Source organism: Sorex fumeus, unplaced genomic scaffold (genome assembly GCF_029834395.1).
Source record: "Sorex fumeus unplaced genomic scaffold, SorFum_2.1 ptg000047l, whole genome shotgun sequence".
Lineage (NCBI taxonomy): Eukaryota > Metazoa > Chordata > Mammalia > Eulipotyphla > Soricidae > Sorex > Sorex fumeus.
The window spans coordinates 17,289,869-17,411,764 of NW_026606104.1; the positions used below are offsets into that span (position 1 = coordinate 17,289,869).

General features: G+C 39.9%; 2 protein-coding genes across 3 annotated transcripts; one reads left to right on the plus strand and one right to left on the minus strand.

Annotated features, from left to right (window-relative positions):
- Positions 1-49,719: 49,719 nt before the first annotated feature.
- On the minus strand, positions 49,720-69,731 carry DNASE2B (deoxyribonuclease 2 beta). Its single transcript, XM_056123481.1, has 7 exons — positions 69,688-69,731; positions 68,959-69,321; positions 62,769-62,946; positions 58,095-58,176; positions 54,788-54,949; positions 53,071-53,268; positions 49,720-50,729 (listed from the first exon to the last, which is right to left on the minus strand). The coding sequence occupies exons 2-7, from the start codon at positions 69,069-69,071 to the stop codon at positions 50,389-50,391; spliced, it is 1,074 nt and encodes a 357-aa protein (XP_055979456.1). The 5' UTR covers positions 69,072-69,321; positions 69,688-69,731; the 3' UTR covers positions 49,720-50,388.
- A 1,354-nt stretch (positions 69,732-71,085) lies between these two features.
- On the plus strand, positions 71,086-110,328 carry LOC130031920 (uricase). 2 transcript variants are annotated; one of them, XR_008793714.1, is made up of 9 exons: positions 71,086-71,189; positions 82,130-82,348; positions 85,456-85,572; positions 85,673-85,751; positions 99,787-99,970; positions 101,973-102,096; positions 104,584-104,667; positions 106,663-109,359; positions 110,220-110,328. XR_008793714.1 is itself a non-coding variant. In XM_056123482.1 (8 exons), exons 1-8 carry the CDS (start codon positions 71,160-71,162, stop codon positions 106,735-106,737), a joined length of 912 nt encoding a protein of 303 aa, XP_055979457.1. In that variant the 5' UTR covers positions 71,086-71,159; the 3' UTR covers positions 106,738-110,328. The 2 variants fall into 2 exon arrangements, 1 of the variants encoding a protein (XP_055979457.1); XM_056123482.1 differs by having other exon boundaries at positions 106,663-110,328.
- The last annotated feature ends 11,568 nt before the right edge of the window (positions 110,329-121,896 follow it).

The window sequence follows — 121,896 nt, forward strand, 5'->3', positions numbered from 1 at the left end:
GATAAGATCCAGCACCCCTTTATGATGAAAACCCTAGCCAAAATGGGTATAGAGGGGACCTTCCTCAACATAATTAAAGCCATCTACCACAAGCCTACAGCAAGCATCATCCTCAATGGGGAAAAACTGAGAGCCTTCCCTCTAAGATCAGGGACGAGACAGGGATGCCCACTCTCTCCACTGCTGTTCAATATAGTACTGGAAGTACTTGCAATAGCGATTAGGCAGGAAAAAGATATTAAGGGCATTCAGGTAGGAAAGGAAGAAATCAAGCTCTCACTATTCGCAGATGATATGATACTCTACTTAGAGAACCCAATAACTTCCACCAAAAAACTCTTAGAAACAATAGACTCGTATAGTAAAGTTGCAGGTTATAAAATCAATACCCAAAAGTCCATGGCTTTCCTATACGCAAACAGTGAGAGAGAAGAAAGCAACATGAAAAAAACAATCCCATTCACAATTGTGCCCCAGAAAATCAAGTACCTAGGAATCAGCTTAACTAAGGAAGTAAAGGACCTGTACAAAGAAAACTACAAAACGTTACTTCAGGAAATAAAAGAGGACATGAGGAAATGGAAAGATATCCCCTGCTCATGGGTCGGGAGACTTAACATTGTCAAAATGGCAATACTACCGAAAGCATTGTATAAATTCAATGCAATCCCTATAAGGATACCCATGACATTCTTCAAAGAAATGGAGCAAACACTCTTGAAATTTATATGGAACAATAAGCCCCCACGAATAGCTAAAGCAATTCTTGGGAAAAAGAAAATGGGAGGAATCAACCTCCCGAACTTCAAACTGTACTACAAAGCAGTAATAATTAAAACAGCATGGTACTGGAACAAAGGCAGAACTGCAGACCAATGGAACAGGGTTGAATACACTGACATCTCTCCTCAATCATATGCTCATCTAATCTTTGATAAAGGTGCAAGTAATGTGAAGTGGAGTAAGGAAAGCCTCTTTAATAAATTGTGTTGGCATCACTGGACGGCTACATGCAAAAAAATAGGCTCAGAACTCTGCCTAACACCATGTACAAAAGTAAGATCAAAATGGATTAAAGACCTCAACATCAGACCAGAAACCATAAGGTACATTGAAGATAAAGTTGGCAAAACCCTCCATGACATTGAAGCTAATGGTATCTTCAAAGATGCCACGCCACTGGCCGAGCAAGTGAAAACAGAGATAGATAAATGGGACTATCTTAAACTAAGAAGCTTCTGCACCTCCAAAGAAACAGTGACCAAAATACAAAGACAGTCTACAGAATGGGAAAGGATATTCACCGAATACACATCTGACAAGGGGTTGATATCCATGATATACAAAATACTGGTTAAACTCCACAAGAAGAAAACATCCAACCCCATCCAAAAATGGGGCAATGAAATGAACAGAAACTTTCTCAAAGAAGAAATCCGAATGGCAAAAAAGCACATGAGAAAATGCTCTACATCATTAATCATCAGGGAGATGCAGATCAAAACCACAATGAGATACCATCTCACACCTCAGAGACTGGCCCACATTCAAAAGAACAAAAGCAACCGATGCTGGCGTGGATGTGGCGAGAAAGGGACACTCCTTCACTGTTGGTGGGAATGTCCACTGGTTCAGCCCTTCTGGAAAACAGTATGGACGATTCTCAAAAAATTAGAAATTGAGCTCCCGTTTGACCCAGCAATACCACTCCTGGGAATATATCCCAGAGAGGCAAAAATGTATAGTCGAAGTGACATCTGCACTTGTTTGTTCATTGCAGCCCTCTTTACAATAGCCAGAAACTGGAAGAAACCTGAATGCCCAAGAACAGATGACTGGTTAAAGAAACTTTGGTACATCTACACAATGGAGTACTATGTAGCTCTTAGAAAAGATGAAGTCATGAAATTTACATACAAGTGGTACAATATGGAAAGTATCATGCTAAGCGAAATGAGTCAGAAAGAGAGGGATAGACATAGAAAGATTGCATTCATCTGGGGGATATAAAGTAACAAAGTATGAGATTAATACCCAAGAATAGCTGAGATCAGCACCAGGAGGATTACTTCATAACTTAGAGGCCAGCCGGGTATCCTAGAGGAAAGGGCTATTCAGATAGAGAAGGGAGCACCAAATAAAGGATGTTTGGAGGATCCTCCCAGGAGGGGAGATGCATGTCGAAAGTAGACTATGGACTGAACATGTTTGCCACTCAATGCCTCTTTTGCAGACCACAACACCCAAAAGGAGAGAGAGGACACAGGGGATTGCCCTGCCACAGAGACGGGGGGATGGGGGGATGGGGGTGGGAGGGATATTATCCATGGTGGTGGAAAATGGGCACTGGTGGAGGGATGGGTATCTGATCATTGTATAATTGAAACCAAAGCACAAAAAATTGTAAATCTACAACTTTAAAAAAAATAAAATAAAATAAAGGGGGGAAAAAAAAAAAAAAAAAAAAAAAAAAAAAAAAGAATTGAGGAAGAGCTCTAGATTGTTCTTTTCAAGGACTTACCTGTCAGAATTCGAGATTTGGAGTTAAACAAATCCTGGGTTGTTCCAAATTTAGTCTTTAGGAATATGCTTAAGAGTAGTACATTTTCAAGGTAGGCGTAAACCTGTTAGCAACCAGTTTGGGATGTTATAGGAAGCAACTCTATGGTACTAATTAGATAAAAACTTAAGTAGCTTGTTTGGCTTTGGGATGCATTTATTTATATCCTATAGCAGGTTTCTCTTCCTAATTATGATTTGTCTTAGGTGAGTGACACTTAAAATGACTTTACTTTCTAAAGCACCTATAAGCAGCAAGCAGAAGATTGGACAGAATATTAATAGTAGGAGAAAGCCAACCCACTATTTCCATTACATGTGGGAAAATATCCTATATAGTAATTCACACAGGGAATAATACCGAGTTCATTTTAGAAAAACTCATCTGTACTAAGGGTTTATTCCTGGCTCTGTGCTTAGAGGTCACTTATGGAGGTAAAAAGAGGACCTTATGTGGTGCTAGAGATTGAACTCAGGTAAACTACAGGCAGGGCAAATTGTTGATTTGTGACTTTGTACAGTTTCCCTGGCATACTTCATCAGTACATTTATTTCTATTTGTTAATTAAAAAGATACTGAGTAGACAGGGGAAGTCCTCAATTAATTATCACCGGAACTACAAAGTTCTGGAAAACCTGCAGACTTTAAATGGAGGAAGACTTCACTTCCAGTTGAAGCAAGTTTAACATTTCAAAAGCCAGACAACATAAATAACTTTTCCCCCTTAAAGTTAAAAGAATTTAGAAACTGTTTTTCATAAAATCCTATGGATGACAAAATTCTGTTGGGAAACAAGGTAGAGTGGGTGATTCTGCAAATGGACCACCTTCCCGTGAGTTTTACAAACACCTCATGTTGGGTTTCTTGCACATCAACTTCAGTTCAGAGGTAATGTGTTTTGGAGGAGATAAACCCAGTAATCACATGCAACATTATGCTGGTTCTTTCCGTCATACTTTTGGGTGTATGACAATGATTCACATCCATTACTTAGTTAAGGAAATAGAGCCTTTCTGTGAACAACACTGCCTCCTTGTGTAGTCAGAATTACCTTCTAGTCTATTAGTCTGCACACATTTTTAAAAGATTTTTAATTAATTAATTTTTTTTTGTTCCACAGCCACCTGTGCTCAGGGCTTACTTGTGGCTCTGTGCTCATGGATCACTGGGGAAGTGTTCAAGGGACTTTATATGCTGGAGATTGAATTGAGCTGGCTACATGCAGGGCAAGCACCTAAGCTCCTATTTTATGCTTTAGACTATACTCCTATACTCAAGCCCTACAAAGATATTTTTGTTTCAACTTATTAACTTAGCAATCTACACTAGATACAGTACTTTACTGAGTAAAATGTATTGTGCCCATGTTTAATAATTTTCACTGTTGAGACCAACTGTCTTTTCTTTAAGAATGTTTCATTCAATTTGACATTATCTTAGTCCTAAACTCTCTCACTCTAGGCTTTTTAAGTGGTGCAAAGAAATGAAGTTGTTAAAATGCTAAAGCAATATTTTCTCAGTAAATAATCTTTGAAGTTTTTGTAGGAAAAAAATAAACCATTGGGGGGGCTGGAGAGATAGCACAGTGGGTAGGGTGTTTGCCTTGCACACGCCCGACCTGGGTTTGATTCCCAGCATCCCATATGATCCCCTGAGCACCGCCAGGAGTAACTCCTGAGTGCAGAGCCAGGAGTAACCCCTGTGCATCGCCAGGTGTGACCCGAAAAGCAAAAAAAAAAAAAAAAAACAAAAAACAAAAAAACCAAAAAAAAAACATTGCTAGTGTTCATTGTGCTATACGTACAGTAGCTAAAATATAGAAACAACAATATGCCAGTTGATAGATGATTGGATAAAGATATGGTATCTTTGTACAATAAAATACTCCTCAACTTTAAGAAAAGTCACAATTTTCCCACTCACACAAAATGTAAAGAACTTGAGAGAATGACATAAAACAAGTCGGTAGGAAAAAGATAAATATTAGATGATATCTGAGCAGACAGAACAAAATCTAAAACAAAATAAATTGGGGACATTGTTAATAGATCTATGGAGATAATTGAACTAAGGAGGAAGGAGTGGAGGAAGAAAGTAAGTGGTAATGATGGCATAAAATATTGGACTGGAAAAATATACAGTGGGTAGAGCTAGATTCCTGTCACATAGTATGGTCCCTTGAGCCCTGCCAGGAGTGCAGAGCCAGAAGCAAGCCCTGAGAAACACCAGATGTGACCCCTAAACCAAGAAATAAAATACATTGCAATAAAATAAAAGGGGCTGGAGATATAATAAAGGAGTGATCCTTAAACACAGAGAGATAGGAGCAATACTTGAGAACACCTGGGTATAGCCCCCAAACCAAGTACAATAAAGCTCTATATAACTTACCTTTAAAGAAGATAGGTAATTTTCAATAAGTGAAAACGATTAACTCAGAAGAGTCATTATTCAGGTATTCTAACTTTACCAAAAGCATTTGAAGCAAAGCAGTAAAGCTAATAAATTTAAGTTATATCTTTTCTCATCCGTTTCTGAATTTTTAAAAAAATTTTTTTATTAGTGAAACACCATGAGGTACAGTTAGAGACTTACAAATTTTTGTACTTGGGTTTCAGTTATACAATGATCAAGTACCCATCCCTCCACCAGCGCCCATCCTCCACCACCACGGGTCCCAGCATTCCTCCCACCCCCCATCTCCCCATCCCACCCTGCCTCTGTGGCAAGGCATTCCCCCTTGTTCTCTCTCTCTTCTTTTGGGTCCTGTGTTTTGCAAGAGAGGCATTGAGTGGCAATCATGTTCGGTCTAGAGTCTACTTTCAGCATGCTTCTCCCATCCTGGGAGGATTTTCCCAACACCTTTTATTTGCTGCTCTCTTCTCTATCTGAGCTTCCTTTTCCCCTAGCACGTGTGGCTGGCCTCCAAGTCATGGAGCAAAATTCCTAGTACTATTCTCAGCCACTCCTGGGTGTTAGTCTCCCATTTTGTTACCTTATGTTCCCCAGATGAATGCAATCTTTCTGTGTCTATCCCGCTCTTTCTGACTGATTTCGCTTAACATGATACTTTCCATGTAGAACCACTTGTATGTAAATTTCATGACTTCATCTTTTCTAACAGCTACATAGTACTCCATTGTGTAAATGTACCAAAGTTTCTTTAACTAGTCATCTGTTCTTGGGCACTCAGGTTTTTTCCAGATTCTGGCTATTGTAAAGAGTGCTGCAATGAACAAACAATTCCAGATGTCACTTTGACTATACTTTTTTGCCTTTCTGGGATATATTCCCAGGAGTGGTATTGCTGGGTCAAATGGGAGCTCAAATTCTAATTTTTTGAGACTCGTCCACACTGTTTTCCAAAAGGGTTGGACCAGTCGGCATTCCCACCAGCAGTGAAGGAGGGTCCCTTTCTCACCACATCTCACCAGCACCGGTTGCTTTTGTTCTTGTGGATGTGGGCCAGTCTCTGTGGTGTGAAATGATATCTCATTGTTGTTTTGATCTGCATCTCTCTGATGATTAGATGTAGAGCATTTTCTCATGTGCCTTTTAGCCAATCAGATTTCTTCTTTGCGAAAGTTTCTGTACATTTCCCCGCGCCATTTTTTGATGCAGTTGGGTGCTTTCTTCTTGTGGAGTCAACCAGTACCTTGTATACCCCTGATATCTGATTTATTCTTTATCCAGGAGATTGATACTATTTAGCTTCAACAAAAATTTCTTTTCTGGAATATGTTATGTTCCAACCACTCTTCTTTCCCCTCCCCGTGTCTAAAGATTTATTGGTTGAAAAAACACAGATGAAAATTTCCATGTTAATCAATCATGTAAGAAAAGTTAAAAGACTGTTTTTGCTGTCTACTCCCTGTGTATTTTCCTTCTAAGAAATTGCTTGTTCTTTCTCTACATTTTCCTCTCAGCTGTTTCTGGGTGTTTTTTTTTTCCTTGAAAATACTGTAGAAACAAAATAGGCTGTTGGTAGAGCTATATATTCTAGATAAGGGACTGATAAAAAAGATGTGAAAGTAACATATGTTTTATGTTAGAAGGCATAAAGTACTGAGGAGAAGAAATGAAATAGAGGAAGGGAAGAGGGCGGATCTAAAGAATATTAGAACATTACGGTGGCAGAGAAGTCCCTAGTGTGAAGGTGACACTTGACAGATGTTTTAGAAAAACATCGAGGAAAAACACAAGAACCTCTGGTAGATTTGTATCTGGATTGTTGAATGTTAGCAAGAGAGCTAGTTGCTGGATGCCAGATAAGTTTTTATGGATTTTGTAAGGATTTGGGATTTTTTAGCCATTGTAGGATTTTAAACTAAGGAATGAAAAGGGATTTTTTTTGTTTGTTTCTTATTTTATTTAGTTAATTTTTAATTTATTTTGATGGGCCTCCCAATTGGTTTGTAGAAGGCTGCTGCTCAATGTATAGGCCCCAGCATGTGGTGCTGCTCTGGCCTTGTGGTGCTGGGGTTTTCCCAGGCTGCCTGGGTGCTACTCAGGGCCTGCAGGGTTGCCTCCTGGTGACGCCTCATGCAGTGCTATAGATTGGAATGTGATTAGCTGCATGCCTTGCATGCTCCTTAACTACTTTACTGTCTGGCCTTTGCTTTTTAATTTTAGCTAGAAAAACCCAAAATCTTAATAATGTATATAACTCCTGTCTACATGGGAAAGATCCAGTAAATCTGATCAACTCCCTGATTTCCTTTTTAGTAGAAAAGAATGAAATTGCATAAGGGTGAATGAAAATAGACCGATTGGCTGTAAGACTGGATTCTGGTTTTATAATAATCCCTTCATATATTCTGAATATTCATATCTCATGACCAAAAATTTGTTGATAATATACAGATATTATGTTTAAGGCTTGCTATCAATAACAAGGCACCATATATTATAAAATAAGCTGAAAATCAAGCAGGAAATGGAACAGCTATTAATTGGTGTATTAAGGACACCTTCACCTAAATAAATAATTAGATTTGGAACCAGAAATGCAAACGTGATTCTAATTTATATTCTGTGTTCAGAGATTTACTCAATTTTACAAAACTATGACTAAGGCAGAAAGAAATTCAGAACATTTAGAGAAATTTTTCCCCCCCAGAGAACAGCTCCTTTCTGACTCTATTAATTAATTTAGTCTGAAAATTTCAGCTAGAATGGCTGTAGCAGTGGAAATCGACTACTGCTAGTTAATGGAGAGACAAAATGATGGGGTGGGGAGAAAATTTTAGCACTCAGCTGGAAGGTTGGAAGATGGTGAACTTGCATCCTAGAGTCAGCTCGCGTCCACAGTCACTTTTATGAGGAAAGTCAGGGAAATATGTTTGAGAAAGGCTCTTTTGTAGGCTGGTGAGTACCAGAGTGATCAGTGGATTCCCTTGTGGGAGCTCTTCATTGTACTGGTATAGCTGAACAAAGGTTTCTACTAAGGGTCTAGCCTGCATATTATTTTCCTGATAACAAGTTTATGAAGAAAGGACAAGAGAAGAGAAACATCCATATGTTCTCTATAGGGCCTGCCCAGAATTTACTTGGTTTAAATTTTGAATTCCACTCTTACTTTCTTTGAGTGTCAGTTTCAAGATCTTTTGACAAAAGCAAATATAAAAAAGGCAGAAAAGAACTTGCTTTCTTTTTTTCCCTATACATAGAAACCCAGTCTTTCACCAGGCCTGCCTTCCAGCCATTTTTATTTACATTGCAGCTGTTTATTTTTGTCCTAGAATTACATTCAATGCACTGTATTGCCACTATATTCAACTGATTTTATCTTTTATTTATTTTTGTTATTTATTGACTCATTATAATTAAAGCTTGGAAAACTTTATTACCTCAAAAACTATTCCCTGAAAGTAAACCATGGTTTCTATATCTACTGTTAGTAAGAGACAGCATACTTTGAAATATTATATTGATTCTTTATATCACCCTTTCACATAAGAACTATTACTGTGAGCATGCAAATCTATAATAACATTGGTGATGCTCAATTAATAATGTTGTGGAGACCTTCAAGACATCTCATTCTGTTGGAACCCTCTATCAGCTACTTGTGCTAACAAAAACTTTCAGTAACGCCAAGGCTCAATGCTCATTAAAAAACCTTTCATTATTGGGGTCAGAGAGACAGTAGAGTAAATAAGGCACTTGTCTTACACATAGTTGATCCCAGTTTTATTACCAGAACCACATATGGCCCCCTTAGGAGTTATCTCTAAGCAGAGAACCAGGGTAAACCTGAGCAATGTAGGGTGTGGCAGAACCCCCCCACCCCAATTTTCCTTATTTATTTGATCAACATAGTTTGTTGAAACTCTGTTATACACTAGCAGCTAGCACATAGATGCTGAAGACTCAAAAGACATAGCCTAGTAAAGATATTCATTTTCATCATTTATACTGTTTTCTGATGAAAACATTATCTGAGCCTTTGGGGATTATATTGATAAACTCTAAGTAAGTCCTCTCTACTTGACTTATTACAGATATAGAACATTTCTTTTAGGGCTGGAGAGAGAACTCTATGGGCTAAAGCACATGCTTCACATTCAGAGGACCTGGTTGATCCTTTGGACTACATGTGCGTCCCTGAGTACTTTCAGGAATGACACAACAACCCCTGCTCCCCGCCACAGCCTTCACTGCTGCCAAGGAACAAGTCAGGACTAGCCTCTGAACACTGCCGAGTGAGGCCCCAGATTAATATCAAATAATCAAAAAAGGAAGCTATTTTTCTCTATTTATCCCTTGAAAATTGGATTTGAGAATCATGATCTGCTCTCCTCCTCAGGCATAGAATAGACTAAGATTTATAGGCCCTTGTTCTTTCATTATCTGGTTTCATCAGAGGTTCTGATTCCTTCTGATTAGTTGATTTTTTGGGGTATGTATCCATTATTCAAGATTCTGAGAAATATCTCTGTTAATTTAGGAGGAATTACCATGTGTTCCCTCAACTATATTTCCTTGGATACCAGGTGTGTGTGTGATAAGAGGTGTGGGAGGTTGGCTGGGTGGTGGAAAGAGGAGGCAGGGAATCAAGTTCTCAGCCTAATCTGGGCTTGAGGCCAGTCTTAGTGAAAGAGTGAAATTTTCTTCACTTCTAGTCCTATTCAAGGCGCTCATCCTTGCAGGCCCCAAGTGCCATTCCTGCCTTGCATGCCTGCATTAGCTTTTGGGTTCATGAGTTCCCACCTGGGCATACTTGATAGCTTCTTTCCTCCCCAGTGCCCTCGGAATCTCTCCAAAAACCTCTTCCTTAAATCTCCAGTTAGAATTTTTACAGAAGAGAAAATTCCTATGCTTTCATTTCAAACCATAGCAAATCACATTCTATCTTTGTGGTGACAGTTTTATACATTTATAATCAGATCATTAATTTTTCTTTTTTTAGAAGAAGGAGAAATTAGGGGCTGGAGTGATAGCACAGGGGGTAGGACACTTGCCTTGCACGTGATCAACCCGGGTTCTATTCTCAGCATTCCATATGGTCCCCCAAGCACCTCCAGGAGTAATTCCTGAGTGCAGAGCCAGGAGTAACCCCTGAGCATCGCTGGGTGTGACCTAAAAAGAAAAAAAAAAGAAGTAGGAGAAACTTAGAAGTGTTTTGTATTTGTTTTTTCATCAGCACAAGTTTTGCTTTAAAGAAACCTTATCTGGATGTGCAATATTTAAAACAGGTCTGGGTAGAGATCTGCTACAAAGGAGGGCCAACTTCACCTCTCTAAAATTTCTTATCTTGGAGACACAGAGAAACTCTCCTGCAGAAACCTTGGGCAACAGCTTTTTATGCTGAAGAGGGCTGCCTGGAAGCTTTGGTTCATGCATCCTTCCTTTTTTCCAGGGATGGGGTGGTAGGTACAGGGTGTGGTAGGTATCTGGCTCTTGAACTTGAGATTCCTATTTACCTGACCTCAACCTTCCAGGAGGGGCGGGTGCTGGCCTGGGGGCAGCCTCAGGCTTCATAACACTTTTCTTTAGTTGAGTGTCATGAGGCCAAGTTTAATAATGCCTAATGCCTGAGGGCCCTTGAAAATATTTTAAGAGCCTATACACAGGTGCTAAATTTTCTCTTATGACAACATTGCACTCTTAAAAATATTTATAGAGACTTGTGAAAATGTTCTCCTTTCCAGTGACTGTGGTAAGAACACTTCCCTATGAGTTTGCAAAGACACAAAACATTTCTCATTCTCACTTCAGCTTTTGACCAGCAAAATCCAGCTGAATTCCTATTTGAATCAATCACCTCTGCCCTCAGGGGAGTATACCCCCAGTTTTGTTGCTTTGGTGGGAGAAGAGGTAGGAGGAAACTTTTTATTTAGTTAAGATTCCTAAAGAGCCCTGAATATAATCTCAGGGCTAGGATGAAAGAGACGTTACTGGGGCCTGCTCGAGGCAATCGACGATTAACAGGATGATGAAATGAAATGAAATGAAGATTCTGATTTAAAAATAAACCCAATGTTTATTCTCCTGCCCCCGCGCCTGGCTGTTCCTCGCCGGGGCCCCTTGGAGGGGAGTGGGTTGAGCTTTCCTCCCTGCCCCGACTAGGGCTCCGGCAGCCGAAGACCTCCAGGACCAGCTACCACCATGCTGAGACGACTCTTTGCACACGTGAAGGTACTGGCAGAGGGACAAATCCACGCGGGTTCTGGGGCCGAGATCTCCAAGCCTACTCGGATTGGAGTCGAGCATCCTCCACCCAGATCCTCCAAATTCCAGTAGGCAGGGGTCACACCCACCACCTGGCCCCCTGGCGCTGTGTAATCCCATCAACAGCCAAGACTCAGAGACTATAAAATCCAGCTCCCGGAACCGCGCGGCCGCAAATGCGGCCGCGAGACATCTTATCAGGACATCTTTTTTATGACATCTTATTATCTCATTCCTACTTTGGACAAACTTGCAGGCTATCGAATGTAGCCTGCCCACAGGGCAGAGTCTGGCAAACTCCCCGTGGCGTACCAAATATGCCAAATACCAGTAACAATGATGGGTCTCATTCTCCTAAAGAGCCTTGAATATAATCTCAGGGCTAGGATGAAAGAGACGTTACTGGGGCCTGCTCGAGGCAATCGACGAATAACAGGATGATGAAATGATGAAATGTTTAATGGTGAGGAAAGAGGAGGGGAACAACTGGAAGAATGTTTTGTTTTTCATTGCTGGTGATTAGAGTTTACCATCCTTCTTGGGAGACTAAGAGAGATGTGTGTGAGATTAGTTTATGCTTTTGCTTTCTTCCTTCTTTTCTTGACTTTTCTTAGGCTCCTGAAAAGTGCTTGGTATCATTGACAGCTGGGAATACAGCACTAACCTACACAGTACAGTGTTCATTGCTTGGGGAGGATGGGAGGATTCATATTCTACTTTAGACTCTTACTACCTGAGTGACCTCAGGAAAATCCCTCCTTTTCTTGCAGTGCTTGGGAAGCCCGGGGCCCACTCCTGGCAGTACTCTGCCGTACTGCCAACCACGCCCAAGTATGACGGCTCAATGCTTTGGCCTACTGATGCACTGCCACTCAGGCCCAGAGGTTGCTTAGGGCGTGTCAGGGTTATACACAGTGGTGCTGGAAGCTGGGGAGTCAGAATCTACAATGTCAGTGAGGAGGCCAGGCTTCAAGTTCAGAGAATTTTGCAGAACAAAACATGTGCCCCTGACCCGTGATTGTGTTGCTGGTCCTTGTACAGATCTCTTTGTCTCTCTGAGTTTCTATTTCATCTGTTGTAAAACTCACAGAGTTTGGGGCTGGAGTGATAGCAGATTGGATAGGGAGGGGCCGGAGCAATAGTATAGCGGGTAGGGCATTCGCCTTGCACTGGCTGACCCCGGTACAATTCCTAGCATCCCATATGGTCTCCTGAGCACCGCCAGGAGTAATTCCTGAGTGCAGAACCAGGAGTAAGCCCTGAGCATTGCTGGGTGTGACCAAAAAAGCTAAAACAAACAAACAAACAAACCAGCAAATAGATTGGACTAGGGCACTTGTCTTGCATGCAGCATACCGGGGTTTGATTCCTTACACCATATATAGTCCCTTGATACCACCATGAGTGACCCCTGAATGCAGAGCCAATAATAAGCCCTGCACACTGCCTGGGTGGTCCCAAAACAAAACAAACAAAATCCACAGGATAATTACACAATTAAATACAAAATAAAGAACACAACCTGCAAATTACCTCCACAGAGTGCCTTGCCAATAGTAGCGACTAAAAATATAGGTGTCTATTATGATTCCTTAAAGCCTGTTAGTTAGATTCACTTCTCCAGTTTCTGTGAGAGATTCTGTAAAGGTTTTGGTACCCAGCTCTTAACTTTCATTCTACCTCAGAATCTTGCAAATTTATAATCCAGTCCCAGAGATTGGATTGGATTGCTCAATCCCAGAGATCCAGCAATGTCAAAAGTCTTTCTAGACCCATCTCTGCCTTTCATCCTCTCTCTCCACATTTACTCTCCACTAAATTGTCATCTCAGTTTCTTCAGTGTCCTGACTCTCATATTAGTTTTCCAATTCCCATCTCTGCTCTCTATGAACATTTCCTCCCCTTTTATCTTACTCCTGTACACTAGAGTCAAATGTGCATTGTCATGATCTCACTAGAATAGTACTCTTTTGTCCATTTAAGTGATCATAGCCTTCGGTAACTCCAGTTCAGTTCCTCAGGTTTTCTTCTCAGAAGGACAGGCTTTGGTCTGCCTACCAAAGAAGGTCTGCTTTGGTCTGCTGCTAGAGAAGGTGACTCAGCGAAGAGGGTGTTCAACTTCTTCAGCTTATGTATATCTGGTCTTTCTGACCCTCCTTACTACCCAGGGACATTTCTGTGTTTCTATTTTAAACAAATCTCTCATTGCTTTAGTTTTTCCTTTGTTCTTATTGCAATTGTGCCAGCCTAAAATCTTTAAGCCCTTCTCTTGATCTGGTCCTCCTAAATTCATCACTATTCTTTTTTTTTCCCCCTTTATTTTATTTTATTTTATTTTTTTTTACAGTTGTAGATTTACAATTTTTTGTGCTTTGGTTTCAATTATACAATGATCAGATACCCATCCCTCCACCAGTGCCCATCTTCCACCACCATGGATAATATCCCTCCCACCCCCATCCCCCCATCCCCCCTGTCTCTGTGGCAGGGCAATCCCTGTGTTCTCTCTCTCCTTTTGGGTGTTGTGGTCTGCAAAAGATGCATTGAGTGGCAAACTTGTTCAGTCCATAGTCTACTTTCGACATGCATCTCCCCTCCTGGGAGGATCCTCCAAACATCCTTTATTTGGTGCTCCCTTCTCTATCTGAACTGCCCTTTCCTCTAGGATACCCGGCTGGCCTCTAAGTTATGGAGTAATCCTCCTGGTGCTGATCTCAGCTATTCTTGGGTATTAATCTCTTACTTTGTTACTTTATATCCCCCAGATGAATGCAATCTTTCTATGTCTATCCCTCTCTTTCTGACTCATTTCTCTTAGCATGATACTTTCCATGTTGTACCACTTGTATGTAAATTTCATGACTTCATCTTTTCTAACAGCTACATAGTACTCCATTGTGTAGATGTACCAAAGTTTCTTTAACCAGTCATCTGTTCTTGGGCATTCAGGTTTCTTCCAGTTTCTGGCTATTATAAAGAGTGCTGCAATGAACAAACAAGTCATCACTATTCTAAAGTCATCTGTGCATCCTTTTCTACTGTCCAGATGCTCCAGGAAAACAAATTTTTCTTTTCTCTAAGATTCAAGAGGAACTCTTAGAGTCTTTACCTTTCCATTTTCTCATGAACCTGGACAAATAAAGGATTTTTTTGGAAAAAAAAATGTGGTTTAGGAAAGATGGTTATAATCATATTAATCTTTTTGTTGTTGTTGTTGTTTGTTTGTTTTTGGGGACATACTCAGTGGTGATCAGGGCTGATCCTTCATTCTGCACTCAGGGATCACTTTTGGCAGAGTTGGGGGGATTATATGGGATGCTGGGATTGAACTTGGATTACCCACTGTATCATTGTTCTGGCCCCATGTTAACACAGTTTTGATGTACAAAGTTGTTCCTTTACCACCACCAAAGTATTCAAGGCTACCCATTACTGTCTTTCCTTCACTTGTAGTTTATTTCTTCTAATCTGCTCTTCCTGGGGAATCTCGGTTTTGTAATCAAAGACCAAGGCTTTGTTATTGTTCCATAACGTCTATTCCCTTGTCTTGTGTCTTTATATATCACACCTGATATTTGTCCTTCTCTCTGAGTCTTGTTTTGCCTAACATGAATTTGATGTCCTTCAATTTCATACAAGTTGCAGCAAACTGAAAGATTTCATCCTTTCTTAAAGCTGAGCAGTGTTTCATTGCATATATAACAGAACTTATTGTTGTTGCTGTTGTTGTTGTTTTAGGTTATTTCTTTGTGTGCTCAGAGGACCTTATGTGGTGCTGGGGTTAGAAAGTGTGTAGTACAGCCTTACTTGCTGTACCATCTCCCTGACCCTACCACAACTTTTTTTTCCTTAATTTTATTGAATCACCATGAGAAAGGTACAAGCTTTCATGTTTGGGTTACAATCATCAATGATCAAACACCCATTCCTCCACCAGTGCACATTCTCCACTACCAATATCCCCGGTATACCTCCCCTTCCCAACCCTCCCCCGGCCTCCATGGCAGACAATATTCCCCATATTCTCTCTCTACTTTTGGGCATTATGGTTTGCAATACAGACACTGAGAGGTCATCATGTTTGGTCCATTATTTACTTTCGGCACACATCTCCATCCTGACTGATTCCTCTAGCCATCATTTTCTTAGTGATCCCTTCTCTATTTCATCTGCCTTTTCCCCTCCGCTCATGAGGCAGGCTTCCAGCTATGGGACAATCCTCCTGGCCCTTGTATCTACTGTCCTTGGGTGTCAGCCTCATGTTATCCTATTCTATACTCCACAAATGAGTGCAGTCTTTCTCTGTCTGTCCCTCTGTTTCTGACTCATATCACTTAGCATGATACTTTCCATGTCTATCCACTTATAAGCAAATTTCATGACTTCATCTCTCCTAACAGCTGCATAATATTCCATTGTGTCGATGTACCAAAGTTTCTTTAACAGTCATCTGTTGTAGGGCACTTGGGTTGTTTCCAGATCTTTGGCTATTGTGAACAGTGCTGCAAAGAACATGTAGGTACAGATGTCATTTCTACTGTGCTTTTTTGCACCCTTGGAATATATTCCCAGAAGTGGTATTGCAGGGTCACATGGAAGCTCAATTTCTAGTTTTTGAAGGACTGTCCATACTGTTTTCCAGAAAGGCTGGACCAGTCGGCATTCCCACCAACTGTGAAAAAGCGGTCCACAACTTTTTTTTTTCTTTTTTATTAGTGAAACGACATGAGGTACAGTTGTAAATTTACAAATTTTTGTGCTTGGATCTCGGTCATACCCCGATCAAATACCCATCCCTCCACCAGTGCCCATTTTCCACCACCAGGATAATATCCCTCCCCCCCCATCCTCCCATCCCCCCATCCCCCCCTGCCACTGTGGCAGGGCATTCCCCCCTGCACAACTTTTTTTTTTAATACAGTCATTTGTCATTGGACAATTGGGTTTTTCAAAAGAATTCCTACAACATTTTTGTTTGTTTGTTTGTTTGTCTGTTGTGCTCTCTTCCTCTTTACTGGTCCTTCCTCAATAATCTTTAAACATGCTCAGGTCCGTTGGACCTGGCCTAAATTCTTTCTTCTTCTGAGCAACGTCTTATTTTCCCCTTACTTCATTGCTAGTTTTCTTGATTCTGTTGTATATCCTCATCATTTTACTTTCTCGTTTCTCATTTAAACCATTACTAAAAGTGCACTTTTGCTGCCACAGCTACACTGAAATTCTATTGAGGTCACCAGGAATTTTCAAAATAACAAAGTCAATAGGTTATTCTCTCATCTGTCTTGCCCCTCTCCCATCTTCTTAAAATGTTCTCATCCTTTCACTTCTACAGGAAATTATTTTAGTCATCCAACAATATTTAAGGAGTCTTAGTTTCCCCCCCAAAAGGTTTCCCTTCCTATTTTTTCTTTAAAATTAAAATTATTTAGTTTTTGTGTCACACCTGGCAGTGCTCAAGTGGTTATTTCTGGCACTGTGCACAAGGGTTGCTCCCAGCAGTGCTGGAAGGATCGAAGATTGAATCAGGGTATACTGCATGCAAGACAATTGTCTGAACCCCTTTACTGACTCTTTGACCCTCTTCCTAGTCTTTAAATTCTGGCGATAGGGACAAGGAAAGATCCCAAAGGACTGGATGCATGGTCTGCATTGTGTGAGGCCTTGGGTTTGATCCTTGTCATTACATATATCTCCACTCTGCATGCCCCCCCTCTACCCACACTTGTCAAGTCCAGCATTGCCTGGTTTGTGGTCCAGTAGCTCTTAGCACTGTCAGTTCAAGCACAAGAACTCTCAGACTCACACCAGCAGGCAGAGAATCAGCAGGATTAACCCACATTTCCCCTGGCATCTCTGTACCACTGCACTGTAGTTGTTCACTGATTTGCTTGAGCGGGCACCAGTAATGTCTCCATTGTGAGACTTGTTGTTACTGTTTTTGGCATAACGAATAAGCCACGGGGAGCTTGCCAGGCTTTGCGTGAGGGTGGGATACTCTCTGCAGCTTGCCATGCTCTCAGAGAGGGGCAGAGGAATCAAATCCAGGTGAGCCTCGTGCAAGAAAAAAAGCCCTACCGGCTGTGCTATTGCTCCAGCCACATTGCCTTGTTAAGTTTCTATATATCCCACATATAAGAGAAATCATTGTCCATCTGTCCGTCTCCTTGTGACTTATTTCACTCAGCATAATACCCTCTAGGTTCATCCTTATAGTGGCAAATTGCATGAGTTAATCTTTTCTTGTATCTGATTAATATTCCATTGTCTATATATGTCAGTTTCTATATCTAGGCATTAGTTCTTAGACAATTGGGTTGTTTTCAGATCTTTCATATTATGAATAGTGCTACTATAGACTTAGGCGTGCAAAGGTCATTTTGAAACATTGATTTCAGAGGTATTTTCAATGACTCAATTGGTACTGACCAATCAAACAGCAGCAAAAACAAACAAATATGATTACATCAAGTTAAAAAGCTTCTGCCGTGCAAAAGAAATGATGACCAGAATAAAAAAGAAATCTGACCAACTGGAGAAAATATTTGCACATTACTCATCTGCCAAAGGATTAATACCCAAGATGTATAAAACACTTAAAAATGTAACAACCACAACAAAGAAGCAAACAACCCCATCATAAAATTTGGAGAAGAGGTGAACAAAAACTTCCTCAAAGAAGACACACAGGACCAGTAGGTATATGAGAAAATGTTTATCATCAGGGTAGTAAAAGCCATAACAACAGAGAGATACCCTCTCACACTGATGAACTGGCACATATGGAATAGAATAGAAACAACCAGGGCTTGAGTGATAGATAGCACAGTGGGTAGGGCATTTGCCTTGCACGCAGCCAACCTGGGTTTGATTCCCAGCATCCCATATGGTCTCCCGAGCACTGCCAGGAGTAATTCCTAAGTGCAAAGCAGAGCCAGGAATAATCCCTGTGCATCCCTGGGTGTGACCCAAAGAGGAAAAAAAAAAGAAACAACTAGTAATGCTGGGAAGGTGGGGAAAAGCACCTCACCCATTGTGGGGGAAGAATGTCAACTGGTTCAACCTCTTTGACAAATAATATGGTACTTTCTCAGAAAATTAGGAATGGTGCTCCCATATACCCTAATAATTCCGTTTACTTTCATCTCCCAGTAATGCACAACCACTATTTCAAAAAGAATGCTCTTGATTCCTAGGTTACCCCCGAGTAAAAGAAAAATACAGAAGCAAAGAAAGAATCCTAAGTGGTGAGAAATCTGTTCAAAATTTGCCTCCTTACTCATTGCATGTAGCAGCAAAGAATTTTTCATATTGTTGTCAAAATAATTTTAGAACATACTTGGAATAGTTTTTTCAGGTGGTATTCAAAGTTATTTACTAAAGATAGAGGACTGCATTGTATTGTTTCGTTTTGCTCCAAATTGGAGAAAAGAAAAAAAAAAGCGACAAAACAAAACAAGCCGGGCTTGTGGCCGGCAGGGGGAGCACTACTACTTTACTCTGGGAAGCTTTCACCAAGGCAACGACTATGTTTAATATAGACCACATCCTAGCAACCGGGAAGGGGAAAACACAATGCTACCATCGATAAATTGGCTCCCTCGTGGTCGCAATTTTTAAAAAAGCCTTTATCGCCGGTGTAATTCGAGAGTGCTTGCTGAGGAAGCGCTCATCTGCTGTCGTCCTCTTCTCTTTCTCAGTCACACTCTAATTAGCAGTGTTTATTTAATCCCAGAGACTGTTTAAATTGGGTCGCAGAGGCTAATGTTACAGCACCTGGTGGTCAGGGTTTAGGATCTGCTGATGCGATATAGAAGCAAAGGCACCGATTTCTCATTTGATTTAGACTGGTCAGTACAGTGAAAGGGAATCAGTCAAACTGGATTTCTGTCTAACATGATCCTTTGTTTTGTTTTGTGAATTGTTTCAAGGAGATCGAAATGGAGACGTGGGGTCCTTAGCAGGACTTGAAGTATTTCATACAAAATTAGTGGTTTTGTGAAAAGGAAGACTCAAATGACCAGGCTGTGATCTGATTCTAGTCAATAATTCTAACTGAAAAAATTATGTAACTCTGCTTGATTTCACTTAACACTTTGCATGATTCCTTCTTTCATCATCATAAACTTTCATAAAAAGGAAATAACACAATGGATTAGAAAGCATGTTGAAAGATTAGGAAATATGTGCATAGTAATTATGCAAAAACACTTAGTTTGACTCTTATATATGTCACATATATATTTCAAAGAATTAAAAAAAATAGATCCACCATATGATCCAGCAACTCCACTGCTTGGCATCTACCTCAAGAATATGAAAACATTAATTAAAAAAGGAATAGGCTATTAAGGCTTATATATCTTATGCATGCATATGTACATATGTATATAGCTAGGTAGATAAACATCTATATTAAATATTTCTTTATTTGTTTGCTGATATAAAAAATTTACATATAAGCTGGAGGTAAACAGAGGAAGACCATTCTTTCTAAAAGAGTTATGCTATTTATAATAATTATCCTACTCACTAGCTGAGAATTATAATGATTTCCAGGCAAGAATAGTATAGACAGGCTGGAGCGATAGCACAGTGGTAGGGTGTTTGCCTTGCACATGGCTGACCCGACCGACCTGGGTTCAATTCCTCCGCCCCTCTCGGAGAGCCCGGCAAGCTATTGAGAGTATCTCGCCCACATGGCAAAGCCTGGCAAGCTACCCGTGAGGCATTCGATATGCCAAACACAGTAACAACAAAGTCTGCAATGGAGACGTTACTGGGCCCGCTCGAGCAAATCGATGAACAACGGGAGGACAGTGACAGTGACAGTGACAGGCAAGAATAAAGAATCCAAGAGTCTGTTGAAAATCTTTTACTTTTCAAAATTCTTACTTGGTGAGGGCACATTTAATTTTCTTTCTCTCTTCTTTTATTCCTTCCCCCTCTCCCTGACAGGTATCGCTGTTGTTTTTGTGATTGCACATGCCTGGCTGTGGCGCTCACACGTTTTTAGCTATAGTGCTCTCTGGGGGTCACACATAAGGTTGTGGTGCTTGCACACCTGGGGCGGTTCTATCTGAGGTTTGCCCTCGTTTAGCTGTGGGGCTTGCACGTGGACTCAGTGGGAATCATACTCTTTATTAGAGACACATAATCCCCACTAGTGTTCTGTCATGATGCCTGCCGAGGGTCCCTATGGGACTCACACACATGCTTACTAGGGGCCGTGGCGCTCCAACATTTTTTTTTTTAGCTGTGTTCACCAGTGGTCACATGCCTTTGTGTTGTTTATGCATACCTGACTGTGGTATCACCGAAAATTGCCTTGAGGCACTGGCATGATGGTATGGCTTTGAGGCTCAAAGAGCAGAACCTGGCAGGATTGAACTCATCACATGCAGTGACACTGGTATTTTAACCCATGACCAGGCACTTTCAAAGCAGGCATTCTAAGCCACCGCATTATTCTTTTTGGAGCCTACATTTGTATCTCTTATTTTCCATAGATACTCTTATAAGGTAACGATTAAAGATGATGCTTTAACTAAAGCTTCTCACACCTCTCACTTTTCCTTAGTAATATATCTGATTAAACACTTTCCTATGCATTTTGTCTTGTATCATTTGTATCTTGAGTGGAAGCAGATTATCAAATATTTTTGTAAATATTTTAAGGTCAGGACATGATAGACATTTGGTTCTGAATAAAAATAAATTGGATTCAATATGATAAAAGTTTGCATTTTATTTGTTTTGTTTCTGAAATGACTAAAAAAGTAGATTTCTTTTTTTAAATGATAAATAATCTAACTTGTGACACTAGAATTATATTTTTAATGTAAAAAAATAGAAGAAACTAATGGAATAGTTTTCATTTTTCTGGTATATATTCTAGTATAGAGCGCAATTTCATTTATTCTATCTGTGACTGGTTAATTCAGAGGTTAAGAGTGAGGTGCTAATTAAGTCAAAGTAATAAATATAATTCCTCTGAGGTAGAGGTTTGCTTATTATTGTGCCCACAGACACATGCCTAGTTCTAATTAATCAGTCATTCTACAAGATATTAATGCTGTTCAGACCTGAGAGCAGATAATTAGATGCTATCTAAGGAAGGGTAAGCTATCTCCACTTATTAAGAGGTGACCAACTCAAGTCCTTTACTTTACTTCCAGGTCCTTTCAGTATCATCAGGGGACAACTCATTGATGACTGTATTTTCTGTATGTAGTGCTGAGAAATGGTTAGAGGTTTAAAGAATTTTAGGCATTTTAGATAAACTCTCCAGGAAGCTGATGATCATATCAGACAAAACACTGAAGCACTTTTTCTAGTAAAAAATGTGGCTTGAGAACTTGACATTCTGTTTTTAAATAGAAAATTTTCCATCTGCAATCTTTTAGACTGTAAAGAAATTATTTAAATTATTTAATAGCTTCCAGTCTGAATTTCTTTTATGAAAGAAGGGAAAGAAATATCTATTTCTCTTCTTTTGGTTGGGATTAGATGAAAGAATGTAAAATACTAAGTCTAGGGGTTACTAGAATAACTCAATGAATAGTAACTATATCTCTTCATTACTGTAAATCCCATTGAAGATATATAAGAATCAATGAGTGTAAAATATAGATCATATTCTTCTTTGAATTGAAACTTTTGTATACTGTTAATTTTTCAATCCATGTAAAATACTATGATCTGAGTAGAAGGAAATGATACTAGGAAAACCTATGGGACTAGAGAGATAGTGCAGGGAGTAAAGCATTTCTCTCTCTCTTTCTTTCTTTCTTTCTTTCTTTCTTTCTTTCTTTCTTTCTTTCTTTCTTTCTTGTTACACCCAACGATGCTCAGGGGTTACTCTTAGCTCTGCACTCAGGAATTACCCTCGCAATGCTTGGGGGACCATATGGGATGCTGGGAATTGAACCCGGGTCGGCTGCATGCAAGGAAACACCCTACCTGCTGTGCTATCACTCCAGCCCTGGTAAGACATTTCTTGCATGTGACTGTGCTTTGATGCCAGCACCACATATGGTTCCCTGAACACAGAGCCAAGTGGAAGCCCAGGAAAGTCTGGTGTGGCTCAGTAACCCCCCCTCCCCAATAAATTTTTTAAAAGAAAACCTATCTTTAACCACTAATTTAAAAATCACTTGGAAATTCGTGGCATTTTAAGTATTTGAATTAGGTAGCAAAAAATCTTTCACGAGACTTTCTTTACTGGATCAGGTAGAGTAGACCATGGCAAGCTGCCACTTGTCTCACTTCTCCCATTGCAACAAGTAAGATGGTGTGGTTGAATTTAAAACCAAGTTTTAAAGGCATAAGGTGCTATGGGAGCAATGGGGATTGCAAACTGAAGCGAAGTCCTTTCCAAGTGAGTTGATACCATCTGATATTTCCCCACCTTGGGCATTCCCAAATGGATGAGGAGTTCGTTTAGGTAGAGAAACTCCAGGGAAACCAGAATAGTCCTTAGTGTTTCTAAAAATGGCTAGAAATGGGAGGATGAGACAAACAGGATAGGGGAGACTCAACCACAGGGGTGTGAGAACCTCACAACATATTTAACAGAACTCCTGTAAATGCTTTAAAGAGATTAGATGAATTCTACCTCCCATAGTTGTGCCATGCTTAGAGAACTCCCCATGCCTTCTGGGGAGGACCTTGCTTCAAAAGGCCCCCAACGTTTTTTAAGACATTTGCAAGATTTTGAGGCTATGAGTGCAGGAATCTAAGCAGCTGGAATGAAAGTAAGATTGGGCTAAATCTCTTGCAGTATATCAGGATTGAGAGATTGAAGACTTAGGGGTGATCAGGAGGGCCTCATCCTCAGAATGAGATCAGAAGAGAGCAAGTCACAGTAAAACTGCAATTCAGGCCTAACACAACTCAATTTCTCATTTACTTGTAGTGACCAGTGCTGTGCCTGCTCTACCTAACAGAGGAAAGAGAAAAACTTTTCTGGGAAAACATATCATTTGGGGCTGGAGAAAATAGATCAAAGAGTTGGAGCCATGTTTTGCATACTGAAGTCGAAGTTTCAATTCATTGCCACTGCAAAATCCTCTGAGCATTGCTGGGAGCAATCCCTGAGCATGAAACCAAGAGTAGCCCCTAAGCACTGTTGGGTATGATCCCCAAGCAAAACAAATTAAAAACTGTAACATTTGAGATACTTTTAACACCTAACATCTGGCATACAACACAAAATTAGTAAACATGAGGCAATGCAATAAAAAGCAATTAATAATCAGGGGAAAAGATAGATATCAGGAGCTGGCCCAGTGATGCTATAAATATTAAAATTAGTACTTAAGAGCTGTAAAATAATTCAGGGCATAAAGTGAAAGTATGCAAAGGCACCAACAATTCTAATACTGAATAAGAATTACTTTTGATTGAATCACGGTTTATGGAGGAGTTTCCTCATTCAAGAGAACTCATCTGTTTTTCTTCCCTTATTGGGGTGGTCAGTGGTAAGAGTAGTAAGAACAATGAATGGTCTTTGCACTGCAAACTGGGACCAAATCCTCATGTCCTAAATTTTCAGTGAAAATAAATGTAGATTTCCAGAACAATGATGATGAGTCCATTAGGGGAGCTGGTTTATCAAATTCAAAATTTCAAGGACAGGAGTCTGAGACATAATACATCTGGTAAGGCATTTGCCTTGCACATGACCAACCCCAGGTTTCAATCCCCGTCACCCTGTATGGTAATCCCTGAGTACAGAGCTAGGATTAAACCCTGGACATCACCAGTGTGGCCCCCAAACAAACAACTCCAAACAAACAAAATATTCTTTTTTTTTCCTTTGGCTTTTTGGGTCACACCCAGCGCTACTCAGTGGTTACTCCTGGCTTTGCACTTTGCACTCCTGGTCGTGCTTAGGGGATTATATGGGATGCTGGGAATTGAACCCGGGTCAGCCACATGCAAGGCAAATGTCCTACCTGCTGTGCTATTGCTCCAGCCCCACAAACAAAATATTCTAAGGACAAATAATAGAAGGAAAGAATTAAGCAGCCAAGGAAAATGGAAATGGGGATTTAGCAGGAAAGTTTTCATGATGGTAGGGTCTGGGTCTGTGATGCAAAGAGAAATAAATGACAGTGTTGGGTAACAAAAAGCCATTCTGTTTCTCCAGAAGGGGCCACAAACACTTCACTTAGGTGGTAGAAACGCTGAAGATCTGCAAAGATGCTTCTGCAGTGCCTTACATAACTTCCTGTCTTGGGGAGGGGGCAGTTAGTGACTAGGGTCTCAGTTTGGTGCATTGACTGTCAGGTAAGTTAGGGGGAAGTAATCATTATAGTCTAAACTGTAGCACTCTGTAGCACTCTCCTCCCGTTGTTCATAGATTTTGCTTGAGAGGGCACCAGTAACATCTCACAAAAAATTGTGAGACTTGTTGTTACTGTTTTGGGGCATATTGAATATGTCATGGGAAGCTTGCCAGGCTTTGCTGTATGGGCGAGATACTCTCAGTAGCTTGCTAGACTCTCTGAGAGGGTTGGCCATGACAGACATGTGCAAGGCAAATGCCCTACTGGTTGTTTTCTTTTAAATGAATCACCATGAGATAGTTAAAAAAAAAATTCCTGTTTGAGTTTCAGTCATACAATGACTGAACACCCATCACTCCACCAGTGCACATTCTCCACCACGACTGTCCCCAGTATTACCTCCCGCCCACCTTTCCAACCCTCCCTCTGTCTCTATGGTAGACAATTTCCCCCATACTCTCTCTACTTTTGAGCATTATGGTTTGCAATATAGATACTGAGAGGCTATCACATTTGGTCCTTTGTCTCCCATCCTGAACGATTGACTCCCATCCTCCAACCATCATTGACTTAGAATCTAAATGTCTTTTTTTTTTATATAATTTATTTATTTATTGAATCACTGTGGGAAAAGTTACAGAGCTTTCGGGTTTAGGTCTCAGTCATGTAGATACCGAACACATTTCCCTTTACCAATACTCATTTTTAACCCCGAACCCCAATAGACCCCTACCTCCCACCCCTCCCAATTCTTGTGAGGCAGATGAGTTCTAGTTAATACTCTATCTACTTTGACTAGATAGATTATTTCGATAGAAGATGCACAATTATTGTTTAGAGTTTACGACCCACCCCCCACAATCAGACATGCTGAAACAGCGTTGTGAAATGATTTGCTTTCTACAACTTGGTTTAAGAATAAAATGATGTCGCGCGGCCTCGATAGCGGCCGCGCGGTTTTGAATTTCTGCTATTTTACTTATTGACCCTGGAAGAATTTCTATTAAAAGTTAGATAGTTAAGAGATTGGTTTCTGTGCCCTGGAGTCGTGGCCGTGCCGGAGAGCCGCTCGTGGGGGGCAGCTGGCGACCTCGGTGGGGCGAGGGGAACGGCCCACAAAGCCCCCCTTCCCATGAGGTCCCTGCCGCTCCCGCCAACCCCGGCTCAAACCCGCTGTCCACAAGGCTCCCGTGCGGCCGCCATCTTTCTTTCCAGAGAGGAGCGGGCGGGCCGGTCAACGCCCTTCCCCCTCCGGGCAGGCTTGGTGGCACGGTTCAACACAAGTCCATTTGCTTTTCTGCTCCAAGCGGCTGGTTCTCTGTGCTAAGTCCTTGTGCCTCCGGGGCCGTGGCCGTGCCGGAGAGCCGCTCGTGGGGGGCAGCTGGCGACCTCGGTGGGGCGTGGGGGACGGCCCACAAAGCCCCCCTTCCCATGAGGTCCCCGCCGCTCCCCCGAGCCCGGCTCAAACCTGCTTTCCACAAGGCTCCCGTGCGGCCGCCATCTTTCTTTCCAGAGAGAATCTAAATGTCTTAGTTCCACTTCTCTACCCTGTGGGAGAAGAGAAGAGAGTCCAAATTTGGAAAAGCCTTTTGTTCCGCTTCCCACCCTGCTGTTCTGCCTCACTCAGCACCCCCACACCCCCCCCTCCCCTTCCCCAAGGAGCTCAGGCGCTTGAAGCTGTGTCCCACACTGAAAATAGGGTCTTTGGCAATAAATCTCCATAAACGACGGAGGGATAGTATGGAGGGCAGGGTGCTTGCCTTCCATGAGGCCAACACCAATTTGATCTCCAGCTCCCCATATAGTCTCCAAGAGCCCTTCCAGAAGTGATCCCTGGGCACAGAGCCAGGAATAAGCCCTGAGCACCTCTGGATATGGACCTCAAACAAAAAAGCACACACACACACACACACACACACACACACACCAAAAAAAAAAAAACCCCAAACTAAAACAAAAAAGAAAAAAGGATAAGAAAATATGTTGATGAGACTACCATAATGAAATGATCGCAGTACGAATAGAGAGGCTAAGCACTTAAAGAACTGAATTCCCCAGGCAGGGAAAAAACCCTGAAGCTGTTATGTGAAGACAGATCTGAGAGATAAAAGGGAGCATGAGCCGAGCAGGGGAAGGGGGAGTGGATTGTTTGCATGAGTAGATGAAGGGCAGGAAAATGTCTATGATGTCTCCAAGGCTGAGCTGTTTGATGAGTGAAAACCAAGGTCTGATAAGCACACAAGAGGCTGGGAGCTGGGGCCTTCCAAGCTCCATCCAGAAGAGAGGCTCACTGCCTTTTTTCACTCACACTTGCCTATATCCGTGTTGGCATAAGCAGGAGAGAACACGGAATGGCCAAATGCAGGAGAACTGAAGCATGAAGGAAGGGGCAGGAAATCTCCCATACTACGGAAGAGGGTCTCTTATGTAGATTCTGGAGAAAGGCAGAAACTCTTCTTTGATGCCTTTCTGTTTTATATCTTCCTAACTGGTGTGTTTGTGGTGGGGTAGCGGGGCAATTTAAATGGGATTGAACGTGTGCAGGGCAGTAAGATGAAGGTAGAAAAGAGCTAAATATGAAGATAATTATCTTCTGGTTGAGATGATAAGGGTATACCCTCATGCGAACCGAGAGAGAGAGAGAGAGAGAGAGAGAGAGAGAGAAGAGAAAGAGAAGAGAAAGAGACTGAGACAGAGACAAAGACAGAGACAGGGAGACAGTCACAGACAAAGACAGACAGAGAGAAGAGAGAGACAGAGACAGAGATAGAGAGACAGTGAACAGTCAGAGACAGAAAGACAGACGGACAGACAGAGAATTAGACTAGAGTTTGTCAGAACTGTGGTTTAAGAAAGGAGAAGACCATAGTTGGAAGCCTGCCTCATGAGCTGGGGGAGAAGGCAGCTGGAATAGAGAAGGGATCACTAAGTTAATGACGGTTGGAGGGATCGTTTGGGATGGGAGATGTGTACTGAAAGTAGATAGAGGACCAAACATGATAACCTCTCAGTATCTGCACTGCAAATCATAATTCCCCAAAGTAGAGAGTATGAGGAAAATTGAGGCAGGAGGCCATGAAGGCAGGGGGGGATTGAAAAAGGGGGGTATACTGGGGACATTGGTGATGGAGAATGTGCACTGGTGGAGGGATGGGTGTTTGATCATTGCATGATTGAAACTCAAACATGAAAGCTTTGTAACTGAATCTCACAGTGGTTCAATAATAAAAAATTTAAAAAAGAAGGGACAGAGTCAGATGTTCTAATGAAAATGTACATGAGACTAAAACTTTTTTTTAAAGGTTTAAAATTAACTAGAGACTCTTCTAGGAGAAGCGCTGAAAGATTCAGAGCTTTTCTGTATGATTTAATTATGAAGGAGGCAACCCAATGCCAAGAGCAGGTGGTGGGCTTTGGGACTTGCACAGATTTTGTTGGTTCTGTTCTTTTGGTGGGAGAGACCCAAAGAGAAATATTAAGTAGTGAGCAAGAGGCTGATGACATGTGTGGAAATAAAGTATTATTAGGTCTCTGAAAATGGGAAATAAAGTATTATTAGGTCTCAGAAAAAGTGGGGAGATGGGATCTTATTTTAAAATGCACTGTAGCACTGTCCTCCCGTTGTTCATTGATTTGCTCAAGAGGGTCCAGTAACGTCTCCATTTTGAGACTTGCTGTTACTGTGTTTGGCATATCGAATACGTCATGGGTAGCTTGCCAGGCTTTGCCATGTGGGCGAGATACTCTCAGTAGCTTGCCAGGCTCTCTGAGAGGGGCGGAGGAATCGAACCCGGCTCGGACGGGCTGGCTGCTGCGCAAGGCAAATGCCCTACCGCTGTGCTATATTACTACATTTACTGATCATAAAAAAAATACATGTGGTAATTTTAATACAGTGATTTGTTATCTTTAATAATTAAAGCACAAGTACTATTGATTAGTGAAAATAATAATCTCAAACTTAAGTGAGAATGAAAACATTTTATTTTAGAAAGTCATTTTTTCTAAATGTTTTGCTCTGCCTTCTCTAACAAAATGTTCTGTACATAATTTGACTGTTTCATGATGACTCACTCTGAGCATCAATCATTGTCCAAGGCTATAATACCACCATGCCCTCGAGAGCAGCTGAGGTCCTCAGAGCTCTTAGCCCAGTGCTAAATGGCTCTAGAAAATTGTGTACTTAGAGTTCTCTCTTCCCACCCTATCATTTGTTAACTTTTCTCTGTCAGTGTGTCCCACTTCCTGCTTCTTTGTATTGCTTCACTTTGTACAGGTGCGGGGTGAGGACCCATGAGAGGCTTGAGTCCTCCAAAAAGGCAGACACAGACATAGGGATAGCTTGTTGGCCTCTCAGGTGCTTTATGGAGGGCCTGGCCCAAAGCAACTCTGACCTGGTTCCAAGTTCCTGGTGGCTGAGCTCCAGGAGGAAGCAGAGGAAGCTGCAAGTCTTGGATAGAGATCTAAGCAGCTAGCCCCTGCAGTTTAGCCCAGTTGGTCCCTCAGTGCCAGGAAGTCTTTTATCTCCTGGAGGTGTGGAGGCCTGAGTCATCAGGAGGCTCTGAGTAAGCCCTTGTCTGTCTGTGGTCCTGAGCTGCCCTCTCTGCAGCATGAGTCACGGTATCTGACCACTGTCGTGTTTTTTCTGTTTGGGTTTCTGTGAACTGGATCAAATTATTTTATGCCTTGTCCATGAGGCTGCATTTTCATTGCCTCTTTTTCTACTCTCTAGGAACCAGCTACCCCAGAGACTGATCACCCCATAGCAAGAATCGGTCTAACTACCAGTATGTCAGTCTTCCCCTTTACATGAGTTGTCCAGCTATAGATACATGCACAAGATTACCCACAAGAGCAGAGACCTCAGTCAGTCAGAACCCCTGCCCTTCAGCCCTTACATCAACATCCCCATTAATTAAAGGGATGGTTTTTAGCATCTAGTCCTAAGGGCTTCATAGATAAGGAGTTAACTCACTGGCAGAGTTTCAGAAACCACAATCTATCACTCCCAAGTATGACATTTTGCTTGAAGACTTATTTTGAGGTCTTGAAAAACTGCAGATGCAAGAAGCATGCTCTGATCTCCTTTTCGCACTGAAAGCAAGAGGTGAAATTTCCAGGTAAAAGATGCCTTTGATAACCAGGACGAAAGACAGTCTTGCCATCAGAGGTATGGAGTTGAGGCTCAGAGGATTCTGCATACAGAAACCGTATCAAAACAATTCTTACTTTTTTTAGCCTACCATATATTTCAGTTACTTTTCTACAATTGCTTCTTTTTGCTTAGCCTACTAAGAAAAAGCATTTGGGTTTTACCACATTGAGTCTGTATTCCTAATAATTCCCCATCATTTCAACTTAGAGTAAATAAGATTTAGTGTATGATCTCCTCTTGTTAATATCTTTTATTCCCATTTCATGTATTTTTTTCTTTTTCACTTATTTGGTCACTCCCTGGATTTTTCTGGCCTTACTCCTGCTCTGTGTTCAGGGATCACTCCTGGCAGTGCTCAGGGGACCATATGTGGTGTCAGTGATCAAGTCATGGAGTGTTGAGTGCAAGGCAAGCACCTTCCCCTTTATTATTTCTCCAGCCCTGTCCACTTTTAATTGTTAGACCAGATAGTCTCCTTAACAGCCCCAGGAGTAAGCCCTAAGCACAGAGCAAGGAGTAAGCTCTGAAAAACTGCTGGTGTGTACAAACAAACAAACAAACAAATCTTAGTTCCAGTACTGGGAAGATGGCTCAAGGCTGGCTCTCCTGGGGTTAAGCCCTGGCTCCTGAGGGCTTTCCAAGTTCTTCTAGGTCTACACCTTTAAAGGCTCCCTGCATCCTTGGGAAGAGTAATCCTCCATTCCCTCTGCAAAAGATGCCATTTCTTAGACCCCGCTGTATTAAATATTTGCCTCTTTTACAATTGTCTCTAGAAAACAATAGTTTTCCCCTGGAAGAAGTGTTCAGAATTTTCTACTCTTCTTCCCTTTAAAATGTTTAGGAAACAAGTTTTAAAGAGGTATACAATTGTATGCCAGAAACAGAGATGTAGGTTGAATCACATGTTCAGGGCCAGAACGACAGGCAGAAGAGTTGTCAGGAATCACCTGTGACTTTCTAAGCACTTAGTTACCCTGAAATACTCAGTAGCTATGAAATAACCGGCACGTTCTTCTTGCCTGAAAGAACTGGCAGAGGAACACAGGCATGCGGATCCCGGGGCTGAGATCTCCAAGCCTGCTCCGATCGGGTGTGAGCATCCTCCACCCAGATCCTCCATCTTCCAGTAGGCAGGGGTCACACCCACCAACTACCTCCGGCGCCAGGCAATCCCATCAACGACCAAGACCCAGAGACTATAAAACCCAGTTCCTGGAAATGTGTGGCCGCATTCGCAGCCATGCAACAGACATCTTATTATCTCATTCTTACTTTGGACAACCGGGCAGGCTACTGAATGTAACCTGCCCACACGGCAGAGTCTGGCAAACTCCCCATGGCATACCCAATATGCCAAATACCAGTAACAATGATGGGTCTCATTCTCCTAACTCTGAAAGAGCCTTGAATATGATCCTTTTTTAAGTCTCAGGGCTAGGATGAAGGAGACGTTACTGGTGCCTGCTCAAGGCAGTCGACGAACAACAGGATGATCATGATCGTGACTCAGTAGCAAATATCGCTATCCACACTTTATATAGTAAGACTCTGCCAATGTAGTGTGCAATGATTGTTAAATTGTTAATAATGAGATACTGGCGGTTGTAAAAGTCAAAATAGCTTCCTGTTTTTCTCCAATTTTCCCCTTGGGTGTTATGTAATAAGTTTTGTGGGAGCAGTTGATTATGGTGATAAAAAAATACTCTCAGGCAAGAGAGGACAAAAATCAAAATCAATAAAACCAGTTATACTTGATTTAAAAAAATACCATTTTGTAGGCCAACAAATCTATCGAGAGATATATAGAAAATTGTTTGAAAAAAATGTTCCTGAGGGTATTAACAGTCGTTTAGTAAAAATGATGACATAAGTTTCTATTGGTCAGTTTGTAAAAGTTTATTTTATAAACAACAAAAGATACCCATTTAAAGCATACACTATGAAACAATGCAAACATGATTGTAATCACCACCAAAATCAAAAGAAGATATTTGCATCTTTTCTTTATATGCCTTTCAGTCAGTTCTTTCTCCTCCCACTCTCAGCCCCAGGCTGGTTTGTCTCTCTCTCTCTTTTTTTTTTTCTTTCAGAAGTATTTGGAATTGCCTTTATTTTACTCTTTTTTTTTTTAATTGTAGCATTCCCCTTTGGGACACATATTTCATTTGTAATAAGGAAAAATACTTTTTTTTTTTTTGCTTTTTGGGTCACACCTGGCAATGCTCAGGGGTTTCTCCTGGCTCTGCACTCAGGAATCACTCCTGGTGGTGCTCGGGGGACCATATGGGATGCTGGGAATCAAACCTGTGTCGGCCGTATGCAAGGCAAACACCCTACCCGCTGTGCTATAGCTCCAGTCCCAGAAAAATACTATTTTAAAATTCCAAAATCACTTTCTTTTCCTTCCATGGGACTTCTATATCTTGCTCAAAGAAGCTGTAGGGGCCTGGTCCACTAGGATGGAGTCAGGTTACTGAGCCTTGTTCTTCGGATCTTTGGACTAGTTCCTCACCTCAGAGTAAATTTAAAGTCCATAGGGGAAAAAAAAGTAATCTACCAGAGAAAGTTATTTTAAAATTGAGTTCTATTTTTCTCCTCCATGACATATGTACTGTTGGACTGGATTTCCATTTTCCTGCTTCTCTTCTTCATTCGAAAGGACTTTTTCTCACTTACCAACTGCCGCTCCAGATTTTGGTCTTTTGGCTTTCAAAGTCCAGTCAGATTGACCCTGTTTAGCCTAAGGTCAGCAGCAACCCAACACTCACAGAGATTAGTGGCCTCTGAGGAACAATAATCTTCCTACCCAAAATGGAAAGGAGGAGACAGCTCCCTTTCTGCTGGGTTGTGGCTAATCAACACGGATGTCAATTCACTGTTTAGGATGTTCATTTAAATGACTCCTTTTCACTCAGTTTTGTGCCTGTACCTCTGAGCCACAGCGTAGTAATTAAACATAGTGGAAGTTAATCACATAATCACAGTCCAAACATATCCAAAAGATTGCCTTTGGTGGATAGCTCTCCTGCCCAGCCGCTGAAAATGCTCTGAGACTACAGGAAATGACAGAAAATAGCAGTGAATGAAAGCGACAGGATCTTGGAATTAGGTTAGGCTGTTGCTCCCAGGAAGCTGCTGACTTTTCTTTCTACCAAGGTTATGAAGGAGATTTTTGATTCTCTAACAGGTACACAAAATACTTCCGTTACAGCCAAAAGTAATGATCAAATATTTATTGAATGTCTCCCTGCTTAATATCCAGATACAAAGTCCTCTTATATACCAAAGCACCACATACATATCAGGTAATACAACCTAGAAGCCCTGAGATCAGAGCACACACTTTTATTTAGTTATCATTTCACGAAGGGTTTAGGGAAGAACTTCACATTGTATTATTTTAGTTGATATTTCTACCCCGGCATTTCATAGATGAGGAAATCAAGGCTTTGGAGGTTTAAAGAAATTGCCTGAGGTCTCATGGAATGTAGCAGAACTGGAATTAAGGCTTCCAAAGCTTGCTCCCCAGAAAGGCCTCCTGCGTGTTTGCTCTGTAAATAAGGGCAGAGGCGCCCTTTAGTCCACTTGTTAATGAGTATCAGAGAAACGTGTGCTGAAAGCATTTGCTAAGATCCCTCATGCTAGGCTTATTATGCCTGCACCTTCCTCGTTTCAGAGAATATTTCTTCCATTTCTTTCCTTTTGATTCCTCAAGTGTGAGATGAAGTAAAGAAAATGAAAAGCTTTTATTTATTTGTTATTGCAAAAAACCATCACCATGGAGAAAGGGAACAAAGGAAAGAAACAGCATTCTAGCTTCCTTTACTCTGCTTACACCAGTTTGTTAGACTGATTTCTTCACAGAATTGAGTACTTGTTAGAATATGCAACATTTGTTTTTCTCTTAACCTCTGCATTAATATGATTAATTAGTACTGTTAATATGTGTTGTTCTGATAGTTTAAAATGAAGTTAAGTGTTTTTAATGTGATAGGCACCCTGTTTTCCATAGATTAATTTCTATTAACATTATTTTAATTTTAGAACGTGGTGTAGAGAGTAATTTGTTTAAGGTCATGCAGCTGTAATTGCTCAAGGTCAAGAGAATCAAGTCTTAAAATCAGACTTTTTCACAACCTACATTTTGTGTGTTTGGTTTTTTACACATATAATCTTTACTAACAATGCAGAATCTGAGGTTACTTTTTGTACATGTAGTTGGTTCTTCTACTTATGTGTGCTGCATTTTCACCAATGTCATGAGTCCCAGTGGGGTCGGTGTATTTCTGTGGGGTACCAGAGCCTTGTGGAAATGTCATACACCTCTGGGCCTTTGGCTCCATCTGAGAACAAACTGAGTCACAGCTCTCAGGGAAGTTCAGGCCAGAGGAAGGAAAGGATCTCGCTCCTGGTCTCGTGGCCATAGATTTGGACACACACATCTTTATTTTGGGAAGCTCTGAGACATGCTTCATGGGTTATAGTGCCTGCAAACACAGCTGTTTTGCCCTCTCCTCCAGGAGGTTTAGTCATCTGGGTAGTGTAGGAAAAGAACATAAGTTGGTGTTTCAATTCATTTAAAAACCTCTTCAGGCCAACGTGGTGGATGGAAGGTGGCACTAGGGTTAGTTCACTAGAAATGTTCTGAGGCAACAAGAAATGAAGCGCAATGGTGAGTGAAGTAGACAAGAGATTGGGACTGTTTCTCTAGCTGGGCACTTGGACTACTTGGCCAACGATCTTAGCTAGATTCCTGGCTCCTGGGCTGGAACTCTCCACTCACCAACAGCCACTCCTGTTCTGGCCTTAACTGTAGAAGGAAAATGCCTTCATTCAGAGGATGTTGCTCTCCTTTTTCTTTTTCTTTTTTTTTTTTTTTTTGCTTTCTGGGTCACACCCAGCAATGCAAAGGGATTACTCCTGGATCTGCACTCAGGAATTACTCATGGCGGTGCTCAGGGGAACATATGGGATGCTGGGATTCGAACCCAGTTGGCCGCATGCAAAGCAAACGCCCTACCTGCTGTGCTATCGCTCCAGCTCCGGATGTTGATCTCCTTTAACAAAGTGGGATATGTTCATTTTGATAAGACTAATAAAATTAACATTTCCTCCCAAGAGCTGTGGAAAAGAAATGAAACAAAATCAAGCAGCAGTAAAAATAAGTATGTCTCCCCCTAAGGTCAGGGACAAGACAAGGATGCCCACTCTCTCCACTACTGTTCAATATAGTACTGGAAGTACTTGCAATAGCGATTAGGCAAGAAAAAGATTTAAGGGCATCCAGATAGGGAAAGAAGAAATTAAGCTCTCACTATTCGCAGATGACATGATACTATACTTAGAGAACCCTAAAACCTCTACCAAGAAACTCCTAGAAACAATAGGCTTGTATATTAAAGTGGCAGGCTATAAAATCAATACCCAAAAATCCATGGCATTCCTATAGGCAAATAGTGAAAGAGAAGAAAGTGACATCAAGAAAACAATCCCATTCACAATTGTGCCCCAGAAAATCAAGTATCTAGGAATCAGCTTAACTAAGGAAGTAAAGGACCTGTACAAAGAAAACTACAAAACGTTACTTCAGGAAATAAAAGAGGACACGAGGAAATGGAAAAATATCCCCTGTTCATGGATGGGGAGAATCAACATCATCAAAATGGCAATACTTCCCAAAGCACTGTACAAATTCAATGCAATCCCTATAAGGATACCCATGACATTCTTCAAAGAAATGGAGCAAACACTCCTGAAATTTATATGGAACAATAAGCCCCCACGAATAGCTAAAGCAATTCTTGGGAAAAAGAAAATGGGAGGAATCAACCTCCCTAACTTCAAACTCTACTACAAGGCAGTAATAATTAAAACAGTATGGTACTGGAACAAAAGCAGAGCTGCAGACCAATGGAACAGAGTTGAATATACTGACATTTCCTCCCAAACATATAATCATCTAATTTTTGATAAGGGGGCAAGAAAAGTGAAATGGAGCAGGGAAAGCCTCTTCAATAAACTGTGCTGGCAAAATTGGACGGCTACATGCAAAAAAGTGGGCTCAGATCTCTGCCTAACACCATGCACAAAAGTAAGATCAAAATGGATTTATGACCTCAACATCAGACCAGAATCCATAATGTTTATTGAAGACAAAGTCGGCAAAACTCTCCATGATATTGAAGCTAATGGTATCTTCAAAGATGTCACGCCACTGGCCGAGCAAGTGAAAACAGAGATAGACAAATGGGATTATCTTAAACTAAGAAGCTTCTGCACCTCAAAAGAAACAGTGACCAAAATACAAAGACAGTCTACAGAATGGGAAAGGATATTCACCAAGTACACATCCGACAAGGGGTTGATATCAAGGATATACAAGGTACTGGTTAAACTACACAAGAAGAAATCAACCAACCCCATCAAAAAAATGGGGTGAGGAAATGAACAGAAACTTTCGCAAAGAAGAAATTCGAATGGCAAAAAGGCACATGAGAAAATGCTCTACATCACTAATCATCAGAGAGATGCAGATCAAAACCACAATGAGATATCATTTCACACCACAGAGACTGGCCCACATCCACAAGAACAAAAGCAACCGGTGCTGGCACGGATGTGGCGAGAAAGGGACCCTCCCTCACTGCTGGTGGGAATGCCGGCTGGTCCAACCCTTTTGGAAAACAGTATGGACGACTCTCAAAAAATTAGAATTTGATCTGCCATTTGACCCAGCTATAGCACTCCTGGGAATATATCCCAGAGAGGCAAAAAGGTATAGTCGAAGTGACATCTGCAATTGTTTGTTCATTGCAGCACTCTTTACAATAGCCAGAATCTGGAAAAAACCTGAGTGCCCAAGAACAGATGACTGGTTAAAGAAACTTTGGTACATTTACACAATGGAGTACTATGTAGCTGTTAGAAAAGATGAAGTTATGAAATTTACATACAAGTGGTACTACATGGAAAGTATCATGTTAAGCGAAATGAGTCAGAAAGAGCGGGATAGACACAGAAAAATTGCATTCATCTGGGGAACATAAAGCAACAAAAAGGGAGATTAACACCCAGGAATGGCTGAGATTAATACCAGGAATTTTGCTCCATGAATGGAAGGCCAGCCACACGCTCTAGGTGAAAAGGAAGCTCAGATAGAGAAGAGAGTACCAAATGAAGGGTGTTGTGAGGACCCTCCCAGGGTGGGAGAAGCATGCTAAAAGTAGTCGATAGACCAAACATGATTGCCATTCAAAGCCTGTCATGCAAAACACAGTACCCAAAAGAAGAGAGAGAGAACAAGGGGGAATACCCTGCCACAGAGGCAGGATGGGACGGGGTGGGGGGCGGGGATGAGGGGTGGGAGGGGATGCTGGGACCCGTGGTGATGGATGACGGGCACTGGCGGAGGGATGGGCACTTGATCATTGTATAACTGAAACCCAAGCACAAAATTTGTAAGCCTATAACTGTACTTCATGGTGTTTCAGTAATAAAAAAAGAAAAAAAAATAAAATACAAAAAAAAAATAAGTATGTCTCCTTGAAAGAAATAAGAGAGTCCTGATAAGAAGGGTTGAACTGAAATTAGGGACAGCAAGGAGCTTGATCTATAATTGCCTAAGGGGGTTGTGATACTTTATTTTTAATAATTTATTTTTAAATTATTTGTTTTTGGGGGACACACCTGGTGATATGCAGAGCTGATTCCTGACTCTGCACTCAGGGGTCACTCCTGGCATGCCTCAGGGGATAATATAAGGTGACTATATGTGGGATGGAACCGAGGGTGACTTGATGCAAGGCAAGCACCCAGCCCACTGTGCTATCTCTCCAGTTCAGCTTTAGAGGGAGTATGGCAGAGCATTATGTGGTAGGGGCCATTGCCCATAGAGGGAAAACAATAGTGTAAGAAAGAGTGGAAATAATAACTAAGGAATGTGCTTTTAAAGTGATTAATTGGGAAAAAAACTATGTCCATTTGAATCTATAAATCCTAGCAAGTTTGTAAGAAATCATCTCATAATATTGCTTTATGCAGGCCGAGTCTACTCACATAGATAATAATAGTTGGCATAGATAAAACATGATTCTAATAAGGCAGCATATAGATTAGAAAGTCTTTATTTATAATAATAAACATCTTTTAAAACTGACTATGATTAACCAGTTGACTGAAGAATATTTGTCACAAAGGAATCTTAAGTGAAAAAATACGTGCCAATCTATTGCCCTTCTTGAACAAAGGTCCATGGAGAGAATGCCAGTGTTTATTAACAGGTATTTTTATGGCAAATTAGAGATTATTTAAAGAGCAATTACTGTATGTTGGGTTCCCATGAAGGAAATGAACTATAATAATCACTTAATCACTTAATCACTTAACTTCCCGTTAGTCGTCGAGTTGCTTGAGCAGGTGCCAGTAACGTCTCCATTTATCCGTGTCGCGTGCTAGTGTAGCCCAGTGGCATCTGTTCGCTCTGGGAACATGAAGAGCCTCAAACCCATCGTTCATGATCTTGACGAAGAAGTCTGACCATCTGGTAGGTGGGCAGCCACGCGGTCTTTTGACATCCCGTGGAATCCAGTCGGTAACAGCTCTAGTCCAGCGGTCGTCTTTAAATCTCATTACGTGACCAGCCCATCTGATTTTTGACACCTTAGCAAATGAGACAGCGTCCCTGATTCTTGATCGTCGACGGATGTCGGAACTCCGGATTCTTTCTCTCATTTGAGTGAAACGTGATATTCCAAGCATAGCTCTTTCTATTCGTCTTTGGGAGACCTGAATAGCGTTCTCATCTTGTTTGCCTAGGGCCCAGGTCTCTGAGGCATATGTTAATGCAGGAAGAACAGTGGAATCAAAGAGATGTGCCCGGAGCCGGAGGTTCTTCGTCCTCTTAGCTATTTCTTTGACGTTCTTGAAGGCGTTCCAAGCCGCTCACTTCCTCCTGCGCAGCTTGGGTGCCAGGTCATTTGTCATGTTGACTTCTCGACCTAGGTACACATAGCTGTTGCATTTGGAGATGGTCGTTCCGTTGAGAGCGAACGGGGCATCAGGAATGAGGCTGTTTCTCATAAACATTGTCTTCGTAAGATTCAGCTGTAGTCCTACCTTTCCACACTCACGGTCAAAGTCGGCCAGCATTTGTGCCGCTTGGCTGATGTTTGGTGTTATTAAAACAATATCATCAGCAAAGCGGAGGTGGTGTAGTTGCCGACCATCTATCTTCACTCCCATTCCTTCCCATTCCAGTCGTCGCATGATGTTCTCGAGGGTGGCACTGAAGAGTTTCGGTGAAATGGTATCACCCTGCCTCACCCCTCTCTTGACATCAACGATCACTTCTTTGTAGAATGGTGAGATCCTGGTAGTGAATCCGCAATACAGCTCACGGAGGATCTTGATGTATTGGGCTTGAATGCCCTGATTGGCTAGGGCTTCAATGACCGCTTCCGTCTCAACAGAATCAAAGGACTTCTTTAAATCAATGAACGTTAAACAGAGCGGCATCTTGAACTCCCGAGACACCTCAATGAGCTTGGTTATCGTGTGGATATGGTCGATGGTGCTGAATCCTTTGCGGAACCCGGCTTGCTCGCATGGTTGTCCTTCATCTAGTGTTCTGCCAATCCTATTTAGGATGACTCGAGTGAACAACTTGTAGATGACAGACAATAGGCAGATCGGGCGATAGTTGCCAATGTCATGGATGTCTTCCTTCTTGAACAGTAGTATGGTCCTGCTGGTTTTCCATTGGGACGGAACCTTGCATTCAGACAGGTAGCGAGTCACTGATGTCGCTGTTGTCCCAAAATTTCGAACGGGATTGGACCACCGTCTCCTTGGTGCAAAATTCTACTTCACAGAGCGGGGAGAAAGGGCTGCAAAGTTCAAAAAGAGAACGCCCAGAACGACCACCAACTGGGAACTCTTTGGCACTATTGCGGCAACATTGGAAGATGCCATTGTTGACAACATTGACGAGGAATACGATCGACTGGTTCAGGACCTCCATGAATGTGCGAGGAACGCCAAGAGAGAGATAGCCACAAAAAAACGCCTGTCTTTGAAAACTCTTGAGCTAATTCGCCAGCGTGGTTTGGCGCATGCCTCAGGCAACCGCAAGCTAACGTCCGAGCTCGCAAAGCAGTGCAGAGATGCGATCAAGGAAGACCTCAAAGAGAGAAGAGCAGAAGTACTGCTAGATGCGGCAGAAGCTGGGAAAAGTATTCGTAACGCCCACCTGTCCTTCGCCAACTACAAGACCAAGATGACTGCCCTCCGACGTCCTGATGGATCCATCACATCCTCCAGAAGGGCAATGGAGAAGATTGTCCATGACTTCTACTCAAATCTCTTTGATAGCCATGTCCACTTGCCGACATACCAAATTCTACAGGATGGATATGTTGTTCCCAACGTTCTCCCTTCCGAAATCCGACACGCCATTTCGTTGGTAAAGAAGCAAACAGCACCCAGCCCAGACAAGGTCAGACCTGAACACCTGAAGAACCTGCCGTCAGTACTCATCAATACACTGGCTCGGCTCTTCACTCGCTATAATAATAGTTATTATAATTATGCATGAAATTCCAACAGCTTTTTGTTGTTATTTTAATGTCTCTTACATTAATCTTTTGCTATTTTAGTTGTTGCAATTTGAGGTTAAGACCTCATACTTCACATCGGGGTTGTTGTCAGATTCTCCTAACAGGAAATCAAATAGAAAAAAAATGATTTTTTTAAGAGCAAAAGGGAACATTATTAGTCCAATTAATGGTAAAGTTTATAACCTTTACCATTTATATCTATGACTCGTTTTCTCATAGAATATCATTCTTTCCATTCTATTCTAAATTCCACTCATACTGGAAGCAACCTCAATTTCCATTGTTTCAGTGAAGATTTGTGGACTGTTTCAGTCTTCATGTATCATCTCTCTCTGAATTTATAATGCAGCTATAACTGTCACTGTCACTGTCCTCCCATTGTTCATCGATTTGTTTGAGCAGGCCCAGTAATGTCTCCATTGTGAGATTTGTTGTTACCGTGTTTGGCATATTGGATACTTCACAGGTAGCTTGCCAGGTTTGCTGTGTGGGCGAAATACTTTTGGTAGCTTGCTGGGCTCTCCGAGAGGGGCAGAGGAATCGAACCCGGGTCACTCGGGTCAGCCACGTGCAAGGCAAACGCCTTACCCACTATGCTATTGCTCTTGAACTGCTATAACATATTTTACAAAGTAGTCCTTATGGAGAATTTCCACATTTAAAGACCTTTAATTACTCAGCTCTGTGTCTCAATCTGTGTGTGAATTCCGGGGCCCACCCCGTGAGCTTTTGTTCTATTTAAATATGTAAGTAGGCAAATACTAGTATCTTTTACCTCATTCACTGATATTTGCAAGATACCTAAGGTCACCAGAGTCTCCTGCCCAAGTGCCTGGCTGTCCTCACCAGGGCCCCTTGGAGGGGGGGCGGGTTGAGTTTCCCTCCCTGCCCTGAGCAGAGCCCCAGCAGCCAAAGACCTCCACAACCAGCCACAGCCATGCTGAGACCACTCTCCACATGTCCAGACAAGCCTCATGCATGAAGGAACTGGCAAAGGAACCCAGGCATGAGGGTCCCGGGCTGAGATCTCCAAGCCTGCTCAGATCGGACTGGGCCTTCTCCATCTAGATCCCCCATCTTCCAGTGTGTAGGCGTTACATCCACCAGCTGCCACTGGCGCCAGGTGGCCCTATCAATGGCCAAGACCCAGAGACTATAAAATGCAGCTCCCGGAAGCACACGGCCACAAATGTGGCCGTGCGACATCTTATTATCTTGTTTTTTATTTTGGAGAACCCAGCAGGCTACCAAAAGTATCCTGCCGCACGGCAGAGTCTGGCAAACTTCCCGTGTTGTACTCAATATGCCAAATACCAGTAGCAATGATAGGTCTCATTCTCCTAGCCCTGAAAGAGCACTGAATATGGCTCTTTTAAAATCTCAGGGCTAGTAAGAAGGAGACGTTACTGGTGCCTGCTCGAGGCAATCAACGAACAACAGGATGATCATGATTGTGATTGTGACCTAATATCACAGGCATTGCATTAGGGACTGCGAATTTGACAGTGAACACCATATAAAAAATTATATTCTGTTTTGAAAATGAATATAATATAGTGGGGAAATGTTTAAAATAAAATAGGGTGCTCAGTTAGAGATGGTGTATGAGACAAGACTTCTCATAAGAAAATATATTGATGTTGACAGTCTTCATAATGAGAATTCAGCCATGTGAGAGTCTCTTGGTTCAACCAAATTGCAAAAGAAAAATTAAAAAGATACAGAGAAGAATGGTAATGGAATTATATTTGAAACTACAGTCATAGATGTTTACTTCAGCTCCAAATGTCAAAGGTCTTCATGTATGCATCCAAATCTCAATGAATGTTTCATATAGGACAAATATCCTATAAAGAAGATTATACCTGCCCAATTTTGAAAACTTAAATGTTTGTCTCTCTTTCATGTTTCAGTTTCTCTGTCACTGATTTGGTTTAGAAACATGAATTCATTGTAAGGAGCACTCTGACCTTAAATTTTTTTTCAATTTTCTTATAAGTGGAAGGTCATGGAGAGCATCATGCTAAGTGAAATGAGTCAGAAAGAGAGGGACTGACATAGAATGACTGCACTCATTTGTAGAATATAAAATATCATAATATGAGACTAACACCCAAGGACAGTAGATACAAGGGCCAAGAAGATTGCTCCATGGTTGGAAGCCTGCCTTATGAACTGGGGAGAAGGCAGCTGGGTTAGAGAAGGGACCACTAAGTCAATGATGGTTGCAGGGATCACTCAGGATGGGAGATGTGTGTTGAAAGTAGATAAAGGACCAAACATGATAGCGTCTCACTATCTGTGTTGCAAAGCATAATACCCATAAGAAGAGATAGAGAGTAAGAGGGGAAACTGTCTGTCATAGAGGCAGGGGGAGGGGTGAGCAGGGCAGAGGGAGGGATACTGGGGGCGTTTGTGGTGGCAAATGACACTGGTGGAAGGATGTGTGTTCGATCATTGTGTGACTGAAACTCAAACATGAAAGTTTTGTAACTGTAGCTCACAGTGGCTCAATAAAAATTTTTTTCCATTAGGCTTTATTTCTTTTAAACACCATTCATCTTTACTGAAAAAAAAAACCAGAAATAGGGACAAATCTATTTCTTGGCATTTGAAACTACTTTTATTTCCAATGTAATCCTAATCCAATTAAAAATACAAAATATTTTTTGTTAGCCTTAGCAATTTTTTTCAGTCAGTTACCACTGCAGTTTCATATAACTCTGAACAAGGGTTGGCAGCAATCTTTAATTCTACTTTGCTCTATAGCTATTTTTTCCTCTTCTTACCATTTTGTTTTCATCTCAGTTATATTAGAATCTGTGAGAAAGCAGCTATCCATTACATTGCTTTTTCTGTACTCTTTCTCCCCTTTTTCTTCATGCTTAGATCAGAATTTCATTTTTGATCGCTTCTTAATATTTTAAACTGCTTTCCTTTTAAGAGTATCTGCATGGGACACTGTTTCCTCTGTACCTCAATCTCAGACTTTGTTAACTTGGACTTTAACAAATATATATATTTTTCTTTTTCATCATCATGTAGGGATGCTTTTCTCTTGGACTACCAACACTGTCATTTTACTAACAATTTCCTTGCTTGCAAGATTTAGTTTAAGAGATAAAATTTCTCTATTTCATCTGCTTTTTGTTCGATGAAGTTATCAGTGAAGAAAACCAAAAGTTAATCAATACTTTAGGTGAGTGAGACCTTTAACAAATGTGTGAATATCTGAAGCTCTTGTCATTCTATTTTCATATTCCATGGTATCACATCCCTCCTGCTATTTCCAAGAAAGCATATATACCATGCCATGTTATAACCTTGAATTTACACCCTGTTGGATTTAGAATACTAGAGATTATAAAACTGTGAGATGTATGACGCATTTCTCGATTTCAGCTGAAATGATTTGGCTCTATACTCACTCTGCTTTCTTGTGATTTAGACAAGAATTATTTACTTGCAAGAAAAAAAGAATTCACATTGTTTTCTGTGGTACTCTGATCTTGTGGTGCATATGACTTATTTTTCAGCTTCTGCAGCCTAGCCTTCTTTACTCTGTGCACCAGATAAAAGATACGATGTTATTTTCAATGGATGTGTATTTTTCAGGAAAAGAGCACAAGCCCCCAAATTTATTTTGGCACCTCCACTTCATTGATTTTTATTTGCATTTTTTAGGGGTTCCATATCTTAATAAACTCAGCCTCTACTGCCCATATGGTGCTTGGGAGTTGCTTCCTGCAGTATTTGGGGAGATCAAACCCAGGAATCCCACATGCAAAATATGTTCTTTAGTCCTTTATGAGATTTCCCCAGCCAGTATCTCTTCTTGAAATCCTCTCTCAAACATGACGCGCTGGCTTGGACTATACCTATTTTCTTTGGTATCACAAGACTATTTTTTGTTTCTTTTTTTTTAACCTGGAGAGGAAAGAGTCACTTGAGATCAATAGGCAGGAGTAAATACTGTTTCTGAAAATGTATTGAGAACACAGCAGAAAAGTTCTGCAATTCCTTCTAACAAAGAACTAGCTACCCTCCATTCCAATTTTTTCCATAGTTTTATATGCTTTTAATTTATATTCTCCACAATAGCATTAGTTTGTAGACAAGTACTAGCTTAAACTTTATATTTTTTGTCAAAATGCACATCTATATATGAGTATTTTACTCTTACCTATTTAATTTTTAACTGACACCTTTGATTTACAATATTATAGAATTTTAAAGGGTTTTGTTTTTATACCTTTGTGTGTGTGCAACTGACATCACTTTCACCATCAAATTCAATTGCCTTCTTATCACCCCCAGTATGTCATTGTTCATTTATCTTACTCCCCACCCATTTCATCTCATAATCATGATAGTTTTCACTGAGTCTAACTTCTAGGAAAACTATTTATTTCTTGTCAGTTTATTTACCTTAGTAATTCATATTCTATGTGAATAAAATGATGCAAAAATTATCACAAACTTCCTTTCTTATTTCAATTAGAATAACCACCTTGAGTTTCATCAATTTAGTCCCAACAGGCACAATATATTTCTTACCAACAGAGTAGTATTCCGCTGAGTATACATACCACAACTTTTGTATTTAGTCATCTGTCAATAGCTTATTTAGCTTCATTTCATGTTTTGGCTAATATGATTCTATGGATAATGAATAATGGTTCTATGAATGGAACTATTATTGAAAATTTCTTTTTGATTAGTATTTCTATGGGCTTTGAATTAATGTCTAGAAGTAATGTTGCTGGATTATATGGTATCTTCACTTTTATTTTATAATGTTTCTCCATACCATTTGATATGAATTTAGTCATAATTTAGAACTTGAATTTTATTCATTGATCCTTTCATTTCTCTCAAAGGAAATTCATAGGAACATACTTCCTATTTTTACATGCCTCAGTTTCCTTCCAATGATGTCATTACCTTAAAGATATGTTTTTAATCTCTCTTTGGGAAACTATATGCCTAGGTAATAGTCCTGGGCAAATGCTTGATAAAGGTAGCAATACTAGCTCCCTTTGGTTTATTGTGGGTTTCTGATTTCCATCACAGGGAATTACCAACACCAAGAAATATTCCTTTTTCCAGAGTCTAATCTGCTACACATAGGAGAGAGGGTATGGAAGGACTAAGTATAGGGGTATTTTTGATGGATGCATGGCTCTGAAACTTTGGTGATTGGTACAGTGAGTCATATGTCTAAAGTCATATGTCTAAAACCATACCCTTGAAATTTTGTAGTATTGTTAACCAATGATAAATCACTTTTTAAATGGTTGTTCTTGAGTCAATGGTGATATTTCATTACTTTTCAGCACTTTTTCTTCCCTCAAGGGCATATCTAACCACCCCCCATACACAGTAAGGATGTGGTACCTCAAATGTGTGCCACATCCTTAATGTGTATCTTCAAGGGCCAGCATCTTTGTTTTCTTCTGTAACATCCATCTACTCATTATATAGATTCCAATCTTTTAATGTTTTTAAATGTAAGAGCACTGCTGTTTATTCAGCCATTATTAAGCTATTTGCAGATTCCGATATTTTACATTATGAGTCTAACTCCTAGGAAAAAATTTGTACCAATAATGAAAAAATTCATTATGTTAATTTGTACAGTGAACAGTGTATGCAATATTAGTTTGTATGGTGTTCAGCACCATTATTTAATATTTGTATATAGTGTAGAAGGAGCACTACAAAAAGTCTAATTCATCACTGTCATCACACAGAAAATCTTTTATAACTTGTGATATGTACCTTCAAGATTCACTCTTCTAGAAACTTTCAGTAAAAGGGTGCAGTATTATTGACTGGAATCATGAGGCACTTCTGTTGTTTATGATTTTGAATCTCGTCTCCTTCACAATGCTTAGCTGAGCTTGGGATGAAACACATTTTTTGTTTTTGTTTTTTGGGTCACACCTGGCGATGCTCAGGGGTTACTCCTGGCTCATGTACTCAGGAATTACTCCTGGCTGTGCTCGGGGGACCGTATGGGATGCTGGGAATCGAACCTGGGTCGGCCATGTTGGCTGCATGCAAGGCAAATGCCCTACCCGCTGTGCTATCGCTCCAGCCCCCTGAAACACATTTTATACAAGGGGTTTGGTTTACCTTTTGGGAGAACAGAGTATGTTTTTATGAATTTCGTATCTACTGTGTATTTTTAGTCCAATAGAATTTCTTTGCTTTTTCTTTTCCTTTTCACTTTTTCCTTTCTTTACCATTGTATCAAGTCCCCTCCTTATACCATCTTCTCTCCCCTATGATGCTGTTGTTGTGATGATCACAGGCATGGCTGTGGTTCTGACCAGTAGTTGCACTTCAGTCATGCTTCTTGCCCACCCATATTGTGCCACACTCTGCTGTGGCACTGGCAGTGCAGACACACAGCTGCCAGGACCATGCTTGGCACTTGAGAGAAGCACCTGGATGGAGCCTGTGACATCACACTTGTAAGGTATGTGCTCTTTGCATTCAAGCCATGACCAGGGTTCCTGGATCAAGTTTGAAACCTCTTTAACATTAAAGTCATGATCTTCTACTTTTCAATCCCATTGCAATAATCTATTTTCTTGAAAGAGCTCATACTCAAATGTTCGAGAGGAGATAATGCCTTATTTTGCAAGTCTCTGTTTTTAAACATGTAAGTAAAGTAGCTAATATTTAATATACCCATAGCTGATACTTGTTTCTGACTACACAACAAACTTACTTTTTAATTCCCTCTGATTTCCATTCATGCAATAGAATTCTATCCCACAAATTTTGGTTGGCATTGCCATCGCAACATATGTCATCCTACACTGCTTTATTTTCTTTATTGTCTCTTGAAAGAGAAAAGAGTATCACTTCGAAGGCAGGGAAACCTCTATAGTATTAGACAATTTACTGGACCCCATAGGCCTCTGGTTTATTGTCAGTCAAATGTGGATGTCAGTTCCTACTGCATAGTATTGTCATGAAAATTAAATAAGAAAAACTGATTGACTTATCCACATAATAAGGATAAATAAATGCTAGTTCCAATTATTCTTGTAATTAATTTAGATTGTAAACATGTTGTAATTAGAAAATATATCCAAAATTAATTAATCTATTACTTAATAAAATTCTATTATTCATTTATATAATAGTTGGACTTAATACAACTCAAAAAAATAAAACATACTGACATTAAGATGACTAGACTCGATCTGGTTTCTTTATATTATATTTGTTTATAATATTAACCACAAGCTAACGGCCGAGCTTGCAATGCAGTGCAGAGAAGCGATCAAGGAAGACCTCAAAGAGAGAAGAGCAACAGTGCTGGCCGATGCAGTAGAAGCTGGGAAAAGCATTCAAAACGCCCGCCTGTCCTTCGCCAACTACAAGACCAAGATAACTGCCATCCAACATCCTGATGGATCTATCACATCTTCCAGAAGGGCAATAGAGAAGATTTTCCATGACTTCTGCTCAGATCTCTTCGATAGCCATGTCCACCTGTCCACATATCAAATTCCGCAGGATGGATATGTTGCTTACAACATTCTCCCTTCCTAAATCCGACATGCCATTTCATCAGTAAAGAAGTGAACAACACCCGGCCCAAACAAGGTCAGACCCGAACATCTGAAGAACCTGTCGTCAGTACTCATCAGTACACTGGTTTAGCTCTTCACATGCTACCTATCTGAATGCAAGGTTCCATCCCAGTGGAAAACCAGCAGGACTGTTCTACTGTACAAGAAGGGAGACATCCATGACATTGGCAACTATTGCATGATCTGCCTGTTGTCCTTTGTCTACAAGCTGTTTACTTGAGTCATCCTGAATAGGACTAGCAGAACACTTGATGGACAACCATGTGAGTAAGCTGGGTTCTGGAAAGGATTCAGCACAATCGACCATATCCACACAGTAACCAAGCTTATTGAGGTTTCTCGGGAGTTCAAGATATCACCCTGTCTAATGTTCATTGATTTAAAGAAGGCCTTTGATTCTGTTGAGACTGAAGCTCTACCCAAACAGGACATTCAAACTCAACACATCAGGATCCTCTGTGAGCTGTATTATAGATTCACTACCAGGATCTCACCATTCTACAAGAAGTGATCATCAATGTCAAGAGAGGGGTTCGACAAGGGTGATACCATTTAACTGAAACTATTCAGTGCCACTCTCGAGAACATAATGTGACGACTGGGATGTGAAGGAATGGGAGTGAAGATAGACGGTCTGCAACTACACCACCTCCATTTCGCTTATGACATCGTTCTAATAACATCAAACCAAGTGGCACGAATGCTGGCTGACTTTGACTGCGAGTGTAGAAAAGTAGGCCTGCAGCTGAATCTCATGAAGACAATGTTCATGAGAAACGGACTTGTTCCTGATGTTCCATTCACTCTTAATGGAACATACATCTCGAAAGCAGCAGTTATGTGTACCTAGGTTGAGAACTCAACATGACAAATGACCTGGCACCTGAGTTGCACAGGAAGAAGAGAGTGGCATGAAATGCCTTCAAGAGCGTCAAAGAAATAACTAAGAGGACAAAGAACCTCTGACTCCAGGCACATCTCTTTGACTCCACAGTTCTTCCTGCATTAACACACGCCTCAGAGGTCTGGGCCCTAAGAAAACAGGATGAGAATGTTATCCGGGTTTCCCAAAGAGGAATCAAAAGAGCTATACTTGGAATATCACATTTCACTCAAATGACAGAAGGAATCCGGAGTTCTGACCTCCATTGAAGATCAAGAATGAGGGATGCTGTCTCGTTTGCCAAGGTGTCAAAAATCAGATGGGCTGGACACGTAATGGAGATGACCGCTGGACTAGAGTTGTTACCAATTGGATTCCATGGGACATCAAAAGGTAGCGTGACCCCCCACCTATGAGATGGTCAGACTTCTTTGTCAAGACCCTGAACAAACAGTTTGAAGCTCTTCATGTTCCTGGAGCAAGCGGATGCCATTGGGCTACACTAGCGCTCGACAGGGATGAATGGAGATATTACTGGCACACGCTCGAGCAAATCCATGAGTAACGGGATGTCAAGTGATCAAGTGAAGTGATACTTGTTTATTCCCTCTTCCTCAAACTGATAGACTCCAACCACCTTTTCCCATTCCCCTCCCCCACCAAACTGACTTAAAAAATGTTACTCATTATTCTTTGGTCTTGTCTTAATGGGTAGGTAGGTTCATATTCAAATCGTACTGAGATTTTTGTTTGTTTTTTGGTCACACTGGCGATGCTCAGGGGTTACTCCTGGCTCTGTGCTCAGGAATTACTCCTGAGGGACCTTATGGGATGCCTAGGAAGAAACCTGGGTCAGCAGCATGTAAGGCAAATGCCCTACCCATTGTACTATCTCTCCTGCACCAATGTAGATTTTTAATTATCAGCTTTGTCAGGCTCTGTGATGTGTGCTCAAAACATACTTTTTAATTCAATAGTGAATGAATACAACATTTCTCTCTATTCAAAGGCTCAGGAATTCAGTGAATGGATCAAAGTTATACAATATGCAAGTAGGAGCAGCAATAAGAATGGACACATTACCATAAGAATGGATACATTACCATAAACCAGTGAAAAAGAACTTTAAGAAGAATATGATGAAATAGTATGGCGCATAGAGAAATAGATCAGTGAGAGAGAGGCTGAGCGAGTGAGTGAGAGAGAAAGACTAGAAAAAAACTGTAAGAAAGAGAGAAAAAGTTTTTTTTCATAGAAAGATGGAATAAGACATGAAGACTGTCTTTATGTAGAAAATAAGACTTAACCTATACAATGACCAATTAATCAATGAGTAATTGAAAACTGACTAATTTGGGACACAGTTTTTCTTTCATTATCATTTTAGTTATATGTAATAGTTTTTATTTATGATGTGTAAATATGAAGTAGAGAGATCACTAATTGGGTAACAAATTTGTAGATACAGGAGAAAAATATTTTTTTCATAATATGTGGACTATAAGAACATTCAAAGATTTTATATATATTAAGAATAAATCTATTAAAAGAAGGCTATTCATCAATGTTCAAAAGGATGCTACATATATACTTTCACCAAGTTTAGCTACAGTTGTCATAACGTAAAACTAATCCTTGATATGCTTTGTAAATATGCTGATTCTGTGTACAAATGAACCCTCCACTTCTGAAAGCTTGGTATGGACTCCTATTTAAGTCTCCAATACATGTCCATTGATTTTTGGCCCCCCTTTTGGAAACACACCATTTAGCATGATCCTGATAAGAACTGAAATAAGATTGTCCAGATATCTTGATTGCTTTGGCATTGTAGACGTGGTAAGGAAGAGAGCAGTTGGAAGGAAGCTCTTGTCTCTTTCGTTGCCAGGTTTCTGTTAGCAAATGTGTCTTCAATTGTTGAGCCATCCAAGCTGCAAAGATGTCTAGATTTGTGAGGATGAAAAGACTGAGGTTAGAATTTATACTTTGAGACAGTATAAATAAGTGCGTGAAAATATCCACAGGAATAAAAATCATAATTCACCCCTCATATTTGGATGTCACAAACACATTAATCACAACATAATTGAGATAGTGGATGGAAGAACATTTTGTAAATGCTAAAGTGATATGAAAATAAAGTTATTATTGTCATTACTCTGATGATACTGGTGTCTGAAATATTTTCTGCCACACACAAACAAAGGAAGAAAAAAACCTGAAAGTTCTTGAAGGGTATAAAGGCAATGAAAATAATCAGGGACCAGTTTCTGGGGCTCTTTGTTAGCCAGATGATTGGATTTTCTTATAATAAATGGTGAATTTTTAAAAGAACATTAATGGGTAAATGAGATTAATTTATAATAAAAAATAATTGAGAGGCTATGTGCAAGATAAATTGGGAAGAATGCATTAGAATAGAGCTATGAAAAATATCATATGGTGACAAAAAATAAAACAGTGACATTAAACACAGGAGTGGGCTATAATAGTGGCAGAAAATTTGGGGAGGAAAAAATAAATATGAGAGTTAGTAGGGACTTGTAACTAACTGAATTTGATGACTTGATGGAGTGGTGGTGGTGTGGAAAATAAATTTTGAATCCTAGGGTGAGTCTGCAGTCTAGGAGAAATAGCTTTTGGGGGGTAAAATCATGAAATGAATTTGGTGTGGCTGTATAATCACCAAGTAGAAATGTCAATTTCACTATCGATTCTATTTGTCAGTACAGAGGTTTGGGATGCAGACTTAGGCTTAGGATTCACCTGAGGGTTTGCTGGAATCATGTAGTATGAATAGTAGAGTAAAATTAGAAGACCATATTACAACCCAAACCACCTTAAGAAGAGGCAGAGAAGAAGGACTTGACAAAAGAGACTTAAAATAAGTGAAGACCAAACGACTTCATATTTTTCAAAATCAGTGAATGAAGGGTTGTTTCAGAAAGGAAAGGATTTTAAAAGCATTTTAAAAGCACCAGTTTTGCAGAGGCTATTTCCGTCCTGTAAATTTTGGACTCTCTGGTACCTGACACAGGTCTTAGCAAGTAGCAAGCATTCAGGAAATTTTATTCAATGTATAAGGATGAAAGCAATAAAAAACAAAGAAACAAGATTAACAAAATTAGTCATTTGTTTGACTGCAGAGAGATGGGAGTGTCTACAGAGTAATAAGACTGGTGTGAAGTCATTGAAGGGACTTTTAAAAATGAAATTTGGGGCCAGACAGATAGTACAGCAGGTAAAGCAGTTACCTGCTTGCCGCTTACGCAGGTTCAATCCCTGGCACTGAATATGATGCCCCAATTCCTGCCAGGAGGGATCCCTGTGGACAGAGCTGAGTAAGCTCTGAGCACTGCTGTATAAGGCTCCCAAGGGGAAAAAAATGGAAAAAAAAAGATATTTGGAAGAAAAATAAAAACATGAATAGCAATTTTAAGACTAAGGAATACATTTTAGGCTGGGTTGTGTGTTAATAAGAAAGTGGAAATAGAAGACAGAAAAGGTCTTGAATATAAACCAGGTAGTGGCTGGAGCGATAGCACAGCGGGTAGGGCATTTTCCTTCCATGCAGCCAACATGGCCGACCTGAGTTCGATTCCTCCGCCCCTCTCGGAGGGGAGCCCGGCAAGCTACCCGTGTCGTATTCAATATGTCAAACACAGTAACAAGTCTCATAATGTTACTGGGCCTGCTTGAGCAAATCGATGAACAACAGGAGGATAGTGACAGTGACAGATGAATTAAGGTGTTCAGATCTAGAACACAGGGATGCAAAGGTTTTTGTGGGAAGAAAATGTAAAAAGAATGAGAGAAATGAGATTGTTGGTGAGGGATACTCTATTGAAGTGGTTTCTACTGAGTGACCTCTGTTCTCTCCACGAAGGAAAATGTGAAGCTAAGAATGAGGAGGCAGAGTGATGCAAAGGATGTAAGAGTAAGGCAGGCTAAAAAAAGCCCTAGCTGCTGAGAGAAATAGAAAAGGGTGTCAGCTGTGGTCCTATACTCTCAACAGAGGCTGAAATCTGAGTTTTTCCTAATTCTTGGCTGAAAGGATATGAAGCAATTTTGGGGTTGCATCAACAACCCCACTGTCTGAATTTAGTAGATACTGAGGTAGCTTTTTGAATTTAATCTTTGACTTCCCTTCTCCCTTTCTTTCTCTTTTCCTTCTTTATTTCTGGTTATCTTTCTTGATTAATGAAAATATTTCCCCTAAGTAATCCACAGTCAGTCCAAGAGCAGAGTCAGAAAAGCATATTATTTGACAACATGTTTTTGTACCATCGAAATAAGAAGCAGGCTTTGCAAAATGGAGAAATTTTTGTCCCTGGGCTGATCGAAGTGTGGTGAGGTGCCTGGCAGGGATCTTCTGTGATCTGGTCCCTGCACATAGCTGGGGCATGTAAACAAGCTCCTGGTGAAAAGTGGCTGGGATGAAACAGCTGTATACATTTGGGTTGTAGATCAAGAGCTGAGAATCTGAATCAAGAAATAATTTTTTAAAAGTTTAGAATTTAATACAAATGAAAATGCTTATTGCTGCTATAAGTACGGTAAATTAAAAAACAATGTCTCTCCCCCCCCCACACCCATCACCAAAAAAAAAAAATACCCAAACATGCAGTATTCTCTTTAAGTCTGGTTTAAAGTAGTTTAAAGTAGTTAACATCTACTAAGCATTTCCTACTTTCTAGGACTATTATATGAGATCTTATTATGAGATGAGTTCTTTTACCATTGTCCTAATTTTATAAAGAACTTATATAACATGTACAAGTTTATAAAGCTTGTAGCGTTTGGATTTGGCATTCAAACCTAGGCAATCTAGCTTGGAAGTCATATATTCCCACTCCTATATATACATGCTCAAACAGGGAACTCCATTGTGTCAATCATCCAGTTCCAAGAACAATGATAAACTCATAAGCTTGTACTTCTAATCTCCATGGTATTTAACAATCTAATCATTACACGAGCTCATTCTGTTAGACCCAGGACTCGGCCTGGGTGAGAATCTTGGTAATCTGTGAGAACCAATGAAAATTTGATAGAAAACATTTTTCAAATTTTCTATACTTAGAATAAAACACTTCATTTCCATTTATGGATTTTCTTAGCAAGGAATGACTGGTAAAACAAAGTAGTTCATTCCCTCTTTCCCTTAATATACTTCTCCAGATCCAAGTAATTTTGTGGGACCTTAAAGGAAGAACATCTGACTCATGTTGTCAGGTTGCTGGTGGCCTATGGGGAGCCTGCAGGTTGAATAATTTTTAAAAAGATTGAAACCTTTATTTAGTAATAAGAATCTTTCCTTCTCTGGTTTGATCTGATTCTCTTTTTCCTGCTCTCTGTCTCTCTGTCTCTCTCACTCACACATATACAAACACATCAATATTCACACTCCCCCTCTTACACACACACACACACACACACACACACACGCACACGCACACCCTAGATTCCTAGATTTCTGGTTCCATTTGGACAACATGGAGATTTATAAACATTAGATCATTAGATCTGAATTCCTGCAGATCCACAGTATGATGGAGCAAGCTAGGGAAAAGTCAGCAACTCACTGTGTCACAGTGTCACTGTCGTTACGTGTCTGCCTGTTTATTTTAGCTATTTTGGGTACCTGCCTGCTCCCTATAGGTATTTGAAATTCGATATGCCAAACACAGTAACAACAAGTCTCACGATGGAGACGTTACTGGGCCCGCTCGAGCAAATCGATGAACAATGGGAGGACCGTGACCGTGACCCTGATCAAATTAGAAGACATCATTGGAGAACGCAGGAAGTCAAGGTCCAGTAAGCAATGCTCTCAGGGTCTTACCATAGAAAAGCCAATACCTGAATCTAGCTATCAAATATTCTGTGAGTAGAAGACTAAAGGAAGTGACCCATACAATAATACCTTTCCATGTCCCTGCTCCAACACTTGTCCTGTTTTTGTTTGATCACTTGTTTTGCTTATACATTCTACTGTTACCTATTGCTTTATACTGGCTGTACTTGAAAGTTACGCAAATGCCAGTTTGTCCATTTCGTCTCCCGGTGAGTGGATAATCATAGCCTTCTGCAGGAATGGGAGGAAACCTGGGAATAGAATGGATCAACCAGAATCCTTGGACTTTGTTCCACAGCAGTAAGCCTGCAGATAAAGTTAATGCAGATAATTAGAAAAACAAAGCTTCTTTGAGAAAGACGCAGATGTAAAATTCTAGCTCACTGGCATTTCAAGCTAATGTTTTACAAGGCTAATAATCACAGGACTCATGTTCATTTCTCAAATATTTCAAAACCAATGCAGGCACACATCCGTTGCCCCATTACTGATAGCAAGCCGCTGCAAAAGAGCAGTCACCCAGGGAAGAGTTAAGAGGAATCTCATGTTGAAACTTGAAGGAAAATTTGTTTTGGCAGAATGCAAATTTGCTAAATTGAAATTTGACCTTGGTAAACTATAGAGTCACCTGGCAGGCTTCAGATAATGTCTTCACTGCTAAGCAGCTAAGTTATTTTCACAAGCCAGCTGAAGAACAGAGTTGAAAGAGAAAATATCAGACCAAGACATGTGCTGGCAGTAAATTGTAAGAAACTGACGCTCACTTATTTGCAGAAGAGTCATCCAATTCCAGAAGTTTAAAAAAATAAATACAGAGTGATCTTAAGAGAGAGAAAAAGGTAACTCTGCCAAAGTATGACAGTTAATTGTGTTTAGGAAAAACCTCTATTGTGAAATAATATCAAAAGAAGAAACTAGATAGATTCTCATCCTCTTACAGTTTGGCAAAATGAAGCCCATCTAACAAGTGCTTATCATTATTTCTGCTACAAATATACCAGTGTAGTTTGGTTATACTAGATTTTTCCAGTTTGCATTTGAACGTGTAGCATAATTATTAGTAGAACCAAATGTCTGCCAATTATTTCTTTCAAAAGCACATCTTAAGTAAGCATAAAACACAATTTTTTTTCCTGGGTGGAAACAGAACCACTATCTGTACATGGGTTGAAAACGTTCAGCATTCTCTAGTGTTTTCACCTAACTCAGCTAGAACTTTAGTTCTTTTTAGCCTGGTGAAGGGGCTTCTTTGTTGAAATTTTAACCTGATATGAACACTATGGGATGTCCAAGCACACACTGATAAAGAAAAGCTAGACATGGGTCTTCACTTTCTTTTGCGACCCCCTGTAGCAACGAAGATGATGAAGAAAGTTGTGATACAGAGTTGTTGGAGAATAAGATGGAGAATATTGTGTATAGAAGAATTGGGCTTTGTGTATATTGGACTCTTACAAGGGCAACTGGGTTAAATCAAAAGCTTTCAGTGCTCATGACATTTGACAGTCATTACAACTTGCCTTCTTAATCAGTGGCTATAAACTGGCAGCCCTAAGCCGAGACTCCTGTGCAGATATTTATTGTTTCGTTTGCAGAGTACTCTTAAAAACTTGGAATTCACTGCCAATATTTACAAACTAGGGAGTTTTTTTTCACAAATGCTATTTTTCAACATCTGAAAACTGTGTGCACGTAAGGAAAGTTGAGTAGTAATTGCCTCCTTAAACCAGGTACATACTTGACAATTCTCCTGGTACCTACAGGACTCACTTGCCTGCTCCAAAGGTTTTTCCATATGGAAACCTTGAAAAAATGTTTTGCTGTAATGTATTATCTGATATGATATATTTAGAAAATGGTTTCTAAATGGTCATTACAATAGTTTTATAAAATTTTCAAAAGATATTATAAAAAAGTAGAAAAGATAAGTATGGTTATGTAATGGGGATTAGGGTTACATATTTTTGATTCTGGCATTTAAAATTTTTTTATAACATATATTTGCTAATAGCTTATAACAGGAAATTTCACTGCACTGCACTGTACTGTCCTCCCATTGTTCATTGATTTGCTCGAGTGGGCCCAGTAATGTCTCCATTGTGAGACTCGTTACTGTGTTTGGCATATCGAATATGTCACATGAAGTTTGCCAGGCTTTGCCGTGCGGGCGAGATACTCTCGGTAGCTTGCCAGGGCCTCTGAGAGGGGCGGAGGAATCAAACTCAGGTTGCCCGGGTTGGCCGCGTGCAAGGCAAACGCCCTACCTACTGTGCTATCACTCCAGCTCAGGAAATTCCAAAAGTTACTATAATAAAATTACTATAACATACAATAAAAGTATAAACAAAATAGATAAGAAGCTTATTAGAACAAAAATTTCGAAAACAGTTTTTTAAAAATGTTTATTTCAGGTATAAGAAATGACTGATTTTTTTCTTTGTGATTAATACTTGACTAAACTTTACTAAAATATTTCTGTATACTCACACACAAAAATGAACATATACTGCTGGCATTCTAGTAATCAGTCTATAAATTATGCAATAAAGTTTTGCTAAAATATATGTTAATAAACTGAAATTTGTGGGAAAAATGGTTAAATCCAATATGTAATTATTACTTTGTATATAATCATACAAATTATGCATGATCTTAACTCAAAACAAACCATTAAAACGTTATGCTTTTAAGTGAAATATAACAATATATAAGATGGAATATGTAAGAAATATTGATTTCTAGTAGTAAAGAGACAACCTTTGCCACCCCCCCTTTTTTTGTAAATGTACTGCTTTCTTTTTTTTTTAATTCATTTATTTTTTTAATTTTTATTAGTGAAACACCATGAGGTACAGTTGTAGATTTACAAATTTTTGTGCTTGGGTTTCGATTATACAGTGATCAAATACCCATCCCTCCACCAGTGCCCATTTTCCACCACCATGGATCCCAGTATCCCTCCCACACCCATCCCTCCTGCATCCCACCCTGCCTCTGTGGCAGGGCATTCCCTTTTGTTCTCTCTCTCCTTTTGGGTGTTGTGGTCTGCAAGAGAGGCATTGAGTGGCAATCATGTTCAGTCCATAGTCTACTTTCAGCATGCATCTCCCATCCTGGGAGGATCCTCCCAACACCCTTTATTTGGTGCTCCCTTCTCTCTCTGGGCTGCCTTTTCCCCTAGCATGTGCAACTGACCTGCAAGCCATGGCGTGAACCTCTTAGTATTTATCTCGGTTATTCTTGGTTGTTAGTCTCCTGTTTTGTTAAATGTACTGCTTTCTATACTCCTTTTATTTAAAAAAATTTTTTTTATTGAGTCACTGTGAAATAGAGTTAAAGAGCTTCATGACTGAGTTTCAGTCATACAATATTTGAATACTTATCTCTCCACTAGTGTACATTTTCCATCATCCATGTCCCTGGTATCACTCCCACCACCTCCTTGTCTTACCTTTGGTGTGTCCATGTTTTGTGCTGTAGTTCACAGCATTAGGGACACCATCATTGTATATGAGATAGGCAGTGCTGTTTTTCTGTGGGACACATTTGAGTTAAAGGGTATTAATTTTCCACTCACAATGTCTGTACAATTAAATAGCCTGCAAAACAGAATTTTCATATGAGAAGTCATTCATTCCCCATCAATCTGAAATTTGTGACATGCCAGATAAGGAATAGGAAGTCCATTCTCAGCCATGACTGACTAGTTTTGTGTGACAGGAGCCCTGCGCTTTTCTTTTTCCTTTTTTCTTTCTTTTCTTTTTCTTTTTGGGCCACATCTGGTGATGCACGGAAGTTACTCCTGGCTTTACATTCAGGAATTACTCCTGGAGGTGCTCAGGGGACCATACGGGATGCTGGGAATTGAACTGGGGTCGTCCCCTGTATTATCGCTCCAGCCCCAACCCTGTGCATTTCTAATATGAGAGTGAGAATGACAATCTTATTTATCTAGGTTGTTTTGAACTTACGTTTTTAGTTTGGCAACCAGCATATAATAAAAGGATAAAAAATATTTGTTCAGAAAATGAACTAGGAATAATCAGCCTTGGTTTCTTTTTTTTTCTTTTTACCATTGAGATTATAGTCAAGATACATAATGGACCAACAGGATCTGATATCCAATATCCTCTCCTTACTTTATGTTTAGTCAGAACTCTGTGTTCAATCAGGATTGTTAGTTCTCTGTTCCCCTTCACAGGGGAAGGTTTTTTGTTTTGTTTTGTTTTTTTATTGTCACCTCACCTTTCTAACTTGATATTTCACTTTTTATAAAAAAAATAGTGGTGAAATTAAATATGTGACATTGGATCTCCCCCTCAAATAAAAATAGTGTGTCTCCAAACAGTTGAACAAATCTCTAACTCAAAATGACACCAATAGGGGCCAGAGCATTAGTACAGTGGGTAGGGCATTTGCCTTGACACAATTAACCTGGGTTTCATCCCCTGGCACTCCATATTGTTCCCAAATGCCAACCAGGAGTGATCCGTGAGCACAGAGCTAGTAGTAAGCCCTGAGCACCTCCAGGTATGGTTCAAAAAGCAAACAATGAAAAAACAAAAGAGGTCAATATTATAGTAATTTTCTAATATCTAGGTACTGTTGTGGGCCTCATTGACACAGTGAACCAAACAATTCCCTATCATCATAAAGCTGATATTCTGAGTGAGGATATTTATCAAGTCAGATTATCAAAGGTGTGGTGGAGGAAAATAAAGCAGGACAAGGGAATGAAGGACTGCTGTGGGCGGTCAGGGTAGAGATGCCAAGAAGGCATAAGAGTAGCGGAGTAAGACCTGGAGGCGAAAGAAGGGACCATATGTGGAGGTTGGAAAATGTTGTTCCGGGCAGAGGGGACAATAGATATGAAGGTGCTGAGGCAAGAGTTGGCTTGACCTGGCCAAGAAATGTTTGGTTGTAAGGTACCAGAAGGTGGACAGTAACATAGACCTTATAAGAAATCTGGTATCCAAATTTTATTTCCAACAACCACCATGGAAGGTGAGATGAAGTTATTATTTTGATAATTGCTTCGTATTTGGGAAAATTTGTTTATATTTGTTCTGTGTGGTTCCATTTCATTTGTGTCTAGTTTCATTTTAGTGAAAGTATCTTTTATTGAAGTAAATAATGTTGATATTAAAAAGTTCAGGAACATAATTTGAATCAGGAAAGGGCAACCCATTAAAATTCAACCCTTAACAAACATCATTAGTTTTCTTTTTGAAAAAGATCATTAACAGCATCTTTTGTAGTAGCTTGATTATTTGATACAATTCAAAACATTAAACAATCCTTACAACATAGTCTGCTTAACATTCTTGGCTACTGTGCTACATAAAAGAAAGAAAATTGTTTTCGTACTCTCATTTTCCATATTTGACCATTCATCTCCTTCTGTAGAAAATGAAGAGCTCTTCTATGAATCTATGTTGAAAGTGTAAGGCTGCTAATGTGTACCTTTCACAGTGTGGAGAGGATCTGGGAATACTTAGTATGGAACTTCATACTTATATAAAATTTATTTTTCTATTCAGGAGTGTAACATTAACTAAAATTAAATAGACTATAGTCCTAGTGAAAAAAGGCTCTCTGATAAAAGGGAAAGATTGTGAACTTAGGGAAATTCAGAACTTTGACTATGTCTCTAGAGACCTTTAACACCTATGTCAGATATTTTACTATTAATATTGACCAGGAAGTGTTTCTACCCACACCTAGCAGAGAAGGTAGACAGGAAAGAACAGAGAGAAAATTTCAATATAATCCAAAAATGAGGTTACTAAGCCTTGTGGAAGATTCTTATTTGCAAGGGAAAAGGGGAGATGATTTGCAGAGTAAGCCAAGCATTAGCCTATGTTGCCTTGACAATTGAGATTTAAAGCTATTTGGTGTGATGCTCCATTCTAGTCTCAGTTTCTGTTTAGGAGGTGGAGGTGGGTAAGTTCTCATGGAGGCTTCTGGAAACTACTTCCAACTTCCAAAGAATATTTCATCTCACCTGGATATCACCCTCTACTGGTGCTGTTCTTCTTTTGGTTCCGTGCCAATCAGGCATGGACTTAAGCCCTGTACAATGATTTTCTTTGCAGGATCCATAGCAAAAGAATGTGAGAAGATTTTATCGACAGTGTGAAACATTGAACAATTTTACCGCATCATGCTGAACTACTCTCTACCTCCCTTCATGGGGTTTATATTTTTTAATTCCTAGCTCCCACTGACCCCTGTTTTATTTGGCAGAGCAGTTCATGTCCCCTGCCCTTCCCTCACCCCCCTCCATCCCACTCTCTCTCCCAAGTCTTTGGGACAAGTAAAGATCATTATTATATTTTGATAAACTCAACCATCTACTCTATCTATGGTAAAGAAGTGAAATTTTTTTTATTATTATTAGTGAAACACCATGAGGTATAGTTGTAGATTTACAATTTTTTGTGCTTGGGTTTCTATTATACAATGATCAAATACCCATCCCTCCACCACTGCTCATTTTCCACCACCATGGATAATATCCCTCCCACCCCCATCCCTCCCATCCCACCCTGCCTCTGTGGCAGGGCAATCCCTAGTGTTCTCTCTCAAAGGAGTGAAATTTTACAATGTGCTCTCCCCTCTTCCCTGGCCCTGAAGTCTCTCTGCTCCCAAAAGGGAACAAAGCTCATGTTTGTTTCACTGAGAATTTAATGCTCCTTGTCACCCACCCCCACTTTCCTGCCTGGGAAAGCAGAAGCAGCTGCAGGCAGTTTTGATTTTACATAATAATCTATTTATCCAAAACAAGATTGTTGCTGACATTAAATAAGTTTTTGAAAGCACCCAGAACATTTCTTGGCACATCAGGCTATACCCAATAAGTTTTGATTTTGTTGCTGAGTTCTGAAGACTGATCTTAGTGGCAGTTGAAAGTGAATATTAGTATGCACATTGGTTGTTTCCTGTTCATTCTGTGTAAATACATAGGCAGACACATGGAATCATGATAGAACCTAACATAATATTTTTATTGTGGGGGTTTAATTAGTTGACATATGGAAAGGCCCATCACATTTTAAATGTTGAGTTGTTTTATGCATTTTCTTTTCTACAACTTATTGAAAAGATTGCATACATGAATGCAGTTTGATGTTTACTGTTGTTGTATTTGCCTTGTCACATCGGGTTGGAAAGCAGTATCTTGTCACTAAACAGAAGTTGGTGCTTTAAGTATTAGAAATTTGCACTGAGCCAGTGAGTCTAATACCGACTTATTTGGGTTGATGGGCTGGAGCAATAGTACAGCGGGTAGGGCATTTGCCTTGCACGCAGCCAACATGGCTGACCCGAGTTCGATTCCTCCGCCCCTCTCGGAGAGCCCGGCAAGCTACTGAGAGTACCTCGCCCACACGGCAAAGCCTGGCAAGCCACCTGTGACATATTCGATATGCCAAACACAGTAACAACAAGTCTCACGATGGAGACGTTATTGGGCCCGCTCGAGAAAATCGATGAACAATGGGAGGACCGTGACCATGTGACCGTGACCATTTGGGTTGATTAGGCTGATTAGCTCATTGCCTGATAAATTTATCTCATTGCCTGATAAAGTCTGCATGGACGGCTTAATTTTCACTCACACAATGGTCTTAAACTAAAGCTCTCACTCTAAACCTTCTTTGACAGGAAAATTATAAATAAAAGGATTGAGTAGGATCCTTTACTTGGGTCATACTATTCAGCACCACTATGCCATAAGAAATGTTTATTTCATGGTGTATTGATCACAGATCTATATTGTCTTATAACTGGAGAAGATTCCTCTCCCTGACTCTATTAGTGTGTCCCGAGAGAACAGACACAATTTGTCAACCAGAAGGTTTCAACATTCAATGAGCTCATACAGTCACTATGACATCACTGGACATTGTGCTGAATTTACCAATAACAGGATTATGATTGCTATAATGTCTTTAAGGAGTTGATCAGGTTGATTGGGTAGGTGTCCAGGGCTAGTTATGATCTAATTTTCCTGAAGTAATTAGGATTGGGGTGTTTGGTGAGTGAACAGGAAAATCTTTGAGTAAGTTTGGGTTCTGTTTCATGCATTTTATGTGATTAGAGTATATGGTGAACTATAACATACCTGGGAGGCATGTGCTTCATACAGCTGCTGTAAGGTCCTTCCCACAGCACTCTTGGTAGTATTTATTAGTTGTTTACTCCTCCTCCAGCTTCTAGTTGTAGAGTCTAGGTATAGGTATTCTAACCCAATGTCTTTACTTTTCTTATCTTGCCTTTTGGGTAACTTGTAAAAGGTAAACCTGATAAAAAAAATCACGATAAATTATTAATATTTATCCATTGCTATACATTATCTTTACTCTTTATCAGAAAAGGAAATACAAATTTGACTAGACATGTTCTAAAATACTGTCTAGCTTGAGTCTGATCCCTTTAGAATGTAGTCTTTGTTATTCTCAGAATCTACAGGGCTGCGGTGGGGTGTCAAGGCCTACTCCTGGGACTCGAGAGGGTTAGATATTTTTCACTTCTTTCCTAACTATTTGACATGTTCATCCTGTTTTTGCAGCTGGCTGACTGTGTCTGGCTTTTGAGATTGGGCTCCAGGACAGGTAGAGACTGCCTTTGAACATTCTTCAGCTTGGTTGATCAGAATGTTCTCCACTGAAGATTCAGAGCTGAGAGGAGACAATTTAGCAGTACTTTATGGTCATTACCTTTAGATATCTTACAGGAAAGAGGTGGTTAAGCCCACATAACATTCAGTCATTTGGGTGTTCATCTAAACCAGTGTATCTCAATGTGTTCTAGTCATATTTTGATCCATATGACTCTTTGTTGAGGGGCTTTCTTTGCATTGTGGAATCCCTGGTCTCTGCCTAGCTGCTGTTAGTATAGTAAATTCTCAATTAACATCATAGAGAAATTCTTGGAAATTTTAATTTGAAGTGAAATGATATATGAAGTTAATTTTACCATAAACTAATTAATAGGAGCAGGAAGTAAGTTATCCCAGTATATTTTTTGCACACAAAATTTCAACCAAACTTTTAAAAGAATTTGCAAACACTTTCTAGATGTCAACAATTAGATAATAATTTTTCTGAAGATATTACTTTGTACTTAACAACTTGTTCATTTTTTTAGCCCACTTATTTAAATTCAAGGACACAGCTGGTTGAGCCTTCTGGTAGCTCAGGGTACGAAGTGGTACCGAACCTAGGTAGCTGTCTCTTCCATCACAGACGAAGTCACCTCTACATTCTTTCACACACACATGCACACACATACTCACATAAACTCACATCCATTCTCACACACACACACTCACACAATAAACTCACATACATTCTCTCTCACACTCACACACACATTCAGAGTGGGGTAATGTAGACACAACAATGACCCTAATGTGCACATCTTTTGGATGAGGGAAGAAATTGTAAGTCTTGGAAAATAACTACTCAGATGTGAGGACAATTGCAGCTTCCACATGGATATAGTCCTAGCTATTAGTCCATTTTATTTTATAATCAATGTTATGATGCGATATTATTCAATATTTGCTCTATTCCTTAATCATGGCAATCTGAAATGTTGCCAAGCATTGTCAAAAGTCCCTGAAGAAGAAGGGGCCAGAGTGACAGCATAGGAAGCATTTGTCTTGCATGTGGCCAATCCAGGTTCAATCCCTGGCATCTCACAGGGTTCCCAGAGCACGACCAGGAGAAATTCTTGAGTGCAGAGCCAGAAGAAACCCCTGAGCACCTCTGAATGTGGCCCCCAAACAAACAAAATAACAAAAAAGTCCCTGGAGGCAAAATATTCCTTGTCTAGTCAAATACTCTCCAAAAGCATGAATCTACAAAACAGGTACCCAACAATGTTCCCTTATTATTACCATACTGTCTCATAGTGCTCGTCAGTTGGTTAAGAAAACCAACTGTGAGTGTGTGAGTGTGTGTGTGTGAGAATGGATGTGAGTTTATGTGAGTATGTGTGTGCATGTGTGTGTGAAAGAATGTAGAGGTGACTTCGTCTGTGATGGAAGAGACATCTACCTAGGTTCGGTACCACTTCGTACCCTGAGTGTATGCTGCTATTTACATAGCACTGTAGCACTGTCCTCCCGTTGTTCATCGATTTTCTCGAGTGGGCCCAGTAACGTCTCCATTGTGAGACTTGTTGATACTGTTTTTGGCATATCAAATATGTTACGGGGAGCTTTCCAGGCTTTGCCGTGTGGGCAGTATACTCTCAGTAGCTTGCCGGACTCTCCGAGAGGGGCAGAGGAATTGAACCTGGCTCGGTTGTGTGCAAGGCAGATGCCCAACCCTCTGTGCTATTGCTCCAGCCCAGTACTAAAATTAATTATTCGAAATTGACTTCTGAAATTCTAATTGACAGTACAGATAATATTTTTTTCTGGTGTAATGCAACTTCAATTCTCAATTCTTTAAAAAAATAAAAAACACCTCAGACAAGTGTAAAATTTCTGTCACTGTCACTATTCCCCCATTGTTCATCGATTAGCTCGAGCGGGCCCAGTACCGTCTCCATTATGGCACTTGTTACTGTGTTTGGCATATCGAATACGTCACGGGTAGCTTGCCAGGCTTTGCTGTGCGGGCAAGATACTCTTGGTAGCTTGCCGGGCTCTCTGAGAGAGGTGGAGGAATCAAACCTGGTTCAGCCAGGTCAGCCACGTGCAAGACAAATGCCCTACCCGCTGTGCTATCACTCCAACCCATGTGTAAAATTTATATCAGAAAAATAATTGGTAAAACAATTTTAATGCACTTAATCATACAACCAAATTTTCTGATATCCTCCTTTAAAAGGCAAAAAACTAGTACTTAAGATCAAATAATAAATATGCTAACAAAACTTTTAAGAAAATATTTGTTTTGTAACATATAGAATTTTTTACTCATATCTAATAAAATGTAATTTACACTGGTGTAAGCAATGACTATAAAAGATATCTAAAATAAAGCATGCCTTGCTGAAAGTAGACTATAGAGCGAACATGATTGCCACTCAATGCCTCTTTTGCAAACCACACTACCCAAAAGGAGAAAGAGAACAAATGGGAATGCCCTGCCACAGAGGCAGGGTGGGGTGAGAGGGATACTGGGATCAGTGGTGGTGGAGAATGGGCACTGGTGGAGGGATGGGTACTCGATCATTGTATAACTGAAACCCAAGCACAAAAATTTGTAAGTCTACAACTGTACCTCAAGGTGTTTCACTAATAAAAATTTAAAATATAAATAAATAAAATAAAGCATGCCTTGACAAACCCTAAAATTTACAAAAAAAACCACCAAATTTTGCTCTTTACATAAACCTTTTTATATTTATTTTTACATAATTTAGGTTCCATGTTTACAATAGTGTAAATATTGATGGTTTTGATGTACACAGTTACTGTACTTTCACTATCACCAAAGTGCTCATGATTTATCATCACTGTTTTTTAAAAATTTTATTTATTCTACCTGAGGTCACGTGTTTGCAATAGTACTTCCATTGATGGTTTTGACCTACACTACAGTTACCTACTTCATCCCTTACTCCTGTCAGCCCATGCTCTCTCCTACATGAATTCTTTGTTGCTCTCTTCAGGCTTTCTTACTCTCCGGGCCAGGTTTTAATAGGTGGGAGGAAACATAAACATATTCTCGGGTGCTGACATGAGGATATTCTGACCTCCATCCTTCACAGTACATTGTAGCATTCTGAGATTTGTCTCTTTCTGGTCAGCTCAGCTTTCTCTCTGACAGATCCTGCTGAATAATGTCGCCACAACCTATTTGCAGCAAAAATAAATTTTGTATCTTATAGCTTATATCTTGTCAGAATTTGTTTATACACCATCTGTGTGCCCAACAGATGAGTTTAAAGCCATAACTTTCCCTCATTTTTCCTGGGTGACTTTCTCCAATTACCTTCCAAAGTCTACTAAAGCTACCTATAGTTCAGACTTCTGTGCTGAAGTCAGATCAATCTAAAGACAGAGATCTTTCAGTGATTTCCAACTTCTTATTTTTGAAACTAAAGTTTAATACTTTGCTCCAAGTTCATGCATTCTTTGCTTTTGGGGAATATTTCCACAAAGGAAGGGAAACCAGAAACCAGATGGTCTTTATTTACCCTCAGCCTACCAATCTATTACCAAGACGTCTCAGAATCTTCCTATTTCCATTACCGCTTTATTTTTTTTGGGGGCGGATGAAGATGGGGCAGTGGCTATTTAAAACAGTTCTCAGTAGGCCCTGGATCACCACAGGTGATAGATACAAGACCACCAGGGTTCAATATAAGGGTCAGAGGGTATGATGTGCTTCAAGCCTTGTGGGTCCAGGGATACCTGGGCCATTCTGGCAGTGCTTCAACAGTGTTTAGAGACCTGCAGGGCTGCAGCTGGCTATGGTTGGGGGACCATGTGGTGCCAAGAATTGAACCCCATTAGCAAACAAGGCTCAACCTGTAACAGCATGTTAGTAAATCTCTTATACAAAGGCTTAATGGCTCCAGGCTTAGATATAACAATCTTCATACACTTTCTTCTAAAAAAACTTTGATCATGTTTAGCGGATTATTCATAACAAGCAATACAAAATAAATTATTCAGGGCCTGCTATTGGGGTAGGCATGGGTGGTGGTAGGGAAAATTAAAAATATTATTGGTGGGAAGGTTTAGTGGTGGTGGGATTGGTGTTGGAATATTGAATGTAAAAAATTATTGTGAACAAGTTTATAAAAATAAAATTAGCACTGTAGCACTGCACTGCCCTCCCATGGTTTATCGATTTGCTCTAGCGGGCACCAGTAATGTCTCCATTATGAGACTCGTTGTTACTGTTTTTGCCATATTGAATACACCATGGGGAGCTTTCCAGGCTCTGCCATGTGGGCAGGATACTCTTGGTAGCTTGCCGGACTCTCCAAGAAGGGCGGAGGAATCAAACCTGGGTCTGCCGCGTGCGAGGCAAATGTCCTACCCACTGTGCTATCACTCCAGCCCAAAAATAAAATTAAAATTAAAAAAAAAAGAACCACTGTGTTCTCTACCATTTCTTTAGATCGAGGCCAAACCCCTTCTTACCTGTAATGATACAAGCGTCCTATTGGTTTCAATGGTGCTAAACTGACTCCCAGACATTCAAAGTTCTCAATACTGAGAGTGGGATAATACAAAAATACATGAAGATTTGTTGAAGTCTTTTAGTAGCTCCCTTTCAAGGTCAAGTTTAGATTCTGCACCTTAGCCAGGAAGACCTTGGTGTCCTGGTCCTTACCTATCTCTAAGCTCACCTCCTGCCATCTCCTCACATGCTCCCCAAATACCAACAAATCTAAACAATATACAAAATTCCCACTCAGTTTACCTCTGAACCTCCAGGTGATTCCTTAACTGTCCAGAGAAGGCTGTGTATCTTCCTTGATTTTTGAACTAGATCATTATTATTCTTAAAACATAGTTTAAAACAGCTTCCTCAGAGAAGTCTTTGAATTCTATGTTCCCCAGTGCCCGATCTATGCTCCCATGGCAAATTAACAAATAGATTTTGTTCATCTTTCTGTTTCCATAACTCAAAACAAGGCCTGGTATAAACTAAGTAACTTTTGGCTGAATGACTAACGAAGTCACACTGTGTTCTCTAGTCTGAAGTTTACAGGAAGCTTGACATTAACCACTCCAGCAACCCAAAACATCCTAATTAAAGCGTGAAAAAGTGATCGAAGCTCGAAAAGAATCCAAGGCTATCATGCAATTCTCTTTAGCCTGTTTGACACTTTTCAAGAGGCCAGTGACCCATCACCCCCTCCAACAACTATCTTTCAGTTCTGTCTAATAAATGAAGTTAACCAAGCTGATCTATGTATGATCAAGCCCTTTCTCACACTTATAAAGGATAAGCAAAAGTCCAGTGTGAGAATGCAAATAATCCACCACTCTCCTTTGTCAGTATGTCCAGTTGAAGGACTGGCAATTGATAGGTTCTTTAGGAAAGTCTCCAGACAATTAAAAGAAGGTGAGAGAAGTCAACTATTTACCTCCTCCTGTGGCCACATCATTAAGCGCAGTGCCTCAGATCCAGGCTTAAGGCTTAAGGCTTTTTCAGGATGAGTGAGACTTTCCCCCTCACTCAGAGCCCCTCCCTCCTCAAATTGGACCCATTTATGAGCTTTAACAGAGGGGCAAGGGGGCTTGCAGTCCTTCTGGGAACATTATGGTGACCCTCTGTCCCTGATACCCTAGCTTTCTAGTTACACACAACAATCCTTACCCATCAGTTACCTACCAATCCACAGGGTCTCCGTCTTCATTTCGGCACGATATTTTTGTTGCTTCCAAAACTCCAAAGAAACCAAGGAAGAGCAAAATGAGGACTGTTCTTAGAAGTCTTGCTGACATTTTCTGTGTCCTCTATTCCATGTCCTAGTGAGAAGCTTTCTCTGTAGATGGGAGAGTCAGAGTTTTAGGTCTCTCTCAGGCCAGGCTGGCTCTCACATTTGATTCCACTTGCTTCTTTAGTTTGCTGTTCAGGCATTTCTAGAATGGAATTATTTCTGTGTCATTGTGCGATTCTGTCACAACATGCCAGTGTGACTCCGGGAGTGCTTATGCTGAATTGTTGACTGTTCTGCAGAGTCATCAAAAAGTTCTGGAGAGGAAAAAAAGGATATACAGTTAACTCTTTGGAGTGATCATTGTCTAGTATGAAGTTCAGTGTTATCTATGTTGATAAGCAAACACTTCCCAACTTATATATTAAATATATTTAATAGTCACTGTCACTACCCCCCGCCCCCCGCCCTTCATTGCCTCTCTGTGAACAAAAGCTGTCTGATTGTGCTTCACACATTAAACAGAAATAATAACAGAGTCCGGCAGCCAAAAACCTCCAGAACCCAATCGCCCCTGTGCTCAAAGCTGATCTCCACAGGTTTGGACGAGCCGCATCCTTGGATGAATCTATTGAAAAACTCAGGTATGCGGGTTTTGGTGACTGAAATCTTCAGGTACTCACAGAGTCAGGGATGAACCACCTTTCCCCTTTCCCTTTTCTTCCAGGAGCCTGGTGGTCACATGCATGAACTGCCTCTGGAGCTATATATAAGCTCCTTAACTGGCCATGATCCAGAGATTCACAAGTGAATCCTGAAAGAGATAAAAAAGCTGCAGGGATGCCTCAGACCCCAAAGACACCATCTAGTTAAAAATTTAAACTGTTTCATCTTATTTAAAATTTTAGAATTCGTAGAGTGGAAATTTTAGAATTCAGGAATCTCATACTCTATACCACTGATGTACCAGGAGTAGCACACTGTGGATAGGATGTAAGGCAGAAGGCAACCAATCTAAATAAAAAAATATTAACACACAAAGCACAACCTATAACTGCATGTTAGTAACCTCTTATACAAGGGCTCAATGTCTCCAGGGTGAGATGCAACAATCTTCAAACACTTTCTTTAAAAGAAATCTTTCTTGATCATTTTTAGAGAATTATTTATAACAAGCAATACAAAATAAATAATTTCAGGCCTGCTATTGGGGTAGGCATGGGTAATGGTTGGGAAAATTTAAAAGAATGGTGGTGAGTAAGGTATAAGGATGGTAAGGTTGGTGATGGAATATTGAGTGTAATAAATTATTGTGAGCAACCTTATAACATTTTTAAAATAAGAAATAAAATAAACATAAATAACAGAATCTTATATCTCAAGATTTAAAATTATAATAAAAAGAACTGATTACTTGTAAAATTTTTTATCTTAAGAAAAATCTCTCATTAGATAAAGGACCAAACATGATAACCTCTCAGTGTCTGTATTGCAAACCATAATGCCCCAAAGTAGAGAGAGATTATGGGGAATATTGTCTGCCATGGAGGGAAGGGGAGGGTGGAAAGGGAGGGGTTATACCGGAGATATTGGTGGCAGGGAATGTGCACTGGTGGGGGGATGGGTGTTTGATCATTGTGTGATTGTAACCCAAACATGAAAGCTTGTAACTATCTCACGGTGATTCAATAAATTTGGTTTTTTAAAAAATCTCTTTTATAGTGAGCACCAACTATAATATTAATTCTTTGAGGGCACAACACTATCTTGTACTCTGCTGTTTCCCGTGTACTATGCACCCTGTAGAAGTTCATTTTGTATTTGTAGGAAGAGTAAATAAATGGCAGCCTTTGGACACTTAAAAAAAAACTCTTAAAAGGTAACATCACAGGGTGATTCAAAGCAAGAGCAAATTCAGTTCTATTTTAGCAAAGTTGTTCACATGACTTCTCCACCTCCTAGTTTTAACCATTCAATGTGATGCTTTACTTCAGATGTTTTTACTTCAGGTCTTGGAGCCCTATTGGATGTCATGCAATCAGGTAAGCAAACAAGCTTCCTCTTCAGGTCAAATAAATAATGTCACAAACATCTATTTTGCCCTACTATTCATTCTCATCCTTAAACTGATTCTGAAGTTGAAGGTCAAGAGAAAATGTCCTATTACCAGAATGACTATAAAAAGGTGAGACCATTCTCTTTTTAGGGGGAAGGAAAGGATAAATAAACTTATGAAAAAATTTTCTTTAAGTGCATGATGGTATTGAGTCAATGATTAAATGTGTTATCATAATAAATCAAGGTTTACCTTTATGCCTGGAAAATATTATGACTTTGATCTGTCTCTGATCATGGATCTAGAATAGATCTTCATATAGGGATCTGGGCTCAATAGAAACTTTGCACTTTGGATGAATTCTATGACTAAGCTGGAGTTGTTCTGCATTCTCAGGATTCATAGGAAGGACTTGAGGCTCTATTTTTGCCTAACACACTTTTTGTGTGTGTGAGAGATATTCTGGACCACTACTCATATTTTACCATTTTCCGGAATTAAGGGCAGAGTTTGGAACTCAACTCATCTCTGATAAATCAGAATCATTCCAGGAGGACTCTAGAAACTGCATTTTTAACAGGTTTATTTGGTAATTCTGGTGCTCCCTAAACTTGCAGACTTGCTGCTCTGTTGCCAAGGCTATTCTGTGTCTGGTAGATTTATAGTCGACTGAAGTGGTAAACCACCAATAATTTTCTGGCCATTCTTCTATGAGTAAAATTATATTTAGGTACATTCATATACTTATTCAGAAAAAGAAATTTAACAACCTCAAACTTTTGATCAGTATTTTCTAATGTTAATACACCAATTACTTTTTTTACTTAAAGTGAAATAAAATTAATTTTATTTACCTTATGACATCTTCCCATAATACAATGGTAACTCAAGCTTAGGGCTCATTGATGAACTAAAAGAATGTTATGTAGACTAATATATGTGTTAAATAGGACATAAAAAATGTTTGTTTTCTCCTTACTACATGGTTAGCATAATGCCTGAAAAATAGTAATTGATTCATAAATGTTAGCTAAGGTTATTTTGATTACACTCTTATCTCTTTCAGTGGTTGACTGGGACATACTATATTAGGATGGTGTTTGCTGAATGAAATTTTATTCAAGGTCTAAAAAATAAAAGCATTACTTTCTTTCCAATATTCCTTTCAATACACAGTCTGATCTTTATTGCTTATCACCTGACCTGTTTACTGACTCAGTCTGATATCTAACAACTCTCCTTGAGCAATCACTAAATATTTGTACCCACATTGAACTTTGAAGGACTTCAGGGATTTCAACATTGCCTTAACCCTGGGTTTTGGTGCTTTCCAGTTTTAACTAAAAAAACAAATGTTGTGGAAAGAAACAGTGAATTTGGTAAATAAGGAAAATGCGAACCAGTCAGAATGTCAATATTATCCACTTTTAAAACTAAACAATGTGTATTATGAAAATACCATATCCCTTCACAACATATTACCTCTAAAAATAGTAGAATGTCCTTCATTGTAACTTGACCAAATACAGTGAACAAGGGAATAATTATTCATATGGTAGTGGGTTTCTTATTTTATCTCTAATGGTTGCATTAATTAATTCATTAAATAATTCTGGAAAATCTCAAAATTAATTTTTTTCTCCAAATTGCCCTCATCTGTTTAACTGCCAAATTGTAATACTTTTAGTTGCAGTATAATTGAAATGTAACATTATGTTAATTTTAAGTATAATGATTTGATATTTGAATAACTCTTATGTTGAGAAATTTTTAAATTTCCATTCTTAGAATCTTTCAAAATAAAATATTATTAACTCTAATGTTTATGCTTCATGTTATATCACCAAGGTTTATAATAAAATTTCTACTTCTGAACTCTTTTGCCCATTACACCCGCCCCTTACTCAATGCCTCTGGCAATCACCAGTCTGCTTTCTATAGCTGTGAGCTCAGTTTTGTTTTGTTTTCCTTAGATTCCATGTACAAGTGAGTATGTACAACATACACCATGCTTTCCCCTGTTCAATTTCATTTACTATCATGCTCTCAAGGTAACTCCATCTTAGCCCAAAATGCAGGATTCCCTTCTATTATAGCTAAGTGATATGCACATATATGCCGTCTTTCTTCCCTGCCTGCTGTACTATTGCTCTGGCCCCTGTCTTCCTTTCCTAAGAGTGACTCATTATTAGGACCTCATTATTGGGTCCTGTCAGTACTCAGTGATAATACTGTGTATATATGTGCATATATAAATAATATGTGATATATACATAAAGCCACACTGGAAAATTTTAGTTTTGATCTCTCTGAATTATGCCTCTTCCATGTTCCATTATATTTTTATGTGTATATATTTAGTGGGTTTTATGTCTCATTCACATATTCTATTTTTTGCATTTTTGCAGTAATCTTGGATTTATGTTTCATTGTCTCATTCTTTCTTGGAAATAGTAACCTATTATTTATCTCTTCCAAATAACTTATGTTTTCTTCTCTGTTTAAAGTTTATCAATCACAATGAACGTTTGAAAAGTTCTATTAGGATCTTTTCCAAATTTATTTGGTTTTTAATATATTGCTCATGATAGGAATAAATTATATCTCTTGAAGGTGATATACTCAATCTTATTTTTAATTTATATAAGACATTAAATATATAATTTTTTATTTTATAAATAATAGCTCCATTTGAAATCTTTGCTGGTTAGACTTTGCTATCAGTTGATTTAGGACTCATTTGTACTTTGGAATTTTTTTTTTGTACTTTGGAATTTTGACTATGAGTTCTTTTTCCGTTTTATGTTTTTGAAGTGGGGGAGGCTAAGCACACAAGTGGTGATCAGGACTTACTCCTAGCTCTGTGCTCAGGGTTCACTCTTAGTGATGAACACAATGTCAGGAAGTTCAATTGCCAGGGATTCAACTGGGGTCAGCTGCATATAAGACAGGTGTCTTACCCCTGTACTATCTTTTTGGCTCCAAGTTTATGTTCTTGAAGCATTATCTGTAATAGAATGTTTATATTGAGATAAAGTTGAGTTTCTTCATATCTGGTATATGATAGATTTATCAAAGTTCATGAGAACTCTCAAATCAGCCTTATTAATTTATTTTTAGTAGCCTTTTAAAGTGTATATATGTATATACATATATATATATGTAATGGAATGTATCTGCTTGAGTTTCACTTTATTTTTGTTCACAAGAGTTTGAAGTACTGAGATGAGAATAATGCTGCATATGACAGAGAAGGAAAAAATTGCATACTTGTTGGAGTGAAGGGAGAGACTTGGTTCATTTTGGTGAAAGAGATGAAACAAGCAAACTATTTAGCCTCATGTGTGTTACCTTCACCCTCTTCTTCTAAAGGTCTGGCTCATGGTCTGACTTTCATAGAGTATTACCAGGATTAAGTGAGATGCTGGATGTGGAGTCTCTGGCACATAACTAACTCACTGATTTTTTTCCCAACCTTGTTTTCTTCTATTTCAAGACACATTTATTTTGTTATCTTTTCAGATAGACTAAAAGCAATCTTTTGATGACATGATTCAAATGAATGCAAATAAGTCTTCATCACTAATGTTTTCAATGGTCTTTATCCAGATAAGATTAAAGTTTTATTCAGTTTCCTGTTGTTGAAGGCATAAAGCTGAATTGTTATCCTTCCCCAAAGGACAATCACTGTTCAGTTCTCTCTCTCTCCCTTATATCTTAAATACCCTTTGTCATAGACATAAAATATATTTAAACTTAGAATTCCCCTGTAGCACTGTCCTCCCATTTTTCATCGATTTGCTTGAGCGGGCACCAGTAATGTCTTCATTGTGAGACTTGTTACTTTTTTTTTTGTCAGATTGAATATGCTACGGGGAGCTTGCCAGGTTCTGCTGTTAGAGTGGAATACTCTTAGTAGCTTGCTGGGCTCTCCGAGAGGGATGGAGGAATCAAATCTGGGTCGGCCATGTGCAAGGCAAATGCCCTACCTGCTGTGCTACAGCTCCAGCCCAGAATTCCCCTGTACTGGAAAAAAGTCTAAAATTCTATATAAAAAAATGGGGGATAGTTAGGACAAAGAACATCTCTTGATGATGCATAAGTTCTAGTATTAGAGCTAAGTAGAATATAATTCCACTGTCTAACAGGACTTTGTCCACTATATCAACCTGATTGTCTGCTGTATAGCTTTGGACTACCACTTTACATCTCTGAGCTAATTTTATTATTTTTATTTCGTTTGTGGGCTATACCCAATGGTGCTGAGAGTTTACACCAGGCTTTGTACTCAGAGATCTATCCTAGTAGTGATTGGGGGAACCATATGTGGTGGGCTATGTGCAAGACAAACACTTTTACTCCGTACTATCTATCTAGCCCTATATTCTAATTTTTATTGAAGTAACGTTGCAATATAAAATTATAGAGATTTCAGATATGAATTATTAACAATGTGTGTGCTTCTGCAGTTTTAATTTATACCCCAAATTTACCCTTCTTGTTACTTTTAAAATAAGGTTTCTTTTGCTCAAATCACAGAGATTTTGTGAGGGGAGATTAAAATAATGTATGTCTCAATGAGGGCTGGAGCGATAGCTCAGCGGTAGGGCGGTCGCCTTACAAGCGGCCAACATGGCCGACCTGAGTTCGATTCCCCCGCCCCTCTCAGAGAGCCCGGCAAGCTACCGAGAGTATTTGATATGCCAGACACAGTAACAACAAAGTCTCCAATGGAGATGTTACTGGGCCCGCTCGAGCAAATCGACGATCAACGGGAGGGCCTTTACCTTTACCTTTATGTCTCAATGGAAAGAGGACTATTTATTAATTTTTAAGTTTTTTCAATTGATTGAAGTATTTTATTTATAATACTATTCATGATGGTTGTCTATGTACAATTTAGCACCACACTCATCATTAATGCACCTAACAATCCCAAAATCCTTTTCTTTCTTTTGCCTGGTCAAAAAACACTCATCTTTGTGAATCAGATCTCTCTGTGTATTGTCTTCAGGCTTTTGTTGCTACCTTGCTGTATATCTTTTAGTTACACATATAAGGGAGATCATTCTATATCTATTATTTTCCTTCACTCAGAATTGATGGGTATAAAATGTTTTAAATGTTGTAGAAATATAAATACCTGAAGTAGCATGGATCATTCCTCTCCTTTTGTTGAGATAAGAATTTATCTTTTCTCTTCCTAGTTGTGGAGGGGTTGTTCTTCAGTTGTATATGGATGAACCAATGATTCATCAGTTGTATATGGATGCTCCAAGTATGAATACAAATCATTTCTGAAAAGCAGGGGGAAAGAACATACCATTGAGGTAGTGGGATGTATCATCTGTTTTCTCCTTCTTCCTTTTTCACATAGATACTGTGTAGCCTTTAAAGGTGACATTCCAGGCCAGTCCTTTAATCCTTGCACCGTCTCTCCTATCTAAGGGACCCATTAAATGTATATGTTTCCATAAAATTATCTTCTGATCCATTTTTTGAGGGATCCATTAATTCTTTGTTGTTGGATTTCTTGTCCCCATCCTAGAAAAACCTGAGGTCCTTCTTCTAGTTCGTGATTCCAAGGCTGTTGGTGCAGTGGAAAAGTAGCTGAGAAAATCAGCATTTCCACAGTGATGAATTTGTTTTCCTTTGTAATTGGTAGAATTATGAAAATAACATTAATACTTTTAAATGGAGTCCTCCTTATATAATAGACCACTTTCTCTCCCATAACTATGCATGTGACTTGCTACACTGTTTTTAAAACATCTGCTTGATAAATTCCTTTAGAGTCACACTTTCAACAGAACTTAAGGCATATCTGCTCCCAACCTGAGTAGCAAAAATAAACCACTCTGTAGTCTGAAGCACAATGACATTTTCTACTAGGTATCAATATTTTTCATTTGACATTTAGTAGTTTCTAGGCAGCACAAAAAAAATACCAGCTGCTTCTGTCACTGTTATTCATCATTATTGTTCCTATCATTATGTATTGTTAAGATCCACCAAAGTGATATTAAAAATTGTTCATATGAGTACACTTCTTTCTCTTATGAGTTCAGCATTTTCCCCTGAAGTCTTTTTGTTCACAAAGACCTATGAAAGTAGGAAAAGGGAAAACCTAGGTAGGGAAATAAAAGGCCGTCCATGGCACATTCTGAAGACGGAGAGATGGTCTCCATGCACAGTTCTCCCATCTAACCTGGCACACTGCAACTAAATTGGTGCTTGGAGATGTGTGATGTATCTGAAATATCTAGCACATTCTTAATTCTCTCTTGTGAAAGGCAGAAATGATTCTTACAAGATGATCACCTAAGGCTTAGTAGAAAATTTTAGTCATTTTACAATTTAAGTTTATAAAAGTTTTTCCTTAGTTTTCCCCTAGTTTTTCCTTACATCAAATCTGTTTCCTGGGACTTCTAGAGGGATGATAGTCAACATCACTTTCAGGGGGACCTGGAAGCAAGAAAACATCAATGTATACAAAATTCACTTAAAATCTCTGAGAATTTCTCTGAGATTACTTGCAGGCAAATAATGATTCCCCAATCTCTTATATCTCAAGACAAGCTCAAGAAAAAATGTTTTTTTCTTTGTGTAATATTGCTGTTATTCATCATTATTGTTCCTATCATTATATATTAAGACCCACCAAAGTAATATTAAAGATTGTTCATATGAGTATACTTCTTTCTTATATGAGTTCAATATTTTCTCATAGTTTCTCATATTTTCTGGAAAAGAGCAAAGCCTGCTGATATTTTGTCTAGAGTATTACTCTAAGTAATTGACTTTTTTTGTTCAAACCATGCAAGTCTGAGGAACAAACCAAGGATAAGCCTAGAAAGAAATAGGCTGTGTCATGGTGAGTACTCTGATTTTATCACCAGGCCTCCGAATTGAAGTGTACATAGGCATTTATCCCTGAGAGTAATTGGAAGAACCCTTGGGCACAAAAACTTAGTTGTTCTTGGCATTTATAGCTAACATTTGTTGAACACCTATTATTTTCCCAGCCTATATTTTTATGGTTTTTCTTCTACCATTCTGACAATCTGAAAAGTGGATTGTTATCTACTATTATTCCTATTTTAGAGTTGGAGAACTATGTCTCCGTTCACAAAGCTAATAATTGTCAGAACACATGCTCACTCTTGGCCTGCTTAGCTCAGGAACGCAGAGTCCATCCTCTCAGACACATGACCATCCTCCTTCAGAGAGCAATGTTGTGTTTTACTGTCGAGTTATCTTGAACTTAGATCTCGATACCATACTCTGTATCATACCCAATATGGTTCTGAAACCCACTTCTGATTTCCTTATCCACGGGACTTTTTATGGAGGAGAATAAACTCAGTTCTTGTCCTGGCCAAGATTTGTTCTAGGAGGTTCTATTGCAAACCTCTTGACTCTCACACACTATTATTGTTCAATTCTGCCTCAGCCTCAGGTGGTCATGTCCTCTTAATTCTGACTCATTGCTCCGTCAACTTGATGACTCAGGTTTTGCTGGGGTGCCAAGGCCTCTCTAGAGGCTTGAAAAGGAGCACTGACCTCCCTGACGTGTATCATGTAGGAACCCCAGGTGGGTGGGCTGGGTTGGAGCACTCTGTCTTAGTAGCAGTATGCACACTTTGTGTTGCGTCACTGACTCTGCTCAATCCTGCCCATCCTGGGCTTTGTTCTCTGGTGGTGCCTGTGATTGCCAGGCTGTGGTGCTCAGAAGGGCAGAAGGTACTTTTCCATGGTCAAGGGAAGAGGAACGTCCTGATTGGGGTTCAGGTGAAGAGAATTTTTCTGTATTTTCAGCATTTTCCTTAACTCTTCCGTGTCATCACTTCACAGTGTAAGTGGTGGTAAAATGTTTGCTCATTCAGTACATGTTTTTAAGGCACCTGTTTATGTTCTAGACCCTGTGCTCTGGGGTTGTCATGACAACTAGGATAAAAATTGTTCTTTCTTTCATAGTTTATCATTTTTTGAATGATTCATACACATGACGAGTAGATTGCAAACAATTTGATAAAGACTCTGGTAATGCCATAACAGAATATTTTGAGAGCACATAACAGCATGTCTTCTGTGGATTTAAAGGGCTTGCTGGGGGGCAGATAATTGGAAGAAAGTGACTTGAAGGATGGCTAGAAGAAATTAGGCAGATATAGAGGTTAGAGGTCAACTAATAAGGAAAATCAGACTTTCAAGAACGAAGGAATAGGATCAGAGAGGTAGTACAAGGATTAAGTTGCTTGGCTAGTCTGCAGCTGACCCCAGTTTCATCCTCAGCACACATATGGTCCCCCAAATACCACTTGGAGTGATCTCTGAGCTCAGATAGTACTAATCCCTAAGTGTGAGCTTTCCCAGGTGCGAACCAGACCCATGCCCCCTAAAAAAGATAAGGAATGAATACAACTTTAAAGGCCCACAGGTAGTAAAAGCAGACAGAAATTTAGCAGCCACAAAGAGCTGAGCACAGCTGAGGCCAAGTTTGAAATAGAATGTGGCATGGTGTGAAGCAGGAGAGGTTAGTAGAGTGATGATATGAAGGTTGTGCAGTCTCAACTTTCTGTGGGTCACACAGTGACCCACCATAATTTGGACAATAACTGGCAAGAGAAATAATCTACACTCGGCTATGCTCATGGATTATTCCTGGTTCTGAGCTCAAGGATCACTTCTGGTGGGCTTAAAGAACCATATGGGGTTCCAGAGATGGAACCCAGTTCAACCAAGTGTGCTATCTGCTGTATTATCTTTCCAACCTTGGAGTAACTTGTTTTGAATTCTATTATGGACTGGGAGTGATAAACAATCTCATAGTACTTATTTAGGTCTTGGAGCATCCTCATACAATTTAGGAGCTCTAAGTCAGTGAAGTGTCTCCTTATTACCTTGGGTTTCCATGGGAGTCCTGTGGCTCAAGACATACCAGTATTTCCCCTACTGCTTCTAGCAATTTCCCCACTCAGAAATCTGGTGCCCTGACTCCAGGTCTACTTCTGCTGCTGCCTCTACAACCAGGTCTGACACATTCATAACTACTAAGATTGACCTCACCGCACCACTCGGTATTAAGGACCGAGCCTGCACTTTCACATTGACCAGCAACCCTACTAGTAGGTGTGGTTAGTCCATTGCATAAGAGACTCAGAGACATCAAATGCCTTCTCCCAAGACCCAAAGCTGTGAGAGTCAAGGGAGAATTTGGACCTGGTTTGTTTCCAAAGCTACTTCATGTACTTAACAGCACCTCTTTATCTATTGGTAGTTATGATTAGGCTCTTTTGCATTTTCTTGGTACTTGAGATTTTCTTATTGATCTTTTCCCGAGGAGTCAAGATCTTAAGCTTGGGTCGGAGGGTCTTGTTCTGTTTTTCAGCCATAACTGGCAGTGCTCAAGGGCTTCTTTCAGTTCTGTGCTCCAGGTTGCTCCCAGAAATTCTAGGGGTGTGGGACCATATATGCTGGGGATGGAAGCTGGGCCTTCTCTAGTTAAATCTGCACTCAGCACATGGAGCTGTTCCTCTAGTACTGGTTCACAGATTTTTGAAGGGCTTCACTAAGAACTATTTTGGGGAGTCTTCTCCAAGAACTAAATGTGTCCTTCCCACATAGGAAGGACTCAGTACAGGTAGCACAACCCTCACGAACATGTTTGGAGATCAATTTGAAGCATGTTCTTCCAGGCTTTTGCTCAAGTCGACCTCCCCTTTCCTACATTGATTAAGAATAAGTTAAAATAATAGCTTCTAAAAAAAGAAAAAGCAACTTCAAATTCTGACTTTGACTAGTATTTTTAAATTTCTCCCAGAGAATTTAGTGATTAAAAAAAAAAGAAATGTAAATGTACTGTTAGATCTCCATTGGCCTATTTGCAGATATCACCCAAAAACAATTAGCAGGTGAGATACCTTCTTCAACACCAAGGCAGATTCACTGCTCACTGTTTTTGAGTTACTTTTACATTATCATTTTAATGTTCAATTCTAAATAAAATAGTGTTTCTGTTCCTCGGCTTCTGCCCTTTATTTTCAAAACACTGATAAAGCTGGAATCTGTCTCACAGATTCTAACTGTAGGGATGGATGTTTTTTGCTAGCAAGGGTTCTGGTTTCAGACAAGGGCACTAATGAATCAATTACAAGGCTCTTATTAAGTGTCTCCTAGCTAAAAGCATAGCTTTTCCTGCAAAACCAGACGGCCCTTTTTGTACTCTTGAAAGTAATCTGGACCCATCACTTATTACATTTATTATGAGCAGCAAGGAGAAACAATTTTCAAATTGTTTTTATTGATCTTGTTGTATTTTCTACTGAATAGGACTCTCTATAAAAAAAAGGAGATATAGTGAATTCTGATTAACATAGTGAAAATATTTTGTTGAAGAAAGATGTTTTTAAATAGTTTATAATAATACACAATTTGGAGTCAGCAGACCTGAACATGAAGCCTGACCTTCTATTTTTCTTTTATAAAACATTTTTTAAGTTTTTTAATTTTAGGCACCATGATTTACAATGCTGTTATGATAGCATTTTATGCATACAACATTCCAATATCATACCCTTTACCAGGTAAACTAAGTGTACTCGTTCATGTCCCCACCATGGTAACATCGGCCACTTACTTTCCTAGCTATGTGAACTAAACTGAGGATATCAGTTTCCCTTACTGTAAGCTGGGAATAATAATATTTCATAAACATATAACAATGAAATATTATTTCATATATAAAATTGAAATATATTATATTTTATATAACATATTTTTCATATATAACAATGAAATATTATTTCATTGTTAAACGGACTAGATTTAGCAATTTGTTGTGTGAACTATTATCATCTCCCTATATTTGGTAATCAATTTATATATTTTCATCTGCTCATTATCTTTTCTCCCTACCACCCCCATTTCTTCTTCAGGATCTTGCTTTCATGAATACTCTAAATTTTATTTTCTATAATTATGTGTCAAAACAAGGCTTCAAGAAGTTTCAGCTGAAGTTTTGCTTCCATTTAACTTCTTTCAATCAGATGATTATGTTTTCATTGCAGAATGATGAAGTGGAGTTTGTCCGAACTGGCTATGGAAAGGATATGGTAAAAGTTCTCCATATTAGGCGAGATGGAAAATATCACACCATCAAGCAGGTTACAACATCAGTGCAGCTTACTCTGAGCTCCAAAAAAGATTACCTGCATGGAGATAACTCAGATATCATCCCTACAGACACCATCAAGAACACAGTTCATGTCTTGGCAAAGTTAAAAGGGGTATGTGTTTTTTTTGTTTTGGTTTGTTTTGTTTTCCAGATACTGTCTTCCTTAAAGCTAACTCCACTACACTATAGCAGGAGTCTATTAGTTTTTCTTTAGTGGAGGTGGGATGCTGAGGATTCAACTTAGGGTGTATATTCACATTGAAGTCATAGGAATTTTTTTTATTCTGTTCTAAAATTCTCAACCTTACAGAAAAACTTGCTTTAAAAACAAAAACAAAGCAGAACAAAAAATCTTATCTCAGGGCTGGAAGATGACCAGTGACTTTCAGAGCTTACCTTACAAGTAAGAGGCCGTGAATGGAAACTTTGGTGCTGCCAGCTTGAATAAAGTGGCCCTAACAATTCCAGCAAAGACCCCTAACGAGGATGAAAAAGCATATCTCTTTGTTCTTTTCCCTGGGTTCTCAACCTGATTTCAGTGAGAATCTATGTGACAATTTTACATATTTCTTAAGTAGCATCTTTGGCAAAACAAGGTCCCGCAAGGATTTCAGAATAGAATTTAACACATTTGTTATGCATTCCTTTGAGTCATATTATACTTTTCCCCCCTTTTAGGATGGTGTGCATTTATAGAAAAAAGTGCTATTTCTCTTTCGGGTATTATTATAGAAGAAAAGTTTGTGTATAAGATGCACTTTGAAATCTATTTATCCTATTTTTAGTGTCATAATTTTTCCAGGTCCCTGACCACTTATTTGCTCTTCAAAGGGGTCTTGTATTTGTTTGTAGCTGATGTTTTAACACATCCAGCTTATTTATTTGTTTGTATGTTTTTGATAGAAAAATGTATTATTTATCTTCCTGGTGTCAATTAAGAATAAGTGAACTATATTGGGCCCTGAGCAGATTTCTGACAATTCAAGAAAATAATTATTTTAAATATCTGATTAGTCAATTTTTATTTAATTTATTTGGACGGATTCCCCAGTGGTGTTCAGGGATTCCAGGGGTCACTTCAGGCAATACTTAGCCGGCTACTCAGGTCCTGAGGTGCTGAGGATCACTAGGGCCTGACCTTGTGATGCTGGGAAACCATGTGGTATGGGGGATCAAACTCAAGCTGGGCATGTGCAACCTTCCCCTGTACTATCTCTCTTAGCTGGATATTTTTCTTTTTTTAATTTTTAAGAAGTCTCATAAGACAAAAAAATATAATCGAAAAGAATATTTTCTTATGCTTATGTAAGAAATCCACATTCATAGTGCATGAAAACTGAAGTACATTTTTCTGCTAGGCCTGTCTCCAACCAGAACTTTCCTTGCCAATCAGAATGGCCCACCAAGTATGAGTAGCACTCTAGAAAAAGGCATTGCTCTCTTTAAAAAATATTTTGAAAATAAGCTTCTGTCCTGTCCTGTGACAGAGCTAGGAAACAGATTTTGTGGACTGTGAGAACTTAGACATGGGTCTTAATAGTAATTTAAATTTATTCATTCTAGTTAAAGTGTCCATTTCCCTCCTTCCTTGCCTGCCTTGCCTGCCTGCCTGCCTTGCCTGCCTGCCTGCCTGCCTGCCTGCCTGCCTGCCTGCCTGCCTGCCTTCCTTCCTTCCTTCCTTCCTTCCTTCCTTCCTTCCTTCCTTCCTTCCTTCCTGCCTGCCTTGCCTGCCTTGCCTGCCTGCCTGCCTTCCTTTCTTCCTTCCTTCCTTCCTTCCTTCCTTCCTTCCTTCCTTCCTTCCTTCCTTCCTTTCCTACTTCCTTCTTTCTTTCTTTCCCTCCTTTCTTACTTATTTTTTGGGGACCATACACACAGTGACTCAAGGCCTACTGCTATGCATTCGGATCACTCCTGGTGCTCCAGGGAGCATATGGGATGCTGAGGTTGAACTTGGGTCAGTTACATGCTAGGCAAGTGTCCTAACCTTAAGGCCCTATATATATTTTTTTATTCAAACTGGGACACTATTCAGAATAAAATAAGGTGCTATCAATAATGATTTTGGAATACTTATGGAATCATTACATAATACTCATGCAATTAGCACTGTAGCATTGTCCTCCCGTTGTTCATCGATTTGCTCAAGCGGGCACCAGTAACATCTCCACTGTGAAACTTGTTACTGTTTTTGGCATATTGAATACAACACGGGGAGCTTTCCAGGCTCTGTTGTGTGGGCGGGCTACTCTTGGTAGCTTGGGGGGCTCTCTGAGAGGGACAGAGGAATGGAACCTGGGTCGGCTGTGTGCAAAGCAAACACCCTACCTGCTGTGTTATCACTCCAGGCGTGCAATTAGATCACAATAATTATAGGAAAAGCCGTAAAATAATCAGTCAACTATGCTGGAGCCATAAAATATTGTGTAGAAATCAACTAACGTAAGGACTCTGTGTTAAGGTAAGGAGCTGCTGTGTGGGTGGAAAGCTGGGATGGTTTATACAATACCTACATGCGAGGCCAGGAAGCTGATGTTTTTCCTTGGAAAATGAGATGGCCCATACCAGCCTCAGAAACAGACCTGAGTGTTAGATAATATACTGTATAACTGTAGGTGAGCTCACTGTGAGGAGAATCTGAATCTGAGGAGAACCAGTTTGTTTCTCTGTTGAATCATCTCCTGTAATGTGTATTTCTTTTTAAAGCAAGAAGGAACTGTCTCACATTGCAGAAGGACCAAATGCATCTCCCAAGAGTCCTTTCTTGGGCCTAGAAATTACTCAGTGGTTAGAATGCCTGCCTTGTAGGCCCGAGACTATGAGTTAAATTCCTGGAGCTCAACAGCCCTCAAGCCTGAGCTCCAATCCCTGAGGTACTGCGAATTTGCGATCCCTGTGAGGCTAATTGTTACTCTATTGCACCTCCCACAAACAGATTCGTGTGAGCACCGGAACTAAAATTTGTGCCAAGAACCTATCCGCACTGCAACCAGAGTATCTAAGCACCAAGCGAGAGTGACCCTTAGTTATGGCAACAGCATGAGAGATGGGGAGGGAAAAGAAAAAAGCAAATAATTCTCATGCTAATTAAATTCTTTTTTTTTTAAATACTACGTATCTCTGAGATTTTCAAGGGTATTTGAATTTTATTTTTCAATGGGGTGTTTTTAGTTTTGATTGCTAGCATTTTGATTTTTCCCTTTTTTGTTTTTTTTTTTTCAGATCAAAAGCATAGAAGTCTTTGCTCTGAATATTTGTGAGCATTTCCTTTCTTCTTTTAGCCACGTCACCCGAGCTCACGTTTGTGTGGAAGAAGTTCCTTGGAAGCGTTTTGAAAAGGTTATCTCACTCATTTGTGCCTCTCTTTAGTTACAGAAACTGACTTTATGGCATATGCTAAAATTTTACTGAAAATACATTTTTTTCCTCTAATTTTCAGAATGGAGTAAAGCATGTCCATGCATTTATTCACACTCCCACTGGAACGCACTTCTGTGAGGTTGAACAGATGAGGAGTGGTGAGAAAATATTTTTCATACTTTGATTCTGCAATAGCTATTTTTTTTTCCTTCTCCTAAACAATTCTGTTCATTAACTCTGAGGAAAACAGTAGAGAATTTTCAATCTGAAATGGTGATTATCATGGTTGACTTGGCTGATATGAAAGAGCCATTTAATTTTTTTATCTTAAAATACAAAAATAAAATAGTACATTTTGCAACATACCTGGGGGTTGCATGAAATAATTTTTCTTAAGTTTTAACTTGAGTCACAGTGCTTTACAGTACTCTTAACAAGAGGGCTTCATGCATACAACATCCTCCACCTCCAACTTCAGTGTGACCTTCACTGCACCATCCCCCGACCCCCGGCTTGTCTTGGAAAGCTTGGCTCTGTAGACCAAATCTTAGGCTCTGTTGCTTCTGACCATGGAATAGTCCCTTGCTAGTCTCCTTTATAATAAACTAAAATGATTTTATTTCCCTATTTTGAGGTGAAGGAAAAAAATGTTCCCGTTTAAGAGCAAACCAAATCTCTGAGTTTCTGACCAGTGATAAAAAGGTAAAGGCCCTCCCGTTGATCGTCGATTTGCTCGAGCGGGCCCAGTAACGTCTCCATTGGAGACTTTGTTGTTACTGTGTCTGGCATATCGAATACTCTCGGTAGCTTGCCGGGCTCTCCGAGAGGGGCGGAGGAATCGAACTCGGGTCGGCCATGTTGGCTGCGTGTAAGGCAAACGCCCTACCCACTGTGCTATCACTCCAGCCCGATCAGTGATATATATATATATTTTTTTTTAATTTTATTTATTTATTTATTTATTGAATCACTGTGGGAAAAGTTATAAAGCTTTCAGGTTTAAGTCTTGGTTATGCAAATATCAAACACAATTCCCTTTACCAATACTTATTTTTCACCACGGGCTGGAGCGATAGCACAGCGGGTAGGGCGTCTGCCTTGCACACAGCCAACATGGCCGACCCGAGTTCGATTCCTCCGCCCCTCTCGGAGAGCCCGGCAAGCTACCGAGAGTATTCGATATGCCAGACACAGTAACAACAAAGTCTCCAATGGAGACCTTACTGGGCCCGCTCGAGCAAATCGATGATCAACGGGAGGGCCTTTACTTACTTACTTACTTATTTTTCACCACAAAGAACCCCAATAAACCTCCCGACCCAACCATCCCAATGCCTGTGAGGCAGATGAATTCTAGTTAACACTCTATCTACTTTGACTAGATGCATTGTTTCGACAAAAGATGCACCATTATTATTTAGACTTCACACCCCCAAATCAGACATGCTGAAAAGACAATGTGAATTTGTTTTGTACGGCTGGTCACAAGAATCAAATGATGTCTGGATTTCTGGTATTTTACTTATTAACTCTGGAAGTATTTCTGCTGAGAGTCTGATAATTATGAGATTGGTTTCTGTGCTCTGGAGCCATGGCTGTGCAAGAGAGCTGCTGGGGGGGGGGGGCAACTCGTGACCTCGGTAGGACTTGAAGGATGAGCCGAGAATGCCCCCCTTTCTATGAGGTTTCAGTCGCCCCATAATAACCAGCTCATACCTGGCTTTCCACAAAGCTCCCAAGCGGCTGCCATCTTTCTTTCCAGAGGGAAGAAGGCAGAAGGGACCAACACCCTTTCCCCTTCGGGCAGACATGGTGGCGTGGATTAACGCATAGTCTATTTACTTTTCTGCTGCAAGCTGCTGGGCTCTGCCTTAAGTCCTTGTGCTTCTGGAGCCATGACCGTGTCGGAGAGCCGCTCGTGGGGGGCAACTTGTGACCTCGGTAGGGTGTGAAGGACAAGCTGGGAACATCCCCCTTCCCATGAGGTTTTAGTCGCCCCATCACAACCAGCTCATACCTGGCTTTCCACAAAACTCCCATGCTGCTGCCATCTTTCTTTCCAGAGGGAAAAAGCCCAGTGATTTTTTTTGTAATACACAATTCTATAATTACAATAACCTTTAAGAAAATATCTACTCAATAACAATCAAGTTTCTCTAACATTTTATTTGTATGATAATAGTTATTCTAATTACTATAAAAAGGATATTATTTAAATGGCAATAGTTATTATATCATTTTATTAATCAAATAATTTTAAAATGAGCCATGGAACAGAATGACCATATAGATCTTAATAGTGGCTATGATTGAACTTAACACTTTTTTTTTGCTTTTTGGGTCACACCTGGCGATGCACAGGGGTTACTCCTGGCTCTGCACTCAGGAGTTACTCCTGGCGGTGCTCAGGGGACCATATGGGATGGCTGGGAATTGAAACTGGGTAGGCCGCGTGCAAGGCAAAAGCCCTACCCGCTGTGCTATCTCTCCAGCCCAACACATATTTTTAATTGCCAAGTCTTGTCTTTGAGAATTGAGGTTGTCAGAGAATGATTCAATAGTTGACTAAGATTTAGTTTAGAAGACCTCTAAAAATCAAGGAGCTAAGCATGGAAGAAATGCCTCTGTCCTGATGCAAAACAAACTTTAATGATCATTATAAATTGTGTGTACCTTGTATTTTTCCTTTCCTATTTTATTTTCCTCTCCTCTTCTTCTCTTTCCTTTGTGTTCCTTGTTCCTTTCTTTTCTTTTTCCTTTCTATAGCTTTTTTTGTTTGTTTCTTTCTTTTGCCCACACGGCAGAGTCTGGCAAACTCCCCGTGGTGTACTCAATATGCCAAATACCAGTAACAATGATGGGTCTCATTCTCCTAACCCTTGGAGAGCTTTTAATATGGCACTTTTTAAAAAATCTCAGGGCTAGGATGAAGGAGAAGTTACTGGGGCCTGCTCGAGGCAATCGACAAACAACAGGATGGTCGTGATTGTGATCGTGATCTTTCTTTTGGGAGCCACACCTGGTTATGCTCAGGGTTACTCCTGGTTCTGCATCCAGGAATTACTCCGGGTTGGCAAGGCTACCATCGTACCTATATTTAATCAAATAATTTTTAATTAATCAAATAATTTTAAAATGAGCCATGGAACAGAATGACCATATAGATCTTATTAGTGGTTATGATTGAACTTAACACATATTTTTAATTGCCAACTCTTGTCTTTCGGAATTGAGGTTGTCAAAGAACGGTTCAATAGTAACCATTGAACTTCTCTTTTTTCTCTAGCTTTCTAGTAAGAATCAGAGGCGACATCTCATAAATGTTAGAAATACTGTAGGGTTAATTAATATAAGTCCTTTCTTTTATGCATTCTAGTGCATAAACTAAATTATAGATATAGCCAGGTCCTTCTCAGTGTTTGATTAATGGTTATGAAATTATTACCATATAAAGGAGACTAAATAACTAGCTGTTGAATTAAGTTGAAAAGATTAAGTCTTCTGTTTTAAGTCTTCTAAATGTGTAGTCTAGTGATAAATTAGCTCTCTGACGTGTTTATTAATTCAAATGCAATTCCTTGCCCTTCCTTTCCCTTCTTCCTTCCTTATTGACTTAGGTATATGACTTTAGCAAAGAGATAAAGGCTTCCTGATTTCCCTAATCATAATAACTACAATCATAACATTATCGACTCTAAACCAGCACTGCTCAGCAAAAACATAACATAACTCACATTGTGTGTGTGTGTGAAATGTGGGGCTTCACACATGCAAACAAGCACTCCACTATCCCATCACGATAAGTATCCCATCCTCCTACACTCCTAAAATTTATGCCAAACACAGTAACAACAAAGTCTCATAATGGAGACGTTACTAGAACCGCTCGAGAAAATCAATGAACAACGGGAGGACAGTGACAGTGACAGTGACACAATAGAAAAGCAAAAAAAATTATTTCATTAATATTTTGTGTGATATGTACAAAATACATAACCATGTAATAATATAAAATTATTAATAAGATATTTTTAAGTGAAGACGTTGTATGTATTTTGTATATAGAGTATAGCCTAATTCACATTTATTGAATACCAAGTGCTCAATAATTACCTGTGGCTAGTGGCTACCAAATTGGTTAGCTAAATCATTTCAACTAACTTTTGCAATACTTAGAACATTTTTTATTCCACTTTCAATTCTGTAAAATAATGAGTGGGACTAGAACTAGCTTTGAGAAATGCTGATTTTTAAAATGAGAGAATTTATAGATGAAGCTTATGTCTTTCTTTGTAATACTAATGATTCAACGATGATTTTGAGAACATTTCTATATATTAGGGGTTGTATATTTTGAGATGAGTGAAACACTCTAACAATAATGAGTTTTCAGAAACACTCTAACAATATTAAATTTTCAGTATCAGTTTTCAGTTTTAAATAGTAGATATACATTATATATATTATAAATATATATATAGTATGACTGTAACATATATACAAATGTATGCCTATATTTATAGTTTGTGGGTCTATAAACAAAGAGGTACAGAAAACCATTTATCCCTAGGATAATCTGGAAGCCTTGATAGGGGAGCAAATTTTCTAATAGACTTTTTAAATTTTAACTGAGAAAATGACTTGGGTAAAACAGCATAGAGTATGTTGAATAAAGAAAAGAGATTATAGCTAAAAGGAATGAACACAAGAATTATAAAAGAGAAGAGGGTAACTAATGTATTTTGAATACTGATGACATGGCATGCACATGTATATGTGCACGTTTGTGGCATGTCAATTAGCATACTGAGCAACTAATTTTAGTGTAGGAAGAGGAATTTGAGGAATGGTAACAAGTGTGAAGGTTCTAGTTCTTAGGATGCAAGGCAAAGAGATAAAAATGAAACATTTTGAAAGAACTAATATGCCCTAGTAACTAGATGTGGAGGCAGTTTTGCAAGATAACTAAACCCACAAGTCTTGGAATCAGATTGCACTGCATTTGAATTTGAGGTCCACTGTTTAATAACTTTGTAACTATGACCAAGTTACTTAAACTTTAGTGTTTTTTTTAAATCTGTAAAATGGAGAAGACAAGGTTTACCCCAATAATTGTTCAGAGAATAAAAAGAAGTATTAATATATTTCCTTTAATTAATTAATTAAATTGGGGGGCTGGAAATCAGCTCAATAGTCTGAGAGCATGCTTTTCATGCAGGAAATTGGTGTTTGATCCCAAGTATAACATGTCACAGTGCCTGGAGTAGTGCCTGGAGCAAGACCTGATCCAGGGGGAAAAAACTAAAAGAAATAAAAGCACTTGGTAGAGTACACAGAAAATAATTCTTAAAACTATCATCATAATCAAAACCATAATAATAATCACTATTATTTTAGAACAATAATAGAGAACTAGAGAAGGTTTGTGTATATGTATGCATGTGCGTGTATGTGTGTGTGTATACTTTAATAATTCTAATATAGTTTATAGTGAGCTGAATTGGCAAGAGGAAATAGTGAGATCTATGGAGACATCACAGAGATGAAGAAATGATATAGTTTGAGCTAAGGCAGTGGAAATAGAGATGGAGAGATTACAATGTTTGAGAGGCATTTCTGAAGAGATTTCAATAGGTCTGAACAGTTGAGTAGTTAAAATTGTCTGAAAGATTCTGGCTATTGTAAAGAGTGCTGCAATGAACAAACAATTGCAGATGTTACTTCGACTATACATTTTTGCCTCTCTGGGATATATTCCCAGGAGTGGTATTGCTGGGTCAAATGGGATCTCAAATTCTAATTTTTTGAGAATCGTCCATACTGTTTTCCAAAAGTGGTGGACCAGTCCGCATTCCCACCAGCAGTGAAGGAGGGTCCCTTTCTCGCCACATCCGCGCCAGCACCAGTTGCTTTTGTTCTTTTGGATGTGAGCCAGTCTCTGTGGTGTGAGATGATACCTCATTATCTCATTGTTGTTTTGATCTGCATCTCCCTGATGATTAATGATGTAGAGCATTTTCTCATGTGCCTTTTAGCCATTCGGATTTCTTCTTTGCAAAAGTTTCTGTTCATTTTCTCACCCCATTTTTTGATGGGGTTGGGTGCTTTCTTCTTGTGGAGTTCAACCAGTACCTTGTATATCCTTGATATCAACCCCTTGACAGATGTGTATTCAGCGAATATCCTTTCCCTTCTGTAGATTGTCTTTGTATTTTGGTCACTGTTTCTTTTGAGGTGCAGATAGTCTTAAACTAAGACTATCTTCTTAGTTTAAGATAGTCTCATTTGTCTATCTCTGTTTTCACTTGCTTGGCCAGTGGCATGACATCTTTGAAGATACCATTAGCTTCAATATCATGGAGGGTTTTTCCAACTTTGTCTTCGATGAACTTTATGGATTCCATTCTGATGTTGAGGTCATTGCAGCACTCTTTACAATAGCCAGAATCTGGAAAAAAAAACCTGAGTGCCCAAGAACAGATGACTGGTTAAAGAAACTTTGGTACATTTACACAATGGAGTACTATGTAGCTGTAAGAAAAGATGAAGTCATGAAATTTACATACTAGTGGTACTACATGGAAAGTATCATGTCAAGCGAAATGAGTCAGAAAGAGTGGGATAGACACAGAAAAATTGCATTCATCTGGGGAACATAAAGTTACATAATGGGAGACTAACACCCAGGAGTGGCCAAGACTAGTACCAGGAATTTTGCTCCATGACTTGGAGGCCAGCCACACGTGCTAGGGGAAAAGGAAGCTCAGATAGAGAAGAGAGCATCAAATAAAGGATGTTGGGAAAATCCTCCCAGGATGGGAGAAGCATGCTGAAAGTAGACTGTAGACCAAAAATGATTGCCACTCAATGCCTCTATTGCAAACCACAGAACCCAAAAGGAGAGAGAGAGAACAAAAGGAAATGTCCTGCCACAGAGGCAGAGTGGGATGGGGGAGGGTGGGGGGTGGGAGGGATGCTGGGACCTGTGGTGGTGGAGGATGGGCGCTGGTGGAGGGATGGGTACTTGATCAGTGTATAACTGAAACCCAAGCACAAAAATTTGTAAGTCTATAACTGTACCTCATGGTGTTTCACTAATAAAAAATTAATTAATTAAAAAACAAAACAAAAAATAAAATATCAAAAAAAATAATTGAAAAAATAAAATTGTCTGAAAGTCAGGAACCCGGGAGATCTTAAGAAGGAGAATATTGCACTAGAAAATTTTCAGGTGAAGCTGGTGAGTTTGGGAATGAAGAATAGAGCCACATTTGAAGACCATCCAACAGAATGGTCAGTGAGGCTGGGGAAGTAAGGAGAGGGAGAAGTTATTCCAGAAAAACATATACAAAAGGAATAAAAAAATTGAGACAGTTTATTTCTGGGAACAACCCTAACTCATAAGGACTGTGTTTAAAGAGAGATGGAGAGAGAGAGACAGAAGAATGGTCAGAGATAGAGAGAGGATTGGGTAAAGAGAAGTCATAGAAGCAAAAAATATATATATATAGATAGATACTTTAAGAGAAGGAAAGTTATTTGGATAATGAAATGTTTTAAAAGGACAATATACAGTGGTTCTTTACAGGAAATGTGCAGCTTTTTATCAAAGTTTAGTTCAATGTGGGGAGAGGAGGTATCCAGGAAGTTATTTCAGAATCCTGTTTGCTGCATCTATACAATTTTCATCTTTGTGTGTGTGTGTGTGTGTGTGTGTGTGTGTGTGTGTGTGTGTGGGGTCACCTTGAGAATAGATCCAAGATCAGAGTGAAGTTTGAAAAGTGCAAAAGAAGGATGCAAAGTCTCTCAGGCTTGTTGGCACGTATAAAAGCTCAATCACAACCACACTTACTGGGAAGGAAGTTGGAAAACAGTCTAGTCCTGTTCCCAAGAAAAGGAAATAGATTTGATACACTGTGTGAAGTTTTGCTACAGAGTGGTTAAACAAAATAAGTCAGATGGAAAAGGACAAATATTAGGTGACCTGGTATAGATCTCGGGAATTGAGAGAAATAAGCCTTGGCTTTGGATTACAAAACTGAGATGACCAAACAGTATGGGGAGAGCGGGGAGAATAAATGGAGAGGCAGATAGAAGTGACATAAACACCGGTGGTAGGCCTTGGGCTCTTTGGTTGGTGAGGTGTGGTAATTGTGTACCTCAAAATAATTAGCTTTAACAGGGTAAGAGCTAGTACAGTGGGTAGTGAGATGTCTTGCCTACAGTTCACCCAGATTCAACCCCCAGCACCACATATGGTCCCTCAAGTACCACCTGGATGACTCCTGATCAGAGAACCAGGAGTAAACCCACAGCACCCCTAATTGTGGCCCAAAATCCAAAACAGCAAAAGTCCATAACATTAACATGATTATAAACTTGTTACCAAAAATACAATCATACTTCTTTTTTTTTTCTTAAAAAAGAAAAAGAAGCTTGGGTTTTAAAGTATGTGTAATTTCAGAAATCATGTAGGTTGCAAAAATCTCTCACTGTTGACAAGAGTCTTTTAGCAGAGCCCTAGAAATGGGAAGCGGAGCAGCCAAAAACAGGGTTCTTTATAGAGGAAAACATAAACTTGTTTGTACAGAAATCATCAGGGGCTATCAGGAGGCTAAATTCTAGTCAGCTGGCTATTGCAGGGGGAAAGATTTGTCACTACTACTCGGCAAGGCTTCATCTTTCTGCAGGAGCTACCATGCCGAAGGGGATTGCTGAGAACTGTGGCTGAGTTCTGGAAGCTCTAGCCTCATTCTCCAGGAGTCCAGTCCCCCATGAGAGCAATCAGGGTTGGGTAGGGGGAAAGATGTTTGTTGCCTTGAGCATATGCACAAAGAGTGCACAAACCTATGTGAGTGTGTCCATCTTCAAGTGTTGTGTCTATGCACATGACATTTGCTCTCTGCTTTTCTTGAAGAGTAGGACTCTAGGTTCTTCTTGTACTAACTCTTAACTTCTAATTTAGTTTCCAAGAGCTAAAATTACAGATGCTCTGAGATGAGTTCGAGCACATTTTTTTTTTGCCATAAGAAAAGTTCTTGGGTGTGGGGACATAGTTCAAAGGACTAGTGTACACACACTGCATGCCAGGGATCTGGGTCTGATAGGCTGAGCACTCAAGGACCAACCCCCAAACAGTGAGAAGGGCATAGGCTCTGAGCACTTCAAGGTATAGCCCCACTCCAACATATCCCCCCCAAAAAAGAGAAAATGCTCTTGCATAACTGAGAAAAATTATCATCATCACACATACAAACCCTCATGCACTACCTCAATACACACAGAAATTCCCATGGTGAAGGCTGTTGTTATATGCCTTTGAAGTGTTATATGGCTATAACTTTTCATTTGGTAGGTAACTGGCTGGCAGGGTGGGAATTTCCCTCTTCAAATTCACGTGCTAAATCATATACTTAGCCCTGTAGCTCCCAAAAGGGAATTTTCACAATAGGATGTGTAATTGAATTTTTTTTCTGGTGGACTGAATTCATTCTTATCAATGTAACAGATATTTACATAAAGACAACTAAATCTCAAGCACCATGTTGGGTCCTTACAATTGCTATGAAACTCCTGTTACACTATTTTAAAACTATGTCATTAAGAGCTTTTAGCCATTTCAAAGCCTGCTAGTTCTATGGGAGAATCTGGAAAAGATAAATTTGTTCACCCAAAGAGATGAGGGTTGGTGTTATATTTGGGACTTCCCAAGCTGTAGGAGAAATAAGTACTGAATGGGTGGTGTAAGATCTTGGTATGGGTATTATACAGAACCTGGATCTTCCAGAATTTTTCCTCTCTTACATCTCTGTGAACTATAAGCTTAATTTGTAGCCATTTTAAGCCATACAAGTTTAGCTTGGCTGCTATTGTTGGAATGACTCCCTGAAAAAATTGAATTAGTAATTTGAATGAATTTGGCTCTCAAATCACTCTATTTAAATTATAATGATTCTTTAGTATTAGATGTCTTCCAATCTGATACTAATTAATAAAAATTCAGCTAAGACACAGCAAAGAGGAAAAATGGAAATCTCAAAAAATTATATATGTGTATATATATATGTATATCATCTGACTGATAAAAAGAAATTTACTGATATAGGAATTACGAAGGAGGAAAATTCTAAGACTAATAACATGGAAATCTTATAGATGTATATATTTAAGATGTATCAAGGTGCGTCGATGAAGAAAGTGAGATGTGGAAGGTGAGAGATCCAGGACAGAAATGATACTACAAAGGAGGCTATTTATGACTTTTGGTGTCAAAGCAGAGGCATATTTACCTTCCTCTAAAAGAAAAGTCCTTGGCAAATACAAGGTCTTTTAAATGGTTCTCAAACCCCACCTAGATGTGCAAGAGACAGGTTAAGATGTCCACTCTCCTTATCCAGAGTGGCAGCACAGATGGACCTTTCACTCTCCCTTCACGGGCTAAGTGGACTCTAACAGGAAAATGATATTTAATTGATCTTCACTTTTTCTAGCACTTTACAAGTTTGAGGTTTTCTACTAGAATGATTTAATATAGTTCTAAAATAGCCTCCAGCTAGCTATTTATGTCCTTTTCGGAGGTGTTAAATGCGGAAGCAATTATCCTCTTCATGACAAGATTTTTTTTTCTTAGCTCAGTAGAGCTTTGTGCCTTGTGACACCTGATGCGTAGGTAAGGCGTTGAGCTGATTTTCTATTAATTCCCAGTGAGTTTCTTTCACTTCGAGAGCTAAAGGGTAGGATGTATGCTTCTCTGAGAGATAAACCACAATCTGTTAAGTGTGTAGGAGGACACTAAAAGCTAGAAAAGATTATGTAAATGCAAAGTGAGATGTAAAAAACTTGCTTTTTGCATTACTCCATAACCAAGGCAGAGAAGGGGGAAAAAGCTGATTAAGTGGTTTGATGGGAAGTAACCTAGAAAAGGACAATCTTTTTGGTTGACTAGCTTCTTGTTAGTCTAAATTGGAATCTTTTTTTAGAGTATGCAAGGCATTATATTTTTAGTTGATGGATGGGTTCATGGATTTGAAAGGCTCAGGTTCTTGCCAGTGTTGAGGAAGTTGGGATATTGCCAACAGGGTTGATAAAATAAGCTCTTTGATTTCATCCAGAGTGTTTAATGTGTGCCAAGAAAAATTTTTTTTTCATATTCAAAGGGAATAGTTTTCTATTGTTGTTCAGAGAATGATGAGCTCACCAGAGAGGATAGTTTGCAAGCTGCCGAAATGGTGGCAATAGTTAATTGTCTTTGGGAAAATGAGACATTTCATTTTGTGTAAAACTGGGGATAAAGCATGTTAGAAAAAATGCATCTGTTTTTTTCATTTTCAGATTCAAGCAAGAAAGCAGCCATCGTTTCAAAGTTGCCCAGCCAGACTGACACTCCCCTAAGATCAATAAATCTCATCCCAGGACTAGTGGGGGATAGAAATGGCACATCAGAGCAAGTTTTCAGAACTCACTATGTTTCACTTTGTGAAACGTAGTGAATATTTACAGGTGGTTGAAGTTGATAAGAAAACATCAACTAAGGCCAAACCATCATAATAGTTTGTATGCAGCATTTCTTATGCAACAGCTATTGCATAAGATACTTATTCTAAGACATCTGTTGACTCTAGGAAATAGGTATTATTTCTGTCTCCATTTGAAATATGAGAAAATCAAGGTAGAGAGAAGTTAAGCAATTTTCTAGGGGTGGGGTATGAGTTCTCATAATCAGGAGGACAATGGGGAGAGCACTGATATTTGAATTCAGAATATCTGAGTCCAAGATGCAAAGACTCTGTAGGTCTGTGTCCAGAAATTCTTGGACAGAGACAGGAGGAGCCAGAGTGTGATCAGCTAAAATAGATGCTGGTCCACCAGGCCAGCTGTAGCAAATAAATATGGAAGAGGGGAAAATTGCCTTTGTTTCTCCTTTACTTCTTTATGCCCCTTCAAGGTCAGCCATGTTGGCTGCATGCAAGGCAAATGCCCTACCACTGTGCTATCACTTGCACAGCAGCAGGGCGTTTGCCTTGCACGCAGCCAACATGGCCGGCCCAAGTTCAACTCCTCCGCCCCTCTCAGAGAGCCGGGCAAGCTACCGAGAGTATCTCGCCCCCACGGCAGAGCCTGCCAAGCTACCCGGGACGTACTCGATATGCCAAACACAGTAACAACAAGTCTCATGATGGAGACGTTACTGGGCCCGCTCAAGCAAATCGATGAACAACGGGAGGGCCGTGCTCCTTCAAGAATTTCACTACTTGTTCCCATTCCTGATGATCAACCCATGATTCATTTCTTGGAATTCTTTATCCCCAGTCCCCAGAGGGTCTTACAACTGGAAGTAGGTTATATTTGTGTATGAAAATTTAAGGGATCACTCCTTTAAGGGGTCTTTGAAATTTCATTAGGAAAATAATTAAGAATTGAAAATTTTCAAGTTACTTTTGGGCAATTTCTAAAATGGACACTTTCAGTTTTCCTTCCAGAGCAATGGCTATGGTATTTTTTTAGGCCAGGGGCTATTTGAGACCCTTGAAACATGTGGTGGAATAGGAGGTGGAAACTTCTTTGTTTCCTAGGAAGGTCTTGTATTGCAAAGAAATGGGAGCATAAAGGAAGGAGAAAGCATTGCATGGAATCTCATAACCAGTGCATTCAGACTCCCCCCTCTCTCACATTGTCGTCATGTGAGTATGGGCAAGTGATTAATAGTCACCTGGATGAAAACATTTCATAAATACAACTGTGAGGACGAAGCTCCCATAAAGTCTAAAATAATGAGCAACAAAACATGAACCAACAGTCAAGACTTCTTAGCTAATATAAGTTCCTGTTCCCTTTCCTCTTCTCACACTGTGAATATTGAGCTAACGTAGTTGGGTGACCAGGAAGGGGAAATAGTAAAGAAGGGTGAAGAACAACCAGGTGGAAGAAAATGAGACTATGTGAGATACTTAATCCGTGATGTGAGTCAATCTTATACTCACTCATTCTTTCATTTGACAGAAACATACTGATTACTTCGCAGTTTTCTCAGACTTGAGACAGACTCACTTGCACCAGCTCTGCGCTGCATTTACAAAGGCGGATGTTGCCAAACTGAGTATAAACACATAGAATTTGATAAACCTGGTCAGTGGAAGGCATTCAGGCATGCTGTTATCTTTCTCTTGATCCTTCTTCAGATATGGCTTCCATGAGAATTTGATAATGTGAAACAAATGATAATTTTCTTTTTTATCATATTATCCCAGAAACTTATGGTAAGAAAACCCTGTTTAATCTGCATATATTTAATCAGCAGCTTTATCACAGACTATGGCCATTTCTCTATCTCTCTCTTTCTCTCTCTCTGTCTTGTCTGTCTGTCCTCTCTCTTTCTCTCTCTCTTTCCTTCTCTCCTTCCCCCTCTCTAGTAGGTACACACAAATGGCTGAGAAAACAACAAACTGTAGTTCTTATTTACCTATTTCTGAAGCTCCAGCTTCTGCTTTACCCATAGTAACTAAAATCACTTAAGTGCCATAAGCCACTGGATTATTAAATACAGGGTTGGAATTTAATTAGGGATTGTGAGTTACAGTCTCATTCTTCAGCAAGGCCATATACAACATAGGCCTGACATAAGGCCTGACACCTCCAACCCTTGACTTAAGACTAGTTTTGCTGAGCTCACAACCACCAGGGAACCGAGATCCCATCAGGGTCTGGCAGTGATTGGATTCATTGCTAGTGTAAACAATCAGCGCGAGGGCTAGTTCCCAGCCCACTCCCCTCTCCCCCATAAAGAGAGTGACAGTATCAGAGAAACTGCTCTTAACGTGCTTATCAATTAATATCAGCATGATTAGCTGCCAAATCATGTGGAGCTCAAAATGTAGGAGGGAATTTGTCCTAGAATACCCCTTCATGTAATTTCATGAGAATATGTTTATTTCTGTGGCTTCAACACACCACAGAGGTTTATTCTCTGATCTTCGTTGTCTGAAGACTGTGAGCCAGGCAATCAGGACAGAGGAAATACACATTATCTTCCTCACTTGCCTGCAGTGGAGAAAGGATGGCAGAAAACCTGGAAGTAACCTAGTTCATATGCAAACATACCATGTTGTGAGGGCCTGGATCCTCAGGGTGAGGCATCAGTGAGAAAGCATTCTTTTGTTTCTGACTTTCTACATTTTTTTTCTCCCCTTAAAACAGGCTCTCCAGTCATTCATTCTGGAATTAAAGACCTCAAGGTCTTGAAAACAACCCAGTCTGGATTTGAAGGATTTATTAAGGACCAGTTCACCACCCTCCCTGAGGTGAAGGATCGGTGTTTTGCCACCCAGGTGTACTGCAAATGGCGTTACAGGAACAAAGACGTGGACTTTGAGACCGCCTGGTACGCTTGTGTGCTAGGGCCTGTGCTGACCAGGAGTGGGGCAGTGCCTGCCCTTTTCCCTGTGGGCAGTTCATGAAGCCTTAGATCTAAAAGGGAAACCTAGAGGCTATTCAATTCAGCTCCTTCCTGCTGGAGGAGAGACACTGATCTTACTTTGAGTTAAGAAACTGGCACATGATTCTTTGATGCTATTGGATAACGTAACTGGAATGGACCATTTAATTTCTTGATCCTCTGCTCTTTAACTGATATTTGTGTGAACATTATTATATGTCAGAATCATCTGGAGGACTTGTTAACATGCAAATTACTAGGCCCCTTGTCAGAGATTCTGATTCTACAGATGTGGGGCCTAAACAAAATTTACATTTTTCATCAAAATGCTCAGTTGATACTGATTTTGCTGTAGCAGAGGCCATTCTTCAAAAAACACTGTATCAGGGGCTGGAGCGATAGCACAGCGAGTAGGGTGTTTGCCTTGCACACAGTCAACCCAGGTTCAGTTCCCAGCATCCCATATGGTCCCCTGAGCATGGCCAGGAGTAATTCCTGAGTGCAGAGCCAGGAGTAACCCTGTACATCGCTGGGTGTGACAACCCCCCCCCCAAAAAAAAAAGGGAAAAAACATATCAGGTGAGGATGATCTTTAGTACTTCTGCCTCGTAGGAGAGGCAGAGAGATCTAAATGAAGGTTACCAAGTAGTCTCAGTTTGCTAAGGATTTTCAAACACTGAAAGCTCCATATCTCAGGAAATCTCTTGATCCCAGGAAAACTGGGATAATTGGTCACTGTAGGACAATGATATGACACCCAGAACTTCTTTGTAAATGAAAAATGTGAAAGTAGGGTTATGATTTGTAGAATCTTTCATAAATTGTAATTAGGTCTCTGAATTTTTTTCAATCAAACATTTTTGTTCATATCTTTGCTGAAGTTTTAATTGTTAGAAGCGTTTATAATGTGATGCTCTGGAATTTGTTTTTTTCCTCCCCCACCCCTAGGGGGATACCCCAGCATCTCTCCAGCTTCCTCCCACCAGCATGGGTTTGTTCTACTCCTTTTACTATGTGATAGGTTCTAAAAACGCTGAAAAAGAACCTCATCTTGATGGGGTTTTTTTCTTTTTAATTTCAAGTGTTTCACATGGGTTCTGTCTGGTGTACTTATATTACAAAGAGCAAGAATTTGGGGATGCCAAACTCAGGGTACTAGTTAGACCTCCCTCTATAGAGAGGTTCTTAGAATGATCATTTCACATTTAAGCTCAGATTTCTCATCTATCTGTGTAGAAATTGTGGGTAAGTACAGAACTTCCTGCAGGTATTTTGGCAAAAACCAATGAAGTACTCTGATAAAAATACTTTACGCAGGGTCCAGGATGATAATACAACAGGCACAGCATTAGTTTGCCTTGCATGTGGCCAATCTCGCTTCTATCTCTCACAGCCTATGGTCTACCTAGCTGGCCAGGAGTGACCGCTGAGAGCAGAGCCAGAAGTAAGCCCTGAGCACAGCCAGTTGTGGCCTCAAAACAAAACCAAACAAACAAGCAAAATATTCAACACAGGGCCTGTGACGGAGCCCCCCTCACACACACATACACCCTGCCCCTGGCCCCAACAGGCAAACACACACACACCACCATCGCCATGTAGTAATTCAAGGAACAAGTCAAACTGAGAAGGATGGTTAGAAATTTGGGGAATTCTCTGTAGATTCTTCAAACATAGAAGTTTTGTTGAACCCTCAGACTGTGTTACAAAGATTGCTTAGTGATGTGTGTTGTGTGTGTGTGTATGTGTGTGTGTGTGTGTGTAAGAGAATGAAGATCATAAATTGATCATAAATTATTTTTATTTTATTTTGTACAAGACACTGATCTCTTTTAAAATAAGCAATAAAATTGTCTTCTGGAAACTATGAAAGTCACAGTGACTTAGCTTTATAATGCATTCCTGAAAGCCCACACTGAGAGTTTTCAGTTTCTTTTCTGGGTTTCAGGGCCACTGTTCGAGACCTGATACTGATGAAATTTGCTGGCCCTTATGATAAAGGAGAGTACTCGCCCTCTGTCCAGAAGACCCTCTATGATATCCAGGTGCTCTGCCTGAGCCAGATTCCTGAGGTATGTTTTGTCACTTGCCATTCTGAAGACAGAGCAAACTTGTGTCTCCCGTCAGCTCGGAGAAAGAGTTGAGAGTTAAAATAAGAAAGTGGAAGACACATGAAAAATGACATCTGCTGTTGTTCAAAAGCTTGTTATAGGAAGTGAGAAGAGAGTGAAAAATGGAAAAATCTGTCCAACCTGAAAACACAGACCACTGCTAGAGTTCCTTCGTTTTGTTGAAAATTCTGAGTCTCTTCAACTTGAACACTCTGGTAGAATTTAAGCCTCCTAGTCAGAACAGTCAAGTGTCCTGAAGGAGGGACAATTAAACCAAGGATCTATGTTTCCTTGAGTCAGAGAATGAAGGACAGATTCCAAAAGATTTCATCTATTTGATATTATTAAATGATTATTATATTTCTCTTGTGCCAGAGTGATAGCACAGCAGGTAGGGCGTTTGCCTTGCATGTGGTCAACCTGGGTTCGATTCCTCCGCCCCTCTCGCAGAGCCCAGCAAAACCAAGAGTATTCTGCCTGCACGGCAAAGCCTGGCAAGCTACCTGTGACGTATTTGATAGCCAGAAACAGTAACAACAAGTTTCACAATGGAGACGTTACTGGTACTCACTCAAGAAAATTGATGAACAACGGGAGGACAGTGCTACAGTGCTATATGTATCTTAATATCTATGGGATACAATATCTATGAGAGATGCTCCCATATCTTCAAAGAGCTCATTAGTTGGTAAAAGAACTAACAATGCAATAGAGAACAGAACAGTAAGGAAATATAGAGGAACCTTCCTAATTCAGGAACAGAGAGAGGAAGAATTATTTGGAATTTCTGGAGGGAGGCGTGTTTGAGTTGAATCATAAGGGACCAGTACCCCTGATTTGAGTTCACATTCAAGGGTGAGAAATTCAGGTATGTATGGAGACAGGAGTAAATGAGAAAAAGTCCCATAGTATAGAGGGTCTGCCATTTGTCAAGTTTTAGGAGTAAAAGTCTTTTCCTGTGAACAAAAGTGAGGTAAGAACCAGACCAGAAGGGTCCTTGTAAACTTATTTATAGTCTAAACTTTGTCCTGAAAGCTATTAATAGCCACTATGGGCTTAAGCAGGGTATGGTACTACCATATTTGTAATTTAGAAAGATTTCTCTAAAAGAAGAGTGATAAAATCAAAGACTGATAGCCCACAGACAAGGAAAGCTGTTTGGAGGTTATTTCAGAAATCTTGCAAGATTTCTTGCAAGACCTGAATCAAGACCACCTCTCAGCCCTTACACCTGGTGACTAAATGATTATTATATTATTACATCTCACCATGGCCCATCACTTCAGCGTTCTCCTCAGACCTTCCTCTGGCTAAGGTGAAGATTCACAAGGTGAAGATTTGGGGGGGGGGGGCAGAGCAGCAAACTACTGTGTAGAATCCCCTATTTTCCATTCTAAAACATTCCCTATTCCATGCACTCCTCAAATTTCCTGCCCTAAAACCTCTGAGAATACTTACTGAGTCTGCATAAGACTCTTTCTCAGATACCACTTCTCCACAGAACATGCCATTGGTGTGCACTCTTAAACCTGAGGCAGCAAAGGGAGCAAACATTTGCAGGAGGTCTGGGTGAAATTTGACATGCAAACTTAGGTGTCCATCTGTAAGAGTTAGAACAAGAATGAATCAGGACTAGGGAATAGGCTCTTCCCAGACTCTTATGTCCTGGAACAGTGCTCAAAAATAATTTTAAATTGAGATCTGACCATGTCGGCTGTTTTAGAGGTTTATTTGTCCAGTAAGAAGGATAAAACATATTTCACTTAGTCTTTTTTAACCTGTTTTATAACTTTTATTTCATTTCTATTTTTATTTATGGTTTTCTGATGTCTCTCAAGCAGTGCTCATGGGTGGGAGAGGTGTGTGGGAACCACTCTCAGCAGTATCAACCTGGCTGTGTAGGCTGGAAGGTCCCCCACTGGGGACCAGTACTGCTCAAGGGATCATCTGGTAATAAGGATTGAATTTAGGGCCACCACATGCCAGGCATATCCTCCAGCCCTTTGAGCTATCTTCCTAGTCCTGGATTTATAACATTTAAATCTTTGGACATCTAGCTATGGGTCTCCAATTGTGCTCTTATCTCAGGATATGTATATATCAGAGACAGGCCAGGAGAGAGGGATGGAAAAAAAGAATTTAAGAAGTTGAACTGATTAGTATTATGAGGCACAATGGATGTTTAAGAGGTTTCTGACCAAGGGGATTCTTAATTTTTCTGAGAAACTGACTTTGTACATGGAATGGGGAAGAACTAGCAAACCCTATCTAAGACAGAAGCAGTCAGAGAGAACAGTGTGAGGCAGTGGAGAATCATCAGCATGTCTTGGAGACAGAGGAGCAATCTGAGCGAGAAGGCGGGGGTGTATGAGGAGAGGGAGGAGTGATGGAGAGATAGACTCCTATCATACTATTGTCCAATGTGATGAATATTATTGTGAGTTACAGATAGAAGATATGGAAATCAGCCTTCCCAACATTCATTACTTCAACATAGACATGACCAAGATGGGACTGATCAACAAGGAGGAGGTAAGAAATGTTTCAAAATATTTTAAGCATACCTTCTCCCCTTCCACTGCTCCCTTAGCCCTTATAAATAAGCTTGGATGGTACAGATCAACAAAATTCTTAGGAGTTATTGCTTCTAAGATATTTATCGTTTCCACTGATTCAAACCCTCTTAGACTCTGGGCCTTCCAAGACCAGAAGCTGGAGTACCCTAGAAGTGGATGAATGATTACAGGGGAGGGTTAAAGTTGCAGAGAATGGAATACAATGAGCGAACAGAATGTACCCAAAGAAACAGTCCTGAGATCTGTTTCAGAAAAGTGCCACACAAGGTCACATTATTTTCTCATCATGAGGCAATCAGCACAAAAATAAAATTTTCATTTTTGTCCATAACCTCTAAGTTTTAAGTGGTCAATTCAGGAGCATACAATAGATACTGACAAAATGAGAGAGTGGTTGTGTCTCTAATTACAATTATAGAAAGTAAGCTGAGATTCCAGTTTTGAAAGGAAAACTTGTCTTGGAAAAAAGCACCCTGACTTGGTTTTAGTCTTGACCGAAGGTTAAACCCAATTAGAGTTTCTAAGAAGACTGGCTGAAGTCCCAGCAGATACGCAATTGTGGTCATTCTAGGAATCCAGGACTGTCCTGTTCTTGGATCACTTTCGCAATGGCAAGATTTGTTTAGTTTATTCATTCTCCCTTGGTTTTTATAATATGATAAACATCATTTTCATGTGTGAGTGGTGAGAGGTAGGGCATACTCACAGAAGGTTAAATCAAACACCGGTTTGTTTGTGTATCTGTCTCTGCATGGTTGATATTCAACTCTGGGTTGCAGAATACAACATCCATCCACATGCAGTTTATGAAGCTGAAAGGAGCGCAGCATGCTTTACTTCTGGGGAAGGGGAAGGATGCTGATTAGCACAGTACCAGTTTTTGAAGAGAACAGCACCCCTTTAAGTGACATTCTTTGGGCCCATCTCTTGCTCTTTAGAAGCCAAAGAGGAACCCAAAGTAAATTTTGTCTAAGTTCACCAAAACCAAAATAAGATCATCAAAGGCCAAATAAATGGCTGATGGGCCTGAGTAGAGTGAGGCCTAATTCAGGACCCTTGGCAAGGAGAAGAGAGTCACTTTAGGGCCCACCGAAGCCTCAAACTTGTACTTCTCCCTGCAGGAAGGCTGGCTGGTGGGCTTAAATCACCGTGTCCCTTTTTTAGGTCCCTCTTGGAGCCCAGCACCAGGAATTTAGAGGCAGAAAGGTTCCTTTTGGCCGGACCTTCTATAAAGCACCCAAGTGGCCAACTAGCTGTCCTTATGTCTGTGTCTGACCTTTTGGATGGCTGGAGCCTCTCTTGGGCCCTCCCACTGCACATGTACACACACAAGAAGCAGAGATTGGGACACACTGACCAAGAAAACTTAACAAATGATAGGGTAGGAAGAGAGAACTCTGAGTACACAATTGTCTAGAGCCATTTAGCACTGGACTAAGAGCTCTGAGGACCTCAGCTGCTCTACAGGGCATGGTGGTATAATAGCCTTGGACAATGATTGATGCTCAGAGTGAATCATCATGAAACAGTGAAGTTATGTTCGCTTCTCTCTGTCTGACAAAACGTAAGTGCATAAGGCATTTGAGAAACATTACTATCTCAATGATTAAAAGTTTTTATAATCTCTTCAATTTTCTGGTAAATTGATTCATCTCTCTACACCAGAAAAATAAGTCATTACCATAATTAAATTATTTTACACAGTACACGCATATTTTCCTGTTTAGCAAGCTATTGTGGATGATGGTTTGATATTGATTCATGGGGGAAAGAAGAGGTCTATTTTATTTCATTGGGGGCAGGGAGAGGGTTTGGGCCACACCCAACAGTGTTCAGGACTCACTTCTGGTTTTGCACTCAGGAGTCTGCCCTGGTGATGCTTTGGGAAGAGAAGTCTATTTTAATGTCTGAATTAACCATGCAATTTCCCTCCCTCTCCCCCCTCCTCCAGGTCTTGCTACCATTAGACAATCCATTTGGTAAAATTACTGGCACAGTCAAGAGGAAGCTGGCTTCAAGGCTGTGACATCGTTGACACCAGTAGAAGTTTAAGGGATTCTTTATGCTACTTGTGAAGCTAGAAATCAGAGTCAGCAATTTTTCAACTGAGTATGTTGATTTATAGTGTCCATTTTCCTCCGACATAAAAGAATTTCTTCTACGCCTAACCGAGCAAGATCTTTTGTGATTACTAATCATTACAGCATGTTTTGTGAATTCAGTTTACTTCACAAATGCTGAGAAATAGCAGAACAATTATAAATCAATATTTTGTTGTCATTGTGTGGTGCCTATGTATCCAAGGAAAGTTTTAGAATCAGTTCCCTAAGAAAATAACCATGAATTAATGAAGACATTTTATCTACTGTAGTGTGCACAAGTTTAAGAAGCTAATATTGTTTTCATTCTACTGTTGTCTACAGAGAAAATTCAACTTCTGGTAATTCATAAAATACATAAACAAAATTGCACCTTGGAAAATATTACCATTATGGGCTCAGTCAGATAAAATGTTTAAATTTTGTTTGTTGTTGGGTCACAGCTGGTGGTGCTCAGGTCTTATTCCTGGCTCTGCACTTAGGGATCATTTCTGGTGGTGCTTGGGGGATCAAATGGGACTCCAGAAATTGAAAACGGGTTGGCTGAGTGTTAGGTTAGTGCCCTATCTGCTGTACTATCTCTCGGACCCCCAGAATATTTTTGAATCTTTAAGAATGCTGTAATTTATGCATTTTTGGGGTGATCATTCTACTCTAATACTACTTTTGTAATCTTAAAGTATTGATTTTGTGATTTCTACAGCACTTAAAGAATAACACACATTGTGGCTAAGAAATAAAAAGTTGTTTTGTTTGAATAAGCATCACTTTAGTATAAACAGTCACATTTAATAACTACTATGCCAATATATATAGAAAGAAGATCATAGAATAAATGTATGAAAATAACAATGAGAATTTCTGGATGGTGGGATAGAGTTATCTTATCCTTTACCATGCAATTTTCTGAATCTTCAAAATATGATAATTCATTACTTTTATAATCATAAATAAATATATAAATGAGGATTTAAATTATGTGTACAGACTTGAATGTTGATTATAGTTACACCAACTAACTACTACTATAACTTTATTTTCTTACTACTTTTCTTTTTTATTTGGAGGGGGGCATACCTGGCAGTGCTTAAGACTTACTGCTGGCTATGTTCAGGGATAACTACTGGCAGGGTTCAGGGGAATCACATGGGGTCCTAGGGATTGAACTCAGTACTGGCTTCTGAAAGGAAAGGACCTTAGGCACTCTATTATTTACTATAATTTTAGAAAACCATAATGAACCATAACTACATGACAATGTTACTTTCTTGTGTTAAACTCTCCATTTATTAAAAAATATTATGTAGCACTGTAGCACTGTCCTCCCATTGTTCATCGATTTGCTCGAGCAGGCACAGTAAAGTCTTCATTGTGAGACTTGTTGTTATTGAGTTTGGCATATCGAATATGTCACGGGTAGCTTGCCAGGCTTTGCCATGCAGGCAAGCTACACTCGGTAGCTGGCTGGGCTCACTGAGAGGGCGGTTATCACGTCTGCTTTACACACAGAAGGTCCTGGGTTCGAGCCCCAGTGGAACCACACAAAAAATTGTTTTGCATTAATAAAAATAATAAAAAATGCTTATGTGTGAGCACTTAGTATTATTGATAGTTTCCCCATTACCTTTGTAATACTGAAAGCAGCACACTGTAGTTTTAATTACTCAAACTAACTTAAATTCTACCTTAATTTCTTACCACTAATATGACAAGATTCTCACATATAAGTGGAAGTAAAGCTAGAATCTGCATCATAGATAGATTTTGAGGATTAAAGGCATTAAGGTTTATAAAGTTCTATAGGTAATGCATATGCTTCACACATGGAAATGCCTCTATATATTCTTCTATATATTATTTTATGTGTGTATGTACAGGAACACCTGGAAAAGTGCATAGCTTACTCCTGGCTCTCTACTCAGGGATCTCCTAGAGATGATGGGGGACCATAGAGCAGTACCAAGGATCAAACTGGGGCCAAACTGGGGTTGTCCATGCACAGTACAAGCACCTTACTCATTGTACTTTCTCTCTGGTCGCAATGCCTGTATATGAAATATTCATATAAATGTCTGTACATAATGTCTGTATATGGGTAAAATATCCTATTTTCTACTGCTGTTATATTTAAGTAGAAAGTCATCACTGGACTTTGTGGATACGGTGAGAGTTGGGACGTCTGCAAATTTTGATGCTGGAGGCCATTCACAAGCTAGTAGCTGCCTGGAAAGAATGAAAGATAAGAAGGATAAAATAATTTTAAAAGGAAAGTTGTGTGCTAAATTGAATATTTATGTTACAAAATATGTTTTACATCATTTACCTTGCATGGTCAAATGGCTAGTACATTTTATTCCTTTCCCCTTTCGATAATTCTATTCAAAGGGCCATTGAGTTTGATGCAGGAATGGTGACAGCATGTTTGTTTTTGTCCACAGTTCCCAGTTCAGACTCATAGTTGTTGTAAATATGGAATAGTTTATGTTTGGGGACCACACCCAGAGGTGCTCAGGTTCAGAAGTGTCTAATTTAGGTTGGCTGCACGCAAGGTAAGTGCCCTATCCACTGCACTATCACTCCAGTCCCTGGAAAAAGTTATTGAAGTAGAAGAGAAAGAAACTACCCAGCCAGGGGGGAACTTTGTTAGGACTAAGCTCTGTGTGTGTGTGTGTGTTTTAATGTGAAAACTGGGTCTTTATATTACTTATGTTACATTATGTTACTATCAAGAATGACAGAGAATATGTGGATTTTACTGCCAAGTTTACTGCTGGGTTAGGGCCTTTTAAGCATTATTGCCCAGTTGCCCATTATCTCTTAGTTGGTAAGCCTAAGTTTTAAGGCAGAATTTATGGTCTTGGGAAGGGGTCTAGGGATTTAAAGGAATATTAAGAAATGTGCAATAGAGACAGCTAAAATGGAGCCATAGGGAGCAGCTGGCAAGGGAAAACTGAGGCTTCCTCTTTCAGGTATAAAATAAATTCTTCTAAAAACATCAAAATAGAACAAAAGCCTTAGTTAGTGGGCCAGAGTGATAGTCCAGAAGCATGTGCCTTACACTCATAAGGACATGCAAGTTTGATACCTGGCACCATATTGCTCCCTAGAACCGCAGGGTGTGGTACTAGAGGCCCTGAGTAGCACTGGCCCCAGGAGAAATGCATCACCCCAGTGAACCTCCTATTGACTGGATTTCTCCAGGAATGACCCCTGAACAATCAATTGGGAGGCTGCCCTCCATAAACTTTAGAAACACAGTAAATTACTTCAGAGGAAGAAATCCATGTCAGAGCAGAATTCTTAGCAAAATATGGCTCATTTTACACAAATATGTATTTTGCTTTTCCTGAGCTTATAAAAAACTTCCATTGTTAAGGTTCCCAGTGAGCTATTGTCTTTTCTATTCCAGGTGTAAGGCAGGAGAGTCTGTAGTCTGTGAACATTTCAAGGACCAGTTTCCTGTTTGTGAAGGAGTTTTTCTCTTGCTTAAAATAATAAAATAAGTGCTGAAAACCAGACTCTGAGTTTCCCTTGCTCCTTTCAGCGCTGGCTGAACTGTAAACACCCACTATGCATTTTGTACCCAAATACTTGGTGCTTCTGTAATAAAAGGCTCCATGGATCTGGTTCCAATTTTTTGCAGAGTTGGACTATTGCTCACAACCCTCTCTTTTCTTCTCTCATCATCCTTAGCCTAACCACAGCTCAGTAGTTTTATGGGGTGTGCAAGGCAGGGGATCCCTGCCCACTATTGCCTGGGGTGTTTCCTGTGTTACTCCAAAAGTACAGTGTCATTGAAGTTTGACATTTTGGTAGCTAAAATTCTGGAAAGTTTTTCTCAAATGTTCTAAATTTTACCTCATACTTTTCCTTGAGATAGCCTCAGAAGATGTGCTCCTCTCTTTTCCTCATCAGTTTCAGACTCAGGTTTACTTAATATCATTTTTTATCCTGTGCTTTTCTCTCTTTCTTTCTCCTCAATACAATAGAAATTATTCTGTTAGGATATCATCTTACTTGTTTTTCATTAAGACAGATTGTACCCTTTTCAACTACCTGTATGATTTAATTATAGAAATTTCAACTGCTCCTAACCTCCTGACCCTTTGTCCAGATAAACCATTTCTTTCCTTTCAGACTTAGGGCTGAATGCACTTGGTTCTTTTTAATCTTTTAAAACCTTTGTAAGTTCTGTTTCTTCATCTGAATTTATGAAGAAAGCAAGGCTAATTTCTAAAGACGTAAATTTCAAGACTTCTACTCAATATATCTACATTAGATTCTTTCTGCTTCCAAATAAAGGAAATGTAATCTTATGTGCTTTTTGTAGACATTTTTCTCATTTCTTTGGAGCTGAATAGAGATGTTAGGATGCTATGGAAATCCTACTAAGGATATAATGGCTACAGACTTTTGTCTTAGGAAAGTGTTTATTCATGTCCCTACAGTTGCCTTAACACCCACTAAGGAAACTATATATAGTCTATTCTCAGAGTATAGGGATTCCAGTAGAAATTTACCATTCAGGGAATATATTTAACCAAACTTAGAAGAAAGACATGCTAATAAACTTGAGAAAGGGAAATCAGTGTTTTGAATAAAGGAAGAATCCAAATATATTGTTTTCCTGAGGCCACCAAAATAACACAAATTTGGTAGTGCATGCCAACAGAGATTTCTTCGTTGAGGGCTGGTGAGATAATACAGTGGGTAGGGTGCTTGCTTTGCTTGTGGTCAACCTGACCCTATCTCCAGGCACCACATCTGGCTCCTAAGTTCCACCAGGAGGTATCCCTGAGTGTAGAGACAGGAGTAAGCCTTGAGCACCACCCAGGTGTGACCCCAAACCACCCCAAAACCAAACTTCCTCTGATTGCTCTGGAAACCATAACTCCAAAATCCATGATTTTGAAGAAAAATGTTTTCTTCAAGACTTTGTTTTGTTCTTTCCACTTCTTATACCTTCACACGTTCCTTGACTAAGGCTACATTCCTCTAATCTGTGCCTTTATGGTTGTTTTACTTCTTCCTTTTCAGTTTCCCTGTGTGGATCGTATGGGGACACTTGTCACTGGATGTAGGTTACAACCAGACAACTCAACATGATTCTTCAAATCAAGGTTATTAACTCAATGACAGTTATAAAAACTTATTTATACATAAATAAAATGTTTAATTTACAGGTTCTTACTAGTAGACTATGAATTGGATTTGGGCGGTGCACTCAACCTGGAGCAATATCTCAGATATTTGAGAGATTTCAGAGAAATAATTACCAGGAGAATTATGGAATTTGGATAGGTGTTGCTGTGGACCATAAAAGTTTCCTGGAGATAAATGAAAAGGATGAGGATGATTAAAAAAACATGTAAGGTAAAGCATGAAAGTCTCCTTGGCAGCCTATACAAATACTCTATAGCCAGATGGTAATAAAAGCTTATACAGATCCAGGACCTGATTATGAGAATAGTAGAGTTCCAAAGAAGATTGAATTTCAACATTGAGAGATTCATCACATCATAAGACACTTAATACTCATCTTCCTGGATTGCCGCACCAGATTTGATAGGGTTCAAATATGGTTTGAACTATGGGAACACCTGCAAGGGTGATTAGAGGCTGCCCTAAAAGCCTCTATCCCTCTCGGAGATCCTGGCTACCGAGAGTATCCTGCCCGCATGGCAGAGTCAGGCAAGCTATCTGTGGCATATTCGAGATGCCAAAACCAGTAAATACAATGGGTCTCATTCCCCTGACCCTGAAAGAGCCACCAATACTACAGCTTTAAGAAGGATGCGGAAGGAGAGGCTGAAAAAATCTCAAGACCGAACTAGGCTGCCAAAACGAAGACAAAAATGACGGTCTGTACTTTCGATGCATGTATGCTGGCATTGGGTGCATCCATCGAGGACCTGATGGTACAAGCATGAAAGATCAAATACTACATCATTGGTCTGACCGAGACAAGAAGGCATCAATCACATCACGCCATTTTCGACACTGGAGAAGAACTGTTCCTCGGAACATACGACAAAAGAGGCATCAGTGGTGTCAGTGTCCTTGTCAACATGAACTTGGCCATAAGCATTGATTCATTCGAATGCCTAACAACCCAAATCAGACAATTACACTTGAATAGATGTGACTCACTGCTGGCAGTTACTATCTTCATTGTCTATGCACCAACATCCAATTATGATGAAGGAAAAATTGAGAAATTCTACATGGAGCTGGAGAAGTTTTATAAAGAAGACCACACCTTCTACACAATCATTATCGGTGATTTTAATGCCAAGATAGAACTGAGAAGATCAGCTGAAGAACTCCACTTCGGGAGTTCTATCCCAATGAAAAACCAGTAGGACTGTACTACTGTACAAGAAGGGAGACATCCACGACATTGGCAACTATCACCCAATCTGCCTATTGTCTGTCATCTACAAGCTGTTCACTAGAGTCATCCTGAACATGATTGGCAGAACACTAGATGAAGGACAACCATGCGAACAAGCAGGGTTCCGCAAAGGATTCAGCACCATCGACTATATCCACACGATAACCAAGCTCATTGAGGTTTCTCAGGAGTTCAAGATGCCGCTCTGTTTAACGATCATTGATTTAAAGAAGGCCTTTGCAAAAAGGCACTTGACAAAATGCTCTACATCATTAATCATTAAGGAGATGCAGATCAAAACCACAATGAGATTCCATCTCACACCTCAGAGACTGGCCCACATCCAAAAGAACAAAAGCAACCAATGCTGGAGCGGATGTGGCGAGAAAGGGACACTCCTTCACTGCTGGTGGGAATGCCAACTGCTTCAGCCCTTTTGGAAAACAGTATGGACGATTCTCAAAAAATTAGAAATTGAGCTCCCATTTGACTCAGCAATATGACTCCTGGGAATATATCCCAGAGATGCAAAAATGTATAGCCGAAGTGACATCTGCACTTGTTTGTTCATTGTAGCACTCTTTACAATAGCCAGAATCTGGAAAAAACCTGAGTGCACAAGAACAGATGACTGGTTAAAGAAACTTTGGTACATCTACACAATGGAGTACTATGGAGCTGTTAGAAAAGATGAAGTCATGAAATTTACATACAAGTGGTACTACATGGAAAGTATCATGCTAAGCGAAATGAGTCAGAAAGAGAGGGATAGACATAAAAAGATTGCATTCATCTGGGAGACATAAAGTAACAAAATAGGAGATTAATCTCAAGAATAGCCAAGATCAGTACCAGGAGGATTACTCCATGGCTTAGAGGCCAACCAGGCATTCTAGCGGAAAGGGCAGCTCAGATAGAGAAGGGAGCACCAAATAAAGGGTGTTTGGAGGATCTTCCCGGGATGGGAGATGCATGTTGAAAGTAGACTATGGATCGAACATGATTGCCACTCAATGCCTCTTTTGCAGACTACAACACTCAAAAGGAGAGAGAGAACAAAAGAGAATGCCCTGCCACAGAGGCAGGGTGGGATGAGGGGGATGGGGGTGGGAGGGATACTGGGATCCATGGTGGTGGAAAATGGGCACTGGTGGAGGGATGGATATTTGATCATTGTATAAGCGAAATCCAAGCACAAAAATTTGTAAGTCTACAACTGTACCTCATGGTGTTTCACTAATAAAAATTAATAGTAAAAAAATTATACCAAAATTTTATGAATTAGTGGGGAAAAAGAAAGATTTAAGTAAACAATTCTATGTTTTGAAATGTTGTGAGATATATTCATTTTCATCTGGCTTTTTCAAAAACTTTTAAAAGTAAAACTTACTTTCACTATAAAAAAAAAGAAGGCCTTTGATTCTGTTGAGACAGAAGCAGTCATCAAAGCCCTAGCCAGAGAGTTCAAACTCAATATATCGGGACCCTCCGTGAGCTGTATTACGGATTCACTACCAGGATCTCACCATTCTACAAAGAAGTAATCATCCATATCAAGAGAGGGGTTCGGCAGGGTGATACCATTTCACCGAAACTCTTCGGTGCCACCCTCGAGAACATCATGTGACTACTGGAATGGGAAGAAATGGGAGTGAAGATAGATGGTCGGCAACTACACCACCTCTGCTTTGCTGATGACATCGTTCTAACAACATCAAACATTAGCCAAGAGGCACAAATGCTGGCCGACTTCAACCGTGAATGTGGAAAGGTTGGAATACAGCTGAATCTCACGAAGACAATGTTTATGAAAACAGTCTCGTTCCTAACATTCCATTCACTCTCAACTGAATGAATATCTCCGAATGCAACAGTTATGTGTACATAGATCAAGAAGTCAACATGATGAATGACCTGGCACCTGAGTTGCACAGGAGGAAGAGAGCAGCATGGAATGCCTTCAAGAGCGTCAAAGAAATAGCTAAGAGAACAAAGAACCTCCAGCTCCGAGCACATCTCTTTGATTCCACTGTTCTTCCTGCATTAACCTACGCCTCAGAGGCCTGGACCCTATGCAAACAGGATGAGAATGCTCTTTGGGTCTTCAAAGAGGAATCGAAAGAGCGATGCTTGGAATATCATGCTTCCCTCAGATGAGAGAAAGAATCCGGAGTACTGACTTCCGTCGACGATCAAGAATCAGGGACGCTGTCTCGTTTGCCAGGGCATCGAAAATCAGATGGGCTGGACACGTAATGAGATTTGGAGACGACCGCTAGACTAGAGCTGTTACCGACTGGATTCCACAGGACATCCAAAGATCACGTGACCACCCACCTACAAGATGGTCAGACTTCTTCGTCAAAACCCTGAATGATCGCTCTTCGTGTTCTTAGAACAAACAGATGCCATTGGGCTACACTAGCACATGACAGGATCGAATGGAGACGTTACTGGTGCCCACTTGAGAAAATCAATGATTAACAGGAAGTCAAGTGATCAAGTGATCAAGTGAAGTTGCTGTGGACCATAATGCTTTCCTGAAGATAAATGAAATGGATGAGGATGATTAAAAACAATGTAAGGTAAACCATGAAATTCTCCTTGGCAGTCTATAAAAATACTCTATAGCCAGATGGTAAAAAAAGCTTAATACCAGATCCAGGACCTGATTATAAGAATACTAGTGTTCCAAAGGAGATTGAATTTCAAGCTTGAGAGATTCATCACACCAAGGTCAAGGTCAGTGCTCTGAATGATGCACCAGAAAAATCCTGAAACCGAAAAATAAAACATAAAGAAAGAAATCTTGAATCATCAAATTTTCCTGAATTCTATGGGTATATAGAAGTAGACAATTCTATCTTGTTAAAAACTAGCAATCTTACCTCCACCTGTGCTTGAAGTCAATGCATAGACTTCTGACTATCATGGAAACAATATTTTCTCATGATCCTATCCCTACACCATTCTCTTCCTGCCCACCAGACTTAAAAAATAAAATGAAGTTACATTATAAACCAATCAGAGTCATGCTGTTTTAGCTAAAGGAGAAAAGGTCCTATATGCCAAAAGTGACCAAGACCTAGGTCAATGTATTCTAGGAATACACACGCAATGAGATCCTTAGTTTACTGAATAAAATGCTTCAAATTTTTCAAATCAAGACTTAGGAACAGTGGCCAGAAAGATATTAAGGGATGCACAAACTCTGGTTTGATACCTAACATCTCATTTGCTCCCCTGAGTAACAAAAGTGATACCCCATAGAGTTAGAAGTAAGCCTTGACCACTACTGGGTATGTCCCAACTTCCTTTAATCCTACCCAAATAAGTATCTCTGACAAGAGATGATATTGAAAGGACTTATGGAGAATACAATGAAAGACTTATAACATAGGCTCCTAAAGTTCTAAGGGAAGCCACCTGAGGGAGACTTAACCATTAAAAAACACTCCCCAGTGGGACCTAGGCCTTGGTAAAGACATATGTCTAACTATAGACACAAAGTTCTTTTTATTATTAGAACTGCTCATTTCTATAATAATCACCAAGTACTAGAATCTGAAGGCTCAGATGAAATCTACTGTACACCAAAAGAAGAGAGAGAGAACAGGGAGGAATGCCCTGCCACAGCGGCAGGGTGGGACGGGGGGAGGGGAGGATGGGGGGTCGGAGGGATGCTAGGACCTGTGGTGGGGGAGGATGGGCACTGGTGGAGGGATGGGTACTTGATCATTGTATAACTGAAACCCAAGCACAAAAATTTGTGAGTCGGGGCTGGAGCGATAGTACAGCGGGTAGGGTGTTTGCCTTGCACGCAGCCGACCAGGGTTCGATTCCCAGCATCCCATATGGTCCCCTGAGCACCGCCAGGGATAATTCCTGAGTGAGTGCAGAGCCAGGAGTAACCCCTGTGCATCTCCGGGTGTGACCCAAAAAGCAAAAAAAAAAAAAAAAAAAAATTTGTGAGTCTATAAGTGTACTTCATGGTGTTTCACTAATAAAAAAAAAGATAAAAAAGAAAAGAAATCTACTGTACAATGGATAGATCAAGGATCAGGCACAATTGTACAGAAGCACAAGAAATGGATGAGGGCTACAACTCCATCAGGATCTATCAGAATTTTTTAGCACTGCTCAGGCTTAGGGCCCTAGAGGAGATGGGTTCTCAGGACAATGGTAAATGGAGATAATCCTAAATAGTAAAGCTTTAAAGAATGGTATAAAGGAGCATTTACTTTATGTTTAGTGGAAAAGTGGCCCTAAGTAAAAAATATCAAACTAATGGGCAATGTTATTTGGCTTGATTGGTTGAGCAAGCTCCTGGAATGAGAAAGACTGGCATATTGAGGGAAAGAAAAGAGTTTGTGAAGAGGTATATATGTATCAATAGTGTTTTAAATTTTGTTTGTGTTTAGGATGTTATAATATATTGGAGGATGTGCTTCTACACTCAGTGAAAGACTACTTCTCCTAGAGTAGCTAATTTGTAGAGATAGAAAATTTCCTTGAGAACATGTGTCTGTGATGCAATCCAGACAGCTCTTTTATCTGACTCTCATGTATCCAGTCCATGTTTTCCTGTGCTAACTCAAGTCAGGGTCAGGAACAAGACATCCAGAGGCAGCTTCTATGCCCCAGAACCTGAAGAAATTATTCAACCAGTCCTAAACTGTTTAATCTACCCTGAATGCCTTTCCCATGGATACCCCAGTCGTTTTTAGTTGATGATTTCTCCTAATTTAGCCTTTAGACAAAATCTGACGCTTCCATTGTGTGGCATGCTCCCTCATTAAATGTAAGGAATAAACTCTTCTTTCAAAGTTATTGACCTTCTCATATTGCCATTTAGTCATCTTTATAAAATAAGGTATGAACACATGTCATTTTCAGAACGGACACTGTAGTTAAATGTGAAAATCCTTGTATTGTCTATCAAAGGGCATCAGCTATGGAAAAGACACTGAGTTATCAACTAGTCAGAAAGAGTTGGTCAGTGGATATTAGTCATCCTTGTTTTGGCAGTACTAGTACTGATATAATAAGTGCATGATTAGAGTAACCATGCCTGTAGAGACGGAGGCTATACATTGGCTCAATGCCCAGAATCCTGCTGGTAGATCATAACTGTTGCTAACAAATACCCAGTTTTTATGGGGCTGAGACTAAAATCAAGTGAGATCTTAATATAGCACTGATCCTTGAGAAGAGTAATAAGTTACTCGGCAGCAAGTTGAGTTACCTGAACTTTTTCCATTAAAAGGGACAGGGACTCATATTAAAGATAGTTGCACATATCATGGTGTTGGCAAAGGCATTTAAAAGAATATGACCATATGTTGATACGAGAGCTGCACTCAGCAACTGGAGGTATTGTCTCTGTGTAAACACCAGACAACTATGAACCCCACAGTTCACTCTCTCCACCTGCGTTAGGTGGTCTCTCACAGCTTCCCCACCCCGGATGGCCTGTGCCATGGGCAGTCGAAGGAAGAAATGAGGGCCAGTCTGGTTGGTTATCAGCTGCCGTTTATTCCATTCTCCCCACATGCCTGTTCCAATCTCATTAAGCCCCTCATTCCCATATCCTCCTGTCTCCCCCACTTGTCTCTTAATGCTCCAACTCACCTTCTTGGTCTCTCTCTCAAGTCTCTCACAATCTCTCAGCATTGGGGGTAGCACAATCAACATATCAAAATCCTTCCTGATCTCCTGCAGCCAGAAAATCTGACTCCAGGGCAAAATACCACCTAGGGTGTATTTCTCCGTTCCTTTGTCCAATAAACATATAAATATTTATCTAAATTTTACTCCTTAATAATATTAGTCATTCTGTATGGACACAGTAAGAGATACTATTAAACTTGTAGGGTGGCTCTCCTGGAAGCATCTCGCTATAGATCTCAGACTACAGTGCTCAGGTCAGATTAGTCTTTCCTAACTCTAGCGGGGCCCTAATCCAGTTGTTGCTTTTTGGATCATGACAGAATTTGTCCATGACCATGCTCTTAACTTATAGTTAAGTATTATTGTACTTTGGCCTGTCCCATTTTGATGACAGGGTAGCTCACAGCTTGCCCTGGATCCATCCAATCCCTCGTCAGGACTCTGCTTTTGGGGTGCTAGGAAGTAAGGCTTAAGTCAGGAAAACAGATGCCCAGGAATGAATATCATTTGGAGTTAATTAACTCCCAAGTTACAAAAAGTATAGCATTAATTGTCTTCCTGTGGCTATACAAAAAGGACATTGCTCTAAATTAACTATGCAAAGGACTTAAGGAGAAGAGAAAAGCAATATTTACAAGTTAACAAAGTCTGGGGTTAGAGTGATAGCACAGCAGGTAGGGTGTTTGCCTTGCACGTGGCTGACCTGGATTTGATTGCTCCACCTCTCTCGGAGAGCCTGGCAAGCTACTGAGAGTATCTCACCCGCTCGGCAGAGCCTGGGAAGGTATCTGTGACGTATTTGATATGTCAAAAATAGTAACAACAAGTCTTACAATTTGTTGTGAGACATTACTGATGCCTGCTCAAGCAAATCGGTGAACAACAGGAGGACAGTGCTACAGTACTAACAGAGTCTGATTAGGAGATAAAGGTGATTGACCGGTTGGGGAAGCAGAGCACAAAGAAAGAGGTCAGAGATAAACACAGAGGAATGAGAGTGCCTCGGGAGCACTGTGAATGGGTGCAACACAAAAAACCTAAGCTCCTTGCTTAACCCTAAGCAAGTCAGAAAGGACAAACCAATATTACCCTATAAGTAACAGGTAATTTTACTTGCTATACTAACTCTCCAGCTTGAAAAGCAGGTGATTTGTGAAAACAGGTGATTTGTGTGTGTGCCTGTGTAAGTGCATGTATGTGTGTGTGTGCATGCATGCGTGTGTGTGCATGCATGCGTGTGTGTGTGTTTGTGTGTGTGTACATGTGGTTTTGAGGACACACCTGGCAGTGCTCAGGGCTTACTCCTGGTTCTACTCTCAAGATCACAGGATCACTCCTGGTGGGCTTGGGGGACCATATGGAAAGCCAGGGACAAACCAATGTTATTCTACAGTGTCCTTTCATTGGAATGTGCATTATAGACTTGCTGCTGATTTTTAATTTTATCATTAAATGGTTGTGAAATATAATTTAACTTAAGTTCTTTGCAACTAAAGAGACTGTTTTATGCCCAAAATATGATCTATTCTATAGAGTGTTCTCTGTGCTGCAAAAAAAATGTGTTCTGTTTTGAGGCCCAAGAGCACATTCTGTTCACACATAGAAGCCTTTACTTAATTAACCCTTAAATGATAGCCAACAAAACCTGTCCTTGCTGAAAACTGAAATGACTCTAATGAGGAAAACTGACCTCAAAAACAGAATGGCCATGGACATTATTACTGCCCTGCAAGGAGGCATGTATGCCATTATCCAAACAGAATATGGTGTATTCATATCTGATGAGTCAGCTAATGTATCATCTTCATTCAATCACATAAAGTAACAAAAGAAAGCTTTGGGTGATCCAGACCCCAGTAGAGAGGAATTAGTAACTCAATGATTTAGCTCATGGGACTCTCAGTGAAGAAATTATCACTGATTTTTAAAACTCATTTTCTTTTTTAAAAATTTTTATTAATGAAACACCATGAGGTACAGTTGTAGACTTACAGATTTTTGTGCTTGGGTTTCAGTTTTACAATGATCCAGTACCCATCCCTCCACCAGTGCCAATTCTCCACACCAATGATCCCAGTATGACCCCCCACTCCCCATCCCCTCTAGCCACCCTGCCTCTGTGGCAGGGCATTCCCTTTTGTTCTCTCTCTCCTTTTGGGTGCTGTGGATTTCAAAAGAAGCATTGGGTGGCAATTGTGCTCAGTCTATAGTCTACTTTCAGCATGCTTCTCCCATCCTGGGAGGATTTTCCCAACACCCTTTATTTGGTGCTCTCTTCTCTATCTGAGCTTCCTTTTCCCCTAGCACGTGTGGCTGGCCTCCAAGTCATGGAGCAAAATTCCTGGTACTAATCTCACCCACTCCTGGGTGTTAGTCTCCCATTTTGTTGCTTTATGTTCCCCAGATGAATGCAATCTTTCTGTGTCTATCCCTCTCTTTCTGACTCATTTCGCTTAACATGATACTTTCCATGTAGTACCACTTGTATGTAAATTTCATGACTTCATCTTTTCTAACAGCTGGACTCATTTTCTTAACCTGACATTTCTCTTATGTATCTATTTGTTGCTGTGACATCTGTTTTCACTGCAGTTTGTGGGCCACCAAATGAGTCACTTCCCTAAGAGTAAAATACCCTGTTGGCCACTTCAGGACACATTGCACAAGAGGGGCACAGAAGATTCTAAGTCAGTCATGGGGCTGGAGGGCTGGGAAGGCAATCAAAAGAATGTGACCACGTGTTATACCTGGGTATTTGGAGGCTTCTCTCCCCATATTACCCTAAGAATGTGTGCTATATATAGTTTTTTCTCTGGGGTTATGTTTCCCAGGAAACAGCCTAGATTACAAGGGAACAAACCTCTAGGAAGCTCTTAAGGTTGTGGCAAACCAATAAGTAATGGGTTTGTTTTCCAGGGATGCTGTGGGACTATCCAGTGAAGATATATAACGTAAGATGCATCCTTCATGATGCAATATATTCCTAAATACTTGGCTTTTATATAACATCAGGCCTCCTCCA

Bases quoted from the DNA above. Each gene is read 5' to 3' on its own strand.
- LOC130031920 (XM_056123482.1), top strand. From the start codon at position 71,160: ATGTCCTATTACCAGAATGACTATAAAAAG. The intron at 71,190-82,129 runs GTGAGACCATTC...TTTTCATTGCAG, and splicing joins ACCAGAATGACTATAAAAAG to AATGATGAAGTGGAGTTTGT. The intron at 82,349-85,455 runs GTATGTGTTTTT...TTTTTTTTTCAG, and splicing joins TCTTGGCAAAGTTAAAAGGG to ATCAAAAGCATAGAAGTCTT.
- DNASE2B (XM_056123481.1), bottom strand. From the start codon at position 69,071: ATGTCAGCAAGACTTCTAAGAACAGTCCTCATTTTGCTCTTCCTTGGT. The intron at 54,950-58,094 runs GTAAGACAAGGA...CTTTATCTGCAG, and splicing joins AAAACATGGACACACCAAAG to GCTTACTGCTGTGGAACAAA. The intron at 50,730-53,070 runs GTACAAAAACAT...TCACAAATCTAG, and splicing joins GCCTGCTTCTTATTTCGATG to ACATCTTTGCAGCTTGGATG.